The following is a 121,896-nucleotide window of genomic DNA, read 5'->3' on the forward strand; positions in this document are numbered from 1 at the left end:
GTGGTGGGAACACGGGTGTGCTCCTTCAGGTAATGTCCACAGTTGCTACCGCACGGATTCTCCCACGACTTCAAACCCTGCGTATCTTTTTTGGACCTAAGAGTGTATGAACACACACTCGACTTTCAATGTTACCTTTTCCCGAAAGGCAGTTTTGTGTGGAGGGATCATGGTAACCTATGGGCTGAAACGGTGGACGTGGTGATGAGACAATACTTTAGCGATCTGGAAAAAATACAACTGCTGAGGGGCGCCTGGGTGGCGCAGTCGGTTAAGCGTCCGACTTGAGCCGGGTCACGATCTCGCGGTCCGTGAGTTCGAGCCCCGCGTCGGGCTCTGGGCTGATGGCTCGGAGCCTGGAGCCTGTTTCCGATTCTGTGTCTCCCTCTCTCTCTGCCCCTCCCCCGTTCATGCTCTGTCTCTCTCTGTCCCAAAAATAAATAAAAACGTTGAAAAAAAATTAAAAAAAAAAATACAACTGCTGAGCTAGGCAGTATTTTTCATGTGACGACTTTGCAGCATGCGTTAATGTGCACATATGTGCTCTTAGGGGGCAGGCCATGTGCAGAGGTTGCAAACCTGGGGCCCACAGGCCAAATTCAACCCCACAGGCCTGCTGTGTGAGGCCAGCATATATCTTCAAATTATCTCATCCAACATTAAAACAGGATAAAAATCTTAAAGATAAAAAATAAATTAAACAAAAAGTGAAAAGGATAAAAAAAATCTTGATTTCTACCTTCTCTTGAAGACGTAGGAACTCTAGCCCCATAAGTACTTGCCCTTTAAGATGGGGTCACCCTCTCCCTGTTGCCCAGACCCCATGGCTCCCTTTCATCCCCTTGGTTCTGAGGTTCAGCTGTCAATTATCATTCACATGCACTGGCGTTCTTCTGGCGACAGAGAACCAGTTGTCTGCAGCCAGGCCTCCACCAAATGTGAGGAAATCTAGCTGAGCAAGCTTTGAGACAAGCGGAGAAAGCACATTTCTTTGTGGAGAAAAAATTACTCCTTTACGATTTAATATGCACAACCATGTACCTGCTACTCATATACGTAGTGTGCATCTCTCCTGAACGATGCTCATCTGTCCCCTCCCTACAGGTGCTGGGGTTTTGCAGCCCTTGGCCTACAGTCTTCCCACGTGTGTTTGCAGCCTGTCTCTTATCAGAGTGGATCGACACGCTCTCTGAGGACCTCTAAATTCTTCAGTAGCCCCAGCCCCTAGTTCCCTACAGCACCTACCTGGGACTGTTGACCAAAGATGCCTCGATGGGTGACAGGCTGTCAATTCCAATGACGTCTCTGAAGATGATAACAGGTACCTTTATTGAGTACCTACTGTGTGCCTGGCTCTGTTCTAAGCTCCTAGGTACTCAGGTACTTAGGTTTTCACCTACCTCACCAAGTGACAAGCAAGGTAAGTAAGTTACCCAAAGTCACCCAGTAAACAGTGGAGCTGGGGTTTGAAGTCAGGTGGTCAGATTCTGGAACCCCACCCTCTCAACCACTAGTTTCACACGGCCATTGTGGCTTTGGCGTAAGGTGTCTTTTTTAACCTAGTGGGAAAAACTGAGGCATGAAAGAGACCCAAGTCTCATCCAGGATCAAATAGAGCCTGAGCGTCCAGGACTTTATTCCAAACGAACCAGCAGCGAATCCCCCCGTCCGTTTTGTGTAGGTACCTGCTTCAACTTGACAGAGACCTTCCCATTCCAAGCCCATCATTATTTTCCCAAATGTTGGAGATTTGGGGATAGCAATGAATAATAATTGGGGGGATACAAGAACCCCACTCAGAAAAAAATGTTTAGAAAGCTTCCTTTCTTCATACTACAAGTTAAAAAAAAAAAAAAGAGAGAGATGCCTTGGTGGTTCAGTCGGTTTAAGAGTCCAACTTCAGCTCTGGTCATGATCTCATGATTCGTGAGTTCGAGCCCCACGTTGGGGTCTGTGCTGACAGCTCCGAGCCTGGAGCCTGCTTCGGATTCCGTGTCTCCCTCTCTCTCTGCCCCTCCCCTGTTCGTATGCTCTCTCTCTCTCTCTCTCAAAAACAAATATTTAAAAATTAAAACAACAACAACAACAACTGTGTCCCACAAGGAGATACACTGTAATTTTTTTTTCAATAATTTTTAAAGTTTTTACTTATTTCTTTTGAGAGAGACAGAGTGTAAGCTGGGGGTGGGGGGTGGGGAGACAGAAGGCGAGAGAGAATCCCAAGCGGTCTCTGCAGAATGCACGGTGCCCGACGCAGGGTTCAAACTCATGGAACCACGAGATCATGGCCTGAGCCGAAATCCAAGAGCCAGATGCTTAACTGACTGAGCCAGCCAGGTGCCCCTATAGACTGTAATTCTTACAACCTAAATTACAGAAGTTACAGGCTGGACACATCTGAGACACAGCAACAGTATCAAGAGGCGGCTGATAGCTTCAACTTTCCACCCATAGCACTTTTCCGGGTTTGTCAAGTGCAATAACATCCACTTTTCCCTTTACTCTAGAAACCTCTTGAAACAGCGCATGGAGGTAGGTATTGTGGTCACAGACAGGGACAGTGTGGCTCAGAAAGGTGAAGGAGTGAGCTGAAGGTCCCAAAGTCACATGCGCCCAATCAGCAGCAATAGCAGGGGTCAGAATTAGTTCATTCCGTACAACAGGACAATTAGCAAATATGTGCTGGGGCCTGGGAGAGGCACTAGCAACATGGAGACAAATCAGATATGCTTCTCTGCCTGTGGAGATAGGGGCTCTGTGCTTGGCTCACCCCCATGCCTCCAGGTGCCCCCAGCTGGCTGCTCTGGGTCCAGCCGGCTGTGGGAGTGGCCCTCCCTTCGAGAACTGTCCCTACCAGGGCCCTCCCTCCTGCTAGTGGCTGCCCCAGCACGGTGAAGCCTGGGCACCAAGGAGTCTAAACAGGTTTCCCTGAAAGCCAAAAAATTAAGCTGGACCCCTCTATCACTCCTTATACAAAAATAAATTCTGAATGGATTAATGTTCAATTTAAAAATTAAAGCCATAAAAAGGCCAGGGAGGAAAAAAAATGGTCATTAAAAATATATATAATCATGGAGAGGAAAAGGCAAACACAAAACCCAAAAGCCATAAAGAAAAGATTAATACATCCAACTACACAGAAATTAAAATCTCCTGTATGGTGAAAAACCGTACAAATGCAAACAATAAACTGGAAAAATATCTGTAACACATTTCTTTAGTGTTCAAAGAGCTCTTACATATCTCTATAAAAAAGACCAAGCCAAAATACAACATGTACAAAGGACGCGAAAAACCAGTTCGTAAAAGAAATATAAGCGGCCAATAAACACATGAGAAAAGAAAAAATGTGCTCATGATGTATGTGAATTAAAGCGAGCCAATTTTTCAGCCGTCAGACTGGCAAAAATGAAACAGGTTGATGATGTCCGAAACGGGTGAGCGTGTGGGGTCGGCACTTTCACGCACTCTTGGGGAGAGCAAGCTGGTCAGCAACAGCCAGTGAGATCTCAAGGATGCACACCCGGGGCCTGGCAAGGCCACTTCGAGTCATTTATTCTACAGAGACGTCTTGCCCTAGCACACTCCACAACGTACATGCAAGGATGCTGCAGCTACAGCAGCATTTGTAGGAGATCAGACACAACCAAATATTTGCCAGCAGGCAAAGGACGAAGTAACTGAAATTACGTATTCTCCAGCCATGTAAAGAAGTAAGAAGTCTGCAGGTGCTCATCTGGAGAGGCCTCCGGCGTATGCAAAAAACAAACAAACAAACAACGAAAAACAAGCAATACCCAGAACATCGTCTGACTAGACCTGAACGCCGCGGCACCTCCCTCTCCTGCCTTATTCCAGCTCTGGTCCCAGGTCAGGGATAACTCACTCACTCAATGACCTTGGGTAAGTCACTCAGTCTCTCTGTGCCTCAGTTTCCTCCCCCAGAGAATGGAGACCGTAACAGCGCCCCTGGCATAAGATGCAACGGGATAATGCACGGAAAGCACTTAAAAGAACTCACGGTACCTGGTAAACACTATCTAAATATCGGGCTTTTAAAAAATATTATCACAAAAGAAACGAGCAAGAAGGAGAACAGGGTTAGATAGCATGCTATATAGCTGCTGTCCTTCAGGGAAAGAAAAGTAACATACGCAAGTTTTAGTGTGCATGTGCATAAACTATCTGTGCCCGAAGGCAAGAAAACGGTGACTTTGGAAGGTAGCAGAGAGGCTGGGGGCAGGAGTGGGAGAGAGAAAAGCCCTTCTGAACGTTGAACCATTGTATATATATACATATATAGCACAAAGTCTCAGGAAAGCTGTACAAGAAATTGTTACCAGTGGTTACACCTGGGAGTGACGGGTAGAAGACTTTTGCTCTCATTTCTGCCTTCATACCGCTTAATTTTTTTTTAATGTTTATTTTTGAGAGAGAGAGTGTGTGAGCAGGCGAGGGGCACAGAGAGAGAGAGAGACAGACAGACAGAGAGAGAGAGAATGAATCCAAAGCTGGCTCCAGGCTCCGAGCTGTCAGCACAGAGCCCAAACCGGGGCTCGAACTCACAAACCACGAGATCATGACCTGGGATGAAGTCCAGACACGTAACCGACTGAGCCACCCAGGAGCCCTTCATGCCATTTAATTTTTTTACACTCAGATGCCTGTGTGAGCTTTATAGCAAAACAACAGGAAGCATACCCTAGCTAAAAAAGATAAGAAAAGAAAAAGGCTTCCTGTCCACCTCCCGTGTGAGGCTCATCTTCCCCAATAATCTGTTCTTTCAGCCGAGCAGCCGGCCATACTGGAAGCTGGCCCAGAAGCGGGGTGGGGTGGGCGGCCCTTGAATCCGACGGGCAGTCGTGGTTCCGGGTTGCAGTCCGGCACTGGGTGTTCCTCCAATCCATCTCCCATGGGTAATGGAATCAATGTCCACTTAAAAAACCTCTGCCTACAGGAGAGAGTCCAAACTCTGTAGCACAGCACGCAAAGTCCTTTGCGGTCCCCACACCTCTGCAGCTTCATCCTGTACGCCAGAGTCATACCAAGCAGTGCGCTGCCGGGGGAAAGTGGGCAGGTGGGGGTGGGGAGGAGACAGGCGGACCTGAGGGGAAATCTCAGTTCGCCACTCGTTAGTTGGCCTTGACCTTGGCCAAGCAATGCAGCATCTCCCAGCATCATCTGAAAAGCAGGGATAATACCAAGCTAGCACTTGAAGGATGCTGGAGAATTCAATGAGCTGATGGGCTTTAGAGCAGTCAGCATACAGGCATATAGAATTATCCAACGATGCTGTTTGATGGCTCCAGCAACTTGTCACGTCTTCTGGTCTAGGCAGAAGCTCTTCCTTCTGCCCCATAAGCTCCTTCCTCCTCTTCTGCCTGGCAAATGTCTCGTGAAGCCTTTCCTGACTCCCTCTTTGCATTCCCGGAATGTTAATTCACTTGCCTGTGGGGACACCACTTTGCGCTATAATCATGTTACAAGAGGGCACGCGTGGTGTCTTATTTATCACTTGCTACAGATCCAGGCAGACTAGGTGCTCAGTAAATGGTTTTTGAACAAATACACTTGCTCGCCGACCCTCAGTGAACCTCTGGGCACAAACTTTGTCGTGTTCATTTACAGAAGGGGGTTAACTGAGAAAAAAGAAAATATGCTTCCAATTCAAGGAAGCAGAAGAGGGCTGCAGTCAGCAACCAGAGGCTGGTCTTTTGTCTACAAGAAAGTCACACAGACCTTTGCCACTGGCTTCATAATGCTTTGCCATTTCTCACCGAGGAGACTTGCCTTTAACGCGTACCTGTTTGCATACAATGTAACCCCTGGGCACAATAATGCTGCCTTCTCTTTCAAATGAAATGTTTATGATGAAATGGAGAGGCAACAGGAACCATTTTGCTTTCCAATTACCGATGCACTAAGGCACCAGCACCTGAGAAATATCAACCTTGTTCTCTTCCTGTCTGCGACCCCGGAAAATGTCAGAACAGATGTTTCCAAATTGTGTATGAAAAAAAACCACAAACCATCGATAAAGGGCTCACTGCCCAGCCCCCATGTGCCTGGCGTCAGCCTGGAGTGCGATTTGATGGCGGTGGAGGGAAGCCCTTCAACGAGGGGTCCACATGGGAACAGCACTTCACTGTGTCCGGAACAGCCCAAAGGGCTGAAAGGGGAGGGAGGGGGACGCAGGGCCCTGAGCCTGCCTCGGAGGGAGGGAGGCTGGCGTGGCTGGATCTGGGTCCACGCCTGTCAGTGGGAGAATGGAGGAGCGTGGGGAGGAAGGAAGAAAGGGAAGGCACAGGACAAGAAGGAAGCCGCGTTTACTTAGCAGCTCCCATGTGCCTAGTGCTGTGCTGAGGGCTTTTGTGTATATGATGTCGTTTCATCCCGACATCCACTGTGGGAGGTGGGTGTTCCCATTTTGCAGATGAAACTGAGTCCAGAGAGGGACACACGTGCAGATGTGCAGCAAGTGGCAGTCGGAATTCCACCCAGCTCTGTGGGGGCCTCAAACCCAGCCGTTTCGACATCAACCCCAGCAGCAGACAAGGTGAAGCAGGACTTCACCCTAGGCAAGGAGGGGGCACTCTTCGGCTGTTCATGCATGCCTCTGCCCAGCAGCGCTAGTCTTCCTGGAGCCCGAGAAAAGCCATATCCGAAGGCAGGAGGAGGCGGTGCTGCCCCCTAGTGTCGGGCGGAACACACACACACACACACACACACACACACACACACACACACACTCACACACACCCTCCTCCTCCTCCTCCTCCTCCCTGTCTCAGGGCAGCTCTTCCCCTTGCAAGCTGCCTTAGATATCCATGCGGCATTAATCAGCATTTCGACTGCCTAATAACAGAGAGGCACTCTGTCATTCACCCTGTCTCAAAATGCTGGGGGTGGCCCTGGCCCAGGGTGCACATAAAGAGGCCAAGTGTGGATGTGCCCAGGGAAGTCCTTATATGTCCTGGGTTCTCAGAATTAGTGCAACTAGATTCCAGCGCCCTCTTTTTCTTTTTAAAAAAAATATGATGATCAACTTTATTAGAGCAGAAGCTCTGATCCCAAGCACATCTGTGCAGCAACACAGCATGCTGGGAAGCCCAACACTGCCCCCACCCCATCTTTAAAGACAGAATGACTCACCCACATAGCAGGGCAGGAGCTCTGTGTTTGCTTGGGGGAGGGGTGGGGGGGGCGGCTTTCTCTGATGGGGAAAAACCAAAGTTTATGTATAATTGATGCAAGATGGCATTTTTTGGATCAGATAAAAGATTTTCTGGTCTTCATCCTGCTAAAGAGACTTTCTATAAATTTCTTTTTATAGAATAAGTGCACAGTAATCAGAAAAGAATCCCACTCCAGATAAGCCCATGCTTTACCACAGAATCTTGGGCTTCCTCCTCTCCCTCAACAAGGGATGGATCCCACCTTCAGGACACTCTGAACGCTCTGCAACTTTCTGGAAATTTCCCTGAGCCTTGTTTGCTGCAGTTCCTCCTACCTGTAAAATGGAGCCATCATGGTAGGTACCACTCCTGAAGAGATTTCCAGGAAGTTTTAGGCTCTTAAGGGAAGCTTCCAAATATCCTGGACTTGGGATTCTCATTACAATAGCCTGTCTCACCTTCAAAGCACACTAGCATTAACTAGATCTGCCTAATTACACTGCAGAGCAATGGCTTGCATTTATGCTGCCTGCACGTGACGGAAATTGGGGTGGTCATTTGTCAAAAACGTTCCTGCGCCCGAGAGATAGATACATAAACTTTCAGTCTTTTCTGATTATCGGTGAAGGTTTTGTGCGTGTGATGTGTGTTTCAAAGGTCTAAATACCGGGTGCGTGACAAAAGAATGGTTCCTCTTTGCAATATGCCAGCTGTCATGGGTTTCTAGGCAAGATATTATCTCTGATAAATAGATATGGACAATAGATAATGTCTATATTAATATCACTAAAACGTGGTCCTCTCCTGCAGCTCACCCGAGACGAGGACAACAGTGTATAAAGAGGCAGATGCCAGACAAGAGACTTTTTTCTCGTGACAGTCTGAGCTCCCCTGCTGCAATTAACTTTTTCTCCCCTCCTTCTCCTTCATCTCATGCAATGTGGTTCAGAAAAAGGGGGCCTGCATTTTCCTCCTGCTGATGGAAGTTGATTAGCAGTCAGGTGGAGTGATGCTCAGGGGACAACACAGCGGATTAATTAAATCACTTCTACTGGCTAAGTGGTGACACTTTGATTTATAGCAGAACTCACTCAACCAGACAGCAGCTTTTCTTGCGTGCCGAAGGAAGGGGGCCAAAGTGGCCACTGGTTGGAGGCCGAGGGCTTTGCAAACTTTAAAGACAAGCATCCTAGTCATTAAAGCAGAGGCCCCCCGCTGGGCTCCTCTCTCTGGGGTGGGAAGGCCCGCAGGCTCGGGAGAGGAACCAGAGAGAAGGGAGCAGCTGAGACAGGCCCCTACGCTGACAAGGAGCCAGAGGACCCGGTTCAGAACACACAGAACTCTATTACGCCCCTGCACAAAAGCGGCCTTGAAATGGGTTGGCCCGATTTTCCAATTTTCTCCAGGCCTGTTGGTTTTGTTGTTTTTTGTTTTTTAAGTCATCTCTATGCCCAACGCCCAGCGTGGGGCTTGAACTCACGATCATGAGATCAAGAGTCTCACACTCCACTGACTGGGCCAGCCAGGCACCCCCACCCCGACCCGAGTCTGTTTTCACTGAACTGTTCCTTGGTATCACACCCTGGCTCACCCTCAAGAAACAGCCCCGTGACGGTCCTGTCAAACGGACTCGGGTGTCTGTGACTCTTTTCCATTACTGCACGGCGTCTTCTCAATGAGGAGCCCGCAGACCAAAATGCACGCAACAGCCGCGCTTCCGGTGGCACATTTTATGTGATGAGGTGGCTACATTTGTGGCGAATCCTATTTCGCTCTTTGCTTTGGCTGCTGAGCAGCTCAGAGCTGACCGTGCAGCCCAAACCGCATGCTCTCACACACGCCCCGTGTATGAACTCCTTATGGACATCTCTCCCAACTCTGCTTCATCTGGACAACTCCCGTTTCTCTGATCTTGAAATGTTTTGGTGGGGGTGGGGAGGTGGGGAGAGCTGTCTCCAATTCCCTTAGGGACGAGGATAAACAGGATGGCGGTCAAAACCCTGGATCGTAGAACATATTGAGCAAGTTCTGGTTCTCTGGTAACCTGTTCAGAGTAGGGTGCTTGTTAAGATACAAGTTCCCGAATCCCACTCCAGACCTTCTGAACCAAAAGAGCTCAAGACCGGGCCCGGCAATTTTCATTTTTAATAGATTCCCCTGAGCAATCCCGGAGCTCACCAACATTTGACAACCATCGTTTGTAGAGTCAGACAGCCCCAAAACCCAACCTCGGTTCCACTAATTAATAGCACATTAGGAGACACGACGTTCCTCACCTCCCCAGGCTTCCTTCCTCTCAACTCTAAGACGGCGCTGGTGAGAAGGAAGCTAGATGTCGGTTGGTAAGTAAACACCTGACATGGCTGACTGGCAACCTGTAAGATTTAATACGTGGCAGACAGCCCAGATGTCCGCGTAAACGTGGTGTGGTGTAGACGTAGGATGGGATGCCGTTCGGCCTTACAGGGGAAGGACGTTCTGACGCAAGCTACAGCACGGATGAACCTTGAGGACATCATGCCCGGTGAAAGAGACCAGACGCTGAAGGACAAAGACCGGATGATTCCAACTGCGTGAGGTACCCAGAGTCATCAAATCCAAGAGACGGGAAGTGAAACGGTACGTGCCCACGGCTGCAGGACACGGGGAGTCATGTTTCATGGGGACAGAGTTTGGGAAGATGACAAGTTCTGGAGATGGATGATGGTGACGACTGTGCAACACTGTGAGTGTGCTTAGTGCCGCTGCTCGTCTAAAAATGGCTAAGATGGTCAATTTTATGTTGAGCGTATTCTACCGCAATAAAAAATAAAAATTAAATGAAAATAAAAACCACCGCCACCTCTCACTTGCTCTCTCTCTCTCTCTCAAAAATAAATATGGTATTAAAAAATTAAAAATAAAATAGTTTTGGGGTGCCTGGGTGACTCAGTCGGTTGAGTGCCTGGCTCTTGATTTTGGCTCAGGTCATGATCTCTCGGTTCATGGGTTCGAGCCCTGGGTTGGGCTCTGTGCAGATGGTGCAGAGCTGCTTGGGATTCTCTCTCTCTCTCTCCCTTCCTCCCTCTCTGTTCTTCCCCTGCTTGTGCTCGCGCGCTCTCTCTCTCTCAAAACAAATAAACTTAAAAAAAAAAACACAAAAAATACCACCACTGCCAAATGGAATTAACGTGGGACACCCCCAACCCCCTTCCCCACTCGGCCCTCAACATCCTCCAGAGTCCATTTAGAACAGAGTGTGTGCTGAGGTGCAGGAGGAAGGGGCAAGGGAGGAGGGAGACAGAAATGACAGGAACTGGCCCTCTCCCGGTTCCTTCCTAACTCAGGAGTCCGAAAACTCCCCATGGCGCCACAGAACGCTTATCCCAACTGTGAAGGAAGCTGACGGAACATCAAATATTAAAAGGGTAGAGCAACCAGCATAGTTTTCCATATAAATGACTCTATGAACATATATGAAGATTGCTTTTAAAATTCAAATATAATTATTTTTTAAAAGGCATCCTGTGCGCACCGTCTCTCTCCCCACGCTGACACTTCTGGGCTGTTGTCATGCTCCAGTGAGGTGCCTGCTGGCAGCCAGCCCAAAGCACTTTGTAACATGCCCTCCAGATCCTAAGTGAAAACTGATCAAAGAATTGGCAGCAGCAAAGACATGACTGAAATCAGCTCTCAAAGGGGTGGGGCTGGGCTATTGTCCCTCTTTGTGGGAACAGCTGCTTAACGGGGAATTGGAGCGGCGTGATTATAATATGCATACGGACTGCTCTGTTAACAGAAGCCGGCTTAAAGTACTCCAGGGGCCTCCACCTTGCGTTTTGGCAAAGGGCTCTGCGAGGATGCTGTGTCAAACCTTTTTGAAAATGTCTCCTTGACACGCAGGGTGAGTAAGGGCGCCTGTGAATCTCATTACAGCCCCACACCTCCCTCTGCCGTTCTGCTCCCTTTTCTTGGCTGCCGAGAGGGAGCTCCACGAGGGTCATCCTGCCCCCAGATCAATCAGGACAGAGGCAACGCACGCAAGGTGAGCGGCCGGCTACCTGCGTGGACCCGGGAGCCGGCCCCTGAGCCCTTCGGGGAAGGACCATCTGATCGTCTGCAGGTGTGCAGACCCCCCAGGGGTGAGTGCAGTGTTCCCCCAAGTCCTGATGAATGATACCACACCTCTGAGCAATCAGTCCTCACTGTGCCTGCATGGCACTGGCAGTCCCCGAGTGGAAAAGGAAACAGGCCGTCCCGGCGCGGGGGGCCAGGAGGAGCCCCGTGGACACACCTGACCTCTGGCTCCCTAGCCCAGGGCAGGAGAGTGAACCGCCCCGGCCTCAGAGGCAGCGCCGGGCCCTCGCCCGTTCCTTAACAGGCATGATCCTTCACCAGTGGAGGAAACTGCTCATCAGGAAGATTAAAGCAATTTCACAGAGGTCTCCTAGCCAGAAGGTGGCGAGCCTGGGACCCGCCAGTCTGCCTCACTCCCCGGCCTTTTGTTTTGTGGGTGGGTTTTGTGTTTAACTGTACCCACCCAAAGGAAACGGATGTGTTCCTTTTTCTAGGGGGAGAAGCTGGCTGCTCCCTAAGCCCAGCCCTGCCCCAGTTCAGAACGATTTCGCTGCCTCCTCTGTCGGCTGGCAGCTAAAAGGCCCCCTGGCCTCCATCTCTAGTGACTGTGAGTAGACACGCAGGGAGAGGGGGAGGAGGGAACAGTTTTAAAAATGAATATATGCATGTGTCTCTCCTGCTAATCACCGGAATGCATTTTCAGGAGAGGTGAGCAGAGGGGATTAGCTGCAGGACTCCCATTAATGCTAACTTTATTTCAGTAATGAGGTGCCAAGGCATGGAACAATCACGGGGGCTAATACGGTGTAATCACAGTGATGAGATGCGCGTGCTGGGAAGGGAGGGAGAGGGGGTGAGAGTCAGGACGCCTGACACGGTGGAGGCAGCAGGAGCCAAAGGCAGGAGGCAGGTGAGTCAGGCCAGGGGCTGAGCCGGGGAAATGGGAACCCAGATAAAGGGGGAATAACTACTCCTCGTGATCACGGACAGCGGCCAGGCCAGGAGCGCTGTTCATTTCATTTCAATCCTCACAACGAAACAGAGAGGTAGGTATTACCCCCACTGGACAGATCAGCAAACTGAGTTTTAGGAAAGGTAACTTGCCCAAAGTCGTGCAGCTAGGGGAGGGACCTGTCTGAAGTCAGATTTCTCCTCATCACGGCGCTTGACCGTGAGTGCTCCACCTCCACCGGGGACAGAGGGCGGGGAGGGGGGGTAATGTGCAAACACCAGGGGCTATATCGGCAGCACGGGAGAGAGAAACAGCTGTGCGCACGCGCCCGGCCCATCGCACTGTGTGCGCCTGCGTTTCTGGGGCTCTGCACGCTACGTCACGGCTGACCCTTCGGAGGTCTGAGTAACACGGGAGAGGGGAATGAACTTGACCATCTTCATCGACCAGGTTCTAGATACCACTTGCAGCCACAAACGAAAGCTAGAGTGTTCTCTGAATCTCCAGACCTCCCCACCCTTCAGTTGGCAAATGCTTACAGGTCCGGGGTGACTCACTCTTAACAGAGCTTTGTGTCTCTGCAACTGTGCTCTGCAAGCTCATGTGGGCACCTGCGGAAAACAGGTAAGCGCGGAAAACAGGCAAGCATGGAACTGGGGAGGGCCCTGGGGCTGCCCTTTACCAAGACCCCTGGCCGAGGTTTCCAGAAGGTTTCTCTGTGCTTTAAAGATGCTTTTGCAGGCATCCAAGGCACAGAATTTCCATGTCTATGGCCAGCAAAACACACTCTGTAGGTCCAGTCTTGCCCAAAATCCATGAGGCCATTTGCCCCACTGGTTGTTTAGAAGGACAAAGTTCAGAGCATTCAACACATTTATTAAGTACCCACTGTGCACCAAGCTCTATTCTAGGCCCTGGAAATAACAGAAGGGGACAAATCGAAATCTCGGCTTTCATAAAGCTTGCCTTCCAGTGAAGAAGACAAATAGACTGGATGTCTTACCAGAGAGTGTGGTGAAGAAAAATAAAGCGGGAGGAGGAGAGCGGTGGTTCTCAACCAGGACGATGTTGCCCCTCAGAGGACACTGGCAATGTCTGGAGACCTTTTTCATTGTCGCAGTTGGGTGGGTGGGGTCTGTGCCACTGTGATCTGGGGCGGGGGTGGGGATGCTGCTGCACATCCCCCAATGCCCAGGACAGCCCCCACCACAGTCGTCCCACCCCAAATGTCACTAGTGCCGAGGCTGAGGACCCCTGACCCAGAGAGGACAGGTGTGCTCTTCAAGGTGGGGTCGGGGAAGGCCTCTAGAGAGGGACATCTGAGCAGAGAGCTGGGACGGCGAAGGACGTCTGTGGGCAGAGGGGACAGGTGCAGAGGCAAGGCAGGCACTCAGCGCACACCTAAGGTTGAGCAGGAGTTCCACCTAAGTGCCACGGTGCCGGGGGGTTCCCAGCAGGACCATGAGATCTCCCACTGACACTTCCGATGACTCCCTCTGGCCGCTGGGTGGAGAACAGTCTGTGGGGCGCAAAGGGGAGCAGGGCACCAGAGGGAGGCTAGTCACACAAGCGTGTCTATTCAAGACGCAGGGGCTTGAGGGGCGCCTGGGTGGCGCAGTCGGTTAAGCCTCCGACTTCAGCCAGGTCACGATCTCACGGTCCAGGAGTTCGAGCCCCGCGTCAGGCTCTGGGCTGATGGCTCAGAGCCTGGAGCCTGTTTCCGATTCTGTGTCTCCCTCTCTCTCTGCCCCTCCCCTGTTCATGCTCTGTCTCTCTCTGTCCCAAAAGTAAATAAAGATTGAAAAAAAATTTAAAAAAAAAGACTCAGGGGCTTGAACGAGAGTAGGAGGGGCTGGACAGCAAGAAGTGGTCAGTTCACAACATGCGGTCAAGGTAGGGCTGCCTTTGGGATCTGCTAATGGTTGACATGAGGGTGTGAGACACAGGGAAGAGGCAGGAGTGGCTTGTGGAGCCACTTTCCATTAGGGCCCTGCTCCAAGCGTCTCCCTGAAAAACAGGACTCCTAGCCCTCCCCTTAACCCAGGGCTTCTCGATGAGGGGCAGTTATCCCCTCAGGGGACATTAGGCCGTGTCTGGAGACAGTTTTTGGTCATCACCATGGGGAATGACAGCTGCTACCAGCATCTAGTGGGTAGAGGCCAGGGATGCTGGTCAGCATCCTACAAGGCACCGGACGGCCCTCTCCCCCCACAACACACATACACAGAACCATCTGATCCCAAAAGTCAACAGTGCAGAGGCTGGGGACCCCTGCCCTAAGCCCCACCCCCCCCCGGCTGCCTCCTCTTGCACGGGCGGCCCCCCCAGTTTGGCAAGGACTTCATCAGAGCCTGGAGCTTCCAAATCCATGCACGTCGGTGGCTAAGGTCCATAGTAACTACATCTCACTTGCTTCCGACGGTGACACAGGTCGGGTGCTGCTGCTGTGGCTGCTGCCACCGCATGAAACAGGAATGTTGGAGAGCACATTCATTACCCAGCTGTTAAGAGCATGCACACGTCTCTCCTGGACTGGGGTACCTGAGAGCCAGCCCTGCTCTGTGATTGAGTGACTGCCAGCCGCCTCCTCTCTGTAACCTTGACGCACCAGGGCAGGGCCTCTGGGGCACAAGCCAAAAAATCCAAAAGGCAACGTCGGCTGCAACACATGGATGGGTTAATTTGTTTCATGTCCCCGTCGCCACTGAGCTCTCTTAGGAAAAAAAGAAAAAAAAAACAAAAAAATCCAAAACCTCCATTTACGGGGTTTAATATCCCAGCTGCTAGGAACCAGATTAGGCAGAAGGAAGAAAATGTGACGTCGATGCAGAGATCCATTTATACTCAGTTATGTTTGCCGAAAAACCAGTTTTTGATCTGCAGGTTATTCTTGCTGGCTTGGACCTCGAGCAACAAAATATCACACTTCCAGGTGGTATCTTTAAGGAAAGCTAATTAGGATTCTTGGCACCTTGTAGCACGAAACATTTTACAATTTTCTTCAAAGCAATTTGCCAACATTAGCTAATTAAAACGCCCAGCCTTCCGTTGAGGGACAATGGGAAGACAGCAGAATCTTCATTTCTCAGCATCTGCTGTAGGTTTAAAACTCCAAATTCCTGTTGCTTCCACTCGGTTGAGGTCCTTCTCTCTGAAGGTGGCCTTTCATGGTATTTAGCAACATTTCCGGGAGCACGGAGGAAAACATTCCAGCTTTTCTAGCACTTCATCTCTAAAATAAGAGACAACATTCAGAAAGGAGTTGGAGCAATGAAGGTGGTTCGGTGAGCCAGAGGTCAGCAACCTAAGGCCTGCAGGCTGAATCCGGCCCTCTACCTGTGTCTTTAAATAAAGTTTTATTGCAACGCAGCCAGGCACACTGGTGTATATACTGTCTATTGCAACAACAGAGTTTAAGCAGTTGCAACAGAGATCATACAACCTCCAAAGCTGAAAATATTTACTCTCTTGTCCTTTATGGAAGAAGCCATCTCTTCACATCTGCCAAACCACGCTCATCCACCATGATGGTGCCTCTGTCCGTCCCCAGGTGTCTACACCATCAGTGGGACTTCCGTTGAAGTCCTCGACTCAGCACTCTCGGCCAAAACACAAGAACTAGCAAACCCACATAGGGAAGAAAACCTTGCGCACACTTCCACAGCAGACTCAGGGGCAGGGTTCAGCAGTGCCGTGCACATGTTGTCAGTAAAAGGTGGCTGAGGGCCCGAGAAAAAGCAGACTACCTTCATTTTAAGCCACTTCAGGCCTAACACCACTGCATCATGGTTTGAGGGGCCGTGTGGAAGAAGAGACCACGCAGGGGCTGGGGCTGGATTCCACTCCCCCCATAACCTCGTTACAGTTATGAGCATCAGCCCCCAGATGAAGGCCTTTGAGTAAGTTTGACAGTAGAAAAATTGTTAGGTTTATTTGCTTATTTTGAGAGACAAAGAGAAAGCATGAGAGGGGCAGGAGCAGAGACAGGGAGAGAGAGAATCGCAAGCAGGTTCTGCAGTGTCGGCACACGGAGCCTGATTTGGGGCTCGAGCCGGTGAGATCATGACCTGAGCCGAAATCAAGAGCCGGATGCTTAACAGCCAGAGCCGCCCAGGTGTCCCGAGCGAAGTTCTCTTTTAAAAAGGGAACCTGAATTTACTTCTCAATGTAAAAGTGAGAATTTGGAAATGTCAAAACCCAACAGAGTCCTTCTCCCTCTTTATTTCATTTTCCTAAGAACGGCAGGATGAGTCCTCCCCCTGCAATTTATCCCAAACATTTCTCTCTCCCCAGTCCCTGCGACCCAGTGTGAAAATTCCATGCTCCGAATTCATTCCCCTCTGCTGGGCACCCCCCTGGGGGAGGCCTCTCTCAAATGCAGGTGTTTGAGGAGGCGCACGTGTGTGGGGCTCTCCAGCTCACCCAGAGGCCTAGCACAGGGGGAGCACAGCGGTCACCAGCAGGGTCAATTTCATCTGGGTCCTGAGGTGTCTGAGGGCAGGACCACTGTGACTTGTTGGTCTGGGGATGGCAGAGATGCTTCTAGAAGCCCCCTGACATTCCCCCCCTCCGGCCTCGCTGGCACATTTGCCTTTATCCAACATATTGTCTATGCGGAGTAGCTTGAAGGGTCCTTATTCATCAGGACAGAGTTGTTTTAACAGAGTGTGCGGGAAAAACTCTGATGCTCGCCACACTCCCAGCACTGCCCTTGTTCTAAGGCCACTCTGCAAATCGGTCCCTTGAGGAATGAGCCGGTGGCAGTGGAGCCGGGGGCAGCCAGCAGCGAACACAAGTGCCCCTGCACCATCATTTCAGAATAAGGTAGAAGATGATGCACGTGGCCCACAAACCCATAAATTGCCATTTTTTTAGGATCAGGAACTTGCAGGGTAGAATGGAGCAGACTCTAGCGGACATCTAAGGTAGAAAGGGCACCGACGTGAGGAAACCACAGACTCCACGCTTTTAGCTCAGTCCAAAACCCTCATTTCACACTCTGAGTCCACTCGGCCACACTGCCCGCTAGAAGCTTCTGAAGGCAAAAGGACTTCGTCGAAAGCCCTTTCACTAGCCTGAAAGCCACAGAATCATAACAGCTCAGGGCTAGGAGATGGAAAAGATTATTTGTTGAACATAGCGTGTGCAAGAAAGTTTACATACATGGTTGATATAATCCACCCCCCCCCAAAAAAAAAAAACCTATACAGAGAGCATTATGTCTCTTTTGCAGGGAAGGAAATCAAGCTTCGGAGTGACTAAATATTCGTGTAAAATGATGCTACTAGACAGGGGCAGAACTGGGGTTTAAGCCCGGGTCCACCTGGTGAGCCCAGCTCTCCAGACTGGATTTTACTTCCTCTGTGAGGATCCCAAGTACAATCCCCTAACCTCCTCACACACCAGCCCTTTGCTAATCTTTATTGTGCATATTTTAAAAAGTTCTATTGAGATATTATTAATATGTTATAAAATGCAACCCGATTTCAAATGGTATTTTTTTTTTTTTTTAGTTTAGTTTCTTTTATTTTTGAGACAGAGAGAGAGAGAGAGAGAGAGAGTGAGTGAGTGTACAAGTAGGGGTAGGAGCAGAAAGGAGGAGACCAAGGACCCAAAGAAGGCTCCACGTTGCCAGTGTCGATCCCAACATGGGGCTCGAACGCACAAACTGTGAGATCATGATCTGAGCTGAAGTCGGACACTTAACCGACGGAGCCACCTAGGCGCCCCTCGAGTGGTATTCTTAGTGTGTTCCGAGTTGTGCCAACATCCCCCAAATCCACTTGAGAGTATCGTCATCACCCCAAAAGAAACCCCCTACCCCTTAGCAGTCCCTCCTCATCTTTCCCCTTCCCCTCAGCCCCTGGCAACCATGAAGAATCTGCCTTTGATCTCTACAGGTTTGCTTACTCTGGACATCTCATATAAACGGAGGTGTACAACATGTGGCCTTTTTGTGGCTGGCTACTTTCCCTTAGCATCATCCATATTTTTCCAGGTTCATCCACATTGTAGCAGATGTCAGTGCTTTGTTCCTTTCGGGGGCTGACTAGTATTCCGTTGTAGGATGTACCACATTTTGTTTATCCATTTATCTACTGACAGGCACTCGGGCGGCTTCCACTTGCTGGCTGTTGTGAGTGGTGTTGATGTGAATATTCGTGTACAAACTTTTCTGCACATTTTTTGACAAGTCACATTTTTATACTCCTTTTATTAAAGGGTGAAATGAATTAGAAACACATGCTCTTGGGGTGCCTGGGTGGCTCGATTGGTGAAGCACCCGACTCTTGGGTTTCAGCTCAGCTCACAATCTCATGGTGAGTTTGAGACCCACGTTGGGCTCCATGCTGACAGTGCAGAGCCTGCCTGAGATTCTCTCTCTCTCCCTCTCTCTGCCCCTCCCCTGCTGCTCTCTCTCTCAAAATAAATAAATAAACAAAAAACACGTATTCTCTCATTGAACAACATCATACTTATTGAAATAACTGCAGCATTTAGGACAGAAGCAGCAGCTAGGTGTGGTGAAAAGAAGGTGGGTCACAAGTTGGGATGCAGAAGTTTTTTTTTTTTCATTCATTCAATAAATACTTATTAAAATAGAGTATAAGACATTATGCTAGGTACTGATGATTTCACATCCTGGCTGTTCTATCATTCATTAAAAAAAAAAAAAAATCAGGTTGTTGCCCATGCTGTTCTAGAAAACATACAAAGGTCAGTTCTTTTTTTATTTTTTTTTTTAAATTTTTTGTAACGTTTATTTTTATTCTTTGAGAGACAGAGAGACACAGAGAGAGACAGAGAAAGAGGGAGACACAGAATCTGAAGCAGGCTCCAGGCTCTGAGCTGTCAGCACACAGCCCTCAAAGGTCAGTTCTTTATTTTCACAGGGCCTCATTGTTCTCGTCAGCAAAGTGGGCACAGTCTACCCCGGAAGAGCTGGCAGCAAGTAGCAGGTATAATGACACACCTGGATGGATTCTGGAGCATTAGAGACCCGGCAAACACAATGATAACGTTACCCGTTGGGCACAACAAATGCCTCCTACTCATCTCCCTTCCCTCACCTGGGGTACAGTACTTCCTAGTTGACGTTTTTCACGCCCCAGGTAGCGCCCATGGAACAAGAACCACCCAGGCTTCCTTGCCTTGTAGAAAACAGGTTTTGTTTAGTAAAGGGTTTCATATTTAAACACTCCCCCCAAAGGTGGGAAGAGCTTCAAAGCAACAGGAGTAGGCCCGAATGGAAAGAGCTGGCCGGTAGTCCTTGACAATGTGCTCTAAGTGCAATCTTCCTGTTCCTGGCGCCGCACTTTCCCACCTCTGCCAGCAGATGGCGACATGTCCTGCAAGGTTGTGTTAGTTGTGACTTTTGGCCATGAAATGACAGGGCAGAGGACACGCTTAGGTATGCTGCCTGGAGATTTGAGCACCTCCCCAGCCACTATGCAGAGGTCTGAGCACAGCCGAACACATTGGTGGGGGAGAAAAAGCATGTGGAACAATGAAGTGTTTATAAAGGCTACAGGAGGGGCACCTGAGTGGCTCAGGTGGTTAAGTGCCGACTTTGGCTGAGGCCACGATCTCACAGTTCGTGAGTTCAAGCCCCTCGTATGGCTCTGTGCTGACAGCTCAGAGCTGGAGCCTGCTTCGGATTCTGTGTCTCCCTCTCTCTCTCTCTGCCCCTACCATGCTCATGCTCTGTCTCTCTCTCAAAAATAAACATTAAAAAAAATTTTTTTTTAAAAAAGGTTATAAGATGGGACAAAATGACTATGGTCTAACTGCAGCTATCCACCAGTGGGGGAGGGGGAATCATTTAAAACAAATGCCTTAATGCAAGTTAGAATCAAATAATTATCCCCTTATGTGACATCCATTCCAAGGAGTATGATCACACATTAAAAACCAAATGGTATTGGACAGGACACCAAAAACAAAGTACAAAAGTAACAAAGTAACAAAGTAACAAACAAAGTAACAAAAGTTCAATTGAACTGCATCAAAATCAAACCTTTATGCTTCCAAGAACACCATCAAGAAAGTGAAATGACAAGCCACAGAATGAGAAAAATATTTGCAAATCATGTATCTGATAAGGGACTGACATCAAAACTGTATGTAAAGAACTCCATCAACTCAACACTAAAAAGACAACCCAACTTAAAAATGGGAGGATGAGGACAGGCCTCTCTCCAAAGAGGACATACAAATGTACATCATTGGCCACCAGGGATACGCAAGTCAAAACCACAGAGGGATTCCACATTACAAACACAGGATGGCCATAATCAGTAAGATGGACAATACCGAATGCTGGAGAGGATGTGGAGACACGGAAATCCTCGTACACTGCAAGTGGGAACGCAAAATGGTACAACTCTCTTGGAAAACAATCTGGTAGTTTCTCAAAAGGTGAAACGCAGAGCTCCCAAATGACCCGGAAATTCCAGTCCTTGGGATACACCCGAGGGAACTGAAGACATATGTCCACACGAAGCTTACACATGAATGTTCATAGCAGCATTACTCCTGAGGGCCAAAAAGTGGAGACCACCCACGTGTCCATCAACTGAAGAGTGCACAAACAAATGTGCATTTGTTTTCTACACAAAAGAACATTATCTAGCGATAGTAAAGAAGTTGATGCATGCTACAACACGGGTAAAGTGAAAATATGCTGAGTGAGAGAAGCTAGTTACAAAAGACCACATATTGCATGATTCTATTTATATGGAACCTCTAAAATGGGTCAATGCATAGAGGCAGAAACTAGATGAATTGTTGCCAGACACTGGGGGGAGAAAGAATGGGGAGTGACTACTAATAGGCATGGGGTTTCTTTTGGGGGGGGGTCACAAAAGTGTCTAAAATGAACTGTGATGGGTGCATAACTGCGAATATAATAAAATCATTGAACTGTATATACACTTTAAAGGGGTGGATTGTATGGTAAGTGAGTATACCCTGATAACATTGTTACAAAAAAAATAATGACATAGTAGACTAACATAGAAAACCACTTCCATTACGTTGATAAATGAAAAAACAAAAATAGTTACAGGGCTGCTGGGCTGTACAGCCCAGGGGTGGGGGTGGGGCGCAACATTCTCTTTGTTACCATGGGAATGGTGCCCCCCCCCCGAGGAGTTGTGAAATGAAATGTGGGGCCCCACTCATCTTCACAGATCCTGGCTATCTACTCCACAGCCAGCCCGGCACGCACACCACTTCCTGTGCTTGGTGATCTCCCAACTCCTACTTCAAAGCCCCATTCGAGGGCCTTCATTTGATTACAAAATGATAAAACAGGATCCAAATTTTCTTTTTTGTGAAATATATTAATATATAAGTGTGTGTATATGAAAATAGACACATGCCCAGAGTGGTGATCTATAGGTAAAAGAATCATGAGAGCTTTTAATCTTTTTCATACCGCCCTAATTTTCTATAATGCAGTGTATTACTTTGTAATTAGAAAAAATTACAAATATTAGAAAAAAAAAGTTCGTATGTATAAACATGTCATTTTACTAAGTCTGCCCTCTCAGCCTCACACCCACATAGCAATACTTCCTCTATCCTCATATTTATGATCCCATATGGCAGGTAGTGACATAACTGCCTATCTCTCACAACACATCATATTTTCTGGAAGCAGAGACCATTTCTAATTCATCGTTCTGTCCAACATCCAAATATGCCTGGTTTTGGTATGCTCACTACACACAGTATAGATCTAAGTATCAGTCAGTATCCTCTGTCAAAAGCCTGTACAAAAATTTCATTTTAGACTTTGCATTGAGGAAATGCTTTGTGTTTGTCATTAATACTTTGCATTAACATGAGGGATTATTTCTCTTTTTGCCCTTGCTGCCAGGAAACTCAATTGCATCACCTGTATTGTTCAACTGCATGTCTGCATTCTATTTTAAAGTTGTTCTAGGGGCGCCTCGGTGGCTCAGTCGGTTGAGCATCTGACTTCGGCTCAGGTCATGATCTCGTGGTCTGTGAGTTTGAGCCCCGCATCGAGCTCTGTGCTGACGGCTCAGAGCCTGGAGCCTGCTTCGGATTCTGTGTCTCCCTCTCTCTCTGACCCTCCCCCACTCGTGCTCTGTCTCTCTCTCTCTGTCAAAAATAAATAAAACATTAAAAAAAATTAAAAGTAAATAAATAAGTAAAGTTGTTCTAGGGGTGTCTGGGTGGCTCAGTCGGTTGGGCGTCCGACTTCGGCTCGGGTCATGGCCTCGTGGTCTGTGAGTTCGAGCCCCACATTGGGCTCTGGGCTGACAGCTCGGAGCCTGGAGCCTGCTTCATATTCTGGGTCTCCCTCTCTCTCTCTCTGCCCTCTCCCGCTCATGCTGTCTCTGTCTCTCAAAAATAAACACTAAAAAAAAAAAAAAAAAAAAGTTGTTCTAATTTTATTTCTATTTTACTAATCAGTATTATATATAAACATGTATTTTCTCAAATCCTTTTAGAAAATAATCAAGCTATACAAGTGTAGGTCTATGAATGAAGTAGGAATAAACATGTGGTGCCTGTGCCATTCAAGCATAAAAATGCAAGTGACACTTTATCTTAAGGGTAAATCAATACCTAAGGATGCTCAGGTACCACATTCCCCAAACCAGAGGCTCGGGATCCACTCAATTTTACATTTCAGAAGGTCATCTTCCACTCCTGTGTGCTCCCCAGCATCCAGCCCAGAGCTAGGCACACAGCAGGCGTCGTTAAATACCTGCAGAATGAATGGCTGGGGCTGGTAGTGTGGTGCCAGTCCCACTCAAGGGGTGACAGGTTTAACCCAGGCCTTCTCCACTCGGCACCAGAGGCTCCGGGGGCCGGCTAACCGTCTGTGGAGGGGGGCTGTCCTGTGCGCCGTAGGACGTCGAACAGCCTTCCTGGCCTCTAGGAGATGCCAGTAGTGACTCCACATACACACTGGTGACCATCGAAAACGTCCGCAGACACTGGCAATGTCTCCTAGGGCGTAAAATCCCCTTCTGGTTAGACACTGCTGGTTTCAACCAACCTCTGCAGGTCCTGGCAACCAGCGCCTACCATCCTAGAGGGCTGGGGCCAGAAGGCTCCTTGTGCGTGACCGTGTGCCCCACTCACAGATGGGCCAACAGGCCCAGGAGGGAGGAGACACGCGGAGCCAGAACGACTCCAGCGGTGCAGCCGTGTCTTCCCCTGCCCGTGCTGTCCTTTGGCTCAGGCTGCTGTTGGCAGGCTTGGCTTCTCCTGTGGTCCTTCACCTTGGCTCGCAGACGGCCACCTGCTTGCACCACTGGTGTCTCTCTCTTCTTGTAAGGACACCAGTGCTGTCAGATTACAACCACCCTAACGGCCTCATTTTCACTCAGTCACCTCTTTGAAGGCCTCACCTCCTCCCAGGTACAAGGGCTTCGGACTTAGGCATATAAATTTGGTGGGGAGACACAATGCAGCCCATTACAAGGACTCTGCCTGGTGGATAGTAAGACACAGCCCTCTCACTAGTGCGGAAAGGGTTAAGTTCCCCTTCTAGTCCAGTCTTCAAAAGCCCTTTCCGGCAGGTACCAGCAGCGAAAAGGTGAAACATTTTGCTTAAATCAAGGATGATCCAATCCTGGGGCCAGAGTGCAAATGTGAGAGCGAATGCCAACCGGTCCTCCCCCGGCACCTGCCCCCTGCCTTTCGTGCTCAGAGCCCCGTGCGGCGTTTACTCCATCACAGGGGCTAAAACAAGAAAGGTCTGGGTTCAGTCTTGGTCGTTTAAAACAAGACAGTGTGTCCCTATGCAAAGTATTGAATCTTCGGGCTCGTTTCCTTAAAACGGGAATGAAAAGACCGACCTCCCTCCCTCATAGGAGTGGTTGTTAGGATTAAATAGGCCTCTAGCACCAGACATGATTAGAAGAGGGTTGCCGTTATCACCGTCTGCCAAGGTCGTGTGCTGCCCACTCAGCCTGCGCGCACCTTTTGGAGATCTCAAGCGTGCATGTGGCTGCAGCGTCCCACGGCGTGGCCTGAGGAAGCTCACCTGTGCATCCAAGGCTTCCTCTACAGAACGGGGAGAAAGAGCACCTGCCTCAGAAGACGGATGCAGAACGGGACACCGGGAGCGCTTCCAAGGCGCTGTCCTCTCCTGGGTAAGGACAGTTAAGAGACCTCTCTCCTTCTCCTCTCGGTGAACGGGCAGGAAAAAGAAAGTGGGTAGCATGGGCAACAGACGCAGATCAGAGGCTGCTCTCCTGGGTGTCCGTGCACAAAATCAACAGCCCCGATGTGTCCTCAGCGGCAGCGGGCTCCCCGTCGACAGAAACCGCTTCATTGTTTCAAGGAGAGGGAGACCACGCGGGCTCCAGGCCCTCGGTCGCTTGACTAGCGGTGTGCTGGGACAGAAAACCTATGGAATTGGTGCCACCAAGTGGCACAGAGAGCAATTGTTGGTGTCTGTGCCACCAGCACCTCGTTCTCTCCTCTCCATCCCTCTTCCTTCCACCTCTCCATCCTCTCTCCCCCTCTGCCCTTGAAATGGCGCCCACGAGCATCGTTTAACCAGGCGGCTGTCCTTGGGGGTCTGCGAAGGCTGCAGACGGGAGACAGGGCTTTGAGATCTCATCTGACTTAACTCCACAGTTCCTCCCTGCGCTAAATCAGGTCAATGAGCTTATTTGTGTCGAATAAATGAGCCCAGCCGACTGCTGAGCTGCTGCAAGACTATTTATCTCGGGCTTCCAAGCTGGCACTTAGCAGGCCACAGGCAAAGCAAGGACAGGCACACGTGTCAGGGACTGAGCTCCGAGGGCATCCCCGAATTCTGCCCGGTGCAGACCTCCCAGGAGAAATGGAGTCCAGCACACGAGGAGAGCGAGCACGGCGGATCCCAGCTTCAAACAGTGCCCGCCGGAAGGCTCCATGGAGCACATGGGAGTATCTTTAAAAGCAGAGGTCCCTCGTGCCCTCAGAAACCATCACACTGCCAGACACTTGTCAAAGCGGAGCCGGAGCTTCGGGGGACACTTGGGCTGCCCTGAGCTCAGATCATCCTTCCTCCACACCAGATGTCCAGTGAGACGATCCACACATCTTTACCCAAACTTTTCACACAGCTTCCCCTTCCTTTCTGCATCTGAATGGCCTGCGTATGAGATCTGGCGGGCTCGTCCCCGTCCTTCTCTCAGCTCACAAGGGGAAGCCTGGGCCAGGCTCCGTCCCCGGCAGGCTTCGTGCAGGTCCGCTCTGGACAAGCTGAACCACCTACCACTTACTTGCACACAACAAAAAGCCACCGCATGGAAAGAGCCATCCTCGTGTGCAACTCTGAAAGGGCTTTCGAAGCCTCTAACCTGGCTTTATTTCAGAGGCCGGATCATAGAAGCAAAAACATGCACTTTCCCACTCTACAATTAGCTATAATTGCGTTACATCAATCTAACAGGGACTGTTTATTTTTAAATATCATCTACAGGATTCTACTTGATTGGCATACTAACATAAAATAACATGCTTATGTACAAAATACAGGCAAAACTTACATCGAAAACGACATGGTTATCTTTGGGGCCTAGGAGTCTAGTTTGGCACAATTTAATTTCAGTGTAGTTTCCTATACTGTAAGGTTTCTACTTTGTAATCACAAAAAGAAATGAAAGGAAGACCTTTTACCGAGGAACGACTACACAAGCCCTTCTTCGGAATTCCAAGATGCTCTGGGTAACTCAGGTTAAGCTCACCTAAATAACTTAGCACCATACTCAGGCACAGCCGCGTACACAGCTCTGTGATTCCCTGCCAAAAGGCAGCTGTTTCTTATGATGGAAAACACAACAGCTGTTTTCACAGGTGCAGAGCAGCAATCCATGAGAAGCCGGTCCCAGCAGAGAAGAATACAGTGTCTATTTAACATTCGAGGAGGAAGAGGCAGAAAGCGGTGAGCCCCGGTTGAAATCTTCGCGAGAGAAGGGGGAAGCCCTGCTTTCAGGAAAACGGGTCTCCGATGGCTGGTCTGCTTGCCCTGTGAGGATCAGAGCCCAGGATCCAGAGGCTGGGAGGCACGAGTTCCGGTCTTGCTTTCACGCACGGCGGCATCTCTGGCTGGTCCCAAACAGAATTTCCCATCTGCGAGATACCTTAGCCATCACCCTCATTTCACCAATGAGGAAAGCAACGCCAGAAAACATTACTTTACTCCCGGTCTTTAATGCCTGCACGCTTGTCAATAAAATTAGGCGGCCACCCACGCGCCTCATACCGCTGGTTGTTCTACTTACAGCAGCGCCCTTAGTAACAGTGGGGTGTGGCCGACATAGTCTGAAAGCCCAAATTTCACTGAGAGCCAACGCAACCGTTTCTTACTCAAACTTTTGATGTTGTGACAACCCGGACGGCAAGCCAGAGCTTGCCTGCTCCACCTTGCGTAAAAAGTCAACAAAGTGGGGCACCTGGGCGGCTCAGTCGGTTGAGCATCTGACTTCGGCTCAGGTCACGATCCCACGGTTCATGAGTTTGAGCCCCACATCGGGCTTGCTGCTGTCAGCCTGTCCGCGTACCGCCTGCTTCGGATCCTCTGTCCTCCTCTCTCCACCCTTCCCCGACCTGCGCTCTCCCAAAAATAAATATTAAAAAACAAAAAAACAAAGTCAACAAATTAGAAAAGTCCAAAGCCGAAGGAACTATTCGCCGTCTCAAAAACGTTTGTTTCTTTATTATAATACTAAAGGCTGGCCTTTCATTTTTAGAAAGTCCAGCAGCTCAGCTCTATCACTGGATAGGAATCAAGCCGTACGCACAAAATAACGGACAAGGGCCCCTGGGACAGTTGTCCCCACTCAGCATACCGCCAGCCCCGATCCCTCCTGGTGCCTGTGAACGTGGACTGACCAAGGAACTTCGCAGATGCGTGACTGCGCAGGAACAGGGAGACCAGCACCCACGACTGCTCCGGCACCCTGATAACAAACCATGCGGGACAGATCCAAGCAGAAGGGCCTCGAAGGCAATGTGCCCACAAGCCACGCGGTCAGGAAAGCACTCGTGTAGGAAAGAACCCTCATGATCCACTGGCAAAAAAAGCGTTACTATATCCTTGTGCGGCACCTTCTCATAGCAGAGCAAACGGAATCTGCAGTGGCATCTCCCAACTCCCTCTACCCCCCCCCCCCAGTCACCCCACACAAGGAGCTGCTAGGGGCGAGGGGGACCTGGAGAACAAAGCTGTCATGTTGGGGAGGGGACTGTTTGTGAACCTGCAGGCCACCCCACAGCGGAGCGTCTGCTCTGGGATCACACTAGTGTGCTAAGGACATCATGGCAGAGTAATAATGCTGTTCGTGGAGGCAGCACTGGGCTGGGAGAGACCAGGGAGGGAAGTAGCAGGTCCCCTGGGATTCCAGGGTAATTTAATCAGCGGCGCTTTAGCACGGCTGAAAGCAAGGGCAGAGAAATAATAAAGTCAGCTCCAAGCTCCTGGTAGCTTCTCTGTTCCACCTAAGGGGGAAATGTGACCTGAGGGTAGGGCCTCCACCTAGGCCCCGCTGACATCTGGAGCCAGGTAACCGTGTCACGGGGCCCACCTGTGCGTGGCAGGATGTTTAGCAGCGTCCTGGCCTTCACGCACGAGAGGCACCATCCTCCCCCAGTTGTGACAAAAATGTCTCCAGACCTTGCCAAAGGTCCTTTTGGGGACAGAAGTGCCCCCGCCATTGCTGTCCTAGGTCAACTGGAAAAGTTAGCCCTCACTTAAAAATGCTAAGAAAAAGAAAGAAAAGTTGGGGCACCTGGGTGGCTCAGTTACGCATCTGACTTCGGCTCAGGTCACAATCTAGCGGTTTGTGAGTTCGAGCCCCACATCAAGCTCTGTGCTGACAGCTTCAAGCCTGGAGCCTGCTTCAGATCCTGTGTCTCCCTCTCTCGCTGCCCCTCTCCCATTCGCGCTCTGTCTCTCAAAAATAAACATTAAAAACAAATTTTTTAAGAAAGAAAAGTTGGCCAAGGTCAGGGACAGTTCACTACATTTGAAGAATGGCCAATTAGCACATAGAAGAGTTAATGTCAGTAGCAATTAAATAAATACAAATTAGAACACTGACATCCATCAGCAGAGTTAAATGATAACGTGAGGGTCTTAGGGGCATGGCAAAAAAAAAAAAGACACTCCCACAATTTTTAGGTCACAGTAAAAACTGGTGAAAATAGTTATCAGATGAATATACAAACACGCATTTAAAAGTGCTATTATCAATGCATTGTTTGTAGCAGCCAAAAAACAAATGTTAATAAGCTAAGTGTCCTCAGCAGGGGGTTAATAACATTATTGTAATCCACAAAATTGACACCATGTGGTCATTACAATTATTACAGGCCTATATGTTCACATAGGAGGATGTCCATTACAGGACTGTCTTCAAGAGGAAAACGGGCGCCTGCTTCTGCCTGAAAAGTCATGGGAGAAGAGAAAAAAGACTGGGGCTGATCTCTGGGTCATGGGATTTTCGGTGACTATTAATTTCATCTTTACATATTTCTGAGTTATCTGAAGTTCTTCATCGTGAGCATGAGTTCTTTTAAAACTAGTAATAAAAATAATGCCGGGAATTCTGTAATCGCCACCCTTCCACCTGAGGGGCCCACGGCCCCCCTGCGTTGTGACTACCTGACACTGTTCCCCTGCTGGGCTGCAGACGGCGGACTTTGTGCTGAGCACTAGGCTTCACTCGCGCGGATACCTCACATGGGTGACCCCACTTTCCAGATGAAGGGCCTGGAACTCGGGAGAGGAGACCACCCAGAGCCCCCCCGTCAGCAAGCAGTCACTAACCACGAGAAGGAGTTCTCTCCCACCAGCGAGGGAGCCGCCAGCACCACAATAAGCAACATCTCGGCACGTGTACAATTTGTCTGCAAATCCCGACGCCAGGAAAAGCCTTGTTGGGGATCCTGCAGGTGGCGCCGCCCGAGCCCACAGTCCTCTGCAGCCACACCAACCCAGGCACTTCCCGGAGGCCCGCAGTCCGCCTTCGGGAGCATATGGACAGCTGACGTCCAGGCTCTAAAACCCCATCCCCCGCTTTCCAAGAGGTGCCGAGCTCCCGCCGGGATGCGATGCCAGCCCCACGTTGCCAGGTCTAGGGCTGCCCTGAGGCCCCGGCTTGGTGGAGGCAGCTCACCCCTCCTTCGTACCTGCCTGCCTCGGCACCTGACACACCCTGCTGTTTGTTTCCCTGTTGGGACAGATCTTTGCACTCCAGCAACAAGCAGCGCAATTAAGATTCAGAACTGGGGGAAATGCTTTAAATTGTCCTCTTACCTTTAGCCCCAAACACTCATCATTTAGAAACTTTTTTTTAATTTTTGAATTTTTTTAATGTTTATTTATTTTTGAGGGGGGGGGACGGGCAGAGAGAGACAGAATCTGAAGCGGGCTCCAGGCTCTGAGCTGTCAGCATGGAGCCCAATGCGGGGCTCAAACCCACAAGCAGTGAGATCATGACTTGAGCTGAAGTCGGATGCTCAACCGACTGAGCCACCCAGGTACCCCGTAACTTTTTTTTTTAACTAAAGGTATTTTTGTCCCTTCTTTCAGGTTTCCCTAAAATCCCAGCATGTATCATGTGCTTTGCTAAACTCTAGGCATGCAGAACTAAGGTGAGGTCCCTGATTCTAGAAACCCTCAGTCAAGGAAAAACAAACCACAGCGTGCAGAGCAGGGAGAGGTTCTAGGCTGGAAGGCTGGGGAGGCCGAACAATGTCCCAAGTCCTTCAATGACTTCATTATGTAGTCTGCAGTGTTGTGAGTTTCCAAACCAGTGAACTTGACTTAAGTTAAACAAACAAACAAATAAAACATATTCCAGGGCCAAATGAAAATGACCTTCAAATTACTGACCCAATTTGGCTACTGAGACCCCCCTCTCCTCTCTTTTGACCTGGACAACGGAAATCTACACTCTCAAGGGGGGGACCGGTGGGGGGGATGATCATGGCAGAGCTGGCGGTGGAGCTGGTGAGAGGCGAGAGCGGACCTGAAGCCAGAGATGAAGTTCTTGTTCTCGTTCTGTGGTTAAATCTCAGTGGGGACTCTGGGAAGTCGCTTCGCTTCTTTTTCCTCATCTGTGGGGTGGGAATACACGCGAGCTTAACTCTCTCACACAGCTGTAGGTACTGTTTGTGAAAGCACTGAAAACACAGAACGTGCTCCTCGGTATTTCAAGCACGAAGTAAAGAGGCGTGGGTTGGTCCTCGGTACGCGCTGTTTTCACATTAAGTCTACGTTACCCTGCTCAGAAGTTCAAATAAGCTCCAAGGAGAGACTGACACCAGTGACAACCACGTAAGACAGACTCCCACACCAGACTGAGTCACTAAAAAGAATGAGATGGTAAAACACTCAAACATGCACCTTTCTCTCACAGACGAAGTTTGATTTAGCACCGTGAATACACACAGAATCCAGAAAGTCCAATGCAAATTAAATAGATTTGCTGGGGAAAAAAACATTAAAAACCAATTGCCAGACGGTTCGCCCCCTGAGAAAGCTTATTTAGGGGGACAAACCACTTTGGGAAGATAAATATAAGATGTAACAGGAAGTTAAGGGAAATTTTAACTGCTACATACTGCAGAAACACACTGGAAGGCAAACATGGTCCAAAGAAAAAGCCATGCTTGGGGGGAAAAAAAAAAAAAAAAAAAAAAAAAAAAATATATATATATATATGTACATATACCTATACACATATATATACATATGTGTATATATATATACACACATATATCTCAAAAGCGGATTGTAGAACTAATGCCCTGCTCCAAGGTCAACAACTTGAACAACCAAAAAGTGAAAAAAAATACCTTGCCCAAGTGAGGGGCTCCAGGAAAGATCTGTGCGTTAATGTCTCCTGAGGGCAAAGAGCCATACTATTTGAGGGGCAGGATGTCTTTGAGGACCAAAGATCTAAGACCTTGAGCTTGAGAGAATCAGTGTCACATGAGAAATCCTGGGGGGTGCCTCGAGCATGTGGACGCACAGCCGCAGGTCCAGCATTCACGGACTCGTCCCACTGAGGGCAGGAGTAAGTCTCTTACAGAACCTTGACAGAAACCCGGGCTTTCCTCTTCCTTGCAAATCAGAAGGAAAGTGAAGGTCTGAACCTGTTATGTGTCCCGAAGCTGACAGCAATGAGGATGACTCTCACAGCCAGTTGCTAGATGTGTCTCCACGTAGCAATCACCTTGAGACCGGGCTTCCACAACAGGAGAGAGGAGGCTGCGGTGACGTCCTGAGGCTCCCAGCGTGCCACGGCTGGGCGGAGTATAATCATTTCAATGGCGGCATGGGAAACGAGAACAAAATCCTCCAGAACAACAAGCCCGAACTTCTGGTCGTAACAGTGCTCACAGAGAGGTAAATGAGCATATTCAAATACCACTATGAGAAAACCTGAGGGCGCCCGGTGCCCCCTGCTAGGAACATGGTACGGAGCGGAAATGGAATAGTATCTTTTGAGTTATTGGCAATTTTACATGTCAGGATACGGTGTTCAGAGCCCACACCCGAAGATGCTGTGAAAACAAAACCAAAAATAACTACCTTGAGAGATCACGCGCTTTCAGAGGGGCGAAACGCTTCATGTGGGTGAAGGGATGACTTAGCTCATGAAACTCAAGAACACAAGAAAACGACAACAACAACAATTTCCTTGAATATATTCAACTATCAAGGCAAGGCATCCTCCCCTATCAAACATCATCACCTTCCCACTACTCCAAAGAAATGCAATAAATAACTTTACAGTGAAGGGTTCCATGAGTCTACCATGGCAGAGGTGTCCCCGAGTGCCCACGCCTCCACGAGCTCGCCCGTAGTCTGTTCCTGAACGTGACTTGCTGGCGTTTCCAAGCTGCTTTACAGAACAGTTTCACGGGTTAAAGCCCAGTGGAGAGTGAGGCCAAAAGTACAACACAAGAAGTGGTCAAAGCCAAGGTCAAAGCACAAAGACCCTCTTCTTCCAAGCGGACTAGAGAACACTGGAGCGTGGCTTCGGGCCACAAGTTCTTCGGCGGTGCCTGGTCGCCCATGGGTCGTCTTCCGTGCCCGTCACGCAGGGAAGAGCTCAGGAGGGCTCTCTCCGTAGCAATACTTGGCTATGGGGTCCCTATAGGTGTTCTCGTGTTGCACGCTCTGTTGGCAAAAGGGAAGATAAGAGCGCCATGAGAGAGAGCAGAGTTTCACATTTTTCCCTCGCGGAACAGTGGAGATCAGAGCAGGACTGCGGGCAGTCACCCCTGCAGGAGCCTGGACGAGGCCATCTCCAAATGCCACCAAAAGGCTCCAAGGCACTTGTCTGAAACAAAGGTGGAAGCTCAACACAGAATGCCAACGAAGAGCATGAAAATGGGCAGAACATCACTATGTGACTGTTTCTTTTTACGTCAACAGTGAGGGGGTTTTTTTTTGCTGTTTTGGTTTTTTTCTTTTTAAACAGCCTAGCTATGACCTGGGCAATTCAAGGCAATCATTTTTTTTGCAAATGATTTTAAGTTAGATTAAGATCCAGTGGGTGCTTTGCTCCTGACTTCTGTGCTCCAAAGAAATGCAGTTCCTGGTCCTGAGCCCTGCAGAGACGAAGGAGATACCACCTCACGTGGCTCTCATGAAGGTTTATGTACCTCGAGGTCTGGCACATGAGCCCAGCCCCACAATACCACATAAGCCTCATCTGGCTAAGCAAACGGAGAGTGTGACTTAACAGACCATCATCCCCGATGGCTAATTTTCCAGCAATTTGTTTTCATACAAGCAACTTGAGTTGTTGGCTAGTCTGGAGTTCACTAGTTAGCCCAAGACCAATGTTTAGCAGCTGAATTGTAAGTATTAATCCAATTTATAGACATGCAGCAAATCTCTTTTTTGGGATACTGCAATCAACCGGCAACCAGGATCTCTCTCTTTGCAATAAAAAGATAGTTAGAAAAGTTAGCATCTTCCCTTAAGACTGGAAATAGCGTCTGGGTTTTATCGGTTAAGGAAAGAAAATATTCTGCCTTTTCTACCACTTCTCAGAATGAGAGAGAATCTGAATCAAAATGAGTCATGTGTTCAGCCTTCCTCCACATTTCCTTCAAAGCCCATTCAAGTGGAAAGCTCTTCCAGCAAAACAAGACCATCAGGAATTTCTTCATGTTTTCCAATGCTCATTATAATCCCTGAAATATTTACCCGGTGATTCTGAGTGCTCTGAGAGCAGACCAGAGACGGACAAAGTGGCATAAAATCAAAAGGCGGTCTACAGAAATCTGCCAAGGGTACGAGAGTCGCAGAGAATGACAAGTCTATCTCAGACGAAGCCAGCAGTCTTGGAGACGCCAAGGACACAAACCAGAAGAAGCGTGCTTGCACAATACACGTCTGCTGATCTTACGACCCGAGCCCCGACAACACCCGACCACACAAGCTGACAGCCAAGGCTGCAGAGCGATGCAAAGGCACAGACGTGCAGACACTTGCCGCGGCAGGTGCAGTGCCGAGTGGCCAAAGAGCAAAGCATCTACTGACAGCATGCTAGTGAGTACCGAGAGCTCGACAACCCGCACATTGATTCGTGTATTTTTAAGTGCCCACCTGCCCTGCCCCCTCAAATCCTAAAATAAACCACAACTCTGTCCCAGAACAAATTACTACTTCCTCTGAACAAGTGGTTGCCGGAAAGCCTCAGTCACATTTCAGTCAAAGACGCGGGGAGAGAACTGCTCTCAGGAACCGGACTGTGAGGACTCCACCCAGGCTTAAAAATAATTTTAAGCTCCCACTTGAAGTGCAGACATGCCAATCAGATAGGGGAGATGCGAGCTGATTAGACCTTGATTTAGTATAAGTATTTTACTTCCCTAATGTGTGCAACCTCCTGTTGACATTCTAAATACTATCACTGCACCAAACAAAGCTCGACGCCGCTTCGCTTAAATCTCTTCTCCACTGTTACTCTGCCAAGAGGCCTCCGCTGCGTATTCTCGAGTTTTCTTCTAAACCCTGACTCCCACTCGCCCATCCCCCAGCTAGAGGCATCAGAGCTTCTGACCTGGGATGAGGTTCTGCACTTGGCCAAACACAATTCAAAGTGATCTTCGACGGCCATGAAGAGGTTCTGGAATGCCACAGCTGCCCGGTTGAGGAAGCGCTCCAGGAGAAGTTGCTATGGAAACAAAAGTTAGTACCTGTAATAAATTCCAGACTCAGCAGTACAAGGTAACCTTGGATATTTCTCCTGAACTAAGAGACTGCTGATATGGAAGGGGGGTGGGGAGGGAGACAGCAAGCTCAAACGCACACGCGCCCTATACCCTATGCGTCAGGTATCTGATGAGCAATACAGCAGCCCATCCTGCAAAACTAACTGGGAACCTCCTTTCACTGTCAACCTTTCTTCACAGCAGCAATTTCTGACATGTCAAAGTTCCCTCCTCAGTGCTTTTTTGTTTTTTTAATGTTTATTTATTTTGAGAGCGAGCCCACAAGGGCGGGGCAGAGAGAGAGAGAGAGAGAGAGAGAGAGAGAGAGAGAGAGAGAGAGAGACACATCCCAAGCAGGCTCCGCACTGTCAGCACGGAGCCCAATGTGGGGCTCCATCCCACAAACCGTGAGATGACGACTTGAGCTGAAATCAAGAGTCGGATGCTTAACCGACTGAGATCCCCAGGTGCCCCTCTCAGTTCTACCTTCAGAACAGCTTCACGTGGAGACGTCAGTGCTCATCATGAAGTCTCATCCTAAACAGAGAGAGGAGGGGACGTGGAGGGGAGCGGCTCTGCCTACCTTGCTGGGCTGCAGGCAGCAGGACACGCAGTACTCGTAAGCGCTGCAGCAGCCGTTGGGCAGGCAGCCGTCACATCGGTACTGCTTCGTGCCGGGGACGTTGACGTTACAGCAGCCGTTCACCAGCAAATCCTTCCTTTCACAAATGTATCCTGGAAGTCAGAGACTCACCTGAGTATAAAGCCGGCGGTTCTCGCACCTCGCTACCGGGGTGACCACAATGAGGGTACTGTGCGCAGAGAACGCAGAGACAGAACGTGGAGTCTGGAGCGTCCCAGGCATCAAAGGGCCAGGAGTCAGACACAAAGGGACCAGAGCTTTTTACGTGCGGCGTTTACAGGCAGCATGGACTCCCACGTTGTAACCAGGCTATACATTCTAACCCACCTAAAGCGACCTTTCGGTCTGCTGTCATGTGTTTGATTTAATCACCACATCAAGTCACACCTAACCAACGTAAGCTACTCTCTCACCTGTGATTGAAGAAAAATGGCATTGTGTTTAGAAAAGGAAAAAAAAAAAGAAAATAGAAAAAAAACCAAGGCATTCATTCCTGAAAGTCAGAGCCGTCTGGATTAAAAAACCAACCAACCAACCCTCCCCCTTTACAAATATATTTTAAATGCCTGGCATTTATTTACTTAGTAGTTTGGAAGATTTTTTTTAAACGTAGTCCTACCTAATCTTCATAAATTGATTCAGGCTGTTTGTAAGTATATAGGCCTGGGACTCAACTAGCCCTCAGCGTTAGGGAATACAAGTTCTCTACCACCCAAGGGAGAAAAATCCTAATTCCCTCCACTCCTCATAAATCCCATCATCTGTACATGCTCCCTCCACCCCAATCAAACCCATCCTCAACTTGAAGGAAAGAATCTCCTTACAAAAACCAATTTATTGTTCAGAGCTGCTAAACAGACATTTCTCTACAACCTTCTGGGAGTGGGACAGAAAAATGTAAGAATAAGTGCACGAGGGACACCACATGGCCCTTGGGAAACTCCCAGGTGTGTGCAACCAGCCCACAGGTCTCCACCCGGGCCCACAGGTGCCCACAGGCGTGGAGCAGCTGTCGCTAGCGTCATTCCATTCCAAATGCCCCAGCTTCTTAATCCTCAGACAATGAGACTCGGTGAAGCACAAGGTCGTTTTCTGAAACTACTCTGGAAAACACAGTCTGCGCGGGAGCAGGAGGCACCAGTAACTTAACAATGGAAGAGACTCAGAGGACCCGCACTTAACACCTGGAAAACTGGAGCCTGGAAAGAACCAGACCCCAGTTACCTGAGAACTAGGAACTTTGCGTTGCTGTTTCTGACTATGCCATTCTGTCTTCCATGTTGAAAGAAGACTTGAACGCCATAGGAAATGTTTCTGGGATTCCCAACTATTCTTACTCATTTTCTCCACTGGGATTATAAACAAACAAAAGTCCAAAGAGGCCAGCGTGTTTCTCAAAATTCTGCCCCAAATAACTACCCTCCAACCTTATTACCTCTGTGTCAGGAAGACGTAAAATAGAATGTAACCTAAACCCCACTTGTGAAAACTATCTTTCTGCCCTTTTCTCTCTCCCGTATTGTGTCCGCACCACTGCGTGCCTTTTGCGCCCCAGTGCTAGCTGCAGGTAGTTAGCCTTGAAACCACAGGTCCTCCTGACGGCTGGTAAAATAAAGCTAATCAAGATTTCTCCTTTTGCATCGTAAATCTATTCATGCAAATGTTGTTTCCAACAAAGAGTCCAGTAAGATCACAACCTCAGAGTGTGTTGCTATTGACTGAGAAATTAACTCCTAACCCTGGAAAAGCTTGCCATTCTAATTGGTTGTCTTATTTAATAACTGTTACCCTGGAAATATTTGCGGTGGCACCTGCTTGCTGAAAGACATAAATTCCTCCAAGTTTTCTTTGTACCGTTTATTGCTTCTCACAGTCGTAAAGGTACAATAAAAACTATGGCTCCTGGATTTTTATTGATTGATTCTTGGAACTTTTTACTTTAAGAAATCTGAGAGTCTTTGTCTCCCATGAATTAATCAGAGGGAAATTATTCGTTTGCTCGCTACAACAAAAAACGGCTGTCACTCACAACCTAATGTTAACCAGGAGACCCAGGGGGTTAAGACTTCATGTTTTCTCACTGGGTGTCATACGAACAAAACAGTCTCCAAGCAAAAAAGGACTGGACTCTAAGTTCAGTCCTGGCCCGGGGTCCGCCCACTGACTGGCTCTATCACCTTACGGAAGTAAATTGCCTTTGCCAAATTTTAAGAAACAAAACAGAACACAAAAAGAAGCTATCTGCGGTATTATTTGCCTTCTCAATGTGATCTTAGAGGTGGAGGCTGACACTGGCCATCACTGCTGGAGCATGAGGGCATTTTTGTGCAAAACTGTCCAGCTCTTCCACCGTAGGTGGGTGGTTTGCCTCTGATCCCTTCCTTCAATTCCAAATAACCTCATCTGGTCTGATACCTTTGAGATCTTTTCGTCAAGGTTTTATTTATTTATTTTCTATTTTGCTGGGAACGCAAACTCTTTTGAAGAAACAATAAACGCATGGCCATTGTCATGTTAAAGACTGCGCATCTGCATTTTGGTCGGTCAGTGTGTACAGAGGAGTTTTCTAATTCAAGGTCGCCTGGGTCAATTTCGCTACTGCCAGAGTCACAACCCACTTGTGCTCAGGTTCTCTGAAATAAGACCACAAGTTACTCTTGCAAACAAACCAACCGCATAATCTCCAAACCACCAACTGAAAAGAGAAAAATCTGTAGAACTAGCAGGGAACTCTGAAAAGCTGTTTGTGGATAGTTGACATTAAGGAAAAGTGTTACTTTTTTGATGTAATCGTGGTATCCTGATCATGGTTTACAAAAGAGTCCTTGCCCTGGTAGGCAAGTTCCTTAGCCCCTTGGTGCCTGTGTCTTCACCTATTAAGTAACAAGAACAATGCCCACACCTCATAGGACTGCTGCAAAAATCAGAAGAGATATTCAAAGAGAGGTTTTAGCCCAGTGCCCGACATGCAGTTAAGAGCTCACTTAATGCAGGTTGCACACTCATGAGAGACCCTCTTTGGGAAGACTGGGCCAGCCTTCGTGTAGTGAGCCCTCGAGCAGTGGTCTAATCCAACTACCTCAACAGCGCAGGAATCGCCTTTCTTATAGACTAAAAGGAGGCAAGAACACTGTGGGAGGAAACCCCAGACAGACAGGCAGCCATTTTCACTGTAAGAGTAACACATTTGGAATATGTTTATAATTCACGTGAGATCACCCAGTTAGTCAATGAGCACATTTCCAAAGTGCCAGAACCATGGGGATAGTATGTAGGTCACCAAGGAGGAATGCTGGTTACCCTGTAGAGTTCACCATTCAGAGAAGAGAACACTGGCAAGATCTGAATATCATGGGGCCAGGACGAGACCGGCAGGAAGCAGCCTAGGGACTGGTGCAGGGTCCAATGCTTCAGAGACAGAATTATCAGGACCAAACTTCTCTGACAGTGAGGGGGATTATGAATGATGAGTAAGGTATGAGACACAGAGATGTGAGAAATGCTGGAAATGAGCAGGAAGGGACAAGGCTCTGTATAAAACCCAAGCGATGGACTCCCACTGGAATCCATCGCTGGCTGCAGAGAGGACGGGAGCCAGCCCTACCTAGCTCGTCCGTGATGAGATGCTTCCCTTGAATGGAGTTCCGGCACTGGTTGCCAGGCCGACTGCTGTTGCCCAGGTGAAACTGCACTTTCCACGGAATGGGCTGGTCGTGGTCTTGAACCTGGAGGAGATTCCGATCTCTCACTGCCCTCTCCTCCTACAGAGACGACAAACAGAAAGGTTAAGGTACCGTTTCTTGCATTTCTGCCAATTTTTCATACAAACTACAAGACAGAAACAATATAAAAAAGCTTGCCCAACAGGAATCGTCACCCCCACCCCCATATGAGCAAAGTCTGAGCCAAAGTCATAATATAAAAAGCAAAATAAACCTGTAGGAAAAGTAGTAAAATAAGGCTATGCTTCAAAACTGGCATAATTACGTTAACGGCCCCTGGATTACATGCACATTGTAAACATGTATGAAAGTGTTAATTCCATGCAAAACTTTGGAGGGAAAAAGTCTTAAACCTTAAATGATTTGCCATCGATAAAACAATTTATTTTTATATCAAAACAAACACATTGTGGAATAAAAGGTAAAATGTGAATACACTTTTAAAATAGAAGAGGAGACTTCACAAAATTTTGCAATGGTCATTTCAGACAATACCTGGACTCATCTGGAGCACAAGGTCACTTCCATTACGAGTACTTCAGTGGTAAACTCAGGGGATACTGAATTGGGAGGTTGGTTTTAGGGGCAAGAAGAAGCATGTCAACTCGCAAATTTCTCCTATGAAAAAACAGTGAGTATGCAACCCTTACAACATACCTTTCTTTACATAAGACATCCTTGCCAGCCAGCCCTTTACCTACATGTGCAAAGGGACTTGCTGCTCTACAGCCAAGCCCCTGCACCTTCTCTCCTAGCCTCCAAGCTGCAGCCGAGCTTTCAAAACTGCTTTTCCTATACTATTACAGAAACTAAGGGGAAGGCACCTGAGTACCAGAAGACAAGCCAAGCATGAGATAGCCATCTTCTGAATCCTTTAACCTGCTGTTGGAAAACAAAACAATTATATAAGACTCTCTCCCAAAGGCTTTTTATACACTTTAAACATTCTACCTTTTTAATAGAATTCTGTGGCTTTTACCATTAATGATCTATCATGTGTCACCAGCAAAAGGGACTAACTTTGAGAGTTTGATGGCAAATGATATATACTTTAAAACAATGGAACAGATCCTTATAGTTACTGAGATTTCTTTAGGAAAGCAATCTGGAAAAAGCTATTAATATTTAAAATAAACACATCCACAGGGGCACCTTGGTGGCTCAGTCGATTGTCTAACTTCAGCTCAGATCATGGTCTCACAGCTTGTGAGTTCCAGCCCCACGTTGGGCTCTATGCTGACAGCTCAGAGCCTGGAGCCTGCTTCGGAGTCTGTGTCTCCCTCTCTCTCTGCCCCTCCACAACTTGTGCATGTGCTCTCTCTTTCTCTCTCAAAAATAAACATTAAAAAAATTTTGAAAAGGGGCGCCTGGGTGGCTCAGTCAGTTAAGCGTCTGACTTCGGCTCAGGTCATCATCTCACAGCTTGTGGGTTCGAGCCCCACGTTGGGCTCGAGCCCCACGTTGGGCTCTATGCTGACAGCTCAGAGCCTGGAGCCTGTTTCGGAGTCTGTGTCTCCCTCTCTCTCTCTCTCTGCCCCTCCCCTGTTCACACTCTGTCTCTCTCTCTCTCTCTCTCTCTCTCAAAAAATAAACATTAAAAAAATTTTTCAATTAAAAAAAATAATACACATCCACACACTCTCCTTTGGCACAGCAAGCACATTTAAAAAAAATTTTTTTTAACGTTTATTTATTTTTGAGACAAAAAAACAGAGCATGAACGGGGGAGGGTCGGAGAGAGAGATGGAGACACAGAATCTGAAACAGGCTCCAGGCTCTGAGTTGTCAGCACAGAGCCCGACGCGAGGCTCGAACTCACAGACCGTGAGATCATGGCCTGAGCTGAAGTCGGACACTTGACTGACTGGGCCACCCAGGCGCCCCATAAACACATTTTTGAGCTTCTCCTATAGAAAGTACCACCGTGTAAGGATGCACCAGGATGTTTACTACAGCACCGTTTACATGGTAGGAAACACCTAGAAACCCAACAGAGAAATGACTGAAAAACACAGGCATAGCTATGGCCACTATAAACAACCCAGATGTGAATGATATATATTTATCTAGAGTAAGTTCTTAAATCTGAACTTGCACATTAAATTATACAGGGTCTTTAAAACAGATTCTGATTCCTGAGCCCAACTTCAGACTGAGTAAAAATCTCTGTGAATGGGACCTAGGAATCAGTATTGTTAAACCACCCAGCTGATTTTAATAGAGACCACTGTGTGTAGACCACTGGATGCCCACAATATATTATTAAGTGATACCAGCAAGTTACAAAAGAACATGCATATTATCACACACTATAACAATTATAACAACATACACATACAAATTTGTAAGAGCTGAGATAACAGTATGGAAAGATATGCTACAGACGTGGAAGGGACAGAGGTGACTGTTAACACCTTTGGTCATCTTTGGGATATCTTCACTTTAAAATAAAATGATAGAAGCGTAATTACCATTAATATGAGAAGACACTGAGGTATCTACACGAACTCTGTATTATCCTTGAAACTTTTCTCTATATCTGTAATTGCCCCAAAATAAAAATTTTACTTTAAAAAAGCATGATTACCAACATTAAAGACAAAAACTGCCCACAATCCCACTGCTTAAACAAAGCTGTATCAATATGTATACATTGACTTCTAGCCTGTGACCCTGGCGTTTATACTACAAAGTAGGAGGCTTTGCATTCAACTCTTCTTGACACTAACTGGATGGTAAGCCATCCAAGTACCTACATTATCTTGACAAGAACATCTTCAAGGCTATATAATAACCTATCATGTTCCCATGCCATAATTTAGTAAACACATCTTCTACAGAATAACACCTTTGTTATCAGAGGTAGCACTGCAATAAAGTTTGTTTATTCTCTTCAATAACTTGTAATAATTATCAAAACCAGTTAATGCTATATGTGCCAAATAACTTCCCCAAAGCTATATATACCATTTGTAACATCACCAGCATTTACATAACAGTGTTTGCAATTTTACCACCACTGCACCAGTACTGGGTTTTGTTCTTTAATTTACTAAGTGTACAACAGTCACACTTAGTGGCTTTAATTTCTATTCTGCCTCTCCCGTTTGTTTCATTTATAGGCAAAAACTGGCACTGGCAGGAACAGGATGGGTTATATATAAACAACATCTATACTCCTTGGTTGGTGCAAGAAGAGGGGCTAAGTGCAGAAGCCTTGGGAATATGGGGCAAATTACTTAGCTACATACAGTTTAACTACCTGGACATTTATATTCCTCTGCTCTGCTGGGACCCTATCAGTTAACTGCATAGTCAAGCTATGTCCAATCGAAACTGAGCTTCGAATGCTGCCCTAGATAAATTAATAGCCATTTAGACTAGTAAGCAGCTGGTCAAAGTACACTGGATCTCACAAGATTAAAAGTACTCCTAACATTACTCTCAAACTATCCTGTTAGTCTTCCCGAAAGAAAACAAGTCTTCACAGCCAAGTGCATCCCAGAAGGACCTCTTCCACATAACTACACTCCTGGTAAACAGGAAGGCAATTCTTCCAGCACTTGAACTTGTTTTCAAACATGAATATTTAAGACCTTGCCAAAAAGACTGGGTAAGAGTTGTACGATCAAAAAAAAAAGGGGGGGGGCTGTACAAGAGATAGTGTAATACATGGTGACTTATGTAATGAATTAACACATTCATTTTTCTGAGGGTCCAGTCTCACCAAGCATTGGGGGGGGGGGGGGCACTGAAGGGATCCCTTCCATGGTTTTAAGCCCCTACCAAACTGATCTACCCTACTAGGTTGTCTCAATTCTAGGCCTGTATATATACACACGTGCATGCACCTGTGTGTGTGTGTGTGTGTGTGTGTGTGTGTGTGTGTGTTCCCCCCGCAAAGGTAATAAGTCCTTACAATGCATTAAGGATACACAGACAAAGGCAGTCAGGCTCTCTACTCTCAAGGAGTCCCCAGAGCAGTCGATAAAGAAGCATGCACAGAAATCAGTGCAATTAACCCCAATGGATGTCCACACAAGGGTACGCTGGGGTACAAAGAAAAGAGCAGGAACAAAAAGGAGCAAAGCAAAATAACATCTGAACTTTCTTCATAAATTATAAGGAGTTACTGTAATGCTTTTATTACTAACATGTTACTTAGCCTGACTTAAAAAGGAGTACTTCAATAACTGTCCTATTTTTCAGAGGTTATCATAATGGTCAAATGAGATCAATGTCCCATGGTTGATGAAATTACAGGTCACTATTTTCCTCCTCTACCCTGGGCAGTACTTGACAAATTTTCTGAAAAATATTTATATCTTGATAATCAGTGAACAACAAAACAAAAACAGATTAGCAGCTCTTAGGATGTATGACACTTCAGAAGTATCGAACTTACACTCTTAGTCTACCGCAACTTACATACTTAATTACGTTAAAGCTAAAGATGTTAACCTATTTTCAAAGAGTTATGCACACAGCCCGGGACTTTCAGGAACTGGTCTACTGGAACATTAGGAGAACATTTATTTACGTAAGAGGACCTCTAAGGATCCTTCCGTCTCAGCTCAAATGCCCCACAGGGTTAGGCCCACCTTGTTGCTCTACCACAACATCTTGTTTTTTTTCTCTTCGTATCATAAGCCTGCAACATTTCTGGTCATTTGCCATTTCTGCTCCCTTATTCCCTGGCAGAATACAGGCTCTCGGAGAATAAGACCTTGCCTGCTTTGTGCCTTACCACCCCGCCCTCCATCTTCATCACCTAGCAGACAGCACCTAGAGCATAGCTGGGGTTCACTGAACATTTGTTAAACACACCCAAGTTACTCGGCACCCAATCCTCTCCCCCAATGGCATTCCCACCATTGTCACTAATTTCTCCTGAGCTCCCATCTCTATCGCTACAATTTAAACTATCCCCCAAAGCATTAATTAACGTGAAAACCACAGAAAAGAGGAATTCAAAGCAATAGAGGATAATCAGCTATTCTCTAGGCAAAACAGCAGCTGCATTTGCTCCACGAGTTCAGGATCTCACTCGAGGCAGAGCTTGGGACCATACTGAGCTTTACAATTTTTCGTGGCCTCTTCTCAATTCAGTCCCAACACACACGCCCCCGCCCCATATATTCTATACCGCATCTCCGTTCCACAACTGATGAACCTGAGGCCAGGCAAAACGAAGCACACTCGCCTCGTGTCGCACAGGAGTGCCAGCGACCAGAACTGCAGGGAGCAGAGAGCAAGAGAAGCAAACTCAAGTGCATATAGGACGGCATCAGCCAGAATGGGCTCCAAGGTGGGTCCCGAGAACCCTTTATACTCTTTACACGGAGAATCTCGATATGGTGGTTCATGAGGATCATGGCTATTGATATTTATCATATCGGAAATTAAAAAAATAAATTTTTAAATTACTTTAAATTATCTATTCATTTAAAAATAACAATGAACCTATTACATGTCAACAGGTTTTTGTTTGGTTTTGGTCTATGAAAAAAATCTTCAAAACAAAAAAGAAATTTGGTGAGAAGATGCTTTTACGTTTCTGCAAACCCTTTTAACGTCTGGCAGAATGGAAGACACCTGGGTTCTCACATCACCCTCTGCAGTCAATCTGTTGCAATATGTTGTTTGGGTTGAAGCATATGAAGAAAATCCACCTCCCGCAGATGTGTCTTTGGAAATGGGAGGGATAGTTTAATGGTGTTGTCAAATAATTACAGATAATCTTCTTTAGTACTACGTCAAAACTTGACAGGTGTAGTTTCTTTTTTTTTGTGGGGGGGGGGACAAGTGTGGTTTCTTAAAAGGTCATTGCAAATGATGCAGCCACTTTGGAAAACAGTCTGGCAGTTCCTCAAAAAGTTAAGGATGGAGTTACCGTGTGGCCCATCAAGTCCACTCCGAGGACCATACCTAAGAGAACTGAAAACATATTTCCAAATAAAGACGGATATCTAAACTGTGAATAATGTTCTGTTGTCTTTGGAACAGAATATTATTCACACATAAAAATGAAGTACTAATGTATACTACAACATGGATAAACCTTAAAGTCACTGGCTTCGAACTGAAAGAAGCCAGACATAGAAGAATACACGTTGTAGGATTCCATCTACATGACACGTCCAGAACAGCAAATCTGTAGAGATAGAAAGCTGACTAGTGGTTGCCAGGAGTTGATGGGCAGGGATAGAGAGAGGCGACCGTGAAAGTGTTTCTTCGTGTTCGAGAGGCTGCGGGGGGTTTGTAGGGAAAATCGCAGAGCAGACGGCATCTGAGTCAAGACATGAAAAATTAGTTCGAGAAGGAAGGAAAAGTCATCCCAATTAAAAAGACGCACGACTCACTCGTTTGTTCAACCCATATCTGAGTGCCCGTTAAGTGCCTGGCAATATTCTCAGGGGTGAGATTCTATGAGCAACACAGACAAGGGCCCTGTTCTCAAGAAAATTACCTTCTAGAAGGAAGAGAGAGGGAAGACAGATAAGTAAATGAACAAGAAATGTCCAGTTAGTGATTCCTACTACAAAGAAAATAAAGCAAAATCTATGGGCAAGGAACCTTAATTTAAATTGTGTCACCTGGTGTGGCCTGAGACAGCAACAGTCTGGCCTGAAGTGCTTAAGTGACAAAAAAAAAAAAAAAAAACAACCTCACCATGCAGTGACCCTGGAATGGAGTCTAGAGTTTTATCTGAGTGCAACAGAAATTCAAAGGAGGATTATACCCAGGGGAGTGCTGTGATTTTTTTTCCCCCCCCCCACCCTAGATTATCAACCCTGTCACTGCTGGGTAGAGAAACACACTGCCAGACAAGAAAGGAAGCAGATACCTGCTGGTGAGCTACTGCAGAAGTCCAGATAAGAGACGAAGGTAGTCCCACCTAGGGTGACAGGAGTGACAATCATGAGAAAGGGACAGAATCAGGATACACTGTGGAGGTAGACACAGTATTTTAGATGTGGGGAGTGAGGAAAAAAAGGAAGTATTTGTGGCTTGACTACCTGGTGAAGAGTAATGCCACTAATTGAGCCTGGGAAGACTGGAGAGGAAGTGTCGGTGGTGCAGAATCAAAAGTTCTGTTCTGGCCAAGGATGAGAAGCCTACGACATATTCAAGAAGACGTCAAGTAGGCAGGTGCATAGAAGAACTGAGGGTTTCTGTATAGGTCTAGGCTAAAGTTATAAATTGGGATATCAAGAGCATACAACTGGTATTTAAGCACTGGGTCAGAGAGAAAGGCAGAGATCTGAGTCCAAGATTACTATAACACTCAGTGGTCCACCAGACAGAGAAGGAACAACATGTGACCACAAGAAAATATCTGTGAGGCTGCAGAAAACACAAGTCCCTGAAGCACTTAGTTCATGCATGTCACCAACACATCCCAGTCAATATAAGAGGCTCACAACTCTCAGCCTCTGTTTGCCTAAGGTAAGAGGTGGGGTACCGTTCTCTAATCTTCACTTTACTCAGCTCTCCCACCAATCCCATTTAACTAGGGTGACCACACAGTTCATTTACTTGCTATTCGTTAATATATTTTATTTACAAACATGACCCTTGGAGTCAAAAAAGGAGCTTTTATTAATAACTACATCAGAGCAACAGCATAAACCGGATCGTCCCTGATTACGCTGTGAGGTATGCGCACCCCTTCTAAAAACCCAAACGCTCAAACCGGACGTCCGAACAAACTTTCAATTGCTTTGGCCGCATTTCTCACCAAAGCATCCTGCCTTTTCTCCCAGAAATTCTCACATGGGAAGAAAAACTAACGGGATGGGGAGGTAAAAAGAAAATTCCATCCAACCAAGTTATGCACAGAAGGTTACCTCGTGGGTCCTGCTGGGTCTCCCGGATGAACTGCTGAGCCCTCAAAGTAAATGCAGGCGAGGCACCTAAGCTCTGGTCTCGCAATTCGGCTTCTTACCACCCCCGCCTCTCTGAGCCTCAGTTTCCCCCGCTGCAATCTGGAGACACCCATCCCCCAGGACTGCCAGGAGAATGAAACAAGAAATGCACGCCCCCTCTAAGCCCTGGACCCCGCAGGCAGAAGGCACGCTGATGGCAGTAAGGGTAATAACCACAGCTAAGGGCCGACACACCTGGGTTCGAGTCCCACCTGTACCCCTAGCCTAGCAGCTCCTTCTCTCCCGGGCACCAACGAAATGGGCAGGTCCCTTCGTCCATCCTCAGTCCCAGCGCACCGGACTCTCGGACACACTGGCAGCGCGGCTGCACAGGGGGTTCCCCCCAAGCCGGGGGAAACCAGGCGGCCGGGAGAGCAAAGGTGGGAGGGCGGCGGGCAGCCACTGACCTGCTTGAAGGTGCTGCTGAGGAAGTAGACGAGCGAGAGCCCGAAGACCAGGGCGAGCACCCACCTCTTCCGGAGGAGCCGGCGCCACACCATAGCCGGGAGGTTCACCATGCCGGCGCGGACGCGGGGCGCGGCGGCCGGGGCGCACAGCGGGGAAGGCCCGGGGCCCGGGCGGCATGGCCCCTATACGGCCGGCGGACACATTAACCGCGGCGGACGCCGGCCCCTCGGCGTTCGGTGCAGCCAGCTCCCGGCAGCCACCCCGCGTCGCCCCACGTGACCCCTCCCCACGCCCCGCCTCCGCTCCGCTCGGAGGGGCCAGGCGGCCTCGCTCGGCTCCTCGCTATTGGTCCCTGAGGAGCGACGGGCTCCTATTGGCTGAATCCCGAAAAGGGGGCGGGCAACCGCGTGCGCACAGCAAGAGGAGCCGCGCCGCGCCGCGGTCTTAGCGCCTGGCTAAGGCTACCTGACAGAGAACCCAACAAGGGGCCGGAAGCACTCGGAAGTCACGTGCTACCCGGGCCGCGCGCGTGATTGGCTTGGGAGGACGTGAATGATGCCGCTGTGATTGCCGAATTGTCTGGGCAGGTAAAAAGAACGCGGTTTTTTTCTCCGGGGATGGTTCGTATAGCCTCCTGCCCTTGCAGTCCTAGGGCGTTTTGTGCTGAACGTTGGTTGCAGAAATGAGAGACGCTAGCGGCTTTTTTCCCAAAGTGCACCTGCCTCTTGCCAGCGCATGTAACGCAGGAGATGCTCTCGCGTGCATTTCGGTGCATGTAACGGCCCCGGGGGCGCAACTGAAAACGAAGCATATATTGAAAAATCTCAGGGTAATTCTTCATGGGGATGTAGAACAATGAATGGAACAGAAGGTTAAGAGACGTTTCATTCAATCATTCAGATGCATCCCACGTGCAGAATTTTGTTCTGGAATTCGGTATAGGAATAATTACGTGTGGCCTGCTTCCAACAGAGAACCTGAAGCCCCTCAAAATTGAGCGAGCATCTCAAAGTAGACTCTTGCACATGTGATTTTGGAAGCTGTGTCAAATTCGTGGATGGAAACTTTGGGAGCTGTATTTTTTCCCCCAAGGATTTGCAAGTGATGGGGGGGGGGGCGTCTTTGGGAGGGGGCGTTAAGGTGACATTGCAAGTTCTTGAAAAATATTTACATAATGAACATTCCTTCATATGTGCAGATGGTGATACTGACCCACTTCTTAGCTGAGTTTTCAAAAGAGAAGAGAGGCTTAGCCACTGAATTGTCTCCCTAATCAGCTGCCCTAGTAACACCAATGCTGCCCCCTGAAGAAGGTGGTCATGATTAGGAAATCATGCAAAACCAATAATGATGTACTCAACCTACTATCTTTGATCCTGATGAAAAAAAAGTGTATATATATATATATATATTTTTTTTTTTTTTTTGAGGCTAAACCTATTCATGGAAAGTCTATGGCTTTTATTTCTCTAGGGAGGGAAAAGGGGGTGTACAAAAAAAGTAACTGAGACCCATAGATAAATGTTGAATAAATATTCGAATATTTGTTGAGTCAACTCTGTGCTAGGCAGTGTTCCGGATGCTGAGGTACAGGCGTGAACCAGACATAGGGTGCCTGCTTTTGTGGAATTTACATTCTAATGGAGGACAGATGATAAATAGGCAGACATGTAAGTAAATGGTAAGTTCTATGAAGAAGATGAGACAGGGCACATGGTGGGTCAGGAGGGTGAGAGGGGAAGGCCTCTGGGAGAAGGTGACATGTGACCTGAGGAGCTAGACAGAAGGAAAAGCATTGGAGGAAGAGAGAACAGCAAGAACAGAGGCCCTGAGGCAGGGACAAGCCAGCAAGTATGAGAAACAAAAAGGCCAGTATGGCTGGAGGAAAGCGGTTAAAGGCAGAGTGGAGGGAAATGAGATTGGAAACAGGTGAGGCTGCATCAGGCCAAACTTGTAGGCCATAAAGAGTTTGGATTTTATTTGGGTTGCAGCGTGATGCCATTGGAGGGCCTAAAACATATTTTCTGTGTTCCCCAATCAGGACTCATTGTTTGACAATAGAGCAAAATACATTGAGATAGCATTCCCAGGAGTCCTAAAGAGGGATCAGTGAGAGGCTAACCAGAGATACGCTTAGAGCTACCGTGATGCCCTAAGACATTGTCAGGTTCAAGCCATTGCATGGACTGTTCCCTGAAGTGTTCTGTTCCGTTCAAGGTTTGGAACCTGATGAGCTCTGGTGACCTGTGCATCCCTCTGCAGAGAAAGAGGAGGGAGAGGCTTGCTTTCTCTGGACTCTAGCGGTCACATCCCATCAGGAGCCCTGAAGGCCCACCTCAAGCATCATCAACATGGAGTTCTGAAGTCCATGTGGCTCCTCACCGTGAACCAGGTGACATGTCTCCAGGAGAATTCACATCCTTATTACCACTTTATTAAACGGGAGGACTGGAAGGAAGCTTTGGGTTTTGGCAACTCCACACCCGCTCCCCACCCCCCCACCCCCCATTCCCCATCCTCAGATGGGGAATCTGAGGCCACAGAGAGGTTGCTGATTTGCCCAAGGTCACACAGCAAGTTAGGAGCAGCATCGGTCCAGAAGCCATGTCTTGTACTGCTAGTCCGCTGCTTACCTCCTGTCATCCGACGCCTCTTTGCCACACGGTCCACTGCTTCCTCTCACGTGAAGACTCCCTCCACCCCTGGGTCTCAACATCCTCATCTGCAGAATGGGGTGATAACACTTTCCTCACTGGGATCGAATGTTGAGTGGAGGGTTGAATGACATAACAGATGCAAACAGGGTTTGCAGAATGTGAGAGAGGCCTGGGGATGTGAGATAGGAGTCATATTTGTTTACACCTGCCTCGGCAATCTGACCGGCAATGGGAACGTTGAGAGACGCCAGCTCATTCCATGTGTTGACTTTCAGGTCTTAAGGAAAATGCAGAGACGCCACAGCAGCAACACAGATAACGGTCCACCTGAAAGGTAGGTAGACCTCCCCCGGGTTCATTCCATCCGGAGGCTCTGGGCTCGGGTCGTCAGGGGCAACTCCAAATCTGGATTGAGTGACACCTGCCTCTCGGGTTATTTGTTAGATGAGCAAAGGAGATCCGGTGGGAGACTGCTTTGCCCGGTGATGGCATACGTTTCTCAATGCATCGTAGCTTGCTCTTGCTTTGATGGTCATTCCCTAAGCCTGTGTGACAGGTGATTCACTTGACTCACTGCATCAAAGATTGTTCCCATAGGTTTTAACTTCTAGAGGTGGAAGAAGATTTCTGTTGCTTACATTTCCTGGGAGAGAGGGACCCGCCTTAGCAGGCAGGGCCACGTGGGGAAGCACCAGTCAGGAGGCAGAAAGAAGCAAAGAGTGAACAGAGGCCACAGCTTTTATTGTGCGCCAGGGGGAAACGGCTTAGGATTGGGTAGCTTGAATAATGTCACCAGGCTCTGGGCTAGAGCGGTGTTCTCTAGTTTTCTGGTACCTGGCCCTGGGGATCTAGAGCAGGGGAAATATTGGCTGGGTGTGCCAGACGCACATAAGGAAGCGGTTGGGGATACAAACAACTTTGGCTGTTACTTTGGCCCTCTAACAGAGGCCACATAGACCAAGAAAATCTAAGAAAACACGGTTAAAACCCTCACGAGCTAGAATTACTGTCTGGTGAAATCCAAGAGAGTACACACCATGGGGACCTGTTCTTAGATTGTGATGCTCTCCCCCTGTGCTGGCCCATACGTCCGAGGAGCCGGCAACTGAACTTTTCCTCCTTCGCCTCCCATTCTGGGTCCCCCACAACCCCAAGGTTGACTACAGAATCCCAAAGAGTATTAACTGGTCCCTTTAAGACTGAGTTTTGCATCAAGCCTGCCTGTTCTGCCAGGAAGAGCAGTGACCTGAAGTCAGATGACCCTTAGCCAAAACCCCAGCTTAGCCATTTTGCACCTACAGTGCCTTTGGCAAGCAACTTCACCCCCCGAGCCTCGGTTTCCCCATCCATAAAGTCTGGATAATAAAACTCAGGGTTGTTTCTGAATGAGTGAATGAGCATGAAAATGCAGGAACACGGTATCCAGCGCATAATAAGCGTGCCTCTTGGAGCTGTCCTAGCCTCTGAAGACACAATTGCCATCTGCTGCCAAGTGAACCATGAGGTCTTTGGGGGCAGAGACCACAGCAGAAAAACAACAGCCACAGTGTGTTGTGTGCCTACCCTGTGCCACCCTCACATTAGCCTGACGAGGTCAGGACTATTTTTATCACTGTTCTTACAGATAAGAAACTGAGGCTCAGAGAGGGGAAGTAAATTACCAGAAGTCACACAGCCAGGAAGCAGCAGGCTGAGATTCAGGCCCTAGTCCATTGCCCGCCATAGTCTATGCTTTCAGTCACCGCATTACGACTGCCTCCTATCTGGCTGGACCTACTTCTGGGCCATCTCACATTCTGGCCCCTAAGTGGTTAAGTTGGAGGCCTCTGCCCTCCAAGGAATATTCTTTCCCATTTAGGCTGAAATCTCGGCTGGATACCGGGGAGAGGCCCAGGGAATGGAGGCCAGCTATAAAAAGCTCCTTGGTGGGTTGAGTCTTCCCTGATTGTACTGCAGGCCCCCTGAGCCCAGTGAACTCCAGGCTGGTGAGCTCACAGGGGGCCAGGAAGGCTTTCCATGGCCCGATGAGGGAGAAAGCTTGGCCCCTATGTGGGTCAGCATGGGCACCTGCCAGGACTCCTGCTTTCTGAGCTCAGTTTCTTGAAGTGCAGAAAAAGCTCACGGCCCCTTGAGGGTCATAGCCATGGTGTCTGTTGTTGTTGTTGTTATTAATATTACTTTAATGTTATCCCGAGCCCAGGTAGTAAGACCATACATCTCCTGGGTTTTGGAGCCAGCAGGGATGGGCCGTGGGGTGGGGTTATAACTTTCCCCCCAGGTCAAGTTTGTGGAGCCAGAGAAGCCAACCCTGAGATTTCTCCAGGTCAGCATTTCCCCTGCTGGGTTTCACAAGTGTCCTATAAGATGTGAATAGTTTAAAGAATCCGATGGTCAAATAAGTTTGGGAAACACGAAGTTTCAACTAAATCAAAAATTTTAATGCAGTTGCAGGCCTTCTCAGAGCCTTTAGTATGTTCATTCGGTCATTACTTCAAACAGTATTTTTTGAGCGTGCTCTGTGTGCCAGGTGCATTTGTGCTGGGCAAGAGAGAGACAGTAGGAACAAACAATCATGATGTTTGACCTCTTGGAGCAGGGTCCTGTCTAAAGTGCTAGTCTCAGTGCTGAGTGACCATTAGAATCACCTGGAGGGCTGTCAGGGCCTAGTGATGTCAGGGCCCACCTCCAAAGGTTTTGATTCAGTTGGTTAACACAGGGTCTCAGGCACCTGTATTTTTCGGAAGCTCTGAGTCTGTTTCTTTATCTGTAAAAGAGGAATGACATTAGTCCCTATCCATAGAGGGTGTTTATCTGTGCCTGCAGGAAGTTTAGAATGGGAAGCTCTTTTAGTGGGAAATAATCATCTATGTGTTTTTTAAAAAGCATCCTGGTCTCTTGAGTGGACAGTAGATTATACAGAGTCTAGTGTGATGTGCCTGGATGATAGCTTGCACACATTTATTAGGTGCCTACTGTGTGCCCTGGGTTGTGGGGTGCAGAGAATGAATGAGACTCAGCTCTCACATACAGGAAGGTCATGGTGTATTTTAAGTACCATAGGGGTCTGGGAGGTGCCTTGGGGGCCTTACTGCAGGGTGAGAGAAGGGAGGGAAGGGGAGGGAGGCTCTTCACTCCTCCCCCTGACACATGCACATATAGCAAATCAGCTCCACTTATATCTGTGGTGTAGACTGAATTTCAAATGGTCCCATTTGAAAAGAAGACAAGCCCAAGACAGAAGACATCCAGAACTCCAGGTCCTCGTGTTCATAGAAAGTGTACCCAGTTCGAGGGTCTCTCCATTCTTATGGGGTAATTATTCTGGGCTCTCTGCTCCTCCAGTGATGACTTTGAAAAAACCACAGAATCCTTTGCTGGATTCCAATACAGCAAGCTTTGTTTGGAACTAGAGAGGGCAGTTGGCCCTGGGGGTCTTTCCCTAGGGATTAGAGGTAATCATCCCCATGTATTGAGCACCTACTATGTGCTAGGTACATTGAAAAGGATGTTCTAAATTTGATCTCACAGGAGTTGTATGGATGGATGATGTTTATGCCATTTTTCAGGTGAGAAAACAATGCAGGGTTGGTAAGACCTCTAGGAAGGGTGAGGGGCACCTGGGTGGCTCAGTCGGTGAAGCATCCAGCTTCAGCTCAGATCATGATCTCACGGTTTGTGAGTTCCAGCCCCATGTTGGGCTCTCTGCTCTCAGCACAGAGCCTGCTTAGGATCTTCTGTCTCCCTCTCCCTCTGCCCCTCCCTCGCTCACTCTCTCTTTCTCAAAAATAAACAAACGTTAAAAAAAAAAAAAAAAAAGATCTTTAGGAAGGGTGGAACTGGAGTTTGAATGCGGGCTTCTCTCTTGATTCTTCTTTACTTTACTTCTAATACTGTGTGTTGCTCTCCAAATACCAGCCAGTGACCAAGAGGCTGGGCCCTCTTGGAAACTGGGAGTCATTGAAGATTAAAGGGCCAGGGGTCTCTGAGTTCCTGAGGTTCATAGATTCTGGAATCTGGATTCTGGGATCATAGATTCTGTGCTAGCTTTTCTATAAAGTATAGAGGTTGAGAAAGCAGGCTCTGGAGTTAGCTAGTTGAATCTCTCTTGTTCTGTCTCTTACCAACTATGTGGCTCAGGACATGTAACTTTCTCTGTGCCTTGGTTTCTTGATCTGTCAGATGGGGGTATTATTAGTACCTAATTCATGGGGTTGGTTGGAAGGTTTAATGATATAATCAATGAGGAGCCCTTAGAAAAGTGGCACACAGTACATTTTCAATAAATGTTATGCCCCTATTGCTATTATTATTTGTGTTAGTTTTACACGGCTTCTGTGACAAGGTACCACATGCTGGGTGGCTTAAACATTAGGGATTCACTTGGGTGCCTGAGTGGCTCAGTCATTTGAGCATCAGACTCTTGATTTCGGCGCAGGTCATGATCTCACAGGTCTGTGAGTTCAAGCCCCAAGTTGGGGCTTGGGATTCTCTGTTTCCCCTCTCTGTCTCTGCCCCTATCCCTCTCATTCTCATTCTCATTCTCTCTGTCTCTCTCTCCTCTCTCTCTTCCCACCCCCCACCCCCCCCGTCTGTCTGAAAATAAATAAATAAACTTAAAAAAAATTAGCAATTTATTGTCTCACAGTTCTGAAAGCTAGAAGTCCAAGATCAAGGTGTGGACAGGGTCAGTTTCTTCTGAAACTCTGTCTTTGGCTTGTGGATGGCCTCCTCCCCACTTTGTCCTCACGGGGTCTTCCCTGTGTGTCTGTGTCCTAATCTCCTCATGTAAAGACACTAGTCATGGGGCGCCTGGTTGGCTCAGTCGGATGGGTGTCCGACTTTGGTCAGGTCATGATCTCACAGCTCATGAGTTCAAGCCCCACGTTGGGCTCTGTGCTGACGGTTTGGAGCCTGGAGCCTGCTTCGGATTCTGTGTCTCCCTGTCTCTCTGCCCCTTCCTGCTCATGCTCTGTCTCTCTCTCTCTCCTTCAAAAATAAATAAACATTAAAAAAAAATAATGATAAAGACACTAGTCCTATTGGATCAGGACCCACCCTAATGACGTCATTTTAACTTAATCACCCCTACAAAGACCATGTCTTCAAGTACAGCCACTTTCTGAGGTCCCGGAGGTTAGGGCTGCAACACAGGACACGATTCGGCCTGTAACAATATTGGTACTGTTATTTGTACCCCCCGCCCATCCTCCACTGGGGTGCTTATCTCTCCGTCTGACTTGGTGGGGCTCTCTCTTCCCTCCTGGCCCAGAAATCGCAGCCAAGCGCTCAGCTCCGAGGCGAGCGTGGATGAAGGCGGCGTCTTTGAGAGTCTGAAGGCAGAGGCGGCCTCCCCACCTGCACTCTTCTCCGGCCTCCCCGGCCTCCCTGCCAGCAGCCTCCCCACCACCCCATTCCCATCCAGCCTGGTGCTGGGGGCATCGGCCGGAGGCGGGGACGTGTTCATCCAGATGCCAGCGTCCAGGGAGGAGGGCGGGGGCCGGGGCGAGGGGGGCACCTACCACCACCGCCAGCCCCTCCATCACTTCCATCACGGCGGCCACCGCGGGAGCTCGCTGCTGCAGCACGTGGGTGGGGACCACCGCGCTCACTCCGACGAGGGGGGCGACGAGCAGCCAGGGACGCCCGCCCCTGCCCTGTCCGAGCTGAAGGCCGTGGTCTGCTGGCTCCAGAAAGGCCTGCCCTTCATCCTGATCCTCCTGGCCAAAGTGTGCTTCCAGCACAAGCTCGGTGAGTCCAGTGGGTCCCGGGTGTGTCAACCGGGGGCTTCACCTGCCGGGTCGGGGGCAGGAGGGGTTCACCCCGAGTGCCAGGGCGAAGCAGCAGAGGTCTCCATGGTGCACGGTGCTTACGGAGCTTAGGATTATGGGATTCTTAGTGAGGCCTGGGTTCTAGTCCTGGTTGACCAGCTCTGTCGACCTGGGACAAGTCAGTCACCTCTCTGAGCCTGTTTCTTCCTCTGTGCTGGGGAGCTTGGCATGTGTCCAGCAGAAAATTTGCTGCTTGGTGGGTGTGAAGCAATAGAGGGTAGTGACCTTTTAATGTTGCTCATGGTCCCCAGTAAGCTAGGGCCAGGCCCGATGGCGTCTAAGTGGGTGGAGTCAGACCCTCCTCTGTCCCGCAGGCATTGCCGTGTGCATCGGGATGGCCAGCACCTTTGCCTATGCCAACTCCACGCTGCGAGAACAGGTCTCTCTGAAGGTGAGTCACCTGGCGAGTTAGTCTCCGAGGTTGCTGTAACGCGTGACTACAAACCCAGCGGCTTAACACGATAGATTTACCCCCTTATAGTTCTGCGGATCGCAAGTCTGAAGTGGGTCTCTCCAGGTGAGGGTCACGTGTCAACACAACTGTTCTTTCCAGAGGGTTCAGAGGTCATCCCCTTGCCTTGCCTTTCCCAGGTGCTAGGGGTGGCTCATGGCCCCTTTCTTCCTCCTTTGAGCCAGCAACCAATGTTCCACCTCTGTGCCCACCTGCCCCTAGTCCCTTCTCCTTCTGTCTCCTCTTCCACTTTTAGGGACTCTTGTGATTACATCAGCCCCAGCTGGACAGTCCTGGAGTCTCTCCCCATCTCAGGGCTAGCTGGTTAGCAACCTGAATTCCCTTTGCCATGTAAGCGGACATATCCACAGGTTACAGGGATTAGGACGGGGACACCTACAGGAGGCCTATGAGAGGCTGTTCTTCCGCCTGTCCCCCCGGGACACATCGCCTGCCATCTTTCTCCCAACCTTTCCGAGAGCAGCGTCTCCCCCCCACGCCTGCCCACGGCACCCTCACCGGCCTGGCTTCTCTCACGGTTAAGGCCATCCCGCCGGCGTTCCAGCTTCACACCAGCGTCATCCAGAATTGCCATCTAATATCCGCTTGGCGCTAACCACGCCCAGCGCAGAGCTGGGCAGACGGCGCAGCTCATCTTGCAGATTTGTCCCGGCAGCCCAGGAGGGAGGCAGAATCGTTCTTACCTCATTTTCCCGGTGAGGAAACGGTGGCTCAGGGACACTACGTGCCTTGCGTACGAGGTCACACGGCCCGTGAAAAGTGGTGGCGTCAGGCTGTGAACCCGGGCCTTGGGCCCACAGGCTGTGCTTACCCCAGGCTGATATCCCAGCTTCTCCAGCCGCCTGCACACAGGCCCTTGGATAGGTTACCTTGGTGATCTCAGTCCCAGGTGCCGCCCTAGAAGATGAACCATTCAAATGAGATACAGCCTAGGCATTTAGCACAGGGCCTTCCGTAGAGGCAACGTTTAACTGAGCTGCTTGTAACCAGCATGCCCCTTCTGCGGTGCAGGTGATCCCAGAACAGCCACCATCCTCCCTGACCCTTCTCTGGGTCTTTCTCAGAAGCATCTGGGCCTCTATGAGGGCAGCCTGGTCTCCATTTGACACATGAACACGTTGAGGCCCAGGGTTGGGCATGGGGCCATAGCTTCCTCATGACCCTCGGTCTCCTCTTCCTCATGCACACCCCTTTCTGCTGCTGTTAGAACAGCAGGTTGATCAACGCCACAGTGGGGCACTTTTAGGACTGGCTCTCTCTGTTAATGCAGTAACATCCAAGTGGTGCCTTGGCTTACATTTTAGGGGGCAAAAGAGTGCCTGTATCCATCGATAGGCATTCCAGGCAGGGATCCTTGAGCCCTATGAAGACACAGGTGATGTTTTGCCCATCTATACATATTTTCTGCAAAACAGATTGTGCATGACCCTCAGTAAGTTTAGAAATATCAACTTACTGCTAGAGAATTCTCCCCTTTGTCCTTCAGAGTTTGGCTTCCCAGGGCATTGCTAATTCTCTCTTTGTATTCCTCCTTTGGTTTGGATTTACAGGGGGATTAGGCTGGAATCCATTATTTATTGGAGTAAGAAGGGCTGCTGAGTAGATTATTCACATTGATAAGAGCCGTGGGTTGGTTGGAGGTGGTTTCTAGGGTCATTAACCTTGACCACGCCTGGAATAATGGGTGGATGGAGATGCATTTATTTTGTCTACTCTATGGAAATGTGCTTTGTAACCGTGCACGGAGCACTGATCTGTGTCTGGAGACAGTGGAGCATTTACCAAAACCGCAGGGAAGGTTACACTGAGAGACTTATGACCTCATCTGATTCCAGCAACGCAGCCACCCTGATCCAGGAAAAGATGAGCTTTTGAGAGTCAGCAGCACAGGGGTCTGTGTGCATGTCTCCCCAGAATGCATGCACCCTACTCTGTACCTTCTCCACAAATTCCTTGGGATCGCTCTCAGCTGGAGAAGCTGCTGGGAAATAGGAAACCAAGTAGGTTTTCCTTCTCGTCTTCCTGGGGACTCATCAGAAATGCGGCTGGAGAGGGGCACCTGTGTGGCTCAGTTGGTTGAGCATCTGACTTCGGCTCAGGTCATGATCTCATGTATCCTGAGTTCGAGCCCCGTGTTGAGCTCTATGCCGACAGCTCAGAGCCTGGAGCCTGCTTCGGATTCTGTGTCTCCCTCTCTCTCTGCCCTCCCCCACTCCCTCTCTCTCTCTCTCTCCCCCAAAATAAAAAAACATTTAAAAAAAAGGGGGCGCCCGGATGGCTCAGTCAGTTAAACGTCCGACTTCATAGTTCATATGATGTCATAGTTCATGAGTTCGAGGCCCGCATCAGACTCTGGGCTGACAGCTTGGAGCCTGAAGCCTGCTTTGGATTCTGTGCCTCCCTCTCTCTCTGCCCCTCCTCCACTAATGCTCTGTCTCTCTCTCAAAAATGAATAAGCATTAAAAAAAAATTTTTTTTTCTAAAAAAAGAAATGAGGTTGGAGAGAGAAGCGGGGATGACTTGGGCAGAGTCTTTGATGGCCTCGTGTACAAGCTTGAATCTAACCCTATAACTGTGGCCCTGTATTGAATGGCCAGGCCAGGATAGTACCCCAGAAGTCCTAGAAAAAGCGGAAGCGGAACTTGCCAACCTGTAGATCGGAATCTATTGCTGGGTTGTAAAGTCTGAATGATAGTCCTACCATTCACTGAGCCTGAGACATGAATCCATGGTAGACTGAATGTTTACCTTTAAAACTTTACTTAATCCTTAGCAAAACTCCCATCCTCAAATGAGGGCACAGAGACCTCAAACAAGTGCCCTTGAGCAACAGCTCTTTACCTTCTCTGTGTCTCAGTTCTTTACAGTAAATGTGAACTAACATTTACTGCGTACAGCACTGTTCTGAGTGTTTCGTGCGCGTCAATTCTCACAACTCCGTTGTGGAGACACAGTATATACCCATTTTCCAGATGAGGAGAGGGAAATGCAGAGAGTTTCGGTAACTTGCCCAGCCCTCTGATTACAGAAGAAGGGTTTGAACCCAGGCCGTCCATCTCCAGAATCTTCTGCTAACTGTAGTGCCTTCCTGCCTTTTCACATAGCAGGTTTCTACATTTTGTGTGTGGGGGGGCACTGGGGTGGAGATATATATAGAGAATCATAGAGAGAGAGAGAATCTTAAGCAGGCTCTATGCCCAGCACAGAGCCCGATGCAGGGCTCAGTCTCACGACCATGAGATCATGACTTAAGCCAAAATCAAGAGTCAGATGCTTAACCGACTGAGCCACCCAGGCACCCCATGTTTCCACATTTCTGTCACCTTCTCTGTGACCACCCCTTGGGTTCCAGTGGGATGGGAAGATTCCAGCACCCTTCCCTTCACCATCAGCCCTGCTTCTTCCAAACCTTTGAGAAAGGGGGAAATTGGCACTTGTCAGAAAACATTCTGGAATGTTTTGCCATGTGCACCTTTGGCATTGCAGCATCCCTACAAATCTCTTGTTTTGTCTCCAGGAGAAGAGATCTGTGCTGGTCATCTTGTGGATCTTGGCCTTTCTGGCAGGAAACACCCTATACGTGCTCTATACATTCAGTTCCCAACAGCTGTACAACAGGTGAGCAGGGGAGGGGTTCTGACCCCTAGTGGGAAAGTGGGGGGCACTTTGCTTGGGACACACAACTCCTTCACTTGGGAACAGTGTAGTGGCTCTGTGTCACGTAACCTTTAAATTCCACCCTCTTGTATACACGCATGCCAGAGCAGAGCTCTCTAGTAGAAATACACCGCAAGCTATGTGTGTGATTTTACGTTTTCTAGTAACCACACAGTGGGGAGGTGGGGGAGGGCCGGCCAGTAAAGACCTGTAGGACTGGGTTGAAACTCCAGCCAAGCTTTCAAATCATGTACATCTGTTTTAAAAATGGACTTTGGACTTTGAGGAATGGGAAGTTTCCCCACTTTCTGGGGCCACCCCATAAAGGCTATTTGGAGAGTTCGTTTTAAGGCATCAACACTCATCACACACAATGCGTTATTGTCTGGCCCAGAATATCAAGGTCCCGATGGGTGGAGGGTGGAGGAGGTGGGGTTTCCCAGAATCTTGGATGAATTTCCAGCTCATGCCATTCTCTGGGCATGATCACATTCGCAGGCTCAGACCTCCATGCTCCCATCAAACCAGAGCTGAGTCAAACTGGCAGCACAGAAAGAGAGCGGGAGAGAGCAGCTTAGGAGAAAAGCAACAAAGCTGACCCCCTTCCGCAATGATGTCAGTGGTCTGTGTGCTTGATACCCATAGGCATCACCTAATTTTACCTTCTCAGTGACCCAGCAGGGTATCGATGGCCCCATTTCACGGGTGAGGAAACTGAGGCGTAATGAAGTCTTTCCTAATGAGTCTTAGTCCTGCTAGGCGGCCCTTACCAGCAGGACTGAGTCTTCCTAGCATTTGCAATCTGATGACCAGCGTCCTTCCACTTGACCACCTTTGGCGAATAATGGAACCTCCTTAGGCTTCGCCCTGCTTCCTCATTGGTAGAACGAGGGCCAGGTTATTCTTGCTTTATCCACCTGACAGGCTAATTGTTAGGAAGGCCAAATGCTATAGTGCATGAGAAGTACTGGGTAAACGGATAGTATTCTTTTATAAGAAATTACCTTTTATAATAAATGTACCTGTTGGTGGTGGTGCCTAACGAGGAGTGAAACTGATAATAAAGTACATCAGTCCGTGAAAGTTCATAGGGTAGTTAGAAATAAGTGGATTTAGTGATCAATCTACAAAAACACCTCGGTCCCGCCCCTCCTCCAAAAGCCAAAACAGGAAAAATCCCCTAAGATGGTGAACTAAAACCCAGACAGATGAGTCTGAGACCAGCTGGTGTCTCTGAGACGAGTGGAAGGCAGATCTTAACGTATTGTCAGCAAAGAAGCGTAACAGAGAAGCAGAGTGTAGGAGTCAGCTAACCAGCCCAAGATCCCAGGAGGGACAGGAGCAGAGGCAAAGGGCACCTGGGGCTGCCGGACTCTCCCTGGATTGTAACACAGAGGGCCACTCAAACCTGGACGCGAGGCGTCCTCTAGAGGCAAGGCTAGAACGTGAAAGGACACAGAGGGTATCGGGTAAGGTTGCCAAAATAGATTATTTTCATTTGTGTATTTATTTTTTAACGTTTATTTATTTTTGGGAGAGAGACAACATGTGAGCGGGGGTGGGGGGCAGAGAGAGAGGGGAAGACACAGAATCCAAAGCAGGCTCCAAGCTGTCAGCACAGAGCCCAACGCAGGGCTCAGATTCATGGACCTCGAGATCACGATCTGAGCCGAAGTCAGACACTTAACGACTGAGCCACCCAGGCGCCCCTGATTGTTTTTATTGATTTTGCCCTACTCTAGCTCTTTGAGACTCTTTATTATAAGTAGAAATTGATTTTTTTTAAATAAAAGTAAAAACCAGACCAGTTTGGGGCAGCTGGGTGGCTCAGTCTGTTAAACATCTGACTCTTGATTTCAGCTCAGGTCATGATCTCATGGTTCGTGGGATTGAGCCCCGTTTCAGGCTCTGCACTGACAGCATAGAGCCTGCTTGGGATTCCCTCTTTCTCTCTCTCTCTCTCTCTCTCTCTCTCTCTCTCTCTCGCTCTCTCTCTCTGCCCCTCCCTCCCCCCCTCCTCTAATAAGTAAACTTAAAAAAAAAAAAAACAACAGACCAGTTCATTCCTAGGAGGCTATAATAAGCAATCCCAGTTTGCACCACTTCCTGCCAGCCCAGCAGAGTACGTCAGAAGCATTCAGCAAGCATCCGTGCTGGGCTGTGTGCACCAGTCCTTTATAGTGGACAGAGAGGACTTGGTATAGCCTTTGCTCAGAGCCTGTAATCCAGCAGGAGGAAAAGTGAGTGGACAAGCACAGTTTGGCTGCTGGTTCCTGTTCTGGCTCCCGTTCTAGCCAAGAGCTGTGGGCAGGCGACTGTACCTCTTAGGGCTCCCCCTTCCCCAGCTCAGATTGGAATAATCACAGTGCCTACCTCCTAGAGGTAGGAAAATGAAATGAGTTAAGACATGTAAAGTGTATTGAAGAGGCCAGCATGATGTAAGCAGCCAAGATATTTTAGCTCTTACGTTGTTATTATGAATAACTTCATCATCCTCTGGGGGTAGAAAGCAGAGCTACTCAAAGTGTGGTCCATGGACCGGTGGCAGTTTGAGAATGGCTTGATGTCTGTGTTTAACAAGAGAAGTACAGGAACTGAGTGTAGAGTTAACTTACCTGGTCCCAAGTGGGTAGAACGGGTTTACATACTCTGAGTAGCGCCGCTGTGGAATAAAGATGGAAAAGCACGAACTATAGCCGGGATACCTGGGTCTAAATCTACCTCTGTCCCTTAGTATCTGTAGGACCTTGTGCATGTTACTTTATCTTTCTGTGCCTCTGTTTCCTCATGTGCAAAATGGGGCAGATTAAATAGTACCTACCTCGTGGGTTGCTGTTATTATCACTGCTGCACAGCCGGGTCTGTCGTACGTCTGTTCTCCTGAATCCCGCCAGTGACACTATGAAGGAGGGAATGAGTCCCATGTTGCACGTGAAAACACTGAGGCTTACAGAGATAACATTATTTGCCCAGGGTCCAATAAATAGAGAAAACCGGATTCAAACTCGGGTATGATACTAATGCCCGTATGTTTTTCATGCAACTTACTTCACCTCTCCAACCTTCTGTGCCTCATTTATAAATTGGGAATAAGCAGTACCCACTGTGGAGGACAATGGGGTACAGTGAGTAGCTTAGCACAGTGTCTGCACATCAATTTCTCTCCTCCGTATGTCGTGCTGGCCAGCCTACCTGCCTGCCTCCCCTTTGCTTCCTCTTATGAAGCCTGTTGTGGACTCATAAAGCTGGAGGAAACCCTAACTAATGAGGCTCCTGGCCAATCTTATTGCATAGCCCTCAGGGGAACTGAGGCTCAGAGAGGTTAAGATACCTACCTGAGGTCACACAGCAACTTAGTAGCAAATTCAGAGACAGGACACAGATATCTGACTCCCCGTTCAGTGCTCTTTCTACAGCTTATATTCACAAAGCTCCCAGAGTGAGTAGAAAAAGCTTCCAAGGGCCCAGGATCCTAAGTGAGCATCCTGACTCTCTCCCTCCAACCCCCACCAGCCTCATATTCCTGAAGCCCAACCTGGAGACACTGGACTTCTTCGACCTGCTGTGGATTGTGGGCATCGCAGACTTCGTGCTGAAGTACGTCACCATCGCCCTCAAGTGCCTGGTCGTGGCCTTGCCCAAGATCATCCTGGCTGTCAAGTCCAAGGTAGGCATTGGCTGCGGCCACGAGGTAGCCCCATTAATGCCCATCATGCAGGGGATTCGGGGCACCTTCTGGAGGAGGAAAGAATAGGCCTGGGCGGAGCGGATGCCAGCGTTTAAAATAAACAGAGCCCATCACCCACCTCTTACAATTCCCTGAGTCTGAGCCTGGCTTTTCGTCACCACCGTCCTTTGCTCTCCAAAGGCACTGCCTAAGTTTCATTGTTCAAAACTGCCCTTGATGCAGTTTTCATCTAAATCTCACCTGAGAAAGGAAAAAAGTATGTTGACACGTCCTGCTTCTCCCAGGGAAGGGTGGCTTTCATAGGTTTCCACTCTTGTGACTTCAGGAGTGTTGTTTGTTTAACGGCAAGCGTTCTGAGGCTCAGAAGAAATGAGCTCCATGATCGATTAGTGATGTCTGCCATGGACACAGGACCAGGCGTGGTGGCCGTGGTGCTTTGCCTGCAGGGAAAGGCGTGCCGACAGATGTTGGGGTGGAGAGGTCTTGGGGGATAACTATTGTCATTCAGAGGACTGAGCGGAGCTAGGAAAAGGCAGCATCTTTAGGGTGTAATGAATGCCTGCGCCTCTGTGAGAACACCTGTAGCAGGGAATCTGGACAGAGGCAGACGCACCAAAGAATCTCTGGAGACTCCTCCTTTCCATTCTGTGAAAGCAGCCATCTTTTCAACTTCAGAAACCTCAGAATTTGGGGCACCCAGGTGGCTCAGTCGGTGACGCGTCATACTCTTGATTTCGGCTCAGGTCAGGATCTCATGATTCGTGTGGTTGAGCCCCGTGTCGGGCTCTGTGCCGACAGAGTGGAGCCTGCTTGGGATTCTCTCTCTCCCTCTCTCTTTGCCCCTCCCCTACTCACAAACTCTCTCTCTGTCTTTCTCTCAAGAATAAATAAACATTAAAGAAAAGAAAAAAGAAAGCTCAGAATTAGTCCCAGGCATTGGTTGGCAGGAGAGCAGGTTGGAACGGGCCATCCATCTTGAGGGCGCCCAAAGCCCTGTGCCAAATGTCTAGGAAAAACACTGCTGTGTCCCTTCTTCACTCACACACTCAGCACTTCTGACCCCACGTGTGTGGGTTTCCCACACATCAGGCAATTCTCCGACACCAGCTGGGTGTCCTACAGTTCAACTCAGTCCTGACACTGTCTACCTGAAGGTGGCATCACGTCCTACGGGTTAAGAGCTCAGTCCCACAAGATGTCCCCACCCCACTTCCGACACCCATTTCTAGTCCAGATCGTCACTTGTGCTTCTGACCGACTGGTTAGAAATCAGGGTTTCCACGACCCACTCCGTGGGTTCAGTCATTTGCTAGAATAGCTCACAGAACTCAGGCGTAACACTCGTTTACCTGCTTATTGTATAATTAAGGATATGGTAAAGGATGCTGATGAACAGCCAGGTGAAGAGGCGTGAAGGCGAGGTCTGGAAGGATCCTGAACACAGGAGCTTCTGTCCCCATGCGTTGGGGTGCACCACCCTCCTGACCTGTAGACGTGTTCACCATCCCTAAAGTTCTCAGGATATCCTGCACTATTGGGATTTTTGTGGAGACTGTCACACAGGCAGGGTGGATCATAAGCTCCATTTCCAGCCCCTCTCCCCTCTCTGGAATAAGGGAGGTGGGGCTGAAAGTCCTAAGCTTCTGATCATGGCTTGGTTTTTCTGGTGACCAGCTCCCATCCAGGAGCCCACCAGGAGTCACCGTATTAGGCCCAAAGATACTCCAGGAAATTCCAGGGGATTTAGGAGCTCATTGTCAGCAATCGGGGGCAAAGACCGATAGATATATTTCTTATTATTCACACCAGGGCAGTCTGAGTCCGGTTTTGTCCCTCCACATCGCACTCCCCTCCCCCACCATGTGGTTTATTCGGTTGACCCAAAACCCTCAGCTGTTGTGGTTTCCTTAGATGAAGCCACAGCTCTGGTGCCAGAGGCAGTGCCAGGAGGTCTAAAATGGCCTAAAGACAAAATGGGGAAGAAAGACAGAGGGGAAACAGACCTCAAGAAGTCCTGAGATGCCTCCCCACCTGCCCCTCGGAGACCGCCGTCACCGTTACCATTTGCCCCCTGAGCGCACACCATGTATCAGGTAGGGGGCGGGCACTTGACAGTGGGAAGCAGGATGGCCCGGTGGTTCCACACGTGGACTTGGGCATTGAGCACGACTCCATTCAGGTCCCAGCTACCCCCTTCCGAGCTGTGTGACTTTGAGCAGATGACAAAACCTCTCTGAGCCTTAATTTCCTCCTCTGTCAACTGATAACAAGAATGCACCTTCCTTCTAAGCACGTAGAACTAAGTACTAAGAACTATCGCTGGTAGGAAATGGGAACTGCTTTTCCCCATGCCTGGCACATAGCAAGCACTCAGTGATTCACATCGCTTCTTAGTATTGTCTTTATGACCAGCTGTGTGACCTTGGATGAGTTACTCAACCTCTCCGTGCCTCGGTTTCCTCATCTGTAAAATGGGGAGAATAATTGTGCTGGGTGTCTTCCTCTTGCCCCTCCAGATACACTGTCCACGTTTCTTTCCCACCCTGCTGTCTGCCCTGGAGGCTGACCTGGGTGAACTGTACCAGCGGGCTCCCACAGCCCCCAGCTTCCAGCGGGGTTCACCAGGGGAAAGCCTGAAAGGAGAGAGAGGCAGAGGTATTTATTCCTCTAGGGTATTAGTCTCCTATGGCAGCTGTAACAAACCGCCACGTGAATTTATAGTTCTTTGGTTCTGGCGGTCACATTTCCAAAATGCGTTTCCCTGAGCTCATCTTTCGGGTCGGCACTGTTCTAAGTGTGTATACACATTAGCTCGTTGAGTCCGCACCACCCCATGAAGTAGGTACTCTAATTACTACCATCCCCTTTCACAGTTGTGGGAGACAGTTCTGAACACACAGGTCCCATCGTGGGCAGCCCCCTGCAGACAGCCTTCCGTCAAGGTCTAGTAACTACACTCTCTGCTCACTGCTTCCAGGCGCGGTGGGGGATAACAGCTCCCCACCTGTGGAAGTTTCTCCACCCTGGTTACCTGCCCACACCTTTGTAAAGAGCAGATGTAGTCAACTCTTTCCCGATTAATAAATGGTTAAAAGACTTAAACACCCTTCACCAAAGCAGATCTCCTGGTGGCAGATATGCACGTGAAAAGATGCTCAGCCTCATTAGTCTTTAGGAAATGACAGTGAAAATCAGTGTGTGAGATGCCGCACTCATCCATGGTGGTGGCCAACACGGAAAGGCCAGACCGCACAGCTGTTCGCACAGGCACAGCCGTGGGCAAAGACCCGATAGATATATTTCTGGAACTCACACTTGCGGCGGGAATGTAAATGGCACCTCCGCTTTGGAAGGCAGCTTGGAGGTTTCTTGGAAGGTTAAACATAACACCTGTCGTACAGTCCAGCCCCCCCACCCGTAGGTGCTCACCCAAGAGGAATGAAACCATGTGTCCATGAAAAGGCTTCTGCATGGGGCGCCTGGGTGGCTCAGTCGGTTGAGCATCCGATTTCGGCTGAGGGCATGGTCTCACGGTTCGTGAGTTCGAGCCCCAGCGTCAGGCTCTGTGCTGACAGCTCAGGGCCTGGAGCCTGCTTCGGATTCTGTGTCTCCCTCTCTCTCTGTTGCTCCCTGGTTTGCACTCTGTCTGTCTCTCTCTCTCTCTCAAAAATAAAGACTAAAAAAAATAGGCAGACAGATCAACAAATTTTGGTGTATCCATGCAACAAAATACAACTCAGCAATGTAAAGAGATGAACTACAGTTGACCCTTGAACCACATGAACAACATGAATTGAACCACTCATACACGATTTTTTTCTGATAAATACAGCACAGTATTATCAATGTATTTTTCTCTTCTTTGTGATTTTCTTTTTTTTTTTTTTTTAATGTTTATTTTTGAGAGAGAGAGAGCACAAGCAAGGGAGGGGCAGAGAGAGAGGGAGACACAGAATTCAAAGCAGGCTCCAGGCTCTGAGCTGTCAGCACAGAGCCCGACACGGAGCTCGAACCCACAAACCACGAGATCATGACCTGAGCCGAAGTCAGTGCTTAACCAACTAAGGCACCCAGGCGCCCCTAGTTAGGATTTTCTTAATATTATTTTTCTCTAGCATAGTTTACTGTAAGAATACATACAACATACAAAACAGATGTTAATCGGCTTTATGTTGTCAGTAAGCCTCCCAGTCAACAACTGTAGGCTGTTAGTAAAGTTCTTGGGGAGTCAAAAGTTATATGCAGATTTTTGACTGCACAGAGGTCAGTGCCCCTAAACCCCTGCATTGTGCAAGGGTCAACTGTATTGATACAACATAAATGAATCTTAAAATACTTAACAGTTATGCTAAGTGAAGGAAACTGTAGCAACCAAGAGTGTACCTTATGGTTCCACTTCTGTCAACTCTAGAAAATGTAAACTGGCCTATAGTGACAGAAAGCAGATCAGTGGTTGGCTGAAGGGACTTCCCAGAGGGAAGGGATTACCAAGGGGCACAGGGAAACTTCTGGGGGTATCAGATACATTCACTGTCTTGACTGTGGTGATGGTTTCACAGGGGTGTACATATAACAAACTTACCAAATCGCACACTTTAAGAGAAGGAGCCACTGCCGCATCTATACTGCTTCTGTCCGAGCTCCTCCCTGCCGTGGGCTGCTGTGGTCAGAGGCTTATCCTTGGGGCCTCCACTAAAAGTCACTTCTAGGGGCACCTACATGGCTCAGTCAGTAGAGCATACAACTCTTTTTTTCTTTTTTTTTTTTTTTTTTTTGAAACCCAAGTTCCTTTTTTTTTTTTTTTTTTTTTTTTTTAACGTTTATTTATTTTTGAGACAGAGACAGAGCATGAACAGGGGAGGGGCAGAGAGAGAGGGAGACACAGAATCGGAGGCAGGCTCCAGTGTCTGAGCCATCAGCCCAGAGCCCGACGCGGGGCTCGAACTCCCGGACCGTGAGATCGTGACCTGAGCTGAAGTCAGACGCTTAACCAACTGAGCCACCCAGGCGCCCCGAGCATACAACTCTTGATCTTGGGGTTGTGAGTTCAAGCCCCACACTGGGTGTAGAGATTACTTAAAAATAAAATCTCAAGGGACACCTGGGTGGTTCAGTCAGTTGAGTGTCTGAGTCTTGATTTTGGCTCAGTTCGTGATCCCAGGGTCGTGGGATCGAGCCCCACATTGGACTCTGTGCTGGGCATGAAGCCTGCTTGAGATTTTCTCTCCCCCACTTGCACTCTCTCTGTCTAAAATGAAAATGAAAAATAAATAGGGGCACCTGGGTGGCTCAGTCAGTTGAGCGTCCAACTTCGGCCCAGGTCACGATCTCACGGTTCATGGATTCAAGCCCCACATCGGGCTCTGTGCTGACAGCTCAGAGCCTGGACCCTGCTTCAGATTCTCCCTCTCTCTCTTCCCCTCCCCACTCGTGCTCTATCTCTATGTCGAAAATAAATAAACATTAACAAAAATAATAAAGGGGCACCTGGGTGGAGCAGTTGGTTAAGTGTTTGACTTTGGCTCAGGTCATGATCTCATGAATCACAGGTTCGAGCCCCACATTGGGCTCTATGCTGACAGCTCAGAGCCTGGAGCCTGCTTCAGATTCTGTCTCCCTCTCTCTCTGCCCCTCCCCTGCTCACACTCTGTCTGTCTGTCTCTCTCTGAAAAATAAACATTAAAAAATTTGTTTAATTATATAAAAGTAATAAAAATAAATAAATTGATTAATTAAATCTTATTTTAAAAAGTCACTTCTAGATCCCTGAACCTTTTCCTTCATAGCACTGTGACACTTTGGGATTATCTGTGGTTCACTTCCACCTCCCCATATCCGAGAAGCCTGTTCTGTCCTTCCACTCTGTCTGCAGGACCCGGCATGGCACTGGGCAGAGCAGGGCTCTATAAGCAGGTGGGTGAGGGACATGGTGGAGAAACTGGAGTTTCACTCCGTCCCCGCCCCTGTGCCTCCTGGTTGATTATCTCTGGGCAGAAATAAGATGGAAAATCGTTTGATGTCCATTGAGGGCAAGGGACATGAACCCAGCCAAGTGGGGAAGCTCGCTCAGCACTGACCGCCTGGAGTCATAAGAGCTCGCAATTATTGAGCACCGACCGTGTGCCTGAAAGTTTGCTAAGGGCCCTTCGTGTACGAATCACCTTACGTAGCCCCTTGCTGTTCGTCTCAGGTGGGTACCATTACTCTCATTGATGGATAGGAGATGGGAGGTTGAGGGGGCAGGTGGCTTCTCAGTCCCACAGCTGTGACCATTTCACACGAGAGCTGGGGTTCCCGCCCAGAACTTCACATCCTCAGGGGCCCCAGCTCTGCCTCAAAGTGGGTGTGAGAGAAGGATAAGGAAAACAGGCAGCTAACGGTTACTCAGCACCTAGCACACTCTGGCTCTTGCTGGATTCTTTCCCGCGTCCTGACTCACTTCAGGCTCTCATCACCCCCGTGAGAGGGAATTCATTAGCACCTCTTTCTAGATGAAAAACTCAGTTTGAGTATCCTGTCGGTGCTGTGCCCGGTGCGTTGAAACCACAGAAACTTGTTTTCTCGTAGTTCCAGAAGCCAGAAGTCCAAAGTCAGTGTCACTGGGCCGAAATCAGGGTGTCGGCAAGGCAGCGCTCCCTCCAGATGTGACGAGAGGATCCGTTCCTTGCCTCTTCCGGCTTCTGGTGGCTGCTGGTGTTCCTTAGCCATGTCATCCCCATCTCTGCCTCCGTGGCCTTCTGTGTGTGAAGTATCCCTTTCTTTGTCTTTTATAAGGATGCAGGTGATTGCATTTAGGGCCCTGGATAATTCAGGATGTTCTCCTCATGCCAAGAGCCTTAATTTGATTGTGTCTTCAAAGACCCCTTTTCCAGGTAAGGTCTCCTTCGCTGGTTCTAGGGATTAGGACCTGGTGTCTTTGAGGAGCCATTCTTTCACTTACTCTACGGAGGCTGAACGAAGTTTGAGACACCCAACCAGTCAGTTAAAGAATCAGAATAGGAATCCACGTCTTCCAACTCCCACGGCCGTGGCCGCTTCAGGAGATCAGCTGCCAGGCACCGAGTGGACCACATGCCGGAGCTCCTGGGCCCCTCCTGACCCTGCCACTTTCTAGCCACGGGGCCTTCCGGGAGTCATTTTGTGCCCCTGAACATGTTTCTAACGGTGGGAAGTTGAGATGTTAACAAAATTCTTTTTAGGATGCTGCAAAGATCGAAAGACTTAACGGATGTGGGTGGAATGAGGGGCCGGTTGGGCACTGCCTGGAGAGGAGGCAGGCAAGGCTTTCTGCAGCCCTCTGCCGCTGGTCCCGCCCACCCGTCCTCATGCTTCCTCATTGCTTTTTCCTCCCCGCCTGCCCCTCCCTCTATTCTTTGTGCTTCAGCCAGATGCTACTTCTTTCATTTCTTTACACATAGCAACTAGCACCATTCCGACATGTGGTAAATGCTCCCCTTAACCCGATTGCTAGATGAGAAAACTGAGGCACTGAGATACTGCCTAACTAACGTGCACAGTCTCCGGAGTGGGTTATGTGCTATCCTGTCTCCTACCTACTGCACCTGCTGATCCGTCTTCCTCAAAGGCCCTTCCTCTGCTTCGTGTCGTAACTAACTCCTGCTCCTTGGATCACAGCCTCTTAGAAACCTTCCCTGCCCCCTTCAGGCTAGGGATGGTGCCCCTGATGAGGACTCTATACTCTCCCTATTCTAGCACTCACCATCCTGACTGTAATTGCTTGCTTAATTATCTGCCTTCTCCGCTTGATTGTCACCTCTGTGATAGCAGAAATGAATGCATCTAGCTTGTTTGTTGATGGGACACCAACATCTGATATGCGCTCAGAAGCGTTTGTTGTAAGTATGTATGGGTAGATGTGTGGATGAATATATGAGTGAATAGATATATAGGTAGGTGGATGAATTTGATGGCTGGATGGGAAAGTTGGTGGATATGTGGATAGATGGGTAGGCAAGTGAGTGGTGGGTGGACGCATGGGTGGATGGATAGATATTTGGATGGATGGATGGGTGGATAGATTGATGGACAGGTGGATGGATGGATGGATGAGTGGATGGGTGGGTGGATGGATGGGTGGGTGGAAGGATTGATGGACAGGTGGATGGACAGATAGGTGGATGGATGAATGGATGGGTGATTGAATGAGTTGATAGTCTAGCCAGCTGCACTAACTCTCATCACCTCCTCTTATAGCAGCAATGAGAACTTAAATTCCTTTCCCAACTCTGCTCAAACCTGTTGTATTTGGTAGCTGTCCAACACCTCTGTCATCAAGACACAGAAGTCCACAAGACAGAGTAGTACCCACTTCTGTGTGCTGGAAAGGACCATACAGGGAGCCTTAAAGCTACCTAGAAGCCAAACCAATAATAATAAATATGGCCAAGCATCGCTGAGCACTTACCAGGAGCTAGGCAGTAGGTTAAGTCTGCCACTTGTTCAGGATGTATTGACTGAATGTCAACTACGTGTCAGGCACTGTTGTAGGCACTGAGGATATGTCCATGAACAAAGTAGACAAAAATCCCCGCACCCGTGGCGTTTTATAGTCAACTGAAGACATTGTCTCATTCGGTCTTGACCCTGGAATGGTAGATGTTGCTATCTCTTGTCACAGAGCGGAAACTGGCTGAAATCACATGCCAAAGACTGCAAACCTCATAGTTAACACCTAGCAATAGGAGCCGTGTGCGTGTGGAGTCCGCACTCTGTATGGGCCAGGTGTTCATTTCTTTCTGACATCTGTCTCCCAAGGCAAGTGCTGTTGGTTTTTTTGTGTGTCTTGTATTGAAGTCCTGTTCACACGCTGTAAAATTAACCAGCAACCATTTTAAAGTATACCAAAGCCGTCTGCGTTCAGCATAGTCACAGTTTGTGCAACCGTCACCACCTGTCTCCAGTTCCAGGACGTTTTCATCGGCCCTGATGGAACCCTCCCCGTTTGCAGCCACTGCCCCCCTCACACTCCCAGCCTCTGGCAACTGCTCATCTGCTTCCCGTCGCATGGATTTATCTGGTGCGGGCATTTCGTAGAAGTGGAATCGCACGTTCTGTGACCCAGTGCCTGGCTTCTTTCCCTCTCCTGTCCGTGGTGTTTTCAAGGTTCCTCGATGTTGGAACAGGTACACTTCATCCCTTTTTATGGCGGAATACCGTTCCGTTGTATGGTAGACCACCATTTGCTCACTCATTCGTCTGTTGATACACATTTGGGTTTGATGGACACTTTTTGGCTGTGACTAGTCCTGTGCCAACCCTTTGTGTGCAGGTTATCTGTTTGAACACAGTCTTCCTGGGCACATACCTAGGAGTGGAATTGCTGGGTCATGTGTTAATTCTTTGACTTCTTGAGGAACTGCAGCACTGTTTCCCACAACGGCTGTGCCGTTATACACTCCTGACAGGTGCTGTTTTTATCCCTGTTTACCGGAGGAGAAAACAAACGCAGGGAGAGGTTAAGGAAGTAACCCAAGGCCACACAGCTTGAAAGTGGTTGAGCAGGGATTTGAACTCGGGGAATCCGACTCCAGAACCCCCTGCTCTGAGCTTCTAGGCCATATTCCCTCCTATGTAAGTTCCCTGGATTTGTTTGGGAAGTTGCTCAGGCTTGATTAAGGAGAGGGGCCCTCATATCTATATAAAATTCCCCCAAGTACAGACCGTGGCTCCCTCACTTCCTTCTACTTCAGACGGGCATTTCTGGGGGCGAGAGGGTGGGGATGTGACCTGGCGCCCCTTCCCTGTGCCGCTGAGGTGTGGGCGACAGTTATTAATGCCTCGCTGGCAACTGTCCAGCTCCCTTTTTCTGATTATTATTATTTTATTCGGCGAGATTAATGTGCCAGGTCACAGCATAATCCAGCCTGTAAAAAGTGATGTGAATAGTCTCCTCAAGATAAATTGCAGGCTTGGAAAAGGTTCACAGCCTTTCCTTGCCTGTCTGAGTGCTCTTCCGAATCCTCATCAATCCTTGTCTGGGCAGAAGAAAAGGACGGGTCTTCATTTGCAGCTGGGGGAGGGAGGGGGGAAAGAGCACATCTGTCAGGGACCCCTAATGGCTCACAGCACAGATGCCGTGTCCCGCGCCTCCGTGCCATCCACTGAGAGGGTGGGTCGGTTTTTAATATGATAATCGTCGTACTGGAAGGGCTTTTGGCATTTGGATTTGCTTGATGGCTCTGCGGTCCCTGACGTGTGAGACCGGGCGAGCCACCAATTGCAAGATGCCTCGGGACCCCGGAGGGTCTGTCAGGGATCTTCTCTCGCCTGGGCCTCCCAGGAGAGCCGGGCTCGTTGGCCAGCCAAGATGAGGATGGGATTAAGGGTGACAACCACAGGTTGGCGATCTCAACCCCAAACCATCGCGCCGGCTGGGTGTCTAGAGCAGCCACTTGTATTATGAATCCAGACGACTTCTATAACCCGTGTGTCTTAGCTTTGCCCCACCTGGCTGCTACCCACCTGCCTGACCTCATCACTGGTGACCATCTCCCTTGCTCGCTCTGGACCAGCCACAAGTGGCCTTCCCTCTCAGGCCCTTTGCACCTGCTGTTCTCTCCGCCTGGGGCAGTTTTCTCCCCCTATGTCCCCATGACTGTCTCCCTCCCGTCATTCAAGTTTTGCTCCAGTGTCACTTGCTCTGAGACCACGTCACCTCCCTAACCACCCTGTTGAAAGTGGTTGTCCTCAAACTGCATTACCACACCCCCATTTTATTTCCTTCCGCAAGAGCATAGAGTTCTTGGTGACTTCTTCCCACCCCCGCAATGCCCCCTGACATTATTCAGGACCTGTCGGCTGACAAGGGCAATCCTAGACCCTGAGAATATAAAAATAAGTATGAAACCTGTTTTTATATTAACCTAATCCAGACCTAGTTAAAAGGGTAAAAAATCTTGTCCCAGAAACATGTATCTCACACACTTGAACTCCTACTATTAAGTAGTAATAGTAACTAAAAATCTGGCTTGTATGCGTTGCTCCTTCCCTTTATTAAAGTGAAATAGTCTTGGTCCAGAATTCTAGTGCTGCACTGTCCAATATGGCAGACAACCAAGCCACATGTGGCTATTTTCCTTTTTAAATAAAGATTTTATTTTTTTTTTAAGTACTGTCTACACCCAACGTGGGGCTCGAACTTACAACCTCGAGATCAAGAATCGCATGCTCTGCAGACCGAGCCAGCCAGACACCCCCACGTGTGACTATTTAAATGTAAATCAGTTAAATTTAAAGCTTGATTCCCCGGTTGCCCTGGCCATATTTCCAGTTCTCAGTAGTACATTCATTGGACAGCACTGTTGTAGAGCATTCTGAGCTCAGGATTTATTCAACCTCCCAATGGTCTGGGTAGCAGGAAGCTGCCATTCTGCCCATTTTTTCAGATGGGAAAAGATAAAAGCAGGCGCTTGTCTAAGAACTCTTTGGCTCTAGTAAGTGGGGCAGCTCCACAGATCAGAAAACACCAGCCTTGAACGAAACAGGGTTCAAATCCTGGGTCCGTGATGTATTCCCTATGCAGCGTTGAGAAAGTGACTTCACTCTTTGGAGCCCTCAGCTTCCTCATCCCCAAAGTGGTCATTTTTAGCCTCTTCAGGTTCTCAGAAAGTAGAAGACCAACACAGCCGCTCGGTAGTTCCTAGGGCCAGCTGCGTCTAAAGCAAGGAAAGCCTTCGCTGAACTCTTTTCTCCGAGGAACCCAGCATTTGACCAACTTTCTGCCTTTTCCATAAGAGGAAAGAAGCCCTTCCTGAGTCCAAAATCCTCTTAAGCTGAACTTCCTGTTTGGCCTGCATAGCCACACCCCTGGGACAAGAGTTTTCAGTAGGGTGAGACTCCATGAGATATCAGCCTCATTGGCTCACCTCCAAGTGCAGGGGAGGAAAAGGGAGAGAGGGAGGGTGGACGAAAGTTAAGAAAGGTGGTTTTCTCTGACGTGAGAGCCAAGACGATTCACGAGGCTTTTTGTGCCGTTAAGATCTCTCTCTGTTCTGGGCCCTGAACCCAGCACTTTTGCTCTCAGAGAGGTTCCCCACCGGCTGAGTCTCCCCCCACCCCACCCCGCCCCTTCTGGAGCTCAAGCGTCCGCTCTCTGCCCTGCCCTCCCCTCCCCAGCAGACATCTGTCTACTCCAGGGCAGGTCTGGGTGTCCCAGGCCTGGGCTCTAGCTTTCGCAGCACATCATCCTGTGTACGAAAGTGCAAACTTCTGGAAGGGCCAGCTGCATTTGCCCCAGATTCTTGCACAGGGGGTGCTAGAAGGGGTTAAACCAGTGGTTAGCAACTAGGTGGGGGGGGGGGGGCAGGGGACATCTGGCAATTTCTGGAGGCATTGGGTTGTCACAATGGGTTTGGGGGGGCTTGCTATTGGCTTTTAGTGGGGAGAGACCAGGGATTCTGGTAGACGTACCGCAGGGCACACGACAGCCCCTCAGCACACAACCGGGAATGGTCCCGTCCAAAGTGCCAGCCGTGCCGGGGCTGAGAAACACCAGGCCGAATGTTTGTTTTATGGCCCTGAGTCAGCTCCCCTGCTGTTCTAGGCTGAATTGTGTCCCCTGCAACCAAAATTCAGATGTTGAAATCCTAACCCCTGGTACCTGAGAACATGACTGCGTTTGGAGAAAGATCTTTTACTCAGGCAATTACATGGAAATGAAGTCATTAGGTTGGGCCCTGCCTGATCTGACTGGTGTCCTTACAGAAGGGGAAATGTGTACACAAATACAGGCACACACACAGGGAAGACCCCGTGAGGACACGGGGAGAAAACAGGCACCCGCAAACCAAGGAGAGAGGCCTCAGAAGGAATCAACCCTGCAGACATCTCGGTCTCAGACGTCGGGCCTCCAGAACTGGGAGAAAATACATCTGTTGGTTGAACCACCCAGTCTGTGACACTTGGTCAGGGCGGCCCCTGAGAAAACTAACACACCCACGCACCCGTGTCCCTGCGGTTCTGTCCTCTCTCGAGAGTGCTTTTGCATTCACTCAGAGGTGTCCCACCTTTCTGCCATCCCTCTAATTACTGGGGATCTTTATTTTTTTGGTAGGTTACACGGTCACAGGATTCAGAAATGAAAACACCAAAAAACAGCCTCTGGTGAAAAATCCCCTTTGCTCTCTTGCCCCCAGGCATCCGTTTTACCTCCTGGGAGGTAATAATCACCCCTGGATCTTTCCATGGCTGTCATATACGTAGTCAAGCAAATGCATGTATACCTTGCTCCTACCTGTCTTTGTAGGATCAAACGGTAATGTTCTGCATGCAGCTTCGACCTCCACGTTCGAGATCACTTCAGGCAGATACATAGACAGGACACAGCATGCTGGTTAAAAGCTAGACCGCCTGTGTTCAAATCTGGCTTGGGAAACCCTCTAGCACTGACCCTCTGTGTGACCCTGAAACCTCACCTCTGCTTGCTCTCATTTCCTCATCTGTAAAATGAGATGGTAATAGTGCCTGCCACTATTAGTTTTCTTTCTTTCCTTTTTTAAGTTTATTTTTGAGAGAGAGTGAGAACAAGAGTGCAAGGGGAAGAGAGGGAGGGAGGGAGAATCCAAAGCAGGTGCCACACTGTCCGTGCAGAGCCCGACATGGGGCTTGAACCCACAAACTGTGAGATCGTGAACCGAGCCGAAGCCAGATGCTTAACGGACTGAGCCACCCAGGTGCCCCCGCTATTTTCAATCACTGCCTAACAAATTACCAACTTAGAAGCTTCAAACAGCACTCGTATATTAGTTCACAGTTTTGTAGGTCTGAAGCCAGGTGGACTCGACCGTGTTCTCTTTGCAGGGTCTCACAAGGTCAAAATCAAAGTATTGGTCGTATCTGGAGGTTCTGGAGGAGAAATCTGTTTCCAGGCTCATTTAGGTTGTTGGCAGAATTCAGTTCTGTGTGGGTGTAGGACTAAAGTCCCCGTTCGGCTGGGTGTTGGCGGGGGGTCACTCTGAGCTCCCAGAGACCACTCTGGTCTTTTCCTGTAACCTCCTCCACCTCCAAGCTAGAAATGGCGGGTAGACTACTTCTGCTTCGTATCTTCCTGACTTCTTCCCCTTCGGCGGTGAAAGGTTTCATGAGATTAGATTAGACCCCGCCCAGATAGTCTCCCTTCTGATGAACCCAGAATCAACTGATGGGTGACGTTAATTACACCTGCAAAATCCCTTCCCTCCTGTAATATAACAGACTCCCCAGTGAGATAGCACATCTTAGTACAGTCCTGAGGATCGCGGTGGGAAATCTGGGGGACGCATAACACACCGCCTCAAAGGGTGTTGTGACAACTCGACTGCATATCTCATGGCATATGCAGTATTTAAAAGTTAGCTTTTTGGGGGTGGGCGTCACCTGGACTTTGTATTGTGAAAACGGCTTAGATTTACTAAGGATTTTCAAAGAGATTCCTCTAAGGACACCTTGAACGGTTGTGAATCGCTTTGTCCTCTTGGACCCATTGATTCTGTGATTCTCCAGGACTGAGGTTAAATATCAGTTTCCCCCGCCCCCTTAAGACACTGGTAACTGCCCTCGTTCATTTTCCTTCATCCCCTCAGCCCAGTACATACTGCGCTGCTTGGTAATCATCTGGGCCGTTGGGGCGCCTGGGTGGCTCGGTCGGTTAAGCATCTGGCTCTCAATCTCGGGTCAGGTCATGATCTCACAGTTCATGAGATCTTCAAGGGGATCTGTGCTGACGGCATGCAGCCTGCTTGGGATTCCATCTCCCTCTCCTCTGCCCCCTCCCCCGCTTGCTCTTTATCTCTCTCTCAAAATAAATAAAAGGAAACTTTAAAAAAATTATTTAAAAAAAAGAACAGCTAAGGCATATTCAGGATGCATGCACTGTGCTAAACACTTTACATGGGCTACTCCATTTAATCCACCAGCAGCCCTGGCAGATAGGCACCCTCACTGCGCCCATTTCACAGATGGGGAAACTGAAATAGTGGGGAAGCTGAACAGATATTACCTGCCCCAAACCACTGGGCTAGAAAGTGGCAGTGTCGAGATTTGAACCCACGCAGTAGGGCCTCCTCCTCGCTCACTCTGACCCACCCTGATGGCAGATCAGGCTCACCAGGGTATCCAGAAGGTCAGGAAAAATCTTTCAATTCAGCCACCACGCTAAGACGCTCCCTGAATCCAGTCCTGGGGCCTTAGGGAGACGTTAATGGATGTTTTATAAAAAGGTGTTCCGTGATCAGATAACTTTGGGAGATGCTCTGAGCATGATCTACACTCCCACCCCCTACCCTTCTTGCTTGCTAACATAGTAAAGGCTCTGAGAAGTCCTGCAATCAAGAAATTTATTTCACTTTGTTTGACATTTCCCCAACTTGTTAACCACCAAACCCTTTTACTGAGCACAGTATGCTGTAAAATCTAGTTCAGGGGTTGGCAAACCCCAACCTGTGGACCCAGTGCTTATTTTCATGAAATTTTATTAGAACACAGCCATGCTCATGCATTTAAGCATTGTCTGTGGCTTGTTTCATGCTGCAAAGACAGACTTGAGCAGTAGAGACAGTCTGTATGACCCACAAAACCTAAAATATTTAATGTCTTGACCTTTAAGAAAAAGTTAGCTAACCCTGATCAGGAGTTTGAATCTTTATGTTCCTAATTCCTTCTCATTTGGTCTTCGCAAGAAAGCTATGTGTAAGGGGGAATCTCCGTTGTCTACAGCAGACAGACACTTTGGGAAATAGAAGACCCCAAGGGGTGAAACATGTCCAGAGACTGGGCTGGAAACCAACGGAAGTGAGTTTGACTAAATGTCATTATTAAGGACTTGACTTTTTGAAATTGTCAGGCTAATGTTTTTATAAAGTTTATTCATGTTTTCTTTTGAGAGAGACAGAAAGAGCACGAGAGGGGCGCCTGGGTGGCACAGTTGGTTAAGCGTCCGACTTCAGCCAGGTCACGATCTCGCGGTCCGTGAGTTCGAGCCCCGCATCAGGCTCTGGGCTGACGGCTCAGAGCCTGGAGCCTGCTTCCGATTCTGTGTCTCCCTCTCTCTCTGCCCCTCCCCCGTTCATGCTTTGTCTCTCTCTGTCCCAAAAATAAATAAACGTTGAAAAAGAAAGAGCACGAGAGCGTGCATGCGTGCATGCAAGTGGGGGAGGGGCAGAGAGAAAGAGAGAGAGAGAGAATCCCAAGCAGACTCTGCACTGTTAGCACAGAGCCAGATGCGGGGGTGGGCTCGGACTCACAAACCAAGAGATATGGCCTGAGCTGAAGTCCGAGGCTTAACCAAGTGAGCCACTCTCGGGTGCCCCTGCCAGGCTAATTTTTAGATTCACCCTAAGGCAACAAGTGGTCTGCAAGACTTCTTGGGCTCACACTCATCTTTGGGATTTGTTCTTTATTTGCTCTGCTTGAAGTTTGTAGCCCAGGTACCCACTAATCCCCAGAGAAGCTCCGAAGCCCTGAGATAACAGCCTGAAAGCTCCCATTTACCAGCCTGTGTCAGGCATCGCTAATCCATCATGGCCCTGCTTCACCCAGGTTCTTCTCTCTCAGTGCAACAGTGCCGGCAGCCTCCACCAATCAGTGTCAGAACATGAGATGAAGCCTAGGTCTTAAACTTCAGTTGTTCCTTGAAAAGAAAATGGAACATTGTGGCATCTGCAGACCTCTGTGGCCTCTCAGCTAATTGGATAAGGCCCACCCAGATTATTGAGGATAATCTCCTTTACTTAAAGTCAACTGATTGTAGATGCTAATCACATTTACACAATACCTCTGACAACAGCCTCTGGATCAGCATCTGACTGCATAACCCATGCTAGAGCCTAAACTGAAGCATGAAACTGTCCTTGCAATCCCCCATTAAACAAGATGCCCATTTGGGGGCTGAGGCCAGCGTTTTATCACGTCAAGGAAGTAGCCATCTATTCCAATGTATTGATTACAAACATTTTTTTTACTGTTTATTCTTGAGAGAGAGAGAGAGCATGCGCATGAGTGGGGGAGGGGGAGGGAGGGAGACACAGAATCCGAAGCAGGCCCCAGGCCCTGAGCTGTCAGCACAGAGCCCCATGTGGGGCTCAAACTCACAAACTGTAAGATCATGACCTGGGCCAAAGTTGGACCCTCAACCGACTGAGCCACCCAGGTGCTGCTATTGAAATTTTTTTAAACTAGGTGTTGAACTTGGTAAAAATCATTTGATTTTCCTCGTTGATCTGTTAGAGCAAAGAAGAACTGTATTATCAGGTTTCCTGTTAAGCCTTGCATTGTTGGAGTGAACTGCATTTGATCAAGGTGTGTTCACTTACGCAGGGTCACACAGCAAGTCTGTGGCAGAGCTGTGACCTAAGGGGAGGTCCTCCGGATCCCAAGAGAGATGCCCCAAGGACCAACAATCATACTAAAATATTATAGAATAGAATAGAATAGAATGTAACCAATTCGCCTGGTACTATTTTAGGAGCCTCATAAACATAAACTGATCCTCATAACAATCCTCTGAGGTTAATTCTCCTCTAATCCCCAATGTGCAGATGAGGAAACCGAGGCACAGAGAGGGTAAGTAACTTGCCAAGAATCACACAGCTGGTAAATGCAGGGCTGGGATTTGAACTTGGCAGTCTCCTTCCAGAACCCCCACTTCCAAGCATCACACAGTCCCCTCTGCCCATCTTTCACCACCCCCACCCTCCTGACTCAACTCCCCCAACACAAATGATACAGCAAATATTCTGTGAGGCTGCAGACGGGTCGGAATCATTCCCCAGCAGTCCAGGCCCCACACACCCTGTCTCCAGCCACAGCCAGCCGCCGGTCCATCACCTCCTCCCTCTGCCACCCTGCCCTGCTGTGTCCCCGGGGCCTGCACATCATTTTCTGTTGTTGTTCTTGTTTTGCTTTGTTTTTTTCCTTCACCGTGATCCCTGGGAGACTCTCAAAGGCTACATTCTGCCACCAGGGGACCCAGGAGGGACAGGGCAGGCACCTGAGATTTCCCAAACCCCTCCTGCCGCGCCGTAAGGTGGGGGAAAGTGGGGGGGGGGGGGGGGGGGGGCATTATTTATTTATTTTTCTGGTCCCGCTCTGCTCCACACCCCCCAAGCTGTTGTTCCTCACCGGGGAAGATGAAAAACGGCTTCAGACAATGGAGGACAAGGCTTGCCACATGGCCCCCGCAGTTTAATTTCCTTTAATTCATTTTACATTGAACCAAATGATACTGTTTGTTTTTAATGGCCAACACTCAGCACGGAGGAGGGGCGGCCAGGCCTCCTCCTGGGGAAATTAGGAACACAGCTGCTATTTAAACTCTCCTGCCACTCCGCTCCCCCCCACCCCCCACCACCCTGCACTGGGCCTCTGGAAATCACTTTCCAGGTTGAAAGATGATACTCTTCACCAGCTCAGATGGTCACTGTGGAGAGAGCTGGCCCAGCTCTGCCCCAGCTGCAGTGAACCCCCCCTTAGGGTGGCCACCCCATCCCAAGGCCCATCTTTCTCTGGGAAGACGTGGGTACACAGGAATGGGGACCAAGGCCATGGCTGTTGAGTGCCCCTACCCCACTGCCCATCGCTGAAAATCCTGCACAGGCATCTGGCCCAAGCAGGGCCGATCCAGCGCCCTATCCCAGGATATGAACAGTATAGAAGTTGGGTGTGTTCATTCAGCACCTGGGTCAGTCTGCCTTCTAACCAGGTCCGCAGGCGATCCGTGTATATGTGAAAGTTGCAAGAGGAGAGATCCTTCCACTTGGGCTGATGGCCTGGTGGTCCAGTGCTCCTCTGAAGCCTGAGATAAGCCACAATCCCTCCAAAGTCCCTTTTTTGTGTGTAGGTGGGCCAGAGCCAGCCTTAGCTCCTTGCAGGTACAGAGACCTTGATGGATACACCAGCCCCTTGGCAGATGCCGGAGGGATTCACAAGGCTTTGGCCTGCTTGTGACATTAGTAGGGGTCGATGATGATGATTAATGCCCAATTTGGACATTCCAGAGGCCCCTCCGGTCCTTCAGAGATTGAATTACGCCTCTGCCCTGTTGGTCACAGACTGTTAGATGCAGAAAGACCTTATCGTACAGATGGGGAAACCAAGGCCCCAAAGTTTAGTTTCGGGTCATGTGATTGATCTTCTCATACATTCATTGTACAAATACTTACTGGGCATCAACAGAGCGCTAGGTGTGGGGGCTACCCAGACCCCGGACTTTGAAGCTCAAACCTCACAGTCTGATGGGGCAGCAGGCCAGGGAAGCAGTGACTTAAGGGCCCTCTTAGAAAACAGGGGGAGCAACCAAACCAGCCCCCAGCAAAGTCCTATAGAGTGACCTCAGAACTGAGGATCAAAGAGGGGTAGGAGTTGGCCAGGCAAAGCCAAGCCACAAGGACACGCCAGAGAGAAGGGACAGCCAGAGCCATGGCACGGCAGCCAAACATGCACAGTTTGGCGTGTGCATGTTTCCCGGTAACTGCTGCACATCCCCTCCCCACTGGACTCTCAGCTCCAGGAGGGCAAAGGTGACACCTGCCATGCTCACGCTTAGACACAGGGACACACGACAGGTGTGCAGTGACTCTTGAATGAACAGATGGGTGCGTGTACATGGTCGGTGTGAAGGTGCACTCAGGGCAATGCAGGGAGGCCCGAGGCCCTGCCCTGCCTTTCCAAGCGACATTATGGGTATGCATGCAGCGGCAAAACCCTGCTCTGGGGTGCTGCGGGGATTAATTAGCCTGCTAAGTGGTGATTATTGTGCTCTTCTCCGGCTAAATGATTAGGGAGGCAGCCAGGCTCCCTGAGGTGGCCTTGGAGGCATCCCCTTCCATCCTCCCTCCAGGTGGGGGCCTGGAGGTTTTCTGTGTTGGGTTCCAGGGCTGGGGGGGGGAGTGCTGTCCTGCCCTTCCGCTTCCCCCAGATGTTCCTCCTTCCCTGGGGTGAAAAAAGGGGCCTGGAACTGAGATTTAGCCCAGGAGAGCCCACCACTTGCTTAACGTTTCTCCACTCCATCGGCTTGTCCAGAAAGGTCCCAGAGTCCATGGCGAAGTGCTTAGCTCTGGAGGCAGGCGGATCCAAATTCAAACCCTGGCCCTGCCGTTCCCATGGGTAGCGCCTCAGGCCAGTCACCTCTCTGCTCTGTGCCTCAGTTTCCTCGCCTGTGAAAAAGGAGATAATGCTGTTTACCTACCTCTCTGGGTCTTAGGGGAGAATTAAGGTGAGCTAGAAAATAAATTTTAAGTAAATAAAACACAGGTGGAGGTCCCTTCAGCAATTTCTGGCGGGTATTAGATGCTCGATGTGTGTATACATTTTTTCTTTTTGTACGTTCTGTCACGGCCGCCATGGGTCAGGACTCTGCTGGAGGTTGGAGTTTGGAGGTAAAAACCAGGTTCATTGCTCAGAGGCTGAGAGCTCACTAAAATTTGGTTCGTCTCCTCAAGGCCCAGAAGTGCCAAGGTCAGACCTTGAATGGCCCAAAGAAGGAAAGAAGTGTTACATTTCCCAGTTACCTATTTGCGCCCAGCCCTGGACAGCATCTTGGAGCCGTCTGGGTTTGAATTTGGCTTTGCCACTGGGTGTGTATCCTCAGGTGAGCAAGGTCACAGTTTAGAGCTTCCATAGCCCCATCTGTGTATAGAACTGGTCGATAGTATCACCCGCCTCAAGGAGGAACCTTGAGCTCAAGTGAGGAGCACACAAGGTCATGTATTAAGAAGGCTTAGCAGAGAGTTTTCAGAGAGGAGCCCCTTTCCTGCCTTCAAGAGGCTGACAGAGAGGTAGGGGGAGACACACACACACACAAACAAGAATAAGGGGCTCCCGGGTGTCTCAGTCGTTTGAGCGACCAACTCCGGCTTAGGTCATGATCTCACGGTTCGTGGGTTCAAGCCCTGCATCAGGCTTGCTGCTGTCAGCGAAACGTCTGCTTCAGATCTTCTGTCCCCATGTCTCTCTGCCTCTCTCCTGCTTGCGTTCTCTCTCCCAAAAGTAAATAAAAACGTTTAAAAAAATAATAAAAATTAAAAAAAAGAATAAGACAGGGAGATAGTACCCCTCCCTTATTCCCTGCTGTGCACACATTTGGGGTCCCTTGCACATCGCAGCCTTTCATGAACACATGCTGAGTGATGGCAGCACAGGTGCACGGGGGCCACAAGGTGGTGGAGCAGAGCAGGGGCATGCTGTCTGTTACCTTGTGGGCTTGGCCTTGACTGGCTTGCTGTAAGGCCCGTGGGGCCTGGCATTACTGAGAACACACTTGTCCCTTCACTAGGTGAGGCAGGGGCTCCCTGCAGCCAGGCCTCCTATTTTAAGAGGAGGAAACCATCATCCCTAGGGTTTCTGCGCTTTGTCTGTAATCTTGAAGCCGCTCAGAGGCAAGGGAGTCTTTTTGACGCCCACCGGGCCCTTGCCTCTTTCCGGCCTGACACCCATCCATCACTTGCCAGTTTTGAAGTTCTCTTGGTTCCTCCTACATTCAGTTACACTCTTGTTATGTCACCTCGTTCCCTCTTCCGGGAACACTGTCCCCTGACCCCCAGCCGCATCTGGCTGACCTCAAATCGCTCACACATCTGTGTTTACATCTCACTTCCCCTGGGAATCCGGGACTTAACCTGGCCCCAGGTGGGCTTGGTGACTCACCTGTGTGCCCCCCATGGTGCCTGGGTTATTTCTGTTCTGTGTGCAGCAGATGAGGCTCTGATCGCTGGTTTGTCTCCCCCCGCGACACACACACAAACACCTGAAGCCTGGTGAGAGCAGAAGCCGGGTCTCTCCTATGTTTCATTTTATCCCTAGCCTGGTGCTTGGTACACTCAAAACAGGTTGAGTTACTAATAAGTTACTAATAAGGAACTGGGAATGTGGCAAAGGCACGTTTGCCCTCAAGTAGGCTGCATGCAGGCAATGGAGAGGGTCTATTAGGAGTCAGACAAGCAGGTTCCATCCCGGACCCTCCACTCACAGGCCGTGGGGCCTTGGGCGAGCAGGCTCTCTAAGCCTCAGTTTCTTCATCTGTAAAAGGGGGATAGTAATCATACCAGTATGAAGATTAAACAAGATCATGCCTGTGAATGAAGCATTCCAGTCACTGCAGCTCAGTAAACATTCTTATTTAAGGAAGAAATAAAGTAAGCAGAGGAGGGGGGCCCTGGAAGGCATGATACCACCCCTCCCCCACACCCCCAGGAGTAAATGTTAATGTTACTGCAACATTGCAGAAGCTAATTACAGTGTGCGTGCTCCATGCCAAGCACGGGTCCTACTCTGTTTACATCCATCCATTCATTCATTCAAATGGTATTTTTTTTCACTACTTACTCTGTGCCAGGCCTTGTACTATATAGGTCCTAGGGATTCAGCAGTGAAACAGGCACAATATCCACTTTCAACGTACTTATGTAAACAAGATGCTGAAATAAAGCAGTATGTGAGGTGGAAAAAAAGAAAATGGAATGCTATGACAGGCACTGCTCTTTTAAATAGGGTGGTCGGGGAAGGCCTCAACTGAGAAGTTGACATTCATGCAAAGACTTGAAAGAAGCAGGGGAGTGTGCCATGCATACATCTGGAGAAGAGTATTCCAGGCAAGGGAAATAGCATGCGCAAAGGCCCTGGGGTTGAAGCATGCTTGGCAAGCTCAAGGAGCAGCAAGGCAGGATGGCCAGAGCAGTGTGCAGGGCAGGGCCAGCTTCCCGGGTGTGCAGCCTGTGCAAAAGGGCCCCATGCTTGGTTTAATGCTCTGCTGCTGCTGTCTTGAAATTCCTAGTGATTTTTTAAAAAGAGGCGCCACATTTTCACTTCCCACTGGGCATTACAACTTATGTAGCCAGTCCTGGTGGTAGGAGATACAGTCAGAGAGGCCTCTCCCCTCTGTCCCAGCCCCAGGCCTACATTCTGCCCTCCTCCCATCCTGACTCAGAGCCAGGAGAGAGACCTTAAAATAAGGTTATCTGCACATTTCATCCTGACACTGTCCTTGTGACGGTGGGAACGATTTCTTCCCTGTATTAATTTCTGATTGCTACTGTAACAAATGTAAGCCAATTGAGTGGCTTAAAACAAATTATCTTACGGTTCTGGAGGTTACAAATCCAAAATCAGCCTCATGGGGCTAAACTGAAGTCCAAGTGTCCACAGGGCAGCTCCTTCTGGAGGCTCCAGTGGGGAATGTTTCCTTGCTTTTTCCAGCTTGTAGAGGCTGCCTGCATTCCTTGGCTTTGACTCCCTTCCTCTACTTTCAAAGCACATCTGTCCAACCTCTGCTCCCTTCACTCTGGCCCTCCCACCTCCCTCTGACAAGGACTTTTGTGCTTACATTGTCCCCCATAATCCAGAATAATCTCCCCATCTCAGAATCCTTCACTTGGTCACATCTACTCAGACATAATCTAGAATAATTTCCCCAGCTGTGAATCCTTCACTTAATCACATCTACACAGTTATTTTGCCTTGCAAGTTAACATGGGTTCCAGGGATTGAGATGTGGACATCTTTGGGGGAGCAGTATTCAGCCTATCACCCCCCTCCCGCCCCTCCCCCCCCCCCCCCACAAACATACTTTGCAGATGAGAAAACCAAGTCCCAGAGAGGTGATGTCACCTTTGGGCAAAGACACCTCCCACCAAAAGGACAGACCTGCCGTTGGGGCCCATGTCCATCTAGTTCTAAGTCATGGGCTCTAGACCACCAGGAAGAAGGCACCTTCTGCTTATCTCTGCTTGTCTCTCTTCCTTCCACCTGACCCCCAGGAGGGAGACAGGCTTGGGCAGTTGTAACCCAGAGCGTTTGCACCTAAGACTGTAGCTGACATGAGGACAGATAAGGACATCCATCCACCTGGGACCGGGACAGAAGGAAGAATCCGCCTTTCTGCAGCTAACAGGGTCCCAGGCCACTTCAGGCTTAATCATCAACACCTTATAATTGGGCCTCTCTTGGGTCCCAGGGAGCAGGGCCCTGTTTGTAAGGAAGCTCCTGATGTGCACGTTGCTGGGACACGTAGCCTGAGCCCTTTCCTGTTCATGGGGCCAAAGCTCTTAAATCAGGGGAACCACAGCCAATGAAATTGGGTGCCTGCCTGTTGCTGTTGAGGGGCAGAGTTCTCCTCCCAGGCTAGTGACTCCTGTGGGGCCACAGCCAGGCCCTAAGGACTCTGTGTGCTGGCCCCTGGGGCAACAGCACCAGAGACCTATGCCAGCCCTTGGCATGCTTTCTGGCCTCCTCCTCATCCTGGGCATAGAAGCCAGAAGAGGAGAGGGGACCTTTGTAGGAAATCGGGGGTGTGAGGGAGAAGATGACACATTTTAACCAGCTCTGGTCTTTAATATCGAGTGTCCAGTTATCAGAAGGCAGGATGTGGTGGTGGATAAGGGCATCCATGCTGACATCAGGCAGACTTGGATTCAGATCCCACATCTGCCACTTATTAGATCTGTGATCTTAGGCAAAATGGTGAACTTCTTTGAAACTGAGCCTCGGTTTCCCTGTCTACAAATTGAGGGTACTAATTTGCCCCCTGGCTCATGAGATTGTTACAGGCAGTTTAAAATTGTGGGCAGATTTTCTGCTTGTGACTTTTTTTAAATAACCCATACAAGGTATAAAAAATAGTAACAAATAATCATGTTTAAAACGTAGAAAATGGATAGCACCTTAGAAACTCCCTGTGCATACGTCCTGGCTTCCATCCATCTCCCTCGCTCCCTTTGCTCACAAGAAACAAGTGAGTTTTGCTGTTACCCCTCCCTCATTGTCCTTCCATCTGCTTTTTTGTCTCCTTTCTTGCTGAGCTATTAAAGAGCAGAGCAGGCATAAGCGTGTGTAACCCTATTGCCTTCCATACCTAACTTCCTACCAATTCCTCCTCTGCTCCCTCGTTACCAAGCAAGGACGCTGCTGCTTGGGAGACCTGAACATCAAGTTTGTCGACGCCGTAATAAACTTAGAATTAAAAGGCTCTGATGAGCACCAGAGGAACAGTGCAGAAAGTACTTGTAACCAAGAACCTTGGACTTTCTAGAAAGAACGCAGGAAGACCGAACTTTATACTCAGACAGACCTGGGTTTGAATATCAGCCCTGCCCACCAGCTTGAGCCACCAATTCTTTGAGTTCAGTCCAGGAATATGAAGTATCTACTATATGACAGGCCGTGAACCAAACAGACAGGATCCCTGCTTTTATTTAGTTGGGAGATCACCATTAAACAAACATGCAGCCATAACACTGCAAATTGTGGTAAGCACTAGGCAGAGAATAAAACAATTCATGGAGGACCCATTTAGGGAAATGGGAAGGGCATTCTCTGCGCAAATCGTACTGGAACTGAACCTTGTACTTCCTAGTAATCGGACTTTGGTTGAAATAAATTCAGTTTTCCCATCTGCAAAATGGAGCTGGAAATTGCCCCCTCACAGCGCTGCCCTTGGTAATAGGCTCTGAGTCCATCCATGTCAGGCTCAGTACAGGCGCTCAGGGTCATTTGCCTTTCTCCCTGTCTGCCATGGCATTGTATGTTGCCGAGGTCTGTTAGCAGTTTGTGATGGAGAATCTACTGCTGGGAAGTGAACTGTGAAGCTTTCTAAGGGTCTCGTCGGCCCCTCCGTGTTTGATGGCTGACCCTGGGGGTGGGAGAGAGGAGAGAAGGTATATTGTCCACTGTCAACAGGAAGTCTTCGTCTTTTTTCTGGAGAAAGTGGTGTGGTGGAGTAATACAAAGGCAGCGCTGCTGAATCACATCCCAGCTCTGCAGCCTGCCATTCCACCTCTCTGAGCCCCCTCTACTCATCTAACGAGTCCTATAACACTTCTCCAGTGGGTTTGTCACGTGGAATAGTGAGCTTTAATATAAAGTGTCCAAGTACTTCGTGGGGCACCCAGCAAGCGTGGCCTTTACCATTCATTGTTCCCACCCCACCAGAGCGGGAACTAGGACAAAGGTGCAGAGAAGGAGAGGCAAAACACCATCCTGGTTCAGGTCCTTGCTCCGCCCTTTCCTAGCTGGGGAACCTTGGGACAGGTCCCTTAGCCGACTGAGCCTCAATTCCCGGGTAAGAAAGACAGAGCTAAGAACAGCACTTCCCTCCCTGGGCGCTGTGAAACGACTCAGGCAGGTTGCCTGGCACCGCTCTTGACCCCAAGTCCAGGGGAGCTGGTGCGGTCACTCCCTGCTGGTACTTGGGGGTTGCGAAGACGCGCGAAAGAATGGAAAAGGCGGCTTTGCCCTTCGCAAATAGCGACGTCCTTTGTCCACAGAGGTCGGAGAGCGGCCGGTTCTGGAGTCGGTACCCGCGCGGGGCGCGCGGAGGCCCCGGCCCGTAGCCGGCGGCGCGCAGACCCGGGCGGCCGGGGGCGCGGGGCTGTGACCTCATCGGCCGGCGCCGTCCCGCGGGGCCATGAGATCATGAGATGCCGGCGCTCGCCGAGGAGTCGATTTGTTGGGAGCGCGGGGACAGCCGGTCGCCCGCCGCGGTGATCTCATCCGGGCCCCGGGGAGGAGGAGGTAGGCGGCCCGATCAGCCCGCTCCGCCCGGAGGGGGATTAATGGCTGCCGCCGGCCGGTGACGTCACCGGCAGCGCCCGTTGCCGGGTAACTCGCGGCCTCTGGCCCCGCCCCCCACCTGCCGCGCTCTCAGCCTCAATCCGTCCTGGCTCGCTCCTCTCTTTGCTTTTTTCTTTCTCTCTCTCTTTTTTTTTTTTTTGTATTGAGGCACAACTTACATACTGTAAAGTGATCTAATTATAAGTTTACAGCCTCGATGAATTTTTACATATTTATGTATCTATATGTAAAATATGTATATGTATGTCCATATGTTTCCAGATCTCAGCGCTCCTAAATAGAAATGTAATGCAAGCCACATAGATAGCTTCACATTTCTTGGTAGTCACAATAAACAAGTAAAAAGGGAGCAGGTGACATTACTTCTAATAATATATTTTATTTATCCCAGTATCTCCAAAGAATTAGTATTTCAACAGGGAGTCAGTGCAAAAACTTTAATGAGCTGTTTTATTTACCTTTTTGCTGTTTTTTTCCTAAGACTTTGAAAATCTGTGTATATTATACTTGCAGTACATCTCCATTCGGATCTAGCCACATTTAAAATGCTCAGTAGCCACATGTGACGACTGGCTACTATATTGGGCAGCACACGTATAAAACATTGCCAGCACCCAGAAGCCTCTCTCATTCCACCTTTTCTGGTCAGTACCCCTACCAAGGTACCCATCATTCTGACTTATCATCCCTGTTCGGTTCTCTTCCCCCACACAGACCTCCTATCTTTTCTTTCTCTCTCCCCACACTTCATTTTAACTCCTAGGGTCGGAGCGCTATCTAATGGATAGTGGGACTGGATTGGGGCCCCAGCTCTCCCGTGTCTATAGCACTTGGACAACCTGCTGTCTTTTTGAGCCCGTGTTTCCTCACCTCTTAACCGTGGCTCATCATAGCGGGGTCCTTCTCCGAGTTTGAGGGCAGCACGCAGGTACTAAGTGTTCCACAGAGAGATTTTTATCACCCCACTGTGAGCCAGCCCTAGTTCTCTTTCTGCTGGTTTCTTTTCTCTCCCCTCTTGTCATTCTTCCTGTAGCTTAGTCTTCCACAGTCTGTTCCTCCCTCCCATGCCTCTGTTGAGCTTTCTCATCCGAGAAATGGGAATGGATCATAACTAGCCACCAGGGGAGCAGTGGATGTGCAATTCCTGGCCCATGGCAAGTGCTTGATAATAAGATTACTTTCTTCTCCTTGCCCCTCCTCCTCGCCTCCTCGCTCCTCGCGTGGTCTCTGGGGCCTGGGTGTCCTTTTTCTTCTGTGTCTCTCTTTTCTTCTGCCCTCGTTCCCTCTTCCCTGCCTGCACTCGCCTCTCGCCTTCCTTCTGCCCCCAGTCCTGGCAACACTTCTTTCTCCCACCACTCACGGCCACGCTGTTAGAAGTCAGTTTCCAAGCTCTTCCCCACCCGCAGCCTTCTCAAGATGGAGAAGACTGGGCGCGCCCACCCCTCGGCTGATGGCACCGCACTTCAGAGGTCGCTGTTCCTCTGTTTTGCCCTGAAGGGCTCCGCGGTCCCCGAGCAGCCTGCCATCATAACAGACCGCAGGCCTCCTTCCCAGGAAAACAAGTCTTTGTTTTCAGCCCCTCGCGCCGGCCCAGCCCGCCCGTTTCGGCGCAGGGAGTGCGACCCGTCCAGGTGGCGATCAGATGCTAACCAGCAGTGCAGGCGAGCAAAGCAATGCGGGAAAACCGCAGGGGAGGCTGAGGGGACCTTTTGCTCTTGCCCGGGCCCCTATGGCCCTGGAGGCTGGTTGCAGTTCCCGCTTATTTCCCCCCCACGGGAAAGGAGGGCTTTGCAAGGAGGACCCCGTGTGGCTCTGTGCTAGTTTGGGGGAAGCTCTCTGGCCTCTTTTTCCCGAGGCCCTTTTCCTGTTTGGGGAGTCTCCTAGCCCTCTCCCTGCGGTTCAGAGGGGGCCGTGGGTCCCGGCGCCCCGCCCACCCTTGACCATGTGACCGGGCCCGGCCAATCATAGAAACCTGTGGCCTCCTTTGGGCTCTGAACTTGGTTCCAAGGATGGAGGCTTCCCTTTCATTTTGGTGAATGGGCCCAGGGAGAAACAGGTCTCTCTTCATGTTGGAGTTGAAGCTGTAAGCATGTTGTCTTGGGGCTGCCACTGGTCATCTCTCCTACCAGATATAGTTGAATCCAGCACTTTCTACCCGTGTCACTTGGGGCTGGTTACCTATCCTCTCTAGGCCTCAGTTGGCTCATCTGTAAAGTGGGAGCATTAATAGCACCTCCCTCAAAGTGTTGCGTACAGAGTGATGCCTAGTACATAGTAAGAACTAAGAAATAGTAATAATTACAATCATCATCATCATCATCATCACCACCTGGAGAGGGCCTGTCCTTGGCAGGAATGCATGAAGCTTACACACAAGAGCAGCAGAGACAAGCCGAGAGATTTGGGAAAGAGGAGGAGAGATGGAAAGAACCATAGAAATAGAGATCTTACACCACTCTGTTGGCACTCCCAGACCCAGCTGTACTGGCACCGGAACCACCCCTGCCTTCGCAATTTTGTGACCCAGTACATCACGATCTTTCTACAACCTACTTCAAGTTAGCTTTCTGTCACTTATGGCCGAAAGTGACACTATAATAGAGACTCTTACACCAGTAGTTCTTGTAACAGTGTTTAGCAGTGTGGATGTTATAGGTGGGTTAACACCCCCATCACACAAAACAACACTGATGCCCAGAGGAGGAGAATAATTTGCCCAAAGCCACACAGCTTACGAAGGACTCACCCCCAGCCTTCTGACTTCACACTTGGCACTTTTAACACCGTTTTACATTACAAATGGTTACAAATGAAGATCGGTTCTTTTCCATCCTGCCTGCCTCATTTACTGTCATCCTATTTAATCAGGCTTAGTTAATTCATTTTATCTGAAAGATGTTTTACACCCGCCACACTGCTAGCAGGGGCAGTGGTGCACCTATGGGCCAGGCACTGGACTCAATGCTTTGCTTGCATTAGCTCGTTTATCCTCCCACAACCCTCGGAGGTATGTATTACCTTTAGCCCCATTTTACCACGAGAAGACTAAGGCATAGAAGGCTGAAGTGACTTCCTAAGTCACTCGTTAAGAGACAGTCAGAATTCAAACCAGGTCATCGGACTCTAACATCTTCACCACTGTACTCGCTCAGACTCCAGGGCCTTACCAGCTTGGAGGAGGTAGAGCTGGGACCCCCACCTGTTACCATAGTCCTCGTTTCCTTCTCTCTGCGCTGCGCGTCTTTCCCACGTGTGCTCAGTCCAGCGGTCACTGGACAGCCCCCCTTCCTCCTAGCCTCATCATCTTGTAAACCCCTCCATGTACGCAGAACCTCAGTCCCTAGCACCTTCAGCATTAGGGTTCTCTATGAGCTGAGCCACCCCTGTGAAAAACCTAGCTATTTGGACCACAGACATTTAGCCCACCCATTCACTTGTTCGTTCGTTCGTTCATTCATTCATTCATTCATTCATGCATTCAACAAACATTCGTTGATCACCTCCTAGATGTCAAGGCCTTTGTATTACTTAGAATTGGAATAAGCTAATAGCAGCAAAGAACTCAAAATAACCGTGGCTTAAATGTAAAAAGAGTATACTTCTTTCTCATGTGAAGCCCAAAAGCAAGCAACCCGAACTGGGTAATGTCACACCTTCCAGCTCACTGCTTCACTAATCCTAGGGTGCGGGACTTCTCATGGTCCAAAATGGCAACTAGAACACGAGCCATCACGTCCAAGTTCCAGACAGCAGGATGGAGGAAAGGGGGAAGAATACAGTGAAAGGTTCTCTGAAGTCACATGACACGTATACTGTATCTTAGCGACCAAAGTGGCATCTAGATGCAAAGGAAGCTGGGAGGTACAGTCTTTGTTCAAGGTGGTTGTGCCTCCAGTTACAAATTTGAGGACTCTAGGACTAAGGAAGTAGGTGAGAAAGGATAGGGTGACAGCCAGACACTAGAGACCCACCCTGATGAGGCGTAGGGGAAAGATGCTAAACAAGCTAGGGTTCTCTACACTCACGAAGCTCACAGCCTACTCCAAGAAACACGTAATAGTCAGTGACTGAACACTCACTCTGTGCCAGGTGCTTCTCAGGGGTTTTCAAATGTTTTAGACTCGGGTCCCCTTGACACTTTTTAAAAAAAGTATTAAGGACCCTAAGCAACTTCTGTTTGCATGAGTTACAGCTATCCACATTCACTGTCCTAGAAATTGAAACTGTGACCTTTTGGGGGGCATCTGACTTGCTCAGTCAGAGGAGCATGTGACTCTTGATCTCAGGGTGGTGAGTTCGAGCCCCCCATGGGATGTAGAGATTACTTAAACTTTTTTTTTAAATGTTTATTCAATTTTGAAAGACAGAGATAGAGCACAAGCAGGGGTGGAGAGGACAGAGAGGGGGACACAGAATCTGAAGCAGGCTCCAGGCTCTGAGCTGTCGGCACAGAGCCCGACGCGGGGCTCGAACTCACCGACTGTGAGATCATGACCTGAGCTGAAGTCAGACGCTTAACTGACTGAGCCACCCAGGCGCCCCCCCCCTTTTTTTTTTTAAGAGAGAGAGAGTGTGTGTGTGTTTGTGTGCAAGCAGAGGAGGGGGCAGAGGAAGAGAGAGAATCTCAAGCAGGCTCCACGCCCAGTGCGGAGCCCGACTTAGGCTCGATCCCACGACCCTGGGATCATGATCTGAGCCAAAACCAAAGAGTCGGATGCTTAACTGACTGAGCCACCCAGGTACCCGGCTCCTGGAATTTTCTTATTTGTTGTAAATCACGTGTCATGAGCCTTAGGAAAAACCCCATTGCACACCTGGTAGAGAGCAACAAAAGTGTCAAATAATGTGTTAGTACTATTATGACGATGGTTTTGACTTCACAGACCACCCCTGCCAGACCCAAAGCAGAAAAGATTCTGCGTCAGGAGTTCTGTCAGGGCTCGCCAGGGACAGCTGGTCTCCGCCTGGTGTCTGCTGGGGCCAGACCATCCAAGATGGCTTCTTCACTCCCGGGTGTGATGCCTCAGCTGCAGTGGCTGGAATGATCCGCCCAGGGTCCTGCACCCAAGACCTGAGTTCTCACTGTTAGCTGGGTTCCTTGCTTCTTGCTCCTACCTGTAGTCTCAGAGCCTCTCCCTCTTTGTAGGACCTCTTCACCTAAATCTCTCCTTGTAGCTTGGGTGTCTCACAACACTTGACTGCAAGAGGAAGGCCACGAAGCAGTGGCCTTATCTACCTCTTATCTCCATAAGATCCAGACAGCACTTCACCTCATTCGAGTGTCCCTTAGTTCTTTTGAACCTGACATTTCTCCTCTCCAAAAGAAGTTGGCGTTAATAATGCCCCTAGCCTCAGATGATCATGAAATTCGTTACTAGCTCTGACCACACACGGAGCCCTTCCTGGGTACCTGTATGTTAGGATTATTTGCTGGTGTAATTCTCACGATCACCTTGGTGTGTTGGAGCCAGGTTGCACTGGCTTCTGAGAGCCAATGGTTAAATTTTCAGGAAACTTGCAAGCAGTTGTTAAACCCTTGGTAGCTTGAATTGGCCTTGTGGGAGTATTTACACCACAGAAATTGACAAACACACAAATCAGGGCCTTATTTTGTTGTTTATAGAGACCTGGTTTGCCCGCACACCACTGCATGTATGTGTGTGTGTGTGTGTGTGTGTGTGTGTGTGTGTGTGTGTGTGTTCAACCCCATTTACAGATGAAGAAACTGAGGCTCAGAGAGGTTAAATTACTGTCTAAAATCAATTTAGTAGGTGGCAGACCTGACCTTGGAGCCCCAGATCCCATTCCCTTAACTGCTGTGCTGTCCTTGCTCCTGCAGATGAGACAAGGGTGAATGAAACACAGTCATAAACAGGCAAAGCTGTGGAAATCAATATTCGTTATAAATTTTGATGCAGAAAAAAAAAAAACCTTTCATCCCTGTCTACCCCTTCTTTATACATTAACGCTGCTAACGACTATCTGATTATGTCTCCCCTTCCTCCTCACCCCCAAAGTTCTTCAAATCCTCTCCCCCACCCAGGTGCTTTCTCAAAAATCCTTTTCTCTGTTCATTTCTTATGCTTCTCAGCAGCCCGCTCTCCTGCATTTACCAGCTCCCCCTCCAGAGTCAGCCTCTGTTGTTTCCTTGTTTCCCATTTCACTTCGTGTCCCCCCCAACCCCCACCCATCCTAGCAGTAACGAAGCCAGCACAGAATCCGCCTTCCCGTCTCCACCGCTCCCGCCCCCCTTTATCAGAATCCCAGCAGAGAAGTCTGCTCCCATTCTCGCTCGTTCTCCCTCATGGGTGGCAGGGGGGCCAGACGGCTCACAATCTGATCGCATTCCTCGTTCCCTGACACCCCAGAGAAACCACACATTCCATTTGGTGGTCGTCAGAAATAACATGCTTAAGAAACCTGGAATTACAAAGCTGCTTAATTAGAGAGAGATGGTTTCACTGGGATATGCCCGGTTTTCCCCGGTGGTTGTATCTCCTTCTCCAAGTGGCCCGCCCCCCAGCAGCTAATTGCTACCTTGGGCATGGGTGCCACACAGGCACTCAGTCTCTTTATTTTCTTTTCTGTGACATCGGTGCTTGCCTCTAAACAGAAGTTCTGTCTTCCATCTCTCCTTCTCCATCAGTAAACCCAAGAAGCTGACGTGAGTAATAAGGGTGGAATCTCGAGCTTCAGAAAGGTCCCCGGCTATTAAGCGAGCATCTACTATGTGTTAGATGCCAGGAACACGACCTCCAGGAGCCAAACCATCTCTGTGCTTATGGGGCTCCCAGTCCAGCGGGAGAGACAGACACTAACATAGTTTCTTAGATATCGTGAGAAGTGCTCAGAAAGGAGTGATTTGGTGGGTTTAACAGGAGTACCTGATTTAACGGGGGGCTCAGGGAAGTCTTTCCATAGCACGTGACAGCTGACCTGGAAGATGAACAGGTGTTAGCTCACTCCCTAAAGAGTAGAGGACAGTACTCCATCTGCAGGGGAAGAGCATGGTCCACATCGTAAAGGAACGGAAGGAAGGGCCAAGAAGCTGGTGTCTGAGAATGCTGTGAAATTCCGGGGATGTGTTAGAGTCCCTGCCATGGTTTGACTTATCTGGCTTCTGACATTTTATTATTTTTATTTTCTTAAGTTTATTTATTTCTTTTGGAGGATAGGGAAGAGCAGAGGGAGAGAGAGAGAGAGAGAGAGAGAGAGAGAGAGAATCTCAAGCAGGCTCTGTGCTGTCAGCAGCGGAGCCCAACACGGGGCTCGATCTCCCAAACCGAGAAATCATGACCTGAGCTGAAATCAAGAGTGGGATGCTTCACTGACTGAGCCGCCCAGGTGCCCCCTGGGTTCTGACAGTTTTAGACCGGGGCCGGCAAGCCACAGGCCACCGGTCACATGTACCCTGACACCTGTTTTCATTAATAAAAGTGTTCTTGGAACACACTCATGCCTGTGTGTTCACCTGTTGTCTATAGCTGATTTTGTGCTACAAAAGCAGAGGGGAATAGTTGTGACAGAGACCGTATGACCTGCAAAGCCAAAGTATTCACAGTCTGGGCCTTTGCGGAAAAGTGTTGTCAACCTCTGATCCAGACCCACTCGTGGGCAAGTGGGAAGCTTGGGGATCTGGACCAGGGAACCAGCCCGTGGCTAACAGAGCCTGAGAATTGGAGATCCAAAGACGATGACCAAAGCTGAATAAAAGCAGTAGTAAGAAGGTGGTGGGTGACCGGGCCTGACCCCAGGCTGTCTGGCTTCCAACGCAAAATTCTTAGGCTGGTTGTGCAAGATTTGCCAGAGAGGAGACAGCAGAGCCTGTCCCCAGAGTCAGCCCGATGCCGTCCTGCGGGGTTTTCCAGAGACACAGGGACACAGGACCTTTCATGAGGTGGCTGTGTCCTCACCCACTGTGAGGCCAGGCCGACAGAGCAGGAGGCTGCCCACAGAGATGGCACAGGGTGGGGGCGGGGGGGGGGGGGTCACTGACTGTCCCTTCTGTCACCTTGGGGCTTCTGGAACACCTGTCTTCCCTCATCCTCCTCACATTTCATCATTCTGCTTCTTATTCAATAAACAGTGCCTTTCAAACTTTATGTGCTCAGAAATCACCTGGGAAACTGAAAACGGAGATTGTGTCTCAGCAGGTCTGGGGTGAGGTCTGCGATTCTGCATTTCTAACAAGCTCCCAGATGGTGGTGACGCTGTCCGCTGAGGGACTACAAGCCTTGGGTAGCAAGGCTTTCAAGATCAGCTTAAATGAACTTTTTTTTTTTAATGTTTATTTATTTTTGAGAGAGAGAGAGCAGGGGAGGAGCAGAGAGAGAGAGAGAGAGAGAGAGAGACAGAATCTGAAGCAGGCTCCAGGCTCTGAGCTGTCAGCACAAACCCACAATGGTGAGATCATGACCTGAGCTGAAGTCAGACACTTAACCAGCTGAGCCACCCAGGCACCCCGTGATCAGCTTAAATGATAGCTTCTCTTAGAAGACTTGCCTAATCACATCTCTACACCCACTCCCACCCCATACCTCAATTCTGGGGCCCCCTCATGGTCAGCTCTAGCAAACTTGTACCACACTATATTATAATAATTTGCCTAGTGTCTGTCTTACTCATTAAGTAGTGAGCTCCCTGAGGACAGGGACAAGGTCTTAGTTAGTCATCTTAGTATCACCAGAGCCTAGTGCTGTGTCTAGTACATAGTGGGTGTCCAGTAATGGAAGGTGGGGGGGAGGAAATTGGTGGATGGAAGGGAAAGAAGGAGGGAAGGAAGGGAGAAAGGAAAGATGGGTGGATACATCAATGGATGCATGGATTGGAGAGAAGGAGGAGAGGACAAAAGGAAAGGAGAATTCTCTGCGGGTTCACTGAATTCAAGGAGGAGTGACAAGAGCAAATTAAGGTTAGATGTTGGGAGAGACTGGAGTGTTGACCCAGAATGAGATGGAACATGCAGTAGTTGAGAGACCCTGGGTGAGAACAGTTAGATGCAATGAGGGAAGCATGGGGCAGCTGAGGTTGAGGTGGTGCAGGAAAACAAAGCTCAGACACGCATGGGTATTCAGCAGAGCCTGGGGGCTGCTGTCAGGACATGGGCAGAGCCTGAGTAGCCCTAGCCATCCACTGAGCTGTCCCATTGTTCCCTCTTCCACCATGCCATTGGCATGTAAAACAAACATGGTGGCCATCCCCCACATCTCTGCTCTCCAGTCACCTCTGCCTTCCTAAAGGCTACAGAGGGAACCAGCATTCTCCAGAAGGGAATATATCCATGGGTCAGGGGCTGGTGGGAGTCTAGAGGGGCTAGAGGACCCTCACAACAAGGACTCAGCCAAACAGTCACAAAGGTCAGGCATTGGGATGAATGGACAATTGGATGGTCCTTAGCAGATGTGGGCACAAGAGGTCCCCTTCCTAGGCCCAACAAGATGGAATTTAGCAAGATAGATATAAAGTTTCTACCCTCATCTCAGACATCATCCATTTGATGGATATGCAGTATCTTTTTGTAACCTTTTTACCCCTCCAATGTAAACATATCATATGCTCAATATAAAAAAAAAATGGAAAAAAAAGGAAAACACAAAGGAAACAAGTGTTTCTTCATTCTGTATCCTTTCCACTCAGGACTATAATGTGAACATTTCCTTGAGTGAATAGATAGTCTTCACCAGGATGACTTTTTACCTTTTAATTTTGAAAGTTTAGACTTACGAGTTGTACTTACAAAATAGTACTGAGAGTTCCCACATACCCTTCACCCAGCTCCCCCTAATGTTAACATCTAGTGCAACCACAGTACAATTAGCAAAGCCAAGAAATTAACATCATTGCCATCACTATTAACTGAACTACAAATCTTATCAGATTTTGCCAGTTTGTGTCACTAATAACATTTTCGCTGTCTAGGATTAGTGAATCAAGATCCCACTTTGCATCCATCTGTCATATCTCCTTAATCCTCTCCAATCTGACAGTGCCTTGATCTTATCTTTGTCTTTTGTGACCTTGGGGCTTTTGAAGAGTGCCGGCCAGCCGGACATTTCTTTTATAGAATGCCACTTGATTTGGAGCACCAGGGTGGCTTAGTCGGTTAAGCATCCAACTCTTGACTTTGGCTCAGGTCGTGTTCTCACAGTTGATAAGACTGAGCCCCCACCCCCAACCCCACCCCTCCTGTCGGGCTCTGCGCTGACAGCGTGGAGCCTGCTTGGGATTCTCTCATCTCTCTCTCTCTGTCTCTCTCTCTCTCTGACCCTCCCCTGCTCATGCTCGCTCACTCTTGCTCTCTCTTTCTCAAAAATAAATTAATTAATTTAAAACAATAATACTTAGGGGCGCCTGGGTGGCCCAGTCGGTGAAGCGTCCAACTTCGGCTCAGATCATGATCTCACGGTCTGTGAGTTCGAGCCCCGCGTCAGGCCCAGTGCTGACAGCTCAGAGCCTGGAGTCTGTTTTGGATTCTGTGTCTCCCTTTCTCTCTCTCTGCCCCTCCCCTGTTCATGCTCTGTCTCTCTCTGCCTCAAAAATAAATAAACATTTTTTAAAATTTTTAAACAATAATAATTAGAAGAAAAAAAAAAAGAATGCCCCTCAATTTGGATGTGTCGCTTGTTAGTTCATGACTCCACTGAGGTTTTATAAATTGTTGCAGAATAAACACAAAAGCGATACTATGTTCTTCTCAGTGCCTCACAGCTGGGGTCCAGCCTGTCCATATAACTAACTTACTGCTGCTGGAGTAAACCTTGATCACTTGGGGTATTATGTGCTGGGTTTCTTCATGGTAAAGTTGCTCTTTTTCAGGATGATGTTTGAAAGGCGGTTCAGCTTTCCATTATAGATCTCTCTCATAACCAGACTCTCTCACGGTGCATTTAGTTTGTTACTTGTCTCTGTTTGTACTGTTACAAAGAACCAAAGACAGCTGCAGCACCTGTTCCTGCTGGCACATCTCAACACACATCCCTGATTATTTTGTTACAATAAATTCCTAAAACTAGGATTACTGGAGCAAATACTATTTACCTTTTTAAGGCTATGCATGCCTGGGGCAGGGTTGGTTGCTTCTTTCTATGTTTATTTGTTTTAATCAGCTTTACTGAGGTGTAATTTAAATACAAAACATGCAGATTTGAAGCATATATTTCAGTGAGTTTTGGCCAGCACATACACTTGTGTAATCACCCTCCCAATTGCAATGCAAAATAGCTCTATCTGCTCCCCCAAATTCCTAGATGCCCCTTGCAGTCCCCTCCTCCTCACCCCAGGCAGCCCCTGATCTGATTTCTGCCACTGCAGGTTAGTGTTAACCTGTTCCAGGATTTCATAGAAATGAGAATTGGACAGTATATTTTCTCTTATCAACAGTCTCTTTCGACTGGACCTAATGCACGTGGGATTCATCCACACTGTTGTGTATATCAGTCATTTAGTCATGTTTTTTGCTGAGTGGCGTTCTATCGTACAGATATACCACAATTTGTTTATCCATTCTTCCACTGATGGGCATTTGGGCTGTTTCCAGTTTGGGGGTATTATGAATAGAGCTGCTGTATGAACATTTGTGTACAAGCAGATGCATATTTTCATTTCTCTCGGGTACATACCTGGAAGCGGAGTTGCTGGGTCATAAGTAGGTGTGTGTTTAACTTTATTATCCCCAGCAGGGTGGGGTTATTTTCATCTCACTTCATAGCACAGGCCACAGAAAGCTTGAGGGACTTGTCCAAGGGCAGAGGGAAGAAGGGAAATAGAATTTGAGGAGTACTGCTGTGTGCCAGGCACAGTGCTAGGCGCTTTTCCCATTTCTCTCCGGGAACCTTCAGAGCCACCCTGTAAGATAGGAGTTGTGGTTCCCGTTCTGTTGATAGGGAAGCTGGGGCTCCCGAACTGGCAGTGACGTAAGCTTCAAACCCAGCCCCGTCTGAATCCCAAGTGTCTCTTCTTTGCCCAGAAGCCATCCTGCCTCCTTGAGGACAGTATGTGGTGGAGTTGGAATGAGAACATCCTGAGAACACCCATCCTCCTCCACCTCTAGACCCGCCCTTACCTGCCTCCTGTGGTCCATCCTGCCCGTGCCCCTGAGGGCAGGCACCCGAGATGCCCAAGTCCGCCCTTGAGACAAGGGCGATCTGTGTGCAGGGCCAGGGACTGTGCCCCCAAAGCCACAGCAGGCAAAAGGGAGTGACCTACACTGCAACCCCCAACAGGAGTGTCCAGTTTCTCCCTCCATGAAATGCAGTCCTCAGAGCTTTGGTCCTCGGGGCTGGTGGGCAGCGGGTGAGGCCGGCAGGCAGGGGCCACGTCTCCCTGGCCATATCGCAAACCCATTAGGAGCCGGTCTGAGTGCTTTCCAAAGCTGATTAATGGCCTGCTTGTGACCTGGAACGTCATTACTGCCCAGGCTGGGGGACCCCCGGCTGCCTCCTTGGGGTCTTTACAGCTAATAATAATTGATGCTTTCTGTGCGGTTGCAGGGAAAGTTCTATCTGGTCATCGAGGAGTTGAGCCAGCTGTTCCGATCACTTGTCCCCATCCAGCTGTGGTACAAATACATCATGGGGGATGACTCTTCCAACAGCTACTTCCTAGGAGGGGTCCTGATTGTTCTCTACAGCCTCTGCAAGGTGAGGTGGGCCCGAGGGGCTGGAGGGCTGGCCCGAAGAGGATCCATGCATTTGCTGGGTTTGGGGGGGGGCAGCAAGTGGGGAGCTTGGCATCTTTTTTTCCTTTTAATGGAGGTAAAATTCACACAACACAAAATTAACCACTAACCATCTTACGGGTTGCAGTGACACTGAGCCGCTTCACAGGGCTATGCCCCCTCCACGTCTAGTTCTAAGACATTCTCATCACCCCCAAAAGAAACCCTATACCCATTAAGCCGTCCCTCCCATTCCTGCCTGCTACCCTCCCCCAGCCGCTGGCAACCGGCAGTCTGCTCTCTGTCTCTGCGGACTCTCCTATTGTGGACACTTCATATAAATGGAATCCTACACTGTGTGGTCTTTCCGTGTCTGGCTCCTTTCACTTTAACATCATGTGTCTGAGGTCCATCCACGTCGTAGCATATATCAATACTTCATTCCTTTTTGCGGTTAAATCCACCCTCATTTCTTGCCCATAAAGCTCACCGTGTGCTCTCCATTCACACATTTCCATTATGACTCCCGTGTTATGGGCGAGGAGATGGGGACTCAGAGAGCAGCAACTTGCTTGGTGTCACTCAGCTACAGATCACGGAGTGAGGGTCGAAGCCAGGCAGTCGGCTTCCAAAGCCTGGACCTCTTACCCCAGATGCGCCCCCCAGACTTGTCTCCATTCTTCTTCAATCGCACACCCTCATGCCTACAGTCAGGATACAGGGCTTCTCTTCCCATCACGGGTACAAATCAGGTTTCCCTCCCCACCCCAGGCATAAAGACATCCTCCTCTTTCTTCTTCCTTCTCTGTTTCTGGCTCTAGAGAATCCTGGGGGAATCCACATGTTCTCCCCTCCCCTCCCCTCCCCTCCCCTCCCCTCCCCTCCCCTCCCCTTCCCCCCAGGAGGACTAGCCAGGCAGTCCGTGCCCCATCAGCCACTGGGGACTTCTGTTGCCTGCCGATCCTGATCGACTGGCAGTGGCTGACTGGAGTGCTGGCTCAGAAGAAGAGTGCTGTGATCAATTAGCAATGCCTGTGCTGGGCTTGGCAGGGGGAAAAGGCAGTATGCCTGCCATGTATTCACTCTCCTGGTCCAGGAAGCAAGGGAAACTGTTGACGTAAGGCAGCAAGACGAATGCCAAGCAGAATTGGTAGAAATGAGGAGCTCCAAGTGGGACGGAGTGCCCTGGAAACGTCCACAGTCAAAGATGAGGGGTCAGTGGGGATGGTTCAGGAGTGGTAAGAGAGGTCCTGAACAACCCTTGGAGACTTTTCAGCCATCACTCTGCTCTCTTTTCAGTCTTTCGACATCTGTGGCCGTGTGGGCGGAGTCAGGAAAGCCCTGAAGCTTCTCTGCACCTCTCAGGTGAGTTGACTTCAAATGGCCCCAACTGAAGACGAAGGAGCCACGAGCTGGAAACAGCTCACAGTGCTTCTGCGGTGTCCGGTGAGGGTCCGCAGCTGAGTTTACCTCTGTCTCCTCCTTTAAACAGAATTACGGAGTCCGGGCCACTGGGCAGCAATGCACAGAAGCCGGCGATATCTGCGCCATCTGCCAGGCTGAGTTCCGGGAGCCTCTGGTCCTCATGTGCCAGGTAAGCAGGGCTGGGCGGAGCCATCGGGGACTGAGGCTGGGGGACCTCTGGGGCCCTGTCCCACGCAGAAGTCCCATGTGCCTCTCCCATGACCATACCTCAGGGCTCTGAGATGGGTCTCAGAGGGAACAGTGTGGTCAAGGCTGGAGTCGGTCAGACCTGGGTTCAGACCTCAGGTCTGCCTCTTACGAGGTGGGTGGCCCTGGGCAGGTTACGTCACCTGTCTGAGCCTTGGTCTTATCAGCCGAGTGTCAAAAATGAAAAATTCAGTATGGCGTAGCATCACAATGTCCTGAGTGAGAATCCCAGCCGCACTGCGGACCCTGTAGGGGGGATCACTCCGTCTCCCCCTGAGCCTTGGTTTTTCTCATTTATACAATGGGCATCATAATACCTACTTCATAGAGCTATTGTTAGGAATTAACGAGATCATCTGAGAAAGAGCTAAATTTGGATTGTTCGCCCATAAAAAAATCCTCTGGTTGTAATTACCATCATCGTTGCAATTACCATCACTGTTTGTTCTCATTTTGAATTGTGGGTCACCAACCCATAGCAACCCATGTTGAACTCCCTAAACATACCCCTGCTCCTCCTCCTGACATCGAGGGGCTAAGATGTCAATTCGGCAAGCGCATAGGAGTCAAAGTATCCTGTCAGGTACCAGAGAGGGGAGACAGAGGGCACACAGACCCTGTTCCCTCCTCTGGAAGCTCACGGTCCCCGTGGGGAGACAGACACATACATAAATAACTATGAAACAAGGCAGGCAGTGATAAGTGCTGTGTAAGAGAGATTCATGCAGCTTCCCGGGGGACCAGGACAGAGAGCAATGAGTTCTACCTCAGGAAAGCTTTTTGCGGGAGGCACAGCCTGCCCACTGGAAGAAACGGGAGCGTGGATGAACCCCTCCTCCCTCCCCCCACTTCTGCAGCCACCAGGACCTTCCGGGGGGTGAGAGGGTGGGAGGTGAAGGTTTCGGCATCAGCAGAATTCCTGATTATTTTGCTGTTTGGGGATGTTAGGAGGTTTTGTTTGTTTGGATTTTTTTTCCTTTCATTTTATTTATTTTTAAATGGAGAATATATTGCATGATTCAAAATTCAAACCGAGGAATGCATGAGTAGGAAGTCGCAGGAACTTAATGCAGCAGGTTGGATCCTGGAACAGACAAAGAGCATGAGTAGGGAAACTGGTTTGATGAGATCCAGATCAGGCCAGAGTTCTGTGATTGGTAATAATATCCGTGGGGGGGCTTCTTGGCTTTGACAAATGTACCACACAGTAAAGCAAGATGATGATATGGGGGAACTGAAGCTTGGAGGAGCTGTATGAGGAGTCTCTACACCATCTTTGCAACTTTTATGCGAGTCTAAAATTATACCAAGGTTAAAAGTTATTTTTTTAAAGTTTATTCTGAGAGAGAGGGGGAGAAAGAGAACAAGCGGGGGGTGGGGGGCAGAGGGCGGGGAACAGAGGATCCAAAGTGGGGTTTGTGCTAACCAGAAGAGAATCTTAAATACAGAGAACAATCTGAGGGTTGATGGGGGGGTTTGGGGGAGAGAGGAAAATGGGCGATGGGCATTGAGGAGGGCACTTGTTGGGATGAGCACTGGGTGTTGTATGTAAGCGATGAACCACGGGAATCTACCCCAAAAACCAAGAGCATACACACTGTATGTTAGCCTATTTAACAATAAGTTGTATTGTTTTAAAAACTGGGATTTGTGCTGACAGCAGACAGCACTTTGTGGCACTCAGACTCCTGAACCGCAAGATCATGACCTGAGCCAAAGTTGGCCACTTAACCGACCGAGCCACCCAGGCGCCGCAAAAGTTTATTTTTTTTAATACTTCAAAGATACAAGGGGCCCCTGGGTGGCTCAGTTGGTTAAGTGTCCAGCTTTGGCTCAGGTTATGATCTCCGGGTCTGTGAGTTCAAGCCCTGCATCAGGCTCTGTGCTCATAGCTCAGAGCCTGGAGCCTGCTTCAGATTCTCTCTCTGCCCCTCCCCTGCTCGCGCTGTTTCTCTCTCTCTCTCTCTCTCTCTCTCAAAAATAAACATTAAAAAAATTAACAAAGAAAAAGATTTTTTTTTTTTTTAATTTTTTTTTTCAACGTTTATTTATTTTTGGGACAGAGAGAGACAGAGCATGAACGGGGAAGGGGCAGAGAGAGAGAGGGAGACACAGAATCGGAAACAGGCTCCAGGCTCTGAGCCATCAGCCCAGAGCCCGACGCGGGGCTCGAACTCACGGACCGCGAGATCGTGACCTGGCTGAAGTCGGACGCTTAACCGACTGTGCCACCCAGGCGCCCCAAGAAAAAGATTTTTAAATAAAGATACAAGAAGGGAAATAGTGACCAGCCCCCTACCCTTCCCCAGCTCCCCTTTACATCTTTGTAGAGATGCTTTATAGAATTTAAACACACACACACACACACACACGTCTTTTTCAAAAAGACCTACATTGGAACACCTGGGTGGCTCAGTCGGTTAAGCGTCCGACTCTTGATCTCAGTTCAGGTCTTGATCTCAGGGTCGTGAATTCAAGCCCCGTGTTGAGCTCTGCACTGGGCGTGAAGCCTACTTAAAAAAAGAAAAAAAGGAAAAAAAAAAAAAAACCCTACATTGTAGCATATTCTACCCAAGCTGTGTTCTGCATCTTTCCTCTTTGACTTGAAACTTTGACTTGAAACTTAAGAGATCGGTCCTTCTTTGCAGATCGTCCCATTTCATGGATGGACCACCCTTTGTTTTGTCTTTCTCCTATGGAAGGGCATTTCGTAGCTTAGAAGCTTCTGTTATTACAATGATGTTATTACAATGGCTGTCATGAGAGGTCAGAAATGGGGAGATCTATAGTGCCTACCTGGGCCCATCGTGTTGATTGAATGAGTTAATTCAAGCTTCTAGGACTACGTCCTGGCACGTGGTCAGGCTTCAATGAACTCTCTGCTCTTATTGGCACACATTCCACTTCCCACATGTGCGAGCCCTTGGTAGGATAAATTCCTACTGGTGGAATTACTAGGTCAAAGGGTATCCAGTTTTGACAGATATTGTTAAATTGCCCTTCATAAAGAGTGTATCCATTTCCGCTCCCAGGGCAGAGCAAGACATGACCTCTGGCTCACTTACCAACACAAGCCTTTTCTGAGCTTTGCCAATCCAGCAGGTGACAAACACTATCTTGGTGAAGTTTCAATCTGCATCTCCCTAATTACAAGCACCTTTCTCCTGTGGTTCAGAGCCCATCTGTAGAACCTTTTCAGTGGCAGTGATAACTTGAACTTGATGTCAACGGGAAAGTCTTGCTTCTTTCTGGCAATCTCTTCCAGCCTTGGTGTGTTTATTTCTCTCCCATTCTTCTCCTTGTGCCATGACATCTTCCCAAAACTTGATTCACATTCTTGTGAGGGCTGTCCCAGATCTGGGAGCACCAGCCACAGCCAGTGGCAGTTGGAGCCCACAGTCCTGGCCAAACCAGTCTCTGCTGCCATGAGCTGGGCCTGGCAGACGGTTTCCATAGGCAAAAGGGTCTCCCTTGTTCATTCCTAAGTGCTTTGAATGAATGAATGAGTCTAGTGCTTCTTCCTCAGTCAGAGTCTTCCCTGATTCTGCTTCCTCAGACTAGCTGGTGCTCCCAGTGGTATGTTCCCAGAGATCCTTGTGTTTTTCCTTCATAGAAGTTATCCCAGTTGTCAGCTAGTTAACTGGGCAACTGTTTGTGTAAGGTCTGTCTCCTCTTCGCTAAAGCATAGGCCACTTGAGAGTGGTGACCATGTCTGTCTTGTTAGCAGCAGAATCACAGTACTGACTCAGTAAATACTAGATGGATGGATGGATGGATGGATGGATGGATGGATGGATGGATGGTTGGATGGTTGGGATGGAGATGGATGGATAGATGGATAGATGGATGGATGGATGGATGTTTGGTTGGGATGGAGATGGATGGATGGATGGATGAACAGATGGATGGACGGATGGATGGATGGATGGATGGGATGGAGATGGATGAATGGATGGATAGATAGATAGGTGGGATGGATGGTTGGGATGGAGATGGATGGATGGGATGGAGATGGATAAATGGATAGATGGATGGATGGATGGATGGATGGGTGGGATGGATGGATGGATGGATGGTTGGATGGATGGTTGGGATGGAGATGGATGGATAGATGGATGGATGGTTGGAATGGAGATGGATGGATAGATCGATGGATGGTTGGGATGGAGATGGATGGATGGATGGATGGATGGATGGATGGATGGATAGATGGATGGATGGATAGATGAATGGATAGATGGATGGTTGGGATGGAGATGGATTGTAGCCAGGTGGAGGAGTGGATAGATGAATACCAAGGTGAGTGGATAGAGGTATAAGTGTGTGGGTGACTGAATGGATGGACAAATGGGTAGGTAAGTAGGTGGGTAGTTGAGGCAATGAATGGGTAGACGAATGGATGGATAGATGGATGGATAGATGGATCAATGGATAGATGAACCGAAGGACAGATGAATGAGTGGGTGGATGAAGAGACTGCTAGGCTAAAGGAACATCCTATCTCCCCTTCAAAGAGGCATGAAATTAAGCAGTGTGTCACTCAAACACGTGCCCCACCTACCGCTCCCCGCCAGCCAATCAGAGCCTGGGGAGCAGATCGTCAGTCTAAGCTAGTCAGGCAGACACTGAGCATGCCCAGAGGTTAGAACTCTCTGCTCAGACAGAATGTACCTGTCCGGTTAGTCACTCCACAAGTATTGTGGCATTCCTCCTGCCAGGCTAGCAGGGGGATCAAGGGAAGGGCATTTTGAACACAAAGTCAGAAACTCGGCTTATTTAAAGGATTTCTTGCCAAAGAGAGAAGTCGGGGTGTAGTTAGTTCTTGGTCACTACTTGATTTGGTTTTGTTTTTGAGTATTGATAGTGTAAAGGAAAGAGGGCAAGAGAACAGCGACTCCTATTGATGGAGGGCTTACAGCTGCTGCACACTTAATGCTTTATCCTAGGCCTTACCCATTTCCATCCTTACAGACACCTTGTGGGGGAAACAGTGACCCTATTTTACAGAGAAGGGGGTGGGCTCAGCAAGGTGAAAGCAAGGCCCCCTGCTCCTCGGCAGCACAACCAGATTCCAGCCTAGGGCCTTGATTCCAGAGGCCAGGACCTTTCCACCAGATGCGGCCTCTTGCTTTGAGATGGCCTCAGGGCCACATTAGAAGACTAGAGACCTTTTCCCAGAAATTCCTAGCTGCGTGCTGTCCCCTGTGCCACTAAGTCCAGGGAAATGGCTGAGCAGCTGAGCTGGGATTGGATTTAGCACCTGTGCGGACTCCTCCCTCCACGCATTTCCGCAGCAGGTACTTTCCGAGCACCGACAGCGTCTCGGCACTAACTTTGCAACCCTGAGCCACACATGTCATGGCAGCACTGGCCCTCCATGTCCTCTGTCACCCAGGAATGAAAATCCCTGCCCAGGGCGGCTTGCAGGCTTTTCAGTACAGTCAAGTAAGGTGACATGGATATCTGTGTGTGGGTTTTGAAAAGCACAGCGTCTCATGCTGATATTCGGTGTAAGTGTTTAATTTTCAATCTGGACAAAGCCGACTGGGTTTGTGTGATTAAGGAAGATCTGGGGGGTGGGGCGCCTGGGGGGCTCAGTGGGTTCAGCGTCCGACTCTTGGTTTTGGCTCAGGTCATGATCTCACCGTTCGTGAGTCCGAAACTCCACATCAGGCTCTGCCCTGACAGCATGGAGCCTGTGTGGGATTTTCTTTCTCCTTCTCTCTCTGCCCCTCCCCAACCTCTCAAAAAAAAAAAAAAAAAAAAAATTAAAAAAAGAGGATCTGTGATTAGGGGTGTGTGTGTGTGTGTGTGTGTGTGTGTGTGTGTCCCTGGTCTGGTAGTAACACCACTTTTGTAATGTCATTTTTCACAAGTACTACAAACACCCCTTCCCACATTCTCCATGTGTGACCAGTATCTGTCCTAGAATGGAATGGGCATGAGTGTTTACTGTGGAGTCAGACATCTCTTGTATCAGTTATCCTTTGCTGCGTAACAAATTACCCCAAAACTTCACAGCTTAAAGCAACAAGCATGTATCATCTTGTGGTCTCCACGAGTCAGGAATCCAGGCACAGCACAACTGGGTCCTCTGCTTCAGAGTCTCTCCCAGGCTGCAGTCAAGATACCAGCCAGGGTCACTGTCATCCTGTGGCTCCCCTGGGGAAGAGTCGACTTCCAGGCTTAGAGTCATGCAGTGGTGGCTCGATTCCGTTCCTCCTGGGCTGTAGGGCCAAGGGCCTCAGTTGCTCTATGGCTCTCGTGGCCAGAAGCCACCCTGGCTTCCTTGTCTCACTGGCTTCATCAGAGTGAGCATGTGAAAAGCACGAGATAGAGTGCAAGCGAGATGGAAGGCACAGTCTTCTGTAGCCTAATCTCAGAAGTGACATCCCATCATCTTTACAATATTCTGTTGGTCTGAAGGAAATCACTAAATACAGCCGCCCCCAAGGGGAGGGAACTGACTACACAGGTGTGAATCCCAGGAGGAGACGATCACTGGGAGTCATAATAGAAGTCAGCCTCCCGCATCCCTGAAGTTGAATGCCAGCCTCACTGCTTAGCCGCACCTGTGTGCCCTTGGGCTGGTGGCTCTCCCTCTCTGAGTCTCATGGTCTGTGAGTTGTCAGGAGACAGTGTGTAAAGGACATTAGCAGTGCCCGGCAGGGCATTTGTGCTCGGTGAGGGACAGGGCCTGTGGTCGTTACCTGTACCCCTCGCCTGAATACATCCACCTGGACTCGGCCTGGCTGCTTCCTTTGTTCGCAGCTCATGCTGAACATCAAGTGCTGGGCTAAGAGATGCCCGTCTCCCATCCAGAGCCTCCTCTGTCACATGGAGGTTAGCTGCTGTGGTTGCGGGAGCTCTTGACCCACGCCCTCACTTTACCCACCTGCTCCGAGTCTTGGAGCAGGACTTGGGAAGTCTGGATGGAACTCAGGGGAAGGGGAGGGTGGCCCATCCGACCCCACGGGCTCCAACAGCTAATGACCCAGCACCACCTGCCTTCCCCACTGACCGTAAACCCACCCAATCCTACACTCCCCAGCCCAGAAGGAGCCCCTCCTTCCCCTCCCTCTGCAGGGGCTCATCCTTCTCTCCAGATGCTGGAAGTGGGTCCAGGATTGTGACCTCCTCCAGCCAGTTCCCTGGATTAATGTGTGTTCTCTGCACCTCTTTATTTGGCAGTAGATTCCATCCTGCCTAATTCTTTGATGGAGAGACTGTGGGCTCCTGGAGGACAGGGACCAGGTCTTCACCATCCTGGTATCTCCAGAATCTCCCACCTGACCTACCTGGGAAGGCATTCCTTTGTCAGCTGCACGTACAGAGTCCCTACTCTGTGTAGGCTTTAGGGCCGGGCAGTGGGAACACGACGAGAGTTGCCTCATGAAGTTTACCACCCAGAGGGCAGGGAAATTGGTAAATAAGCAGTTAGAAGAGTGGTTCTCAAAGTGTGACCCTGGTGTTCCCTTTCATCTTCTTGTGTTTTCAGTAGATCTTGGTTTCAATGTCTGCTACCCTGAATACAGCCAGATTTGACCCACAATGTACAGATCTCTTCGAGATCATCAGTGATTTTTAAGGCTGTAAAGGGGTCCTGAGACCAAAATGTTTGAGAATTACTGAATGACACGTGTGAGAGCCTCAGTGAACATTTTTCTGAATGAAGGAATGAAAAGCTGCTCATTTCCTGTTCACCTGACCCGAGTCTTGAGCATCATGCGAACAGGGATCGTATCGCTTTGTTCTGTGTAAGTGCCTCCTTTTCCTGGGGGACACAGAGAAGTCTCGTTCATTCGTGGAGCAGACCCGTACTAAGCATCTGCCACACGCTCAGAACCGTGTTGGAATCGTGGCCCCCTGCCCCTCCAGAAGCCCTTTAACCCAGTGAACAAGACAGAGGAGTTTGCAGATCCTCCCGGCAGCGTGAGTGTGATGCTGTGAGAGAGGTCTTCCCCAGGAGGGATCTGGAAGGGGAGGGCACAACAGCACTTAGATGTGTGCAGGAGATACAGTGAAGGCATGGGGGGACGGGGAACGGCACACAGGGGAGGTGTGACTGCTTGGGCTGAGTTTTCTGAAAGAAGTAAGCATCCACCAGCCGATAAGGATGGAGAAGGGGCCCCCCAGACAGACATCACAGCTTGCCCAGAGGCTTAGCAGTACGGCTGAACTCTGCATTGCACGTCATCTGGTGTGTCCGTGACATTGGCTCCCTGGGGCTGGGGGTGATGAGGACGAAGGAGGGAAGGCACCATTATGGGGGGCCTTGACTGCCCTGGGTGGGAGTCTAGAGAAGCTGCTGGACCTGCTGACCCCTAGGTCCCGCCCTTCTGACCATGTTGAGAGTCCAGGCACAGCCTTCAAGGCTCTGTGTGGCCTGCTCACCTCCTGTCACCCACTCCCCTACACTCTTCTGCCGTAGCCACATTGGCTGTCCTTGAGGGCCTTCAGTGCCTTCCCATCCCAGGAGCTCCGTGAGGCTGTTTTCTTCACCAGGAATGTTCTATCCCCACCCCCCCTCTCTTCACCCAGTCAACTCCTAAACATCCTTCAGGTCTTCACACAAGTGTGCCCACCTCCAGGAAGCCTTCCTGGGCTACCCCCTGGATCAGACCGGTCCCCATCGTATAGAGCATCGTAGAGCTCTCCTTTAGAGCACAGTTTACAATTAAGTACCCAAGAATGCTAGGTGCTAGGAATGGGTTTACAAGAAGCTTAAGTCTGGTGTGGAGAGACAAATAATAAATAATAAACAGTTATAATGTAAGAATAACTATTACTATGTAATAGCCAACATTTATAGAACACTTACCATTTGCTAGGCATTGTTCTAAGTGCCTTTTTTTTTTTTTAAGTTTATTTGTTTTGAGAGAGAGAGCAAGCGGGGAGAGGGCAGAGAGAGAGAGAGAGAGAGTGAGAATCCCAAGCAGAGCCCTGACGCAGGGCTCAAAGCAGAGCTCAGACTCACAAACCATGAGATCATGACCTGAGCTGAGATCAAGAGTCAGATGCTTGGGGCGCCTGGGTGGCTCAGATGGTTAAGCATCTGATTTCTGCTCAGGCCACGATCTCGCGGTTTGTGAGTTCAAGCCCCGAGTCGGGCTCTGTGCTGACAGCTCAGAGCCTGGAGCCTGCTTTGGATTCTGTGTCTCCTCCTCTCTCTGTCCCTCCCATGCTCATGCTCTGTCTCTCTCTGTCTCTTGATAATAAATAAACATTAAAAAAAAAAAGAGAGAGAGAGAGAGTCAGATGCTCAACCAACTGAGCTACCCAGGCACCCCTCTAAGTGCCTTTTTAATTTAAAGTTTTCTAAATGTTTATTTTTGAGAGAGAGAGCAAGCACGTGGGTGAGTTGGGGAAGAGGCAGAGAGAGAGGGACAGAGGATCTGAAGAGAGCTCTGCATTGACAGAAGAGACCTGATGTGGGGCTTGAACTCATGAACCATGAGATCATGATCTGAGCCGAAGTCAGACGCTTAACCGACTGAGTCACTCAGGCGCCCCTAATTTAAATTTTTTAACTTTTTAAGAAGCACTGTATCTGGATTTTCATGTTATCATTTTAAATTATCAATTTTATTTTGAAACATTTCAAACTATGGAGCTGAAGGATATAATGGACAGCTGCCTTTTTAGCCTTCCTCTAGATTCACTAATCATTAACATTTTACCACATTTGCCTTCATGTAAATTTTTTTCCCCTTAACCGGTCGAGAATAATTTGGTGACATTTTGATTCTTCCTCCCCAAATATTTCAGTGTTCATCTTTGAAAAACAAGAATATACTTTCTCATAACAGTAATTCCACCATCACACCCAGGAGATTTAAAATTGATGTAAAATATTATCTAATATATAGCATATATTCAGATTTCTCCAGTTGTCTTCAGACTCTCCTGCATAGCTATGATTTACCCCTCATCCAAGCTCCAACTGAGATATGTAGACTGCCTTCAATTGTTATGTCTGAGCATTTTTAATGTTAATCAGTCTTCCTATGAGTGGACTACTATTAGGCCCATTTTACAGATGAGGAAACCGAGGCAGTGGGAGGTTAAGTCATTTGTCCAAGTTATATGGCCAGAAAGTGATGGAACTCATTGATATTTCCAGTCTCCCTGCCTTTCTACTAACCCCTGAACTCTGTTCTCAACCCAGTGCCTAAAGGGATCTTCTAAAAATGCAAATCCTGGGGGCATCTGACTGGCTCAGTCAGTGGAGCGTGCGACTCTTGATCTCAGGGTTGTGGGTTTGAACCCCATGTTGGGTAGAGGTTACTTAAAAATAAAATCTTACAAAAAAAAAAAAAAAGATAAATCCTGCTCAGGTCACTCTTCTGCTCAAAGCCCTACCATGGCTCCCTATTTCTCTCTGAATAAAAGCAAAAGGCCTCATGATGCCCACAGAGCCCTGTGCATTTTGCATACCTTCCCCATAGCCTCTCTGACCTCATCTCTCCCTCCCACCCTCCACTCCCAGGCTCAGCAGCACAGCAGGCACTCCTGCCTCAGGATCTTTGCACGTGCCATTTTCTCTGCCAATAGCACTCTTTTCCTAGAGATCCTCGGGGCTCGGTCTTCACCTTCCTTCAGGTTTTACCCAAGCGTGGGTATTCAGTGAAGTTGTCTTGGGCCCGCCACGCTGAACACAGCAGCCCTCCCACGCGTTCTCTATCTCCTCCCCCTGGCCTTTTCCTCTCAGCCCTTACTGCTGCCGTCCGCTACATTTTGGGGTTTCCTTTGGCCAGTTGTCTCCCTGACTAGAGTGCAAGCTCCATGGGGGCAGGAGTTGTCTGTTTTGTTCACTGCTGTGTCTCCAGCTCCTAGGACCGAGGCGGGCACACCGTGGACGCTCAGTGAAGTGTCCCCAGTTGTACTGATTGCTGTCCCCGCAGCACGTGTTCTGTGAGGAGTGCCTCTGCCTCTGGCTGGACCGGGAGCGCACCTGCCCGCTCTGCCGCTCGGTTGCCGTGGATACCCTGCGCTGCTGGAAGGACGGGGCCACTGCAGCACACTTCCAAGTGTATTAGGGCGGAAGACTGAGGCACCCTGGGAGCTGACGGATGGCCAGCGTGATCGGGTCCGGCTCTGGGGACTTCCTGGAAAACAGGCCTCAAGCACTGACTGTCCTGCCTCCTGCCTTTCTCCCCCTCCTCCCCCAGAGCCAGGCCCCTATCCTCCCCACCTCCACCTTCCTCTTCTGTTCTGCGGCTTAGCGCGGGCGTTCTTTCCTTCAGCCCTCCTCGCTCAGACTTGGCCTCCTCCCGGGAGGGTCTCCTGCCCCCTCCAAGTGAAGGAACCGGGGATGGACAGGTCCTGCCTGTTGTGATTTTAACTCACGGTGGCCTAACACCCGATGCTGCAAGCTGGAAGGGGCCTGGAGATCACTGCTTCCCCCCCCCCCCCCCCCCCCACGGCCCAGGTCTGCAGATGGGCGTCACCGTGGAGCGTTTCCCAAATGCGAACGCTGGGCCCCTTATACCTGCAATAGCTTAGTGTCCCAAGCACTTCGTGCGAGCTGAGCATCTGCTTGGATGACCTCTGGGAATCGTCACAACAGCCCTGGGGTGGAGGTACTGTCGTTTCCTCTGTTTTACAGACGGGGAAACTGAGGCACAGAGCTCCACATGGTAGCTTTCCCAGGGTCACCCAGCTAGCAATGGCGGACGGAGTTTCCAAACAGGCCTGTCTGGCTTCAGAGCCCACACTCTCAACCACCATACGCTCACCCGCTCAGACACGGCAGGTGTGGGGCCCAGCAGGCTTGGTGTGTGTTTGTTGGTCGGTTGGTTGGTTGGTTGGTTGGTTGGTTGGTTTTTTAAGCACCAGAGGTGATTTTGATTCCCATCAGTGACCCAGGTGCATAGCACAGTGATCTGGGCCCCGCCGAGGATGCCAACGGTGAGCAGTGGCCCTGGAAATCTAGCTGTGGCCAAGTTCATGGAAAGAGTTGGTCTTTAAAATTGCTCATTTGCCGTGCTCCGGCTGGAATGCTCCGTCACATTTGGGTATCAAGAATGGCCAGCTTTGGTCCCCATGCAGGTATCACGGGGTCTCCACACCTGTCTTCATGTCTCTCCTCCTCCTCCTGTTCTTGTCCTGCCCCTCACTTAAGTCTCCGCTTGTCAACAGCGCCCGTGGCCATTGTCTTCTCCCCCGGTAGCCTTGAGAACAAAATGAATGATCCATGTTACGGATTTGTCCACAAGCCAGGGTGGTGGCGTGGAGCACTGCAGCCCTCGGCGCTTCTGGAACATCTATACCAGAGCTACTAATCTCTGTAAGAGAACAGTTTCTCCACCTGTGAGACCCTCCCTGCTTTGAATCTGGAAGGAGGTAGCACAGGTGATCACTTAGAAGCTATTGGAATCTCGCCTGCCCTACCCCTCTCCCCATTCTGTTCACTCGCCGTCAACCTCAACACAATGGGCTGGTGCCAGTGGCGTTACAGAGAAATCAATCTCGTGGCTCGTGAGCAGATGAGCGACAAAGCCCCAAGCAGAAACGGTGGGAGACTTTGCTGCCACCTTGCTCTCGGCCAGTAATAACAAGCCCACCCCATCCCTGATAGTTGCAGGACATTTGCCCCCACGTGCTATCAAGCCAGGACCTTTTCCTGTGCCTGGCATCCCTGGCTCTTCCCCGGGACCCAGCAAGACGTCCCTTCCAGGGCAGCGTGGCATCTTTCAAGCTCTGTTACTATGGCGATGGCGGCGGCGTTACAATCCCACTTGCCTGGATAATCAAGTCCGAAGGGGAAGCGGAGGGAAGTAGGGCCGGGGGGATGCGGCTGCGGCTGCTCTGCTCCCCCCTACCTTCAGCAAGAGCCAGAGGGAAGCAACAGGAGCTTCTGCGGCTGGTTTTTATCAGAAAGATCACCCTGCCTGCAGATGCCATCAAAGAGACACAAGAGATTGGAGCTGGAGATTTATTAACAGGCCAGCTTGTGACAGAGCAGGCAGAGCAGAATTCTGATTCCAAACTCTGCGTGACTTTGGGAAGTCACTTCGCCCCCCAGTAGCCGTCTCCAGGATAAAGAAACCTCGTGCACTTTCTGCCGCAGCCGGGGAAACTAACAATGTAGAACACGGGTGGAGGGGCCAATGGTTGTGTCCGTTACACTCATGCCACCAAAAAAAAAAAAGAAAGAAAAAGAAAGCCCCCCACATCTCTCAATATTATTCTCCAAATAATGAGCCATGCTTCTGACATTATAAACAGTGTCACTTGGGGATACCGGGGACAGGTGGGATGATTTCGTTTAGGATTTTACTTCTTTATTCCCTACCCTCTGGGGAAAAGTTCTGTTCTGGAGGTTTTCTTTTTTTAATTTTCTTTCTTAACGTTTATTCATTTTTGAGAGACAGAGAGCAAGCGGGGGCGGGGCAGAGAGAGAGAGAGAGAGAGAGAGACACTGAATCCGAAGCAGGCTCCAGGCTCTGAGCTGTCGGCACAGAGCCCGACATGGGGCTCAGACTCACAAATGGCGAGATCATGACCTGAGCAGGAGCCGAAGTCGGACGCTTAACTGACTGAGCCACCCAGGCGCCCTGGAGGTTTTCTTTTGGATGGGAGGATCTAACTTCTACCCTAAGGAGAAGCAGCAGCCAGTGAGGAGTTTTCCAAACATCAGGCTGCCTATTCTCCCCACTCTGGGGTAAAAGCAGCCAAAAGTCGTTGTTGGGAAAGAACAGCTCCATTCTCCATGGCCCATCCTGGCTCTGCACTCATTGGTTAGAAGCAGGATTAATCGAGTAGCAGGTTGGGGTATCCTGCTTTTAATATTTTGTGACCCACTGACTGAGGTTTCTGACACTCTTGGAAATGGCCATCTCAATGTAAAAGATCTTGAGCATAATGAATGTGAGAATAGGAAGGCGAGCTTTGGACCTGGATGTGAGAGGCTCATTACCTTCATAACGGGAGAATGGGAGACATGCTTGGAGACACCAGGCGGCTAAGACTTGGGGTTGGAAAGAAGAAATGTAAAGCGAGTCCCAGAATCTCTTAGTAATTTTGCTCTGGGCTGAACAGAGCCACCTTCGGTGTTTTTAATGTCCCCTTAAGTTCCCTTCCGCCAATAAATATCATCTGTCGATGAAACTTAGGTTCGTGGTCTTGAGTCTCCAGTTGCCTCTTGAACCCAGGTGGACTGTTTTGAGGAGAAATGGGGAGAAGCAATTCATGCAGTGGGTGTTGTCTGGATCTGTCCAAAGCAGATGCGTTGAGTTGCACGTGATTTATTAAGGACGCACTCTCAGGAGAAACCAGTAAGGGAGGGGGAAGAAACCAAACAAGAGGGTGGCTGTCAGAGAAGTCCCAGCTCAGGGTGGTCCCACAGAGTTCTAGAGAATTCAGCTACATTTCAGAGATTGTCCCACCCTGAGGTTTTTTCTGGCACACTGTCAATTCTTGGCTATGGGTTGTTGGCGGGGGTGGGGGTGGGGGGTGCTTCTCAGGTACTTAAGCTCTCCATTGAGGAGGCCCCAAGCCCCTGAAGGTGTCAGGTGTCACAGAACACGCAAAGGTGCAGGACAGGACACAGAAGTGGGAGATCGGGTCAGGAGGGATCTGGACAGGGCACCCACAGGGCCCACCACAGTGGTTAACCAGAGGATGGACCCAGAACGCATGAGCTGATGATTCAAGAAGAGTTTGCCTGGATGCCAGCTTATGATGGATATTTAAAATGCAAATTAATAGCTCAACCGATTGAGCTGCCCAGGCACCCTGTAAATTAATAGCATTAGGTGACAATTCATGCCTCTCAGGACAACATTATGAAACCAGTCACAAAAACATCATCAGGCAGACCTTTTTGGTTGCCATCATTTGAAAACCAACTCAAATATGGCTTAAATAAGAGAAAGGCTTTCTTTGGCTCATGTAACCATATGGGCCTTGGGTATCGCTGGATTCAATGGCTCCAGTGATATTAGAACCCTGTCTTTCCATCTCTCAATTCTGTTTTCCTCTGAGACAGTTTGATTTCCAGACAGATCCTATGCAGCAGTAAGATGGCCTCCAGAAGCTATGTATGTATGTATATGCATATGTATACGTATATGCCTATGTTCTACCAGCTTAACAACCCCAGCAAAGAGCTTCTGATTCCCCAAAGCTCTAGCAGGAGTCCTGAGGTTGACTTGTTAATTTGTCCCCACACCAATCCCTTTTAGCCTTTGGGACCTGGAACACTGCTGGCCAGGCCTGCATCAGGTGTAGAGCCCTAACTGTGGGGACACAGGTGGGTGGGAGGATAGGGTCAACTCCTCTGAGTCGCATGGCCTGAGAGTGGGGAAGGGGTGGGTCCCCCAGGGAAAATGAAGGCGCCTGTTATCTAGAAAGGCAACCTGTCCTCAACCCACCATTCTTAGGAAGAAACCACAACCTGATCGCTCAGAGCGTCTTAGACCAGGTAAATGTAGGTGAAAGTAACCCAGAGAGGCCCATGTGCCCATAGTAGGAGACCTCAGTCTGCACAGCCATCAGCTTGTCTGCATGGTGCCATTGATCTTGAACCGTCAGGCAAGTTCCCTCAACCTCTCACCCAACCCAAGGGTACTGTTTGGGCCAATCCTCCCCTTGGGGAGTTCTCAGAAATACAGCAGAGAAGGGAGATGTGTGGCCTTCTGCCCCAGGGAAGGTTGGGGTGCACAGCCAGATCCTCCCATAATCTTTGGGGACCAACCTTTCGAAAGGAAATGAAAACGCAAAGGACTTTGGCTGGAAGTGCACAAACAGTTTTTTAATAAAGTCATTACAAATATGTACAAAGCGTCTCCAAGGTATGAAATTCCTCTTACAAAAGAGCACAACAAACCAGCAAGGTTAGAGCCCAGAACGGAATGCTCCCAAACTTATTGCCTCTCTGGCTGAGCCAGAGGCCTCACTGAGGTTCCAGACACCCCCATGACCATCCCTGCCACATACACACACAGGCTCCTGGGCACTTACAGTGCAAAGAACTTGGGGGGAGGAACTTAAGGGTTCAGGTAGGGGAGGTAAGAAAAGCTTCCCATGTCCTAAGAAGTCAGCTGAACAGGCCCTGTTTGCCAATTAGATGCTTCTCCCAGGGACCTATAGATATTAAGGACACAAAAGGCAGGGAGCAAATACATAAAACCCCCACCTAAACCATCCAGCCTGTCCTGGAGCATCCCCCAAATGCAACACTCCTTACAGTGGACCTAAGTCAGGCTCCCTTGCTCCCTGCTGGACCCCAGGCTGTGCTTGTCCTTGAACTAGTAAGGCCAGCTCAGGAGGGAGTCCAGTGTGGCAGGGCAGTTAGCTCATGGGCTTGGGGGGGGGGGGGGGGTCACACACACCTGAGTCCAAATCTTGGCTCAGCCACTTCACTCTCTGTGTGTGGCCTTGGGCTAAGTTGCGAAACTTCCCTGAGTCTCAGCTTCCTCAACTGAAAATGGGAATCATAACTACTGTCTTAACTGAGGGGAAACACGTAAAACACTCAGCACAGTGCTCAGGGGTGGTGAGCACACCGTAGACGGTGGCTTTCATTACTCTGTGAAGCAGCAAGAACCAGTCTTTGCGTGCTGGGAGTGAGTTAAGATCACAGGCTTTTTAATTGCCTTCACGATAGTATGATGCTCAGTAAATATAAATACTATAGAACAATCTGCCAGCAAGGCTTGGGATCACGGGTATGACCTGACAGACCCGACTGTGAACCAGACTGGAAAGGGACAGTTAACATTGGTGCCAAGCTGAGCTGTCCCTCCACACTGTGTACCTGAGTTTCTTCCCAGACCGGATTCTACAACTGGGCACGCTGCAGGTGCTCGATAAGTAGGTATTAGTATTTTAAAAAGAACCTTTTGGTTTGAGCTTTAAAATGGTACCTTTGACACCCATATCCTCCATCAGCTCCTATGGGACTAGGCCAGGGTGTCTAGCCTGTCCCCCCCACCCCCCGCACCTCCCAGGCAGCTTCTGACTCTGCAGTTGGCCCAGGCTGACTTAAGGGAAGATCCAGAAAAAGAAATGGAATCAACACAGAAGAGCAAAACCTGTGTTCTGGTCACTGCAGCTTCTGATACCAGGCGGACACTCAAAACGCCCACAGTGGCAAACCAGTGTCCCCAAAAGATACCTGTGTGGGATCAGAAGAAGACTCCTCCAATTTCCCAGCTAGGGGAAGTGATATTTTATCACTGTCAGAAACGTGATAATAGTACATGAGATCAGCTACATAAATTATGAAACCAAAGTCACGGTTCCATCGTTCTGTGACAGTATTGTTTAAATCACCATCTTCTTGTTAAAAGAGGAAAGAATTTCTTAAATGAGACACTGGAAGAAGTGGAAAAGAAGTCTCCAGTATCCCAATGAAAGGTGGCGGGAAGGGGGAGACTGGGTTCCAGGAGATGCTCGTGGCCTAGGACCATGGACAGCAGCTAGAGAGGCAAATGGGCTTCCCCCCCCCCCCCCCCCCCAGAAAACCTGCTACTCAGGCTATGTCTGTGCCAGAAGGAATGTGAAGTGGAACCCTAAATTTGAAATGGGGATAAGAGATCTTATTTGCTAATGGGGGCTGGGGTAGGGGAGAGAAGCTTCCAGGAGGGAATGGATCTAATT

General features: G+C 49.2%; 2 protein-coding genes across 4 annotated transcripts; one reads left to right on the forward strand and one right to left on the reverse strand.

The window, feature by feature from the left end:
* Nucleotides 1-31,865: 31,865 nt before the first annotated feature.
* Nucleotides 31,866-47,385, reverse strand: SPRING1 (SREBF pathway regulator in golgi 1). Of its 3 annotated transcripts, none has more exons than XM_047828116.1 (5): nucleotides 47,169-47,385; nucleotides 38,652-38,808; nucleotides 34,988-35,139; nucleotides 34,254-34,367; nucleotides 31,866-32,356 (listed from the first exon to the last, which is right to left on the reverse strand). In XM_047828116.1, the coding sequence occupies exons 1-5, from the start codon at nucleotides 47,280-47,282 to the stop codon at nucleotides 32,273-32,275; spliced, it is 621 nt and encodes a 206-aa protein (XP_047684072.1). In that variant the 5' UTR covers nucleotides 47,283-47,385; the 3' UTR covers nucleotides 31,866-32,272. The 3 variants fall into 3 exon arrangements, with proteins under 3 accessions (XP_047684072.1, XP_047684073.1, XP_047684074.1); XM_047828117.1 differs by having other exon boundaries at nucleotides 47,105-47,364; XM_047828118.1 differs by lacking the exon at nucleotides 38,652-38,808 and having other exon boundaries at nucleotides 47,105-47,385.
* Nucleotides 47,386-47,615: 230 nt separating this feature from the next.
* On the forward strand, nucleotides 47,616-117,680 carry RNFT2 (ring finger protein, transmembrane 2). The gene is made up of 11 exons (XM_047828115.1): nucleotides 47,616-47,692; nucleotides 49,323-49,497; nucleotides 50,038-50,096; nucleotides 55,032-55,510; nucleotides 55,905-55,981; nucleotides 59,580-59,680; nucleotides 63,233-63,386; nucleotides 102,452-102,601; nucleotides 103,918-103,983; nucleotides 104,111-104,212; nucleotides 115,194-117,680. The coding sequence occupies exons 2-11, from the start codon at nucleotides 49,474-49,476 to the stop codon at nucleotides 115,326-115,328; spliced, it is 1,347 nt and encodes a 448-aa protein (XP_047684071.1). The 5' UTR covers nucleotides 47,616-47,692; nucleotides 49,323-49,473; the 3' UTR covers nucleotides 115,329-117,680.
* The last annotated feature ends 4,216 nt before the right edge of the window (nucleotides 117,681-121,896 follow it).

The sequence above is a fragment of the Prionailurus viverrinus genome, chromosome D3 (assembly GCF_022837055.1).
Source record: "Prionailurus viverrinus isolate Anna chromosome D3, UM_Priviv_1.0, whole genome shotgun sequence".
Taxonomy (NCBI): domain Eukaryota; kingdom Metazoa; phylum Chordata; class Mammalia; order Carnivora; family Felidae; genus Prionailurus; species Prionailurus viverrinus.

Bases quoted from the DNA above. Each gene is read 5' to 3' on its own strand.
- SPRING1 (XM_047828116.1), bottom strand. From the start codon at position 47,282: ATGCCGCCCGGGCCCCGGGCCTTCCCCGCTGTGCGCCCCGGCCGCCGC. The intron at 38,809-47,168 runs GTGGGTGCTCGC...TCGTCTCTGTAG, and splicing joins CGCCGGCTCCTCCGGAAGAG to GAGGAGAGGGCAGTGAGAGA. The intron at 34,368-34,987 runs GTAGGCAGAGCC...TTGTTTCCATAG, and splicing joins GCTGCCTGCAGCCCAGCAAG to CAACTTCTCCTGGAGCGCTT.
- RNFT2 (XM_047828115.1), top strand. From the start codon at position 49,474: ATGTGGCTCCTCACCGTGAACCAG. The intron at 55,511-55,904 runs GTGAGTCCAGTG...TCTGTCCCGCAG, and splicing joins GTGCTTCCAGCACAAGCTCG to GCATTGCCGTGTGCATCGGG. The intron at 63,387-102,451 runs GTAGGCATTGGC...GTGCGGTTGCAG, and splicing joins TCCTGGCTGTCAAGTCCAAG to GGAAAGTTCTATCTGGTCAT.